The 137,598-nt window shown below is 43.4% G+C and overlaps 16 protein-coding genes and 1 long non-coding RNA gene across 48 annotated transcripts in view; 8 read left to right on the top strand and 9 right to left on the bottom strand.

The window, feature by feature from the left end:
* Nucleotides 1-1,235, bottom strand: part of LOC129180045 (ras-related protein Rab-14-like) — a 2,727-nt gene extending 1,492 nt beyond the window's left edge. The window contains exons 1-6 of the mRNA XM_054774063.1: nt 970-1,235; nt 574-648; nt 440-493; nt 197-374; nt 69-135; nt 1-5 (exon numbers count right to left, since the gene is read on the bottom strand). The exon at nt 1-5 is cut by the window's left edge and continues 83 nt beyond it. Of these exons, the coding sequence (XP_054630038.1) occupies nt 1-5; nt 69-135; nt 197-374; nt 440-493; nt 574-625 (356 nt within the window). The 5' untranslated portion in view covers nt 626-648; nt 970-1,235. The remainder of the gene's footprint in view (nt 6-68; nt 136-196; nt 375-439; nt 494-573; nt 649-969) is intronic.
* A 55-nt stretch (nt 1,236-1,290) lies between these two features.
* On the top strand, nt 1,291-9,336 carry si:dkey-220o5.5 (actin filament-associated protein 1-like 2). 7 transcript variants are annotated; one of them, XM_054774047.1, is made up of 15 exons: nt 1,291-1,431; nt 3,143-3,277; nt 3,342-3,416; nt 3,489-3,544; nt 3,979-4,090; nt 4,155-4,372; nt 4,451-4,630; nt 4,709-4,786; nt 4,855-4,918; nt 7,323-7,555; nt 7,632-7,744; nt 7,809-8,035; nt 8,131-8,291; nt 8,823-8,933; nt 9,005-9,336. In XM_054774047.1, the coding sequence occupies exons 1-15, from the start codon at nt 1,416-1,418 to the stop codon at nt 9,029-9,031; spliced, it is 1,806 nt and encodes a 601-aa protein (XP_054630022.1). In that variant the 5' UTR covers nt 1,291-1,415; the 3' UTR covers nt 9,032-9,336. The 7 variants fall into 7 exon arrangements, 6 of the variants coding, with proteins under 6 accessions (XP_054630022.1, XP_054630023.1, XP_054630021.1 ...); XM_054774048.1 differs by having other exon boundaries at nt 4,451-4,786; nt 7,809-7,887; nt 7,972-8,035; XR_008570085.1 differs by having other exon boundaries at nt 4,451-4,786; nt 8,618-8,933; nt 9,005-9,051.
* LOC129180041 (dematin-like) lies at nt 7,225-19,470 on the bottom strand. Of its 14 annotated transcripts, XM_054774059.1 has the most exons (15): nt 19,355-19,418; nt 16,084-16,118; nt 15,934-16,011; nt 15,724-15,858; nt 14,022-14,066; nt 13,795-13,954; nt 13,682-13,726; nt 13,446-13,598; nt 13,273-13,376; nt 13,100-13,205; nt 10,681-10,739; nt 10,567-10,609; nt 10,337-10,472; nt 10,172-10,252; nt 7,234-10,108 (listed from the first exon to the last, which is right to left on the bottom strand). In XM_054774059.1, the coding sequence occupies exons 1-15, from the start codon at nt 19,401-19,403 to the stop codon at nt 10,066-10,068; spliced, it is 1,272 nt and encodes a 423-aa protein (XP_054630034.1). In that variant the 5' UTR covers nt 19,404-19,418; the 3' UTR covers nt 7,234-10,065. The 14 variants fall into 14 exon arrangements, 9 of the variants coding, with proteins under 9 accessions (XP_054630035.1, XP_054630029.1, XP_054630026.1 ...); XM_054774054.1 differs by having other exon boundaries at nt 7,227-10,108; nt 10,337-10,393; nt 10,724-10,739; nt 13,273-13,598; nt 19,355-19,428; XM_054774052.1 differs by having other exon boundaries at nt 7,228-10,108; nt 13,273-13,598; nt 19,355-19,427.
* A 30,251-nt stretch (nt 19,471-49,721) lies between these two features.
* Nucleotides 49,722-51,190, bottom strand: LOC129180485 (uncharacterized). 2 transcript variants are annotated; one of them, XM_054775007.1, is made up of 2 exons: nt 50,777-51,190; nt 49,722-50,720 (listed from the first exon to the last, which is right to left on the bottom strand). In XM_054775007.1, the coding sequence occupies exons 1-2, from the start codon at nt 51,188-51,190 to the stop codon at nt 50,337-50,339; spliced, it is 798 nt and encodes a 265-aa protein (XP_054630982.1). In that variant the 3' UTR covers nt 49,722-50,336. The 2 variants fall into 2 exon arrangements, with proteins under 2 accessions (XP_054630982.1, XP_054630983.1); XM_054775008.1 differs by having other exon boundaries at nt 50,812-50,979.
* Nucleotides 51,191-58,367: 7,177 nt separating this feature from the next.
* On the bottom strand, nt 58,368-61,094 carry rsph14 (radial spoke head 14 homolog). The gene is made up of 6 exons (XM_054774024.1): nt 59,931-61,094; nt 59,754-59,856; nt 59,504-59,625; nt 59,219-59,444; nt 59,021-59,157; nt 58,368-58,955 (listed from the first exon to the last, which is right to left on the bottom strand). Exons 1-6 carry the CDS (start codon nt 60,103-60,105, stop codon nt 58,684-58,686), a joined length of 1,035 nt encoding a protein of 344 aa, XP_054629999.1. The 5' UTR covers nt 60,106-61,094; the 3' UTR covers nt 58,368-58,683.
* A 149-nt stretch (nt 61,095-61,243) lies between these two features.
* On the bottom strand, nt 61,244-62,982 carry srp19 (signal recognition particle 19). 2 transcript variants are annotated; one of them, XM_054774041.1, is made up of 6 exons: nt 62,669-62,982; nt 62,509-62,595; nt 62,057-62,132; nt 61,868-61,939; nt 61,690-61,798; nt 61,244-61,570 (listed from the first exon to the last, which is right to left on the bottom strand). In XM_054774041.1, the coding sequence occupies exons 2-6, from the start codon at nt 62,544-62,546 to the stop codon at nt 61,440-61,442; spliced, it is 426 nt and encodes a 141-aa protein (XP_054630016.1). In that variant the 5' UTR covers nt 62,547-62,595; nt 62,669-62,982; the 3' UTR covers nt 61,244-61,439. The 2 variants fall into 2 exon arrangements, with proteins under 2 accessions (XP_054630016.1, XP_054630015.1); XM_054774040.1 differs by having other exon boundaries at nt 62,509-62,979.
* Nucleotides 62,983-68,688: 5,706 nt separating this feature from the next.
* Nucleotides 68,689-73,306, top strand: LOC129180031 (serine/threonine-protein phosphatase 2A catalytic subunit beta isoform). The gene is made up of 8 exons (XM_054774031.1): nt 68,689-69,078; nt 71,151-71,189; nt 71,278-71,448; nt 71,510-71,683; nt 71,764-71,853; nt 72,173-72,334; nt 72,483-72,601; nt 72,672-73,306. The coding sequence occupies exons 1-8, from the start codon at nt 68,977-68,979 to the stop codon at nt 72,742-72,744; spliced, it is 930 nt and encodes a 309-aa protein (XP_054630006.1). The 5' UTR covers nt 68,689-68,976; the 3' UTR covers nt 72,745-73,306.
* A 147-nt stretch (nt 73,307-73,453) lies between these two features.
* On the top strand, nt 73,454-75,306 carry zgc:101664 (uncharacterized protein LOC450064 homolog). 4 transcript variants are annotated; one of them, XM_054774038.1, is made up of 4 exons: nt 73,454-73,744; nt 73,959-74,043; nt 74,394-74,912; nt 74,980-75,306. In XM_054774038.1, exons 3-4 carry the CDS (start codon nt 74,418-74,420, stop codon nt 75,181-75,183), a joined length of 699 nt encoding a protein of 232 aa, XP_054630013.1. In that variant the 5' UTR covers nt 73,454-73,744; nt 73,959-74,043; nt 74,394-74,417; the 3' UTR covers nt 75,184-75,306. The 4 variants fall into 4 exon arrangements, with proteins under 4 accessions (XP_054630013.1, XP_054630010.1, XP_054630012.1 ...); XM_054774035.1 differs by having other exon boundaries at nt 74,373-74,912; XM_054774036.1 differs by having other exon boundaries at nt 73,581-73,658; nt 74,373-74,912.
* Nucleotides 75,307-75,839: 533 nt separating this feature from the next.
* LOC129180025 (phosphatidylinositol 3-kinase regulatory subunit alpha-like) lies at nt 75,840-81,761 on the top strand. Its single transcript, XM_054774020.1, has 17 exons — nt 75,840-76,046; nt 76,481-76,906; nt 76,982-77,111; nt 77,167-77,259; nt 77,326-77,397; nt 77,477-77,593; nt 77,673-77,874; nt 78,655-78,737; nt 78,863-78,968; nt 79,031-79,129; nt 79,206-79,386; nt 79,449-79,574; nt 79,654-79,796; nt 79,996-80,172; nt 80,257-80,331; nt 80,849-81,019; nt 81,104-81,761. The coding sequence occupies exons 2-17, from the start codon at nt 76,715-76,717 to the stop codon at nt 81,291-81,293; spliced, it is 2,157 nt and encodes a 718-aa protein (XP_054629995.1). The 5' UTR covers nt 75,840-76,046; nt 76,481-76,714; the 3' UTR covers nt 81,294-81,761.
* A 113-nt stretch (nt 81,762-81,874) lies between these two features.
* spinb (spindlin b) lies at nt 81,875-84,520 on the bottom strand. 2 transcript variants are annotated; one of them, XM_054774033.1, is made up of 7 exons: nt 84,284-84,520; nt 83,616-83,675; nt 83,496-83,544; nt 83,337-83,428; nt 83,096-83,251; nt 82,793-83,026; nt 81,875-82,715 (listed from the first exon to the last, which is right to left on the bottom strand). In XM_054774033.1, the coding sequence occupies exons 2-7, from the start codon at nt 83,665-83,667 to the stop codon at nt 82,516-82,518; spliced, it is 783 nt and encodes a 260-aa protein (XP_054630008.1). In that variant the 5' UTR covers nt 83,668-83,675; nt 84,284-84,520; the 3' UTR covers nt 81,875-82,515. The 2 variants fall into 2 exon arrangements, with proteins under 2 accessions (XP_054630008.1, XP_054630007.1); XM_054774032.1 differs by having other exon boundaries at nt 83,616-83,789; nt 84,284-84,516.
* A 425-nt stretch (nt 84,521-84,945) lies between these two features.
* mfsd14bb (major facilitator superfamily domain containing 14Bb) lies at nt 84,946-96,005 on the top strand. Of its 2 annotated transcripts, none has more exons than XM_054774022.1 (12): nt 84,946-89,684; nt 90,118-90,207; nt 91,403-91,465; nt 91,529-91,656; nt 91,871-91,985; nt 92,056-92,274; nt 92,350-92,463; nt 92,532-92,603; nt 92,687-92,799; nt 92,896-92,993; nt 93,070-93,212; nt 93,595-96,005. In XM_054774022.1, the coding sequence occupies exons 1-12, from the start codon at nt 89,628-89,630 to the stop codon at nt 93,832-93,834; spliced, it is 1,452 nt and encodes a 483-aa protein (XP_054629997.1). In that variant the 5' UTR covers nt 84,946-89,627; the 3' UTR covers nt 93,835-96,005. The 2 variants fall into 2 exon arrangements, with proteins under 2 accessions (XP_054629997.1, XP_054629996.1); XM_054774021.1 differs by having other exon boundaries at nt 90,115-90,207.
* On the bottom strand, nt 95,701-103,630 carry lrrc2 (leucine rich repeat containing 2). Its single transcript, XM_054774023.1, has 11 exons — nt 103,428-103,630; nt 103,015-103,146; nt 99,884-100,065; nt 99,705-99,802; nt 99,518-99,642; nt 99,291-99,447; nt 99,096-99,232; nt 97,782-97,927; nt 97,560-97,712; nt 97,325-97,491; nt 95,701-97,248 (listed from the first exon to the last, which is right to left on the bottom strand). The coding sequence occupies exons 1-11, from the start codon at nt 103,473-103,475 to the stop codon at nt 97,199-97,201; spliced, it is 1,395 nt and encodes a 464-aa protein (XP_054629998.1). The 5' UTR covers nt 103,476-103,630; the 3' UTR covers nt 95,701-97,198.
* A 140-nt stretch (nt 103,631-103,770) lies between these two features.
* Nucleotides 103,771-105,007, bottom strand: sdhaf1 (succinate dehydrogenase complex assembly factor 1). Its single transcript, XM_054774042.1, has 2 exons — nt 104,686-105,007; nt 103,771-104,271 (listed from the first exon to the last, which is right to left on the bottom strand). Exon 2 carries the CDS (start codon nt 104,159-104,161, stop codon nt 103,913-103,915), a length of 249 nt encoding a protein of 82 aa, XP_054630017.1. The 5' UTR covers nt 104,162-104,271; nt 104,686-105,007; the 3' UTR covers nt 103,771-103,912.
* nudt18 (nudix (nucleoside diphosphate linked moiety X)-type motif 18) lies at nt 103,906-107,491 on the top strand. 5 transcript variants are annotated; one of them, XM_054774029.1, is made up of 7 exons: nt 103,908-104,318; nt 105,333-105,561; nt 105,631-105,741; nt 105,809-105,911; nt 106,135-106,258; nt 106,321-106,445; nt 106,530-107,491. In XM_054774029.1, the coding sequence occupies exons 2-7, from the start codon at nt 105,400-105,402 to the stop codon at nt 106,910-106,912; spliced, it is 1,008 nt and encodes a 335-aa protein (XP_054630004.1). In that variant the 5' UTR covers nt 103,908-104,318; nt 105,333-105,399; the 3' UTR covers nt 106,913-107,491. The 5 variants fall into 5 exon arrangements, with proteins under 5 accessions (XP_054630005.1, XP_054630004.1, XP_054630003.1 ...); XM_054774028.1 differs by lacking the exon at nt 103,908-104,318 and adding an exon at nt 104,350-105,289 and having other exon boundaries at nt 105,361-105,561; XM_054774027.1 differs by lacking the exon at nt 103,908-104,318 and adding an exon at nt 104,351-105,050.
* LOC129180037 (uncharacterized) lies at nt 107,492-112,829 on the top strand. 2 transcript variants are annotated; one of them, XR_008570084.1, is made up of 3 exons: nt 107,492-109,880; nt 111,273-111,357; nt 111,471-112,829. It is a non-coding gene; the product is annotated as an uncharacterized LOC129180037 (long non-coding RNA). The 2 variants fall into 2 exon arrangements; XR_008570083.1 differs by having other exon boundaries at nt 111,467-112,829.
* LOC129180034 (myosin light chain 3-like) lies at nt 110,198-111,138 on the bottom strand. The gene has a single exon (XM_054774039.1). It carries the CDS (start codon nt 110,905-110,907, stop codon nt 110,302-110,304), a length of 606 nt encoding a protein of 201 aa, XP_054630014.1. The 5' UTR covers nt 110,908-111,138; the 3' UTR covers nt 110,198-110,301.
* Nucleotides 112,830-112,984: 155 nt separating the features above from the next.
* Nucleotides 112,985-126,974, top strand: LOC129179922 (transcription termination factor 1-like). Its single transcript, XM_054773776.1, has 12 exons — nt 112,985-113,197; nt 123,408-123,531; nt 123,678-124,190; nt 124,900-125,024; nt 125,116-125,301; nt 125,375-125,450; nt 125,542-125,666; nt 125,743-125,935; nt 126,170-126,253; nt 126,346-126,411; nt 126,482-126,564; nt 126,636-126,974. The coding sequence occupies exons 3-12, from the start codon at nt 123,709-123,711 to the stop codon at nt 126,839-126,841; spliced, it is 1,626 nt and encodes a 541-aa protein (XP_054629751.1). The 5' UTR covers nt 112,985-113,197; nt 123,408-123,531; nt 123,678-123,708; the 3' UTR covers nt 126,842-126,974.
* Nucleotides 126,975-137,598: the final 10,624 nt, after the last annotated feature.

Genomic DNA, 137,598 nt, shown 5'->3' with positions numbered 1-137,598 from the left:
ATCACCTGCACGCACGCACGCACACGTCATTAGTACGTGGACGCCAGACTCACTCGTGTCTTCCTCACCGTGTTTGGGTTGGTCAGGTTCCTGGCGTCCGTCAGCCAGCTGCTCAGGTGGTTGTAGGTGCTCCTCCTGCACACACGTCCAGACAAGGTGAGGTCACGTGGGCCCACCAAGCAGGCAGTGTGACTACCTGGTAATGTCGTAGACCATGAGGGCCCCCGCCGCCCCCCTGTAGTAGGACCTGGTGACGGCCCTGAAGCGCTCCTGGCCGGCCGTGTCCCAAATCTGCAGCTTCACCTTCTGGCTGTGGACCTCCATGATCCGGGTCCCAAACTCCACCCCAATGGTGTGAGGGCAGTCCGCCATGACTACACACACGAGGAGCACATCCATGAGGGGGGTGTAAAAGTCAAAGGCGGGTTAAGAAACTCACATTTCTTCTCGGTGAACTGGTGCAGCAGACAGGACTTGCCGACCCCCATGTCGCCTTTAAGAAAGACGGGAAAAGTTTGATTCAGTGTGCTCGTCGGGTGATGGATGGCGTCATGTGTCACGTGACCAGCTCACCAATGATGATGTATTTGAAGATGTAAGAGTAGTTGTAAGGCGTGGCAGTCATCGTTATCCTTTCTCTGACGACACCTACATCAAAGCCAAGCATCGCCGTGACAATCACCACCATTTAACAACAAAAAACAACAAGCTAAGCTAACACTTAGCCTGGCGTGCTAACCGCCGCCGCGTCCCAAAGAGTCCACAAAAATGACACGTTAGCACAGCAATGACCCACAATCAGCACACTATCTACCCATGAAAACCATCTTCATGCCTTCGGCGAGCCAAGCTAGCCGGCTAACAGCTGGTGCTGTGTGTGCGGCCAAGCTAACAGGCTAACCGCCGATGTCGACGTGAGCAGAGGGCAACAAGCACCGAGCAGACGTGACTAGAATGCTGTTTCCTTACCGTTATTCCAGATGTTTAAAGCGTCAAGACGAAAAGGCGGCTGCTGGTCCGGACGGATAATTCGCTGTAGCTCGCTAGCCTCCTCCTGATCCGTCTTCCGCAATTCTTCCTCTCTGCGGGCCAGCAAGTACGTTAACTCTCGCGAGATCTCACGTGAGGTCGAAACAACGTAAAAAAAAACATTATTCGTCACTTTGTCGCTTATGTGGGACACACAAGTAAAAAAAAAAATGGATTTCAATGTTAAATGCAAGAAGATTAGCAAGCGTGTGTGTGTGTGTTATGCGTACGGGTCTCCGCCCTCGCAGTGACGTCACGTCGCCTTGACTCCGCCCCTGCAAGCGGCCGAGCTCTCATCAGAGCAGCTCAGCGAGGAGAAACGTGTAGTTGTGTTGTGTTGTGTTACTGAGCAGCCATGACAGCGAGGAGCATCCGGTGGTGAGAAGATGGACAAACAGAAAGGTACCGTGCTCGCTTTATTAGGAACACTCCTACTCAGCATGCTTCAACGTGTGGACTTTGATGTGAAGAATGTCAGCACCGTGACCCCCAAGCACAGGTGGGGTACATAAAGGGGAGGAGCTAGATGCAGTGCAGTATGGTCACTTCCTTCGTCAGTACTGACCCCTTTACCCAGGTCTTAGAAGACTTCTAGAAGGTTCTCCAAGGGACCCTGAAGGAGGTCTTGATGGTCTTGAGAAGATGCTCTTTTGGAAGAGTCCCAGGGAAAGTCCTGGTGGTCTTTTTGACTTCTGTTCTTGCGTCCGTGGTCCTTGACGAGGTTCTAGAAGGTGTTGTTGCTCACCAGAAGCTCCTTGGTGTGGAAGGTTCTTGTCGTTCAGAGGAACATCTGTACGCGTCACGTCCAACACGCTGAGCCGGCATCAAGGAACCTGATCGCCTCGTCTTGATTGGCTGTTAGATCAAATAATGTAATAATGTAATATGGAGGGGGCGGGACTTGGTGCCGATTGGATGAGAGCAAAGTTAGGCGAAAACAACCTAAACTCTCCTTCGTCTTTTTCTTTGCAACTATTTTTAACAAAGGATGAAAGAGAAAGCTGATCCACCCCCCCCCCCCCCCCCCCCACACACACACACACACACACACACCTTGTTGGTCCAGTTAAGTTGTTGTTGTGTGACTCAGACATGAAAGTGTGTGCGCAGCAGCAGCAAAGCCACAAACAGGAAGTGATGTTGATGCTCAGATAAGTGTGTGTGTGTGTGTGCCCATGTGACCTCTCAGGCATGTCAGCTGGTTCCAGATCAGCTCCTGCTTGAGGTCATCGGTGTGTTGTTACGAGTGTTAGGGACACACTGAAAAACATCGACTTAATTCTCATAAATCGACGAGAAAAAAATGCATACATTTATGATAATAAAAAGTCGTAAATGTATGAGAAAAAACTCGTCATATTACGAGAATAAAGTCCTACATTTGCGAGAAAAAAGTTGTACATTTACGAGAAAAAACTCATAATGTTATGAGAAAAAAGTTGTAAACTTACAAGAATAATCGTCATAAATTTTCAAGAAAGAAGGCGTGCATTTAGGAGAAACAAGCCACACGGCTATGAGAAAAAAACTCTTCATATTCCAAGAATAAAGTTGGACATTTACGAGAAAAAAATTGTGACCTTGCGAGAAAAAAAGGCGTACATTAACGAGAAAAAGCTCGTAATCATAAATTTTCGAGAGAAAAGGCCTACATTTACGATAATAAAGTTGCAAATTTACGTGAAAAAATTCGTCCATTAATGAGAAGAAACTCTGAATACTACAAGAATAAAGTTGTACTTTTACAAGAATAAGTTTGAAAAGTTCCAATAAAAAGTCGTACATTTCTGAGAAAAAAAAATCTTCAAGTTACGAGAAAAAAAAGTCGTAATAGTACCTTTGCCAAAGGCCCCAGAGGCCCCCCCTTGTCATAGCTGTCCCAGGCAATGCCTGTTGCGACGGAGTATTCAAATAATCTGAGATTTCCAGAATAAAGGTGTAAATTTACACCTTTATTCTATATTTATATTTATATTTATATTTATATTTATATTTATATTTATATTTATTTTTATTCTATATACTCTGTAGTATGTCAGAACGGCAAAGCAGGGGTGAAACGTGCTAGCATGTAGCAGTTAGCCACGCTAACACACGTGTTGTCTTTCCTCAGCGCTGGCCAAGCTGATGTGGGACCTGCAGTCCTTCCTGTCCGTCCTGGACTCGGAGAACCTGAGTTACATCGCTCAGGCCCAGAAGAAGTCCATCTCGGCGCTGGTGTCCTCGCTGCAGACGCCAGACGCTGCCGGTACGCACCTAGCTTTAGCCTCATAGCTAGCTCGCTAGGTTTCATCGGCATCTTTTGTCTCCAGTGGAGGACGCAGAGTACGTCGTCATGAGCTGCCCGTCCTCGTATCCCGGCAACGAGGCCGACGCGCCGCCTACAGGTTGGCGCCGACGTAACCGCGTCACGTGACACGCTGGAAAGGCTAATGTTTGTGCTCTTGCTTGACCACCAGGGGGCCTGTCTGAGTCGTCCTCAAGGCCAGACTTGTGTGTGTGGACCAGAGATGCTGTGAGTGCACCCCCCACCCTTGATGTTTGGTGTGAGAGGTTCTAGTGGACCCGCTGAAAGTCTTGTCAGAAGGATTGAGGTCCAAGAAGCCATGTAGTGGACCAGAAGCAGACTTTGGTTTGTGGATGCAGCTGGCTGCTCTGTCATGTGGTCCACTAATGACAGAGTCCTCCTGAGGCTTGGGAGGAGACGCCACTGTGTGTGTGTGTGTGTGTGTGTGTGTGTGTGTGTGGGTGTGTGCGTGTGGGACAGGATGTTTACATAGGGGGCCATCTCGGCTCTATCTGTCCTCCTATTGGTGGAGAGTTCTGCTCAGGCAGGAAGTACTCACTGATGGCGGCTGATTAGCGTCTGGACTACGTGATGGACACACACATGCGCACACACACACACATTTATCTAATCATCATGTGACCACTTTTTATCCCATCAAGGTCACCACAGCAATGCCCCGCCCACCAGCGGGTTCCAAAGCTGCTGCTGATGAAGATGAAGATATGTACGAGGAGGCCCAACCTTACCAACATGACACTGCGAGTAACCTTGGTACACACGCGCGTACACGTGCGCACACGCGCACACCTTGGCAACTAACCCCATGTTCCCGCAGAGAAGGCGGAGTCAGACAGCAGCTACTACGAGTCGTACGGCGAGGAAGACGAGGACGAGGAGCTCGTGAAGGACAGAGCTCACTACATCCAATGGAGCGCCTCGCAGCCCTGCCTGAGGCCCGCCCCCGAGTCCCGCCTCTGCGGCTACCTGTGGAGGAGGAGGTGGCTGGGCCAGTGGACCAAGCAGCTCTTCATCATCAGGAACCACTCCCTGCTGGTCAGCTAGCTAGCCAGCTAGCAGCTCACGTCACGCGTGTGTTGGCATTGAGTTAGCATGCTGTGTCTTGTGCGTCAGTGCTACAAGTGCGCTCGGGACCTTCTGCCTCAGATGGAGGCCAGCCTGAGAAGCTGCCAGCTGGTCTACAAGAGGAAGAGCAACAGGAGGATCCAGCACCAGCTCAAGCTGCTCCTGCTGGGCTCCCACACGCTGGTGCTGGGCTACACCAGCTCACAGCAGGCCCACGAGTGGCGCCAGGTCACACACACACACACACACACACACACTGAAGACAAGCACGAGGTGTGTATAAGTCATCCTGTGTTGGTGTCGCAGGTCATCGAGGAGCTGAGTGTCGGAGCTGAGGAGAAGAACCCCTCTGGGACCACATCAGAACCACAGTGGTCCTGCAGGGTGAGACACACACACACACACAGTATTTGTGTGCATGTCATCAAGTGTTTGTTGGCTTGTGTCTTCAGTCCAGTGCGTTTGTGACCCACAAGGAGCAACAGGAACCTCTGAGTCACCGCAACAAGGACAAAGGTTCTATTTGCATATTCCTAAAAGCACACATAGCATGCTAACAACACATCATCAGTTCATGTAGCATGCTAACAACACATGAGTTCATGTAGCATGCTAACAACACATCATCAGTTCATGTAGCATGCTAACAACACGAGTTCATGTAGCATGCTAACAACACATCATGAGTTCATGTAGCATGCTAACAACACATGAGTTCATGTCGCATGCTAACAACACATGAGTTCATGTAGCATGCTAACAACACGAGTTCATGTAGCATGCTAACAACACATCATGAGTTCATGTAGCATGCTAACAACACATGAGTTCATGTCGCATGCTAACAACACATGAGTTCATGTAGCATGCTAACAACACATCATGAGTTCATGTAGCATGCTAACAACACATCATGAGTTCATGTAGCATGCTAACAACACATGAGTTCATGTAGCATGCTAACAACACATCATCAGTTCATGTAGCATGCTAACAACACGAGTTCATGTAGCATGCTAACAACACATCATGAGTTCATGTAGCATGCTAACAACACATGAGTTCATGTCGCATGCTAACAACACATGAGTTCATGTAGCATGCTAACAACACGAGTTCATGTAGCATGCTAACAACACATCATGAGTTCATGTAGCATGCTAACAACACATGAGTTATGTCGCATGCTAACAACACATGAGTTCATGTCGCATGCTAACAACACATCATGAGTTCATGTAGCATGCTAACAACACATCATGAGTTCATGTAGCATGCTAACAACACATCATGAGTTCATGTAGCATGCTAACAACACATCATGAGTTCATGTAGCATGCTAACAACACATCATCAGTTCATGTAGCATGCTAACAACACATGAGTTCATGTAGCATGCTAACAACACATCATCAGTTCATGTAGCATGCTAACAACACGAGTTCATGTAGCATGCTAACAACACATCATGAGTTCATGTAGCATGCTAACAACACATGAGTTCATGTAGCATGCTAACAACACATCATCAGTTCATGTAGCATGCTAACAACACATCATGAGTTCATGTAGCATGCTAACAACACATGAGTTCATGTCGCATGCTAACAACACATGAGTTCATGTAGCATGCTAACAACACGAGTTCATGTAGCATGCTAACAACACATCATGAGTTCATGTAGCATGCTAACAACACATGAGTTATGTCGCATGCTAACAACACATGAGTTCATGTCGCATGCTAACAACACATCATGAGTTCATGTAGCATGCTAACAACACATCATGAGTTCATGTAGCATGCTAACAACACATCATGAGTTCATGTAGCATGCTAACAACACATCATGAGTTCATGTAGCATGCTAACAACACATCATCAGTTCATGTAGCATGCTAACAACACATGAGTTCATGTAGCATGCTAACAACACATCATCAGTTCATGTAGCATGCTAACAACACGAGTTCATGTAGCATGCTAACAACACATCATGAGTTCATGTAGCATGCTAACAACACATGAGTTCATGTAGCATGCTAACAACACATCATCATTTAAGTACATTTAACATGTGTTCTGTTATTTGTTTTTATTTTGACTCAGTCATTTAAAAAAAAGTATTTTTTGTATTGACTTCAATGGAATTACATTTTTATGAACTGTGAGAACTGTAATGTAATAAATGTATTTTTAAACAACTTCAATTTCATGGAAAGGTGAATAGAATTTTGATTTGGTAATTTTTTAAAATTTATTTTTAAAATTGAATTAAATAAAATTTCATTTTATAAATGTATTTTAATAAATGAATATGTATTTTGAAAAACATTTAATTGAATTTAAAAATAAATGGAATGTATTTTTTTTATAAATTGATTTTCATTTTCTTTCTGTAATTTTAATAAATCATTTTTTATTTGACTTAAATGGAATTACATCGTATAAGTGGGATTTAATTACTGTAATACGTTTATTTGTAAATACATTTCATTTAAAATAATATTTACTTTAGGGTTTTTCTAGAATTGGAATTTGTGATTCTGTCATTTTTAAAAATAATTTTTAACATTGAAGAGAATTAAATATAATTAAATTGTTATAAATGAAATTGAATAAATGTATTTTAAATACATTGAATGAAATTTAAAAATACATTTAATTTATTTTTTTTAGAAATTGCATTTAATTTCGATTGAGTAATATTTAAAATGATTCAAAACCAATTATTGATTTAAATGGAATGACATTTTTATTCATGTAGTTTAATAAATCATTTTGTTATACATTTGATTTATTTTATTATACATTTAATTACATGTTTTAAAAATTCTATTTTGTCATTTAGTTGAATGAAATGTTCTTGAATTGACTTTTATTTTGAAATGACATTGTTATTTATTTTCTATTGGCTAGGCTTCCTGAACGTGCTGATGAACTGCCAATGGCAGAGTCTGCTGTGTCAGGTGGAGGCGGGGCTTCTCAACATGTTTGGTGAGGACGAGGAGGAAGAGGAGTCTTGGAGGGGGCGGCGCCCACCCCAGTACACGGTCCCGCTGCGTGGCTGTGAGGTCAAAGCGGGGCCCGACGGCGAGCGCTCGCAGAGGATCACGCTGAGCACGCTGGGCGATCAGGTGGCGGTGCTGGAGGTGAGGGTCAGACAGGAAGCCATGCAAACAGGAAGTGGGTGTTCAGGCGAGCTGAGCGTGAGCCACACTGTCGCAGGTGAGCTCGGCGGATGAGAAGCAGCGGTGGATGCGGCTCCTGAGGGACGGAGCGGCCGGTTACCACGGCAACAAGGCACGGCAGCAGCCGGGCGTCGCTCTCAGGGACACCAGGTAGGTCGGGGGAGTGTCGCCATGGCGATGGAGGACGACTGACACTGACGGTTGTGGTCCTCAGCGGGCCGCAGGCAAACATGTACATGGACGACCCCTCCCACCAGCCCGTCTACTCCAATACCTCCCTGCTGGAGCACATGGTACCTGACCTTTCACCTTTCACCTTTCACCTCAACCCTGACTTTCGACTGGCACGCCTCGCGTCACGTCTTTTGTGGTGTCAGCTTCACAGCTCTCGGGATGCTCGCTGCGGCGACCCAGCGACGTACACCAACCTCGGCAGGCACAGTGAGTTAGCGGGCTCCGCCCACCTCGCGGCTAGCTTGACAGCTGCCGCTAGTGCTAACAGGGGCTGACTGTAAACAAACTGTGCGCTGTTGCAGACAGGAAGTGGGTCGAGACACAGCGCGGCGTTCAGAAGTTGGAGCTGGCGGCCAGGAAAGGCGTCCCGATGAGGGTGGGGTCAGAGGTCAACTTGGCAACCAAGCAGAACAAACGCTCGGCTTTTAGGCAGTCGCTGGCCGTGTGCGGCGAGCGAGCGCAGGTGATTGACACATCAGTTGACGCTAATCATCCTTTATAGCATGCTAGCTAGCGCAACGCTCTCGCCACTTGAGTGGTGATGTCATCGTATTCATTCTCATCAACTGTAAACATGAACCTTTCACTTGCACTGCTCCCTCCTGGTCTCTTTGCTGCACCCTGCTGGTCTCTCCTGGTCTCTTTGCTGCACCCTGCTGGTCTCTCCTGGTCTCTGCTAATCTTTCTTGCTCTCCTCTGGTCTTTACTGGGCACCTACTGTCTTTTCTGTTCTCTGTTGGTCTGTCCTGGACTCTGCTGGTACTGGTTGTCTTTACGGGTCCCTGCCAGTTTCTGTTGGTCTTCGCTGGTTCCTTCTGGTCTCTGCTGGTCTTTACTGGTCACATACTGGTCTCTGTTGTTCCTTGCTGGTCTTTACTGGTCGCCTATTAATCTCTTGTGGTTTCTTCTGGTGTTTGCTGTTCTCGTCGGTCTCACCTGGTCTCTGCTGGTGCTTACTGGTCACCTGCTGGTCTCCCGGTCTCTGCTGGTCCAGGCAAGTCTCCTGAACCCGTTCCTGCGGCGGACAGCTTCTGTGAAGAGCTCACTGAGGAGAAGTCCTTCGTCGTTGCTCATTGAGCATGGGAAGGTTTTCCAGAGGAGAAAGGTAGGTGGTGTGACGTGAATCATTTCTGAACGTGTCTCGTTTCAGTGTGAACAAGCGTGTTTCTGCCACAGGAATGGGAGAGCAAAGCTGCCGCGTGATGTCGCGTGACCTTCACGCGAGCTGTGTTTGACCTTCATGTGCAGACACGTGACCTACGACTCACCTGTTTAAGTTATTGACTAAGTAGCTGGGTGTACATATTTCAGGTACTTTTTTGCTTTTGCTGGAGGCGCGCCAAAAGGCTTGAATAAGTCACGTGGCCGCAGGTGGTGGGCTGAAGACTGCAGCGCGCGCTTTGGCCGCCAGGGGGCGGCGGCGCTGTGGTGACGTGATGAGATGTACCTTGGAGTAGAAAAGCACAATAATAATAAACATGTTTGACCTTGGATGCGTTCTGCGTTTATTAGTTGTGGCAACTCAAAGATGACGTCACGCATGCGGCTGGCGAGTTGACGCAAAGTCATTCATCACAAACACGGCAAGAAAACAAAACCTCCACTTTTCATAGTCCAACCTTGATGACGTTAGTGCTGATCACATGGTTGCTAGGCAACACTGGCAGCAAAACAAGAGGCAGTAATGCTAGCATAACAAAGGATATGTTAGATCACGCCCATGAATAGCATTTATTGACTAGATATGAATGATATAGAGCCACGTGTTCATGAATAAACATGGCTGCCTGCCGCTATGCTAAGCTAATTAGCTGAAGAGCAGCAGCTACTCATCAAAAGTTGAAAACGACTTCCAGCGGTGACCTTTCACCTTGGCGAATGCATCGTAGCAGGTGTAAGGACGCGATCCGAGCAGTCTGATTGGACGCATGTCGTGGTGGCTTGGGTCACGTGACGTGCGGTAGAAAGCATCATGGCCGCCCCTAGCAAGGCCTCTGCTGGTGGTCATGTGATGACATCATAAAAGACCTTATTGCTTTTATACGTCCGTCTTTGTCCTTCCTAAAGGGAACGGTTACAAAAGGTTTGTGTCTTGGTGGCGATGGCGAGGGGGGTGTGGCCTTCTGAGACATCTGCAGCAAGGGGGAGTGGGCGTGTCTCTGGGAGTCAGAAGAGACACACCTTCTTTTTCAGGTGGTTCCTCTTCCACAGAGACAGCTGCTCAAAGTCCTCCAGCCTCATCCCGAACACGCTGAGGAACTCGTGCTGTGACAGGTGTCTCTGCGGGGGACATGCAGCACCTCAGTGACCTTTGAACCCTCACCTCAAAGTGGCAGTGTTTACCTCCAGCCGTGTTCTGTCCACGCCAGGAGGAAGCTTGCTCCGCCCTCTGTGGTGGACCACCAGTGTCTCATACGGATAAATCTGTCCAACAAGAAGGAGGAGACGTCATGGCGGCTGCAGGAGAAGTCCCCCGCACCCATGTGATGTCATCAGGTCACATGTTACCTTGAGCTCCAACATGGCGGGCAGGGAGTTACCTCGGTCCATCCTGGAGTCTCCATTCTGACACACAAACACACAAACATCACCACAACATGGCCGACATGACGCACAATGAGGACCACAATCACTACCTGAACACCTGCGGGAGACACACACACACACACACATTAGCACCCTGCGCTAATGCATCCATGTTCACCCATCATGCCTTTGGGGCGGAGGGGCGGGGGTACCTGAGGCGGGCTTTTGTGACGAGCTGAAGTCTGCTGACTGGAGCTGAAAAGACAAAAGCACACGAACGCAACACTCAGCCCCTGAATGCATCACACACACACACGCACACTCACCCTGGGCAGGCCTATCCCAGAGGATGCTGGGAAATAAACAGACCTGGAAGTGCCGGCCCCTGCAGAGGAAGTAGAGACAGGGTAGTGAGGAAGTAGTGAGGCTCATGCCTTGTGTGTGTGTGTGTGTGTGTGTGTGTGTGTGTGTGTGTGTGTGTGTGTGTGTGTGCGTGCGTGCGTGCCTGACTTGAATGGCGGGCTTGGCAGCGAAATGGACGGAAAGACGACGGGGCCTCATGGTCAATGAGAGCGAAACGAGCAGTGACATGCTGGTGGTCTGGTATGAGGAACGCCATCAGGAATGGACATGTGGTTCAGCCAGCCCGCGCTGGGCATGAACCCAGGCCCTTTGGCATGGGACTTGGAGGGCTAAGCGTTGCGCTACAAGGCCGGATAGTCAACTCAACGCTCCGCACGTTCAGGGAAAGGTTAAAGGAAGGCATCTGTTACACGTACACCCAAGCAGATTCTACACATGGATAAGCCTTGGAGATCAGGCAGACACCAGATTCATTACATCGCCTCCATTTGTGTTTGGTCAAGAACTCCCCTGCGTGCCCAGGTGCCAATGTCTGCTCCGACCTCAACACAGTGAGTGCAAAGCTCCAGCTTCCCCTCCAACGTCTCAAAAAGGACAAAACCAAACCAAAGTTCAGTCCAGCTCATCTGCAAACCACCAAAGCAAACCAGACGTTCGATCGTTCAGAAGCAGTCCAGGGAGAAACCGACAAGACGATACCCGCGGTGCAGAGGAAGACGGTCCCCTCACACAGGTTCAACCTGCAACTACGCAGGACAGTAGACCAGTCCTATGAGAAGAAGAAGCAATGCTTGAAAACAAATACAAGAAGTTGAGAATATCAGCTACAACGTCAAGAAAATGTTCAAAGATGGTGATAAACGACACCCCGCTCCCACTAAGTGCATCAAAACTGACTGCCGATGGTAGTGTTCTGCATGAGCTTCTGGACATCTCAGCTCAATATGAAGAGTATGTTCAAGACCTATTCTTGGACGAGCAAGAGTCAGAGAACGGCACCCCCGGTCCATTTATCCTCAGGTCAGAGGTGAAGTGGGCAATAGACAAACTCAAAATGGGAACAGCAGCTGGCCCAGAACAAGGTATACACCAAAATGATCAAAGCGCTGGAAGAAGAAGGAGTTGATCTCCACATCCATTCATCCGTCTTCTTGAACTTACCCGATGTCGGGTTCCGGGGGGATCGGCCTAAGCAAGGAAGCCCAGACTTCCCCCTCCCCGCCTATTTCGTCCAGCTCCTCCTGGTAGATCCCAAGGTATTCCCGGGCCAGTCGAGAGACATAGTCTCTCCAGCGTGTCCTGGGTCTTCCCTGAGGCCTCCTACCGGTCTCGGATGTGACCTGAACACCTTCCCAGGGAGGCGTCTGGGAGGCATTCTGACCAGATGCCTGAGCCTCTCAATGCAGAGGAGCAGCCCTTCCACTTGCAAGTCTCTCCCGGATGACAGTGCTTCTCACCTTATCTCTGAAGGGAGAGCCCAGCCACCCTACGGAGAAAACTAACTTCGCTTGTACCCACAACCTTGTTCTTTCCGTCACTGCTCAAAGCTCATGACCACAGGTGAGGGTAGGAACTTAGATGGACCAATAAATTGAGAGTTTTGCCTTTCAGCTCAGCTCCTTCTTCACTATAATGTACCAGTGGAGAGTCTGCAGATGATCTAGTCTGGAGAATTATCAGAAGGTCTACGAGAATAAGAAAAGTTTCCCACGGACACGCTCAAGTCCATCTTCATTACTCTACCAAAAGTCCCCGGCACCTTAGACTGCTCTAGTCACCGTGCAATCAGCCTTCTGTCACATCTCCAAATCTTTTTAAATCAAGGAGGAGCACGTCTGGGGCGTGTGATGTCACCAGACCTCGTTAACCTGTCCTCAGAAGTGATTCATCACGAACTCAATGAGTGTCCGGAGGGAATCGAAGATTAACAACCCATTAACAACACAGTTCTCATTTCGTGGACTGATGATCTCCAGAGGCTCTCCAGTGAGTGCTTTGGTCTCAGCGTCAGCAGCAAAAAGACCAAGGTGATGATCATTTCCAAGTCAGAGGTCCCATCCCCACTGAGCTCCCTCATCACCTCAGATGCAGTCACAAAATTTAGGACCAGAAACCGTCCAAATCCGTTCCCTCCAAGCCCGTGTCTGGTCAAGCCTTCTTTACGGCTGCGAGGCCTGGACTCTCACACGCGTACTTCCTATCTCGAAAGGCGATAGGGTGAGAAACCAAGAGGTCCCAGGCATGTGTGTAAGGGGAGGCTAACGAAAGACCTTCAAAGGCGCAACGGCTGGAACATCATGGAATCAATGACGGCACAGAGAGGGAGAGTGTAGTCCTCATGCGGACCAGCACCTGCTGTAGCCCTGATGATGTCATCAGTACCTGCGTGCTGGCTGCGGTTCGGCAGGGAGCGGGTCTTCCTCCTAAGAGGTGCTGAGGTCGTGTCCATCTCCTCCTTCAGGATGATTCTTCCCAGGTTGGACTGGATCTGAGCACAAACATCAGCTTGAGCAGGTGCAGCACCTCTGAACCTTCCGCTGTCTCACGACGGACACCTTGTTCAGTTCTTTTCTGCGAAGAGCTCGCAAAGCCCAGACTTCATCGTCCAGCTTGCCGTCCTCATCCTCATCCCTCGGCTCGCTCCTGCGATGCTCTTTCTCTGCGTGACAGCACCAGGATAGGAGGTAAGGACACGAAAGGAGGATGGAGGAGTGCACGTGGATGCTACCGGTGACGGCCATGGAGGGAGGGCATGGCCAGTGGTCCGTCTCGATCTTGGAGGGAAGGTTTGGATCTGGAGGCTGAGCGGCTGGGAACTTGGAAGACTCGATGATCAGGTCCTCCAAGTGCTTCCCTACAGGAAGCGCAGAGGTCGCCATACCTGCACACACACACACACACACACACAGCATGCTATGAGGTGAGCTAATGATGCTAGCAGCTAATGATGGACAGGTTCTCCACCTCGTCTGTAGATGGGGGGCTTCTTGTAGATGTTGCTGCCATTCTCTGAAACAACACAACCATCTTAACATCAGATGATTACCTTGACTGGAAGTTTCAAAATAAAAGTTTACCAGGTGTGTGGAAGTGTTGCATGTTGCTCTTGGAAGGCTGTGTGTGTGGTGTGTGTGGCGAGGGTGGTGTGTTGCTGCTGTGCTTCCTGCTGCTGGAACTTGGCGAGGAACCTCCAGGAGAACATCTCTCCAGCCACTCTCTGGCTTCCTTGTGGAGGTTCTGGAGTGAAGACAGGTGAAAGGTCAGCAGCATAGTCGAGAATGTACCGACACGCCCGGTGACCTACCTCAGGTGAGGCGGGGGGAGAGAAGGAGCGAGAGGACAAGGACGTCTGCAGGGGAGGACAAGCAAACATCAGCCACGTACAGTCATGTGACAAAATTAGGACACCCCATTAAATATTCAGTTCTTTATTAAGAAATGTTCACATATCAATGTCTGATCTTGTTTTTCTTTATCTCTGGAAAAGAAAGTGATTTAATTGCAGGTAAACAACAAAAATTAATATTGTTTTACTCATTAAACAAAATATATCAACAAAAATCCATATTCTAACTGAGGAAAAAGTTAGGACACCTAATAGCTAGTGTTACCCCCTTTGGCTGAAATAACTTCAGTGAGACGCTTCTTGTAGCCATCTACCAGTCTTTGACATCGGTCTGAAAAAAGTTTGCCCCACTCCTAAACGCAGAATACTTTCAGCTGTGAGATGTTTGAGGGGTTTCTTGCATGTACAGCCCGTTTCAAGTCACCCCACAGCATCTCAATGGGATTAAGATCTGGGCTTTGACTCGACCATTCCAGGACTCTTCATTTCTTCCTTTTCAGCCAGTCCTTGGTGGATTTACTGGTATGTTTTGGGTCATGGTCATGTTGCAGGGTCCAGTTTCGCTTTAGCTTTCATTTTTTCACAGATGATCTCACATGTTCCTCAAGCACCCTCTGATACACGATAGAATTCATGGTGAATTCTATGATGGTGAGCTGGCCAGGTCCTGCTCCAGCAAAGCATCCCCAAACCATGACACTTCCACCTCCATGCTTCACAGTTGGTATGAGGTTCTTTTCCTGGAATGCTGTATTGGGTTTACGCCAAACATGTCCTCCGTTGTGGTGTCCAAATAATTCAATTTTAGATTCATCTGACCAAAGAACATTATTCCAGAAGTCCTGGTCTTTGTCTACATTCACACTGGCAAACTTCAGTCTGGCCTTCATGTTCTTCTTGGAGAGCAAAGGTTTCCTCCTCGCACACCTCCCATGAAGGTTAAACTTGTGACGTCTCTTTCTGATTGTAGAGGCATGCACTTTCACATCAACAGTAGCAAGAGCCTGCTGTAGGTCCCGTGATGACATTTTAGGGTTTTTGGAGACTTCTTTTAGCATCTTGCGGTCTGCTCTCGGGGTGAACTTGCTTGGACGGCCAGACCTGGGCATGTTGGCAGTTGTTTTCAATGTCCTCCACGTAGTGGAATGGCTGATTTTATATTCTTTTGAGATCTTTTTAAATCCCTTACCAGACTCATAAGCGTCTACAATCTTCTTTCTGAAGGCCTCAGACAGCTCCTTTGATCTCACCGTGGTGTTTTCTCTCACGTCAACAGTCAGGGGCACACCAAACTAAATGTGAGGTTTAAATAAGGCAAGCCTCCTTCAAAACACTGCTAATGATGTTCTCATCATGTGCACCTGATGTGATACACCTGCGTGTCATTTCAGCCATTTTATGTGGGATTGAATGTGGGGGTGTCCTAATTTATTCCTCAACAGAAATTGCATTTATTTAAAACGACATTTTACAAAAAGTTATAAAAAATCTTTTTTCAGTTTTATTTGTTTAGTTCTATTACTTGAATCTCTCAAGATTGTTAAAACTGATATTAAACATCCATATGACCAAATATGGTAGAAAACACACAGGCTTCCATGGGGTGTCCTAATCTTTTCACATGACTGTAGATGCTGAGCCGGGCCAGCTTCTGACTCACCGACGCCTCCAGCGGACTGTAGGTGTAGTGCGCCTCATACATCATCAGGTCGGGTCTCTCGATGTCCAGGATGGCTTTGTCCCGCGGGAGGGCCGCCAAGTCCTTATACCCGATGACTCCGTCCTCCACTCTGGCCTGGGGGGGAGGGGGGGACATGTTGAACAGGAGGGTCTGGATGCTGAAGACGGACGTGAAGAAGGTGACACTCACCACGATGGCGGCAGCAGGAGATCCTGGAACACCGGAGCTTCTGAGAGACAACACGCTCCCTGGAGACGTCTGAGGTCTCTGCCGAGCAGGCCAGACGTCAAGACAACAAAACACACTAAGGCTAGCTGCTAGCGGCTAGTGCTTGTTTACCTTTGGCATCATCATGGCTGCTGATTGGTCACTTCCTGGAAGGAGAAAACCTTGCCTGTCATTGCTGCTCAACTGGTGGACACGCCTAGCAAGCTAAGCTAAACACTCTCACAGCACGCCAGCACCACAATGAGCTCAGCTCTGGACTGTCCCATGGAGGACAAAGAGATCATTCCGGACTCTTATGTTGTCCAACAATAGAATCAAATGGAAGTGTGCTAACATTACCTCACAGGCAAAGTCATCATGTTGTTGCTCCGCCTCCTGAAACACACACACACACACGCACACACACACACACACACACATACACACACACACACACCATTTGAAATATGCCCGCTTTGATTGAGGCTCTCGTTCATCTTTTATTCATGACTTTTTATTATTTATTCACGAGTCATTGCTGACTTTTCACCAGTCATGATTCACTCTCGCTTATTTAGTTGTTGACTTAGCAGGGTTACGCAACCACGACCTCAGCCAAGGACCCCCATCAAGTAGGAAGTAGCCTGCTAGCTAGCTAACAGACACAACCGTTGTACTTTAGATGGCTTTCTATGCAGCTTCCAAATGGATAACGACGTCCTTCGTGTTAGCCGCGTGTCTCTGGGGGGCACATCATTCACTCACCCTCCATAGCAGCACCATCGATCACATGGACAGTTATCACTCACACTTGTCTTCATAGTCGGCAGAAATAATAAATACATCAATAAATCACATTTTAACATGGAAAAATCTCACAAGTGGCGCAAAAAAGAAATATTTTGAACATTAAAAATGTTAAAATAAAGTGCAGCTAAGAATAAATAAACAAATAATCCTTTAGAAATATAAATAATAATAAAAAGTGTCAAAAAGAATAAATAAATAAATACCACAAATTTGGAATATGTACTTTTTGAAAAATAAAATTGACAAATAAATAAATAAATAAATATGTGCTAAATAGGATTTTGAAAAATACATCAGCGGGCAGATATTAAATGAACGAGCATTTAAAAATGGAAAAAATAAATACATCAAGAAAAATAGAAGAGAAAATAACAAATTAAAATTGTTTAAAAGTGGGCTGAGATTCAATTCAATTTGAAAGAAATAAATGGCGTGCATTTAAAAATACAATAAAAGGTGGCACAAAGAGTAAATAAAATACTTTGTCATAGAAATACATTTTTAAAAATAGATGTTGATAGCATTGATACATTGTTTAAAACGTACGTGAATGTGCTTAAAAATGTAATACATGAGTACATTCGGAACACTGAAAACTGCAAAAGTACAATCAACTAATGAAATAAATCACAGAACGTTTGAATGTTTCAAAATAAAATAAACATACCATGAATAAAACCAAAAAGCGCAGCTAAAAATGTGCGAACAACGTAACAAAAAGCACGAGTAGAGCGCTAACATGCTAACACTGCAAACAACAACAAAAAGGTGCACGCTTGAAAAGATGTCCTCCCAACATCCCATAATATTACCCCCCCACACACACACACATCTCGTCTCACATTTGCTATCCAAGAACCGTTGCTAAGCAACAAGGGTTGCATAACGACTGCTGGAACGTCAAAGAACATGCAGCCATCGCTCGTATGGCCTACGCTCCCTGAATGCAGCACACGAAGTGCGTGTGTGTGTGTGTGTGTGTGTGTGTGTGTGTGTGTGTGTGTGTGTGTGCGTGTGTGTGTGTGTGTGTGTGTGTGTGTGTGTGTGTGTGTGTGTGTGTGCATGAGAAGGTCTGCACGCTCTCAGGACCTGACTTGATTGTGCTTCTGAAGAGAGTCAGCGACCGCTACTAACACGCCAGCCACATCATTCACGCCCACACAAAGAGGTCACATGACACCCTGACCTCCTTAGCAAAACAACATCACCTTCCTGCCCACGCTGGACCGATCCTGGGACACGTAGGAGGCCCGCATGCGTGCGTGCGTGTGTGAGGGAGATGGTGGGTGGTCTATTTTGGGACAACACCTCCATCACGCCGCTGGCAGCTGATTGGACGGGTGCTTGTGGTTGCCTAGCAACCTGCAAATATGTCCCGGCATTCCTCTCATGGAAGCTTCCCAAGAACCAGAACCACCAGAACCAGAACCAGCAGAGGGTGGCAGCAGCTTCTAGAACAAGCTCAGGTTGCCATCATGACTCATCAGAGTGAACGTGTGACTCAGCACTTTGCACTCTGGCATCATGTGACCGGTGCAGACAGGAAGTGGAGGGATGCAGCTGTTGTCATGGTTACACGAGTACGCGAGGCCAGTGACCTTACTCTGTGTGTGTGTGTGTGTGTGTGTGTGTGTGTGTGTGTGTGTGTGTGTGTGTGTGTGTGTGTGCGTGTGTGTGTGTGTGTGTGTGCATGCCCGCTTATCTCGGCCCGACAGACACAACCACGCCCACACGTCACCCGCAGCCATTGGCCGATGACATCACGTTGGCGCGTGTGATTGACGGCTCTAGAATGTTCTTCACACTGTCACCTGACAGAGGTGACACCTCCTGCTTTGTCGTCATGACAACACGCACGCACGCACACGCTGTGTGAGTGTCGTCCCATCTGTCAATCCAGACTTAACATTCCTGCACTGGAATCATTTTGTGTCAGCACACACACACACACACACACACACACACACACACACACACACACACACACACACACTGCTGGCACTTGTGGCCTCACCACCCGGCCCCCTGCTGCTTGCAGAGATAAGCCCGCCACGGCGACGTGCTCAGCGCCCCACACGCCGGAAGTGTGTCAGGTGTCCCTAATAAAGCGGCACCAGGTCCACGACAGCGCCTCCTCCCTCCCTGACCCCACGGTGACCCCTCGTCGTCACACGCTAAGCGCCGTGATGCTAGCAGGCTAACAGTCAGGTGATGGGTTGCCATGGTGACGCAGCTTCATCCTCATCATCGACGCTAAGCTGGCAAGTCATGTATTGATTTTCACCTCCGTGCGCGTGCGTGCGTGTTACATAAAACCATCTCCTCCTTAATCCTTCCACCTCCCCCCCCCCGAATATGCATCTCTTACGTCACTGTATCATCATCCCATCATAAAAAGCATTGATTGACAGGATGCAGACGATGTGAAGCCCCCCACGCCCCCCCCCACAAACACACACTTCGTGTTTGTCGTTTCGCTGCGGTCACGGCTCCGAAACTTGACAACTTCCACTCACGTGACGCACAAGAACTTACAAACATAAAACACGTCGGCAGCCGTCTCCCAAGCTCCACGTGAAAAGGTGAGTCTTACCTGTGTGTGCGCGCGCGAGGGCGAGGGAGGGAGAGAGAGAGAGACGCATCCGACGACCGTCCTCGTGCAGCGATCACCCGCACCTCATTGAAGGCGCGTGTGCGTGGAGCAGTCCATTACAGCAGCCCGGAAGGGAGGGGGGGGCGTGGTGACGGGGGGGGCGGGGGGGGGGGGGGGGGAGGCGCTTTCAAACCTCGCAACTTTTTTTTTGGGTGAATAGGACTATTCAAGGTGTACATACAGGTGTGGAGATATAGATGTAGATATATAGATATAGATGTACATGTAGATATATATATATGTAAATGTAGATGTGGATATATAGATATAGATATACATGTAGATGTACATGTAGATATATATAGATGTAAATGTAGATGTGGATATATAGATATAGATATACATGTAGATGTATATGTATGTACATGTACATGTAGATGTACATGTAGATATATATATATAGATGTAGATGTAGATATATATATATATAGATGTAAATGTAGATGTAGATATATATATATATAGATGTAAATGTAGATGTAGATGTAGATATATAGATGTAGATGTAGATATATATATATATAGATGTAAATGTAGATGTAGGTGTAGATATATATATATAGATGTAGATGTAGATATATATATATAGATGTAAATGTAGATGTAGATATAGATATATATAGATATAGATGTAAATGTAGATGTAGATATATATATATAGATGTAAATGTAGATGTAGATATAGATATATATAGATATAGATGTAAATGTAGATGTAGATATATATATATAGATGTAAATGTAGATGTAGGTGTAGATATATATATATAGATGTAAATATAGATGTAGATATAGATATATATATATATAGATGTAAATGTAGATGTAGATATATATATATATAGATGTAGATGTAGATATATATATATAGATGTAAATGTAGATGTAGATATAGATATATATAGATGTATAGATGTAAATGTAGATGTAGATATATATATATATAGATATAGATGTAAATGTAGATGTAGATATATATATATATAGATGTAAATGTAGATGTAGGTGTAGATATATATATATAGATGTAAATATAGATGTAGATATAGATATATATATATAGATGTAAATGTAGATGTAGATATATATATATATAGATGTAAATGTAGATGTAGATATAGATATATATATATATAGATGTAAATGTAGATGTAGGTGTAGATATATATATATAGATGTAAATATAGATGTAGATATAGATATATATATATATAGATGTAAATGTAGATGTAGATATATATATATAGATGTAAATGTAGATGTAGATATATATATATATAGATGTAGATGTAGATATATATATATAGATGTAAATGTAGATGTAGATATAGATATATATATATATAGATGTAAATGTAGATGTAGATATATATATATAGATGTAAATGTAGATGTAGATATAGATATATATAGATATAGATGTAAATGTAGATGTAGATATATATATATAGATGTAAATGTAGATGTAGGTGTAGATATATATATATAGATGTAAATATAGATGTAGATATAGATATATATATATATAGATGTAAATGTAGATGTAGATATATATATATATAGATGTAGATGTAGATATATATATATAGATGTAAATGTAGATGTAGATATAGATATATATAGATGTATAGATGTAAATGTAGATGTAGATATAGATATATATAGATATAGATGTAAATGTAGATATAGATATATATATATATAGATGTAAATGTAGATGTAGGTGTAGATATATATATATAGATGTAAATATAGATGTAGATATAGATATATATATATAGATGTAAATGTAGATATAGATATATATAGATATAGATGTAAATGTAGATGTAGATATATATATATATAGATGTAAATATAGATGTAGATGTAGATATATATATATATAGATGTAAATATAGATGTAGATATAGATATATATATATATAGATGTAAATGTAGATGTAGATGTAGATATATATATATAGATGTAAATGTAGATGTAGATATATATATATATAGATGTAAATGTAGATGTAGGTGTAGATATATATATATAGATGTAAATATAGATGTAGATATATATATATATATATATAGATGTAAATGTAGATGTAGATATATATATATATAGATGTAAATATAGATGTAGATATATATATATATAGATGTAAATATAGATGTAGATATATATATATATAGATGTAAATGTAGATGTAGGTGTAGATATATATATATAGATGTAAATGTAGATGTAGATATATATATATAGATGTAAATATAGATGTAGATATAGATATATATATATATAGATGTAAATGTAGATGTAGATATATATATATATATAGATGTAAATGTAGATGTAGATATAGATATATATAGATATAGATGTAAATGTAGATGTAGATATATATATATATAGATGTAAATATAGATGTAGATGTAGATATATATATATATAGATGTAAATATAGATGTAGATATAGATATATATATATATAGATGTAAATGTAGATGTAGATGTAGATATATATATATATAGATGTAAATGTAGATGTAGATATATAGATATAGATATACATGTAGATGTAGATGTAGATATATATATATATAGATGTAAATGTAGATGTAGATGTAGATATATATATATAGATGTAAATGTAGATGTAGATGTAGATATATATATATAGATGTAAATGTAGATGTAGATGTAGATATATATATATAGATGTAGATGTAGATATATATATATAGATGTAAATGTAGATGTAGGTGTAGATATATATATATAGATGTAGATGTAAATGTAGATGTAGGTGTAAATGTAGTCCAACGTTAATTGCTGGCACGTGTGCCTGAGCCCCCCCCCCCGTGGTACTGTAGGTGTGCTGCAACAGAGTGACGTTAGATGGCAGCAGAGCAGCACACTAAGTCATAACCCCCCCCCCCCCCCCCCCCCCCCATCCACTCCACGTCCTGTACAGTACACACAGTATGATGGAATACTGTGGAATAGTCCATGGAATACTACTCATATACCAGCCAGTGTAATCATAAAGCATAAATCATAACAAATCAGAACAATCATGGTGATGATGAAGACTCTCCTGCTGGTGTTTAGCAAACATCACCTGCTTGTGTTGCTTGTCAACTTCCTCACTCAATCCGTAAATGCTGTGGCTTTTCAGCCTTGTTCTGGCAGACAAGTGCTTTCACTTTCATTTTCCTCTAAGATCATATTCCTCCTCTCTTGGAGAGAAATACTGAATATTCTCCTAGCTTGGCACATTGCTGCCTGGTTGCTAGGTAGCTCTGAACCCAATTCAAGACTCATCCTCTGCATATCTTTCTCATTGTGTTGTTCAAATATTGTGATGGATTGTCTGGAAGGCTTTTGCCACATCCATGGATCCTGCAGCTGCACACCTTCTGTGGTCTACAGCACGAGTCATCTCCTCCGTGGTTTCCATCAGTGCATAGACGTTGAAATGTTAGCTCTGTACCTGCTAGTACTTCATTCTTATTCATACATGTGTCCAAGCTGGTGTTAAATAGCTTCTCCATCATTGGAGAAAATGGGGTAACAAGGAAACTGGTGGGTAATTAGTAAATTGATGTTTATCTCCATTTTTGAAAATTGGAACCACTTTAGCTATTTTCATTTAGTTAGGAAATGTTCCAGTCTGAAATGATCAGTTACTAATCTATGTTAACGCTTCCACAATCTCACTGATGACCCTTTTCATTGTTTCCATTTCCATTCCTTGCCAATCAGTTGATGCTTTTGCTTTGAAATGGTTGGCAATGTCACTGATTTCCTTTTTAGTTCCATCAGTGAGGAACATGGAATTGAGATCCTATCTCTGGTTTCATTCCATTCCTCCATTGTCTGGACTTTTGGAATGTCTTCTTCCAGTTGAGGTCCAATGTTTCCATTTCCAGCAGCTCATTCATGTCCTCCCTGTTAGCGTTCCCAACCTCTGCTTTCTTAGTGCTGTTCTTGCTAACACGATTGAAGACACCCCAGTTGCTCTAACCATGGAATCAAGAGTCAACGTTATGAGATAAAAAGTTATAATGATGACTTTTTGATGTCATCATTCCAACTGTGTGAGGACAGGAAGTGGACAGTTCCATCGCCGTGGCTGAGGTACCTGGGGTAGTCAAAACGCTCCCCAGTGCCAAAGCTTCGGGGGTGGACCGGTTTCTCCTCGAGTTCCTCGATGATCTGGACGTTGAGGGACTGTCTTGGCTGACGTGTCCCTTCAACATTGCGTGGAAGTCGGGAACAGTACCTCTGGATTGGCAGACCAGGTGGTGGTACCCTTTTCAAGAAGGGTGAGTGGAGGGTGTGTTCCAACTATGGGGGGGGGTCACACTCCTCAGCCTCCCTGGGAAAGTCTATTCCAGGGTGCTGGAGAGAAAGGTACGGCCATTAATCGAACCTCGGCTACAGGAGGTGCAATGTGGTTTTGGTCCTGGTTGTGCAGCACTGGACCAGCTCTACACCCTTGCAGGGGTACTGGAGGGTACTTTGGGTAGGGTGGGGGTTAGTTTGGCCAACCGGTCTACATGTGCTTTGTGGACTTGGAAAAGGCACGGGACTGTGTCCCTGGCTGTGGGAGTACAGGGTGGGTGGTGCTGCTAGGTGCCAATGGGTCCGTGTAGAAGCGGAGCAGGAGCCTGGTTGGCGTTGCCAGCAGGAAATCCAGCCTGCTTCGGGTGAACGCTGGCCAAGGTTGTCATGATGCGTGTGTGGCTGGTCTGAATGACCAGAAAAAGCGAATATTCTTATCACTCACTTTGTAAGTCTTCATGCGGCGTGGTGTCTTTGAACACAACGCCTCACAGCTCCCAATAAGACGGTTAAAGTGTCATTCAAACATTGTGCTGTTCAAGAAACCAGTGTTAGGTCAATATCCCTGACCTTGATCTCCATTTGAAGTTCATGCTAATATACATAACCCTGCCCCCCATGGGTCTTTCTTTCATGGAGTCCATACTGAAGCGTGGGATTCTATCTGGGATATGGGAGTCTAAATAACCAAACCAAAGACTATAAACCAGTGAGATTTATTCCTGACAAAAAAGTATCTAGTACAGACGTCCGGACTTATTACAGTCCCTGTATGCCGACGAGCAAGCGGCTCTTAAAACAGAATAACTGTAAAAGTACCCTCCTTTGCCTGTCTGGCCTTTTTATACATTTTGAGATTGTGCAGGGGGTTGGTGACGTGGACCAATCAGCTCGTGCAGGGGGTTGGTGACGTGGACCAATCAGCTCGTGCAGGGGGTTGGTGACGAGATCCTTTGAAGCCTGCCAGATGGTCGAAAAGGCCTTGTTCATCGGAGTGACAGTGCCATCTGTGTGCCCTCAACCGGTTGGGGGTTTTGCCTGAGACATCCTGTTATCAACGTTGTCCTTCCACTGAACCCTGTAGGCTCATGAGACCAACAAAGAACATAGAACTGCTGACCTAGCACGTCTACTCTGGCCAAAGGTTAAACCCAAGTCAGGATGTGTGTGCGTGAATATCTTTACTACGCAACTACTAAGTAATGTGAATATAAACTATAATGTAAAATAATGTAAATCCACTAAGTAATATAGATATATGTTTATTATGATGTAACTAAGTAATATAGATATATGTTTATTATGATGTAACTAAGTAATAGATATATGTTTATTATGATGTAACTAAGTAATATAGATATATGTTTATTATGATGTAACTAAGTAATATAGATATATGTTTATTATGATGTAACTAAGTAATAGATATATGTTTATTATGATGTAACTAAGTAATATAGATATATGTTTATTATGATGTAACTAAGTAATATAGATATATGTTTATTATGATGTAACTAAGTAATATAGATATATGTTTATTATGATGTAACTAAGTAATATAGATATATGTTTATTATGATGTAACTAAGTAATATAGATATATGTTTATTATGATGTAACTAAGTAATATAGATATGTTTATTATGATGTAACTAAGTAATATAGATATATGTTTATTATGATGTAACTAAGTAATATAGATATATGTTTATTATGATGTAACTAAGTAATATAGATATATGTTTATTATGATGTAACTAAGTAATATAGATATATGTTTATTATGATGTAACTAAGTAATAGATATATGTTTATTATGATGTAACTAAGTAATAGATATATGTTTATTATGATGTAACTAAGTAATATAGATATATGTTTATTATGATGTAACTAAGTAATAGATATATGTTTATTATGATGTAACTAAGTAATATAGATATATGTTTATTATGATGTAACTAAGTAATATAGATATATGTTTATTATGATGTAACTAAGTAATAGATATATGTTTATTATGATGTAACTAAGTAATATAGATATATGTTTATTATGATGTAACTAAGTAATATAGATATATGTTTATTATGATGTAACTAAGTAATATAGATATATGTTTATTATGATGTAACTAAGTAATATAGATATATGTTTATTATGATGTAACTAAGTAATATAGATATGTTTATTATGATGTAACTAAGTAATATAGATATATGTTTATTATGATGTAACTAAGTAATATAGATATATGTTTATTATGATGTAACTAAGTAATATAGATATGTTTATTATGATGTAACTAAGTAATAGATATATGTTTATTATGATGTAACTAAGTAATATAGATATATGTTTATTATGATGTAACTAAGTAATATAGATATATGTTTATTATGATGTAACTAAGTAATAGATATATGTTTATTATGATGTAACTAAGTAATATAGATATATGTTTATTATGATGTAACTAAGTAATATAGATATATGTTTATTATGATGTAACTAAGTAATAGATATATGTTTATTATGATGTAACTAAGTAATAGATATATGTTTATTATGATGTAACTAAGTAATATAGATATATGTTTATTATGATGTAACTAAGTAATAGATATATGTTTATTATGATGTAACTAAGTAATATAGATATATGTTTATTATGATGTAACTAAGTAATATAGATATATGTTTATTATGATGTAACTAAGTAATAGATATATGTTTATTATGATGTAACTAAGTAATATAGATATATGTTTATTATGATGTAACTAAGTAATATAGATATATGTTTATTATGATGTAACTAAGTAATATAGATATATGTTTATTATGATGTAACTAAGTAATATAGATATATGTTTATTATGATGTAACTAAGTAATATAGATATGTTTATTATGATGTAACTAAGTAATATAGATATATGTTTATTATGATGTAACTAAGTAATATAGATATATGTTTATTATGATGTAACTAAGTAATATAGATATGTTTATTATGATGTAACTAAGTAATAGATATATGTTTATTATGATGTAACTAAGTAATATAGATATATGTTTATTATGATGTAACTAAGTAATATAGATATATGTTTATTATGATGTAACTAAGTAATAGATATATGTTTATTATGATGTAACTAAGTAATAGATATATGTTTATTATGATGTAACTAAGTAATATAGATATATGTTTATTATGATGTAACTAAGTAATATAGATATATGTTTATTATGATGTAACTAAGTAATATAGATATGTTTATTATGATGTAACTAAGTAATAGATATATGTTTATTATGATGTAACTAAGTAATATAGATATATGTTTATTATGATGTAACTAAGTAATATAGATATATGTTTATTATGATGTAACTAAGTAATATAGATATGTTTATTATGATGTAACTAAGTAATATAGATATATGTTTATTATGATGTAACTAAGTAATATAGATATATGTTTATTATGATGTAACTAAGTAATATAGATATATGTTTATTATGATGTAACTAAGTAATATAGATATATGTTTATTATGATGTAACTAAGTAATATAGATATGTTTATTATGATGTAACTAAGTAATAGATATATGTTTATTATGATGTAACTAAGTAATATAGATATATGTTTATTATGATGTAACTAAGTAATATAGATATATGTTTATTATGATGTAACTAAGTAATATAGATATGTTTATTATGATGTAACTAAGTAATATAGATATATGTTTATTATGATGTAACTAAGTAATATAGATATATGTTTATTATGATGTAACTAAGTAATAGATATATGTTTATTATGATGTAACTAAGTAATAGATATATGTTTATTATGATGTAACTAAGTAATATAGATATATGTTTATTATGATGTAACTAAGTAATATAGATATATGTTTATTATGATGTAACTAAGTAATAGATATATGTTTATTATGATGTAACTAAGTAATAGATATATGTTTATTATGATGTAACTAAGTAATATAGATATATGTTTATTATGATGTAACTAAGTAATATAGATATGTTTATTATGATGTAACTAAGTAATAGATATATGTTTATTATGATGTAACTAAGTAATATAGATATATGTTTATTATGATGTAACTAAGTAATAGATATATGTTTATTATGATGTAACTAAGTAATATAGATATATGTTTATTATGATGTAACTAAGTAATAGATATATGTTTATTATGATGTAACTAAGTAATATAGATATATGTTTATTATGATGTAACTAAGTAATATAGATATATGTTTATTATGATGTAACTAAGTAATAGATATATGTTTATTATGATGTAACTAAGTAATAGATATATGTTTATTATGATGTAACTAAGTAATATAGATATGTTTATTATGATGTAACTAAGTAATAGATATATGTTTATTATGATGTAACTAAGTAATATAGATATATGTTTATTATGATGTAACTAAGTAATATAGATATATGTTTATTATGATGTAACTAAGTAATATAGATATATGTTTATTATGATGTAACTAAGTAATAGATATATGTTTATTATGATGTAACTAAGTAATATAGATATATGTTTATTATGATGTAACTAAGTAATATAGATATATGTTTATTATGATGTAACTAAGTAATAGATATATGTTTATTATGATGTAACTAAGTAATATAGATATATGTTTATTATGATGTAACTAAGTAATATAGATATATGTTTATTATGATGTAACTAAGTAATATAGATATGTTTATTATGATGTAACTAAGTAATAGATATATGTTTATTATGATGTAACTAAGTAATATAGATATATGTTTATTATGATGTAACTAAGTAATATAGATATATGTTTATTATGATGTAACTAAGTAATATAGATATGTTTATTATGATGTAACTAAGTAATATAGATATATGTTTATTATGATGTAACTAAGTAATATAGATATATGTTTATTATGATGTAACTAAGTAATATAGATATATGTTTATTATGATGTAACTAAGTAATAGATATATGTTTATTATGATGTAACTAAGTAATAGATATATGTTTATTATGATGTAACTAAGTAATATAGATATATGTTTATTATGATGTAACTAAGTAATATAGATATATGTTTATTATGATGTAACTAAGTAATAGATATATGTTTATTATGATGTAACTAAGTAATAGATATATGTTTATTATGATGTAACTAAGTAATATAGATATATGTTTATTATGATGTAACTAAGTAATATAGATATATGTTTATTATGATGTAACTAAGTAATATAGATATGTTTATTATGATGTAACTAAGTAATAGATATATGTTTATTATGATGTAACTAAGTAATATAGATATATGTTTATTATGATGTAACTAAGTAATAGATATATGTTTATTATGATGTAACTAAGTAATATAGATATATGTTTATTATGATGTAACTAAGTAATAGATATATGTTTATTATGATGTAACTAAGTAATATAGATATATGTTTATTATGATGTAACTAAGTAATATAGATATATGTTTATTATGATGTAACTAAGTAATAGATATATGTTTATTATGATGTAACTAAGTAATAGATATATGTTTATTATGATGTAACTAAGTAATATAGATATGTTTATTATGATGTAACTAAGTAATAGATATATGTTTATTATGATGTAACTAAGTAATATAGATATATGTTTATTATGATGTAACTAAGTAATATAGATATATGTTTATTATGATGTAACTAAGTAATATAGATATGTTTATTATGATGTAACTAAGTAATATAGATATGTTTATTATGATGTAACTAAGTAATATAGATATATGTTTATTATGATGTAACTAAGTAATAGATATATGTTTATTATGATGTAACTAAGTAATAGATATATGTTTATTATGATGTAACTAAGTAATATAGATATGTTTATTATGATGTAACTAAGTAATAGATATATGTTTATTATGATGTAACTAAGTAATATAGATATATGTTTATTATGATGTAACTAAGTAATATAGATATATGTTTATTATGATGTAACTAAGTAATATAGATATATGTTTATTATGATGTAACTAAGTAATATAGATATATGTTTATTATGATGTAACTAAGTAATAGATATATGTTTATTATGATGTAACTAAGTAATATAGATATATGTTTATTATGATGTAACTAAGTAATATAGATATATGTTTATTATGATGTAACTAAGTAATATAGATATATGTTTATTATGATGTAACTAAGTAATATAGATATGTTTATTATGATGTAACTAAGTAATATAGATATATGTTTATTATGATGTAACTAAGTAATATAGATATATGTTTATTATGATGTAACTAAGTAATATAGATATATGTTTATTATGATGTAACTAAGTAATAGATATATGTTTATTATGATGTAACTAAGTAATATAGATATGTTTATTATGATGTAACTAAGTAATAGATATATGTTTATTATGATGTAACTAAGTAATATAGATATATGTTTATTATGATGTAACTAAGTAATATAGATATATGTTTATTATGATGTAACTAAGTAATATAGATATGTTTATTATGATGTAACTAAGTAATATAGATATATGTTTATTATGATGTAACTAAGTAATATAGATATATGTTTATTATGATGTAACTAAGTAATAGATATATGTTTATTATGATGTAACTAAGTAATAGATATATGTTTATTATGATGTAACTAAGTAATATAGATATATGTTTATTATGATGTAACTAAGTAATATAGATATATGTTTATTATGATGTAACTAAGTAATAGATATATGTTTATTATGATGTAACTAAGTAATAGATATATGTTTATTATGATGTAACTAAGTAATATAGATATATGTTTATTATGATGTAACTAAGTAATATAGATATATGTTTATTATGATGTAACTAAGTAATATAGATATATGTTTATTATGATGTAACTAAGTAATATAGATATGTTTATTATGATGTAACTAAGTAATAGATATATGTTTATTATGATGTAACTAAGTAATATAGATATATGTTTATTATGATGTAACTAAGTAATAGATATATGTTTATTATGATGTAACTAAGTAATATAGATATATGTTTATTATGATGTAACTAAGTAATAGATATATGTTTATTATGATGTAACTAAGTAATATAGATATATGTTTATTATGATGTAACTAAGTAATATAGATATATGTTTATTATGATGTAACTAAGTAATAGATATATGTTTATTATGATGTAACTAAGTAATAGATATATGTTTATTATGATGTAACTAAGTAATATAGATATGTTTATTATGATGTAACTAAGTAATAGATATATGTTTATTATGATGTAACTAAGTAATATAGATATATGTTTATTATGATGTAACTAAGTAATATAGATATATGTTTATTATGATGTAACTAAGTAATATAGATATGTTTATTATGATGTAACTAAGTAATATAGATATGTTTATTATGATGTAACTAAGTAATATAGATATATGTTTATTATGATGTAACTAAGTAATAGATATATGTTTATTATGATGTAACTAAGTAATATAGATATATGTTTATTATGATGTAACTAAGTAATATAGATATATGTTTATTATGATGTAACTAAGTAATAGATATATGTTTATTATGATGTAACTAAGTAATAGATATATGTTTATTATGATGTAACTAAGTAATATAGATATGTTTATTATGATGTAACTAAGTAATAGATATATGTTTATTATGATGTAACTAAGTAATATAGATATATGTTTATTATGATGTAACTAAGTAATATAGATATATGTTTATTATGATGTAACTAAGTAATATAGATATGTTTATTATGATGTAACTAAGTAATAGATATATGTTTATTATGATGTAACTAAGTAATATAGATATATGTTTATTATGATGTAACTAAGTAATATAGATATATGTTTATTATGATGTAACTAAGTAATATAGATATATGTTTATTATGATGTAACTAAGTAATAGATATATGTTTATTATGATGTAACTAAGTAATATAGATATATGTTTATTATGATGTAACTAAGTAATATAGATATGTTTATTATGATGTAACTAAGTAATATAGATATATGTTTATTATGATGTAACTAAGTAATAGATATATGTTTATTATGATGTAACTAAGTAATATAGATATGTTTATTATGATGTAACTAAGTAATATAGATATATGTTTATTATGATGTAACTAAGTAATATAGATATGTTTATTATGATGTAACTAAGTAATATAGATATGTTTATTATGATGTAACTAAGTAATAGATATATGTTTATTATGATGTAACTAAGTAATATAGATATATGTTTATTATGATGTAACTAAGTAATAGATATATGTTTATTATGATGTAACTAAGTAATATAGATATATGTTTATTATGATGTAACTAAGTAATATAGATATGTTTATTATGATGTAACTAAGTAATAGATATATGTTTATTATGATGTAACTAAGTAATATAGATATATGTTTATTATGATGTAACTAAGTAATAGATATATGTTTATTATGATGTAACTAAGTAATATAGATATATGTTTATTATGATGTAACTAAGTAATATAGATATGTTTATTATGATGTAACTAAGTAATAGATATATGTTTATTATGATGTAACTAAGTAATATAGATATGTTTATTATGATGTAACTAAGTAATATAGATATATGTTTATTATGATGTAACTAAGTAATATAGATATGTTTATTATGATGTAACTAAGTAATATAGATATATGTTTATTATGATGTAACTAAGTAATATAGATATATGTTTATTATGATGTAACTAAGTAATAGATATATGTTTATTATGATGTAACTAAGTAATATAGATATGTTTATTATGATGTAACTAAGTAATAGATATATGTTTATTATGATGTAACTAAGTAATAGATATATGTTTATTATGATGTAACTAAGTAATATAGATATATGTTTATTATGATGTAACTAAGTAATATAGATATATGTTTATTATGATGTAACTAAGTAATATAGATATATGTTTATTATGATGTAACTAAGTAATATAGATATATGTTTATTATGATGTAACTAAGTAATATAGATATATGTTTATTATGATGTAACTAAGTAATAGATATATGTTTATTATGATGTAACTAAGTAATATAGATATATGTTTATTATGATGTAACTAAGTAATATAGATATATGTTTATTATGATGTAACTAAGTAATAGATATATGTTTATTATGATGTAACTAAGTAATATAGATATATGTTTATTATGATGTAACTAAGTAATAGATATATGTTTATTATGATGTAACTAAGTAATATAGATATATGTTTATTATGATGTAACTAAGTAATATAGATATGTTTATTATGATGTAACTAAGTAATATAGATATGTTTATTATGATGTAACTAAGTAATATAGATATATGTTTATTATGATGTAACTAAGTAATATAGATATATGTTTATTATGATGTAACTAAGTAATATAGATATGTTTATTATGATGTAACTAAGTAATATAGATATATGTTTATTATGATGTAACTAAGTAATATAGATATGTTTATTATGATGTAACTAAGTAATATAGATATGTTTATTATGATGTAACTAAGTAATAGATATATGTTTATTATGATGTAACTAAGTAATATAGATATATGTTTATTATGATGTAACTAAGTAATATAGATATATGTTTATTATGATGTAACTAAGTAATATAGATATATGTTTATTATGATGTAACTAAGTAATATAGATATGTTTATTATGATGTAACTAAGTAATATAGATATGTTTATTATGATGTAACTAAGTAATATAGATATGTTTATTATGATGTAACTAAGTAATAGATATATGTTTATTATGATGTAACTAAGTAATATAGATATGTTTATTATGATGTAACTAAGTAATATAGATATATGTTTATTATGATGTAACTAAGTAATATAGATATGTTTATTATGATGTAACTAAGTAATATAGATATATGTTTATTATGATGTAACTAAGTAATAGATATATGTTTATTATGATGTAACTAAGTAATATAGATATATGTTTATTATGATGTAACTAAGTAATATAGATATATGTTTATTATGATGTAACTAAGTAATGTAGATATATGTTTATTATGATGTAACTAAGTAATGTAGATATATGTTTATTATGATGTAACTAAGTAATATAGATATATGTTTATTATGATGTAACTAAGTAATATAGATATGTTTATTATGATGTAACTAAGTAATATAGATATATGTTTATTATGATGTAACTAAGTAATATAGATATATGTTTATTATGATGTAACTAAGTAATATAGATATATGTTTATTATGATGTAACTAAGTAATGTAGATATATGTTTATTATGATGTAACTAAGTAATGTAGATATATGTTTATTATGATGTAACTAAGTAATATAGATATATGTTTATTATGATGTAACTAAGTAATATAGATATATGTTTATTATGATGTAACTAAGTAATATAGATATATGTTTATTATGATGTAACTAAGTAATATAGATATATGTTTATTATGATGTAACTAAGTAATGTAGATATATGTTTATTATGATGTAACTAAGTAATAGATATATGTTTATTATGATGTAACTAAGTAATATAGATATATGTTTATTATGATGTAACTAAGTAATAGATATATGTTTATTATGATGTAACTAAGTAATGTAGATATATGTTTATTATGATGTAACTAAGTAATATAGATATATGTTTATTATGATGTAACTAAGTAATATAGATATATGTTTATTATGATGTAACTAAGTAATATAGATATGTTTATTATGATGTAACTAAGTAATAGATATATGTTTATTATGATGTAACTAAGTAATATAGATATATGTTTATTATGATGTAACTAAGTAATATAGATATATGTTTATTATGATGTAACTAAGTAATATAGATATATGTTTATTATGATGTAACTAAGTAATATAGATATATGTTTATTATGATGTAACTGAGTAATATAGATATGTTTATTATGATGTAACTAAGTAATATAGATATATGTTTATTATGATGTAACTAAGTAATATAGATATATGTTTATTATGATGTAACTAAGTAATATAGATATATGTTTATTATGATGTAACTAAGTAATATAGATATATGTTTATTATGATGTAACTAAGTAATATAGATATATGTTTATTATGATGTATATAACAATGTAAATCCACTAAATAATGTAGACAGCATCTGCGGTGGAAGAATGAGTCAGCAAGGAATGAGCGCTAGCTCGGTGACGTGCGGGTGCTTTGAATTCAGAGCATCCAAATGTTTTTCCCCACATTAAAACTTGGCTCCAAGTCCAATCGGAGGAATGTGTGAAGCTGCGTGCTCCTGTTGTGTTCCTCATGAAAGGAAAAGCAGGGTGCTGTGCTAGCAGGAAGAGGTGTCCTGTCACAGTGCTAAGATATGGTCGCCGTGGCAACAGTGGAAGAAGCTGCTGAAATCGATGGACTCGCCACGGCCAGCGAGCTTCGCCGTCACAATGACGTAGTGTGAAGCAGAAGGAAGAAAAAGAGTTCACTTCAACAACAGAAGTTCTTCCAAAGCATACAAAGGACTCATGAATTCCATCTTGGAACATCAAAGAATGTCAAAGAATGTGTTGAAAAAGAGCTGGTGTAGCAACATTGTTAACAAAACAATGAGATTCCTGGCAAAGCCCCATGGTAGATGCAGTGTATGTTTATTCATTGTGTGGTAGATAGCGCAGTAGCAGGATGACATTGGTAAACATGCAGCATGTGCGCCACACAGCCTTTCCCAATCCCCCAATCATTATTCCCGGTCACGGTGCCAAGGGTCCAATCAATGAACGTTTGTCACCAGTAAACGTTCAATCTAGATGATGGAAAATGAATATTTCTTTACTAGAAAGTGCTGAACGCAAATTCCAGAAGAAAACAATCATTTGAGATGATGTAGAAAAGAATGAAGATTGAGTCTCTGGCATGTCCACAACATGGGAAGCACTGAAGTGTCGCATGAGAGGAGAACTTGTTAGGATGACGAGCTTCAAGGGTTTTCAAGATGGTGTCCTCTGTGGCAGACGTCTCTGTTTCACTCTCCTGTTTTGTTCTATTGATTGTTATTTTACTGTTCATATTGAACATACAACGCACGAGGAACGAGGAAACTACTTCATATTGTAATAATGATCTACATTCTCTTATATCTACGCACAAGTGTCCTTCAAACATTCTATCACCGCCTTCTGTATATGTGGAACCTTCCTTCCTTCCTTCCTACCTTAGTCATCCTTTTCCTTAACGCTACACGTTCTTCCCTATATCTCTTGCAGTGTAGTACTATGTGTTCTACGTTCTCTATACTTTTACACTTCATACATACTTTTGATTTACATTTCCCTATCAAAAACATCTTGTCATTGAACCCGGTGTGATTGAACCTCATCCTAGTTAACACTATTTCCTCTTTTCTGTTTCTTCTCTGCACCCCTTGTGCACTGATAGATCTTTGTACTTTATAGTACTTTCTCCCGCTACTACCCTCGTCCCACCTATTTTGCCATTTCTCCATCATTTGTTTTTGATTATTGCCTTTACCAGCAGGTACATTTATAATTTCATTCCTGTCATCCCTCATTCCCCTCCACCCCTACATGTGCAGGTACCCAGCAGAACCTTATTTCTATTTTGAACATGTGTAGTTGGAATACAATCCACACAACGTAGCACTCTATCTGCTTTTATTTCCTCTATCCATTGCAGGCCAATAATCATTGCTATCATTTCTGCTGTATAAGCCGAGAGCTGGTCAGGTAATCTTTTAATGATGCTATAGTTCATTGGTGGTCCATAGATTCCAATCCCCACCTTCCCTTCTTCGCTTTTTCATCCATCTGTATACATATCTACATAAACCTTCCCGCCACATGGAATCATAAGCCTTTTCAATATCAAAGAATACAATATTCATCAACTCTTTCATTTTAAAGCTTTTCTCTATTTCCTGACTTACTCTAACTACAGCATCCATTGTTGATCGTCCTTTTCTAAACCCACACTGAGAAGTTGTAAGTAACTCTCGACTTTCAAGGAAATAGTTAAGTCTTCTGACTAGAACTTCCTCCATCCATTTGCATAGATGTGATGTTAGAGCAATAGGTCGATAATTCACAGGGTGTTTTGGATCCTTACCGGGTTTATTAAATGCTAATATTCATGCACCTTTCCAGTGTTTGGCTATTTTCCCTTCTTCCCATATCTTGTTCAATAAATATCATATTTCCTGCTAAGTTGTGGGACATAATATAACTCAACTGGTCTTCTCCTGTTGCAGTATCTTTACTTTTATTTAATACTATTAGCAGTTCATTGATATTCATTTCAACATCCATCACACTCTCCTCACCATCCTGTCTTAGTAACACATCCCTATTCTCTTTTATCGTCCTCTCCTTCCCTCGTCTATGATTTTCATCCAGATGGTTTCCACTGTGCACCCCTGCAAGCTTTTTCCCCAGCACATTTGCTTTTTCTTTATCAGTCACATACATTGTTCCATTATCTTCTAATGCAGGTATTTGAACAAACACGTTTTTCCCACTCATCTTCTTCAACATTGACCATACATCTCCTATCTTGATTTCCCTTCCTATGGCAGAGCAATAATCCCTCCATGCCTTTTGTTTACTGTTTTTAATTACTCTTCGGGCTATAGCTTTTTTCCTCTGATAATTTATTACATTTTCTTGGCTGAGGTTCTTCCTTAACCTTCTTATTGTGCTATTTCTTTCTTTTCCAGCTGTTGTGCACTTTTCATTCCACCATGGAACCATTTTCCTTTCCCTCCAATTGACTTCCAAGGTATACTTTTCATTGCTGCCTCTATGATCTTATTTGTCATCTTAACTGTGCATTCCTCTATGCCACCTTCCATTGCTATTGAATTTGCTGCTTTGCTACATTCCTCCCTGAATTTTCCCCAAAGCACCACTTTTTCTGTCTGGGTCTTTCTTTCACATCTACTTGGGTGTCTGTTGTCCAACGTCTGGGGAAACGATCACTGCCTATACTTGTGTTTTCATGTACATTCCATTCTCAGGAACTTGCCAAGTGATGTTAAACCAATCCAAGACATTCTATTTGAGCGTATATCTATTCTTCTACCATTTCCCCTGTTGAAGCAGACTAACTGTCAGACTAAACATAAATACCAATAAATTAAGCAACAACAACAGAAGAGACATTAATACAAATAAATAAATAAATAAATAAATAAATAAATAAATAAATAAATAAATAAATAAATAAATAAAGTGCTATGAGTGTGTGCGTGTGTTGCGTGCGGCGTGTGTGAGTGCTTCGTTGAGAAGCCTGATGGCCTGTGGGTAAAAGCTGTTTGCCAGCCTTGTGGTCCTGGACTTCAAACTCCTGTAGCGTCTGCCTGATGGTAGGAGTGTGAATAATGAGTGTTGTGGATGTGTGCTGTCCTTGATGAGGTTGTGTGTTCTTCGTAGGACTCTAGTTTTATAAATGTCTTGCAGTGAGGGGAGGGCTGCCCCAACAATGTTCTGTGAGGTCTTGATCACCCGCTGGAGTGCCTTCCTATCACGTGTTGTACAGTTACCGTACCAAACAGTGATGGAGGCGGTAAGGACACTTTCGATAGTGCATCTGTAGAAGCAACTCAGGATTGTGGTGGACATGCCAAATTTCCTCAGTCTTCTCAGGAAGTACAGTCTCCTTTGGGACTTCTTCATAATTTGTTGGGTGTTGTGAGACCAGGTGAGGTCCTCGCTGATGTGTGTGCCAAGGAACTTGAATGTTTTCACCCTCTCCACCTCAGTCTCATCAATAAACAGGGGTCTATGCGGCTCCTTTTCCCTTGTTCTTGGGTCGATGATCATCTCTTTAGTCTTCTCTGTATTGAGAAGGAGATTGTTATCACGACACCAAGCTATGAGGTCCGCCACCTCTCTTCTGTATGATGTTTCAACACCACCAGTGATCAGTCCGATGACTGTAGTGTCATCCGCAAATTTAATGATGCTGGTGTTGTTCTGGGAGGCCACGCAATCGTAGGTGAAGAGCGTGTAGAGGAGCGGACTCAGCACACACCCCTGTGGGGTCCCAGTGCTCACAATTCTTGAGCTGGATGTGCGATTGTGGACTCTGACTGACTGGGGTCTGCCTGTTAGAAAGTTAAACACCCAGTTACAGAGGGAGGGTGACAGGCCAAGTGTGAGGAGCTTATTTGTGAGTTTGTGGGGGCTGACTGTATTAAAAGCAGAGCTATAATCTATAAATAGCATTCTGACGTATGTGTCCTGGCCCTGTAGGTGAGAAAGGGCTGTGTGGATGGCAGTGTTGACTGCATCATCCGTGGACCGGTTCTGGCGATATGCAAACTGTAGAGGGTCCACAGTTGCCTCCGGGATGCTCTTTTTGATGTGGGTCATGACTATTCTTTCAAAGCACTTCATAACAATAGGAGTGAGTGCTATAGGGCGATAGTCATTCAAGCAGGTCACGTTGCTCTTCTTGGGTACGGGCACTATGGTGGTGGACTTAAAGCAGGTCGGTACAGATGCTTGTGCAAGCGACAGGTTAAATATGTCAGCAAGCACATCAGCTAGCTCTGATGAGCAAACCCGAAGTGCACGTCCTGAGATGTTGTCTGGGCCTGCTGCTTTTCGTGGGTTTGTTTTGTTCAGAACCCTGCGCACATCAGCTGATGTCACCATGAGAGGTGAGTCCTGTGTGCTCCCCAAGTCCAGCCACCCTCTCAGCTCATCAGGAGTTTGGGTGTCAAAGCGGGCATAGAACTCGTTCAGCTCATCTGGAAGTGTGGTTTGGCTGGACGTGGCTACGCTACTCCGCTGTCGATAGTCTGTGATGTGCTGGAGCCCCGCCCACATGCGCCGGGGGTCTGAGGTGGAATAGTAGCCCTCCAGCTTCTGTCTGTACTGTCTTTTGGCCTCTCGTATGGACCTCCTCAGGTCATATCTGGCCTTTTTGTAGTCATCAGCGGTGCCCATGACAAATGCAGTCGAACGAGCACGTAGCTTAGCCCTTACATCACAGTTCATCCACTGTTTTTGGTTAGGGTATTTTCTGTAATACTTGGTGGTGGTAACAGTCTCTATGCATGTGCTAATGTAGCCAGTAACAGCAGAAGCATATTCATCCAAATCAACAGTACAATCTTCCCTCCCCGCTGCAGTTTTAAACACATCCCAGTTTGTGCAGCCAAAGCAGTCCTGAAGTACTTGATCAGTTTCTTCATCCCACACTTTAACTGCTGTACGTACAGGGGGAGCTTTTTTAAGAAGTTGTCTGTATGTTGGATAAAGGAATATGGAGATGTGGTCAGCCTTTCCAAAGTGGGGTCTTGGAACAGCCTTCAAAGCACCTTTCATGTTGCTGTAGACTTGGTCCAGGATGTTATTTTCCCTTGTGGGAAAGCTCACATGCTGGTAATATTTGGGGAGGACAGTCCTGAGGTTACAGTGGTTGAAATCGCCAGATATAATAAATACAGCGTCTGGGTGTTTGGTCTCGTGTTTATCAATGATGTCATGCAGGAGGCCTAGTGCATTAGCGGTGTTAGCTCGTGGTGGGATGTAAACAGCAGTTAAATACACAGCGCTAAACTCACGAGGCAAATAAAAAGGTCTGCATTTCACCATCAGCAGCTCAATGTCCTGCGAGCAGTGCTTTTCCATCGTCTGTACGTCTGTGCACCACCGTTTGTTTACGTAAACACAGACGCCGCCACCTCTGTGTTTACCAGACGCTAAAGTCCGATCTCCCCGGTAAGCAGCAAATGATTCCAACTGGATCACCGAGTCCGGTATATCCTCCGTCAGCCAGGTTTCTGTCAGGGGAACTTGCCCCCAACCACCAAGGAACTAACAAAATGACACAGAAAAGAAGATTTGAGATTTTCTCGCGCGCAAGGAGAGAGTGTCCGTGCCACACTGCAACACTCTGGTGGGACACTCTCTCCGCGCTTCTTTTGTCACAGATGGGCGGTACCACAGAAATGGATGTGATGAGTTCAGTTACGGCCCATTTCCTCCCCAAGCCCATGCACGGGGGTCAACCATGGTCTTATCTCACACCCAAGGTGCAAGGGGGGGCAGCACTTAGGCCCACTCAACTGTTTTTTCTCAGTCCACTTCACACCATTGAACAAACAAAAGTCAGTTAATGTTTGATCAACTTCGGATAACAAAGGCTTGGTAGCGGTGGCCTAGTCGCTCTAGCTTTTAGCCTAGCATGCAGGCCGGCCCGCTTGCCTCGTTTCCGCCTTGGATGCTTTGCTCGCCGGGTATTCAGCTCACCAGGCCCGCAGGCTGCTGCGTTCTCCTGATGCAGAAGAAAGCCAAAGTCGAGTGCGTTGAAATGTCCAAAATGAACAAAAAATAGCAAAAAATAGAAAAAACGGGAGTATGTCAGAGATGTCTGCCACGGAGGGCGCCATCTTTGTCACATGTCACATGTCACCGATGCTGGAAAGATGGCACCTAGCATTAGCATGGTTCATTTAGGCTAAAGACAAAAAGGCCCCCACTTCATCAAATGTGCTCCAATGTGAATTTATTGAGTAAAAATGTTCTTGAAGGCGTCTTGTACTTTTCCTTCTCCTAATGATGCCTTTTCCATCCAAGATGACGACTAGATGAGCTTTTTCATTCGTTGACCAATCATGCATTCATTGTACATTTTCTACTCACGATGACATTCATTTACACATCACAGCTTTTTATTTGTTTTATTTTTATTTTCCAACCATTCAACTTTCTTCTGACATTTTCTTCTCATCCAACATTTGTTCTGCCGACCAATTTGCCAAAAAGTACTTTTTACAATATTGACACTTTTAGAATGAATGACACTTTATTAACTCTGCTATTGGAATCATGCTCATATTAAGACCTTAATGGGCCCCGGGGCCACACATCGGACACCCCCAATTGCTAACAGCAAAGGAGGGACTGGTCATGTGGGGGGGTGCAAATATCACGTCAGGTCAGGTTGATGGAAAGTTGCTGTGTTGGATTATTTTTCTTTTTTTAGCCTTTTATGTGAAAGGAAAAAGAGGGAGGGGGGCCGCATGGGGGGGTTAGCCCAGTACCACCAACACAATCACGCTGATGGCCAAGAGGGAGGGGGGCGGCATGGGGGGGTTAGCCCAGTACCACCAACACAATCACACTGATGGCCAAGACCAAAGGCAGGCCCAAACCACCACGTTGCCCCCCCCACACCACTGGTCACCGTTTTGCTGTTGATGGCATCCAGGCAGTCCTTGATAGTCTTGCTGGTGTCGGTGCACGTTGCCTTGGCAGCCTCCACCTTCTTCCATGGTCCAGCAGCATCGCCCACGTCCAGCCAGTTGTTGCATCCATCAGAGCTACAGCACTCAGTGTTAGCATCACCTGTACAACTGGTGTTAGCATCACCTGTACAACTGGTGTTAGCATCACCTGTACAACTGGTGTTAGCATCACCTGTACAACTGGACTTGCAGCCCATCTTGTAGGTCACCACGCCTGCACCTGTAGAGGTCAGACAAGGACAAAGGGGGTGAGCGGTGGTCGTGTTTCACAAAGACATGAATGAGGAAGGTGATGTCATCATCCAAACTAGCTTATTGATGTCTACGTGCTACACATTTGTTGATGGATTGGACTAACTATTCATACTAGTTCTATACTATTTATTTCTTGTACTTCTATGATGATACTAGTTCTATGATACTAGTTCTATGCTATTTATTTTTTGTACTTCTATGATGATACTAGTTCTATACTATTTATTTCTTGTACTTCTATGATACTAGTTCTATACTATTTACTTCTATGATGTATGTACTGTATGTATGATATTCTGCCCCTACAATGTAAATAATCCGTTCCAAGAACCTTTATGTTATAGGAAGCGTAAAATACATGTAAATAGCTTAATCCGTTCCAAGACCTTCCCAAACACACACCTTTGGGCCTTCAAAATATTAAGAAAATGTAAGAAAACGTTAGCATAAACATAGTAGAGTAACAATCCAATATAAAATAAGCTAATAAGTAAGATTACTGTAAATGAATAAAACTACGACCAGCCTGAGTCGAACACGACTCAGCTGTGTGCAAAATTTTAATTTGTAACTTAACTTACGGACGCACTGGATAGTCAGCCAATGAGATGAGAGCGTAGGGGGTGCCCTGATAATCAGCCAATGAGAGCGTGAAGCGTCAGAAGGCGTCACAAAGCAATAAACAAATCCAGTTTCTGAACTTGCACCCACTTGACGCTTTATGGTGAAGGAGCAGATTATTTGACACATTATTACATATTATACATCATAATAAACATATATCCATATTACTTAGTTACATCATAATAAACATATATCTATATTACTTAGTTACATCATAATAAACATATATCTATATTACTTAGTTACATCATAATAAACATATATCTATATTACTTAGTTACATCATAATAAACATATATCTATATTACTTAGTTACATCATAATAAACATATATCTATATTACTTAGTTACATCATAATAAACATATATCTATATTACTTAGTTACATCATAATAAACATATATCTATATTACTTAGTTACATCATAATAAACATATATCTACATTACTTAGTGGATTTACATTATTATATACATCATACCCGGATACTTTATATGTTAGAAATAAAACATTTGGAATTGACCTGCCTTCGTCTCCATCATCCTCTATAGCCTCTATAGAATTCCATGCAACTTTAGGAGGTTTATGTTATGTGAGGTTTCTATAGTAGTGCATACGCTCTAGGTGTTGTATTCTATGTAGATCATGGCTGACACCTGGAACACCTTTCAGCTTGCTTACCTGACACTTTGGTGATGCGGATTTACACGCAGCAGCAAAGTCCCAGTTGTTGAAGTAGGACGCTCCAACGTTAGCACATGTATGGCAGCTGAGATCTGCTGAGGCTAAAAGGCAGGATGAACACATGAGGTGAGGATGAACACATGAGGTGAGTGGTGTAAACAAGCCATGACATAACAGGTCCAAGTCATGTTCTAGTCAGCAGATAGAAAGTTGCATTTGTGAAGTGAAACCTTGCAAAGCAGCAGCAGTCTTTGGCGTTTGTCCTTTCTTAGCCAATCACGTGCACTATGACAGTACGATGATGATGATGTCATTGTTTTTCATGAGAAGCCAAGTGAGAAAAAAAGCCACAAAGACATGAATGAATGATACATTCGGAGGGAACTCATCAAGTGGAGTCGTGGCGTCGTGGCGTCGCTCGCAGCTCGTGGGGGTCACGATGTGTCAAGGCCGCACTGGAAATGAATCCAAGTTCCTTTCATCCAAAGAAATGGAAGTGATGCGTTCACACACGCACGAAGAGTGACAGATGATCACGTAAATACAACATGCGTGTACAAATCATCTACAGTGTACATCACACACACACTAAAACAACACATGCACACTCACAAATACACACCCACACCATTCCAGAGCCGTATATAGAGAGAGTTTGGTCAACTCGGTTTCAGAGCTACTACACTGATTGGTCAACTGCTGGTCACATGACATATGGATGCCATGTTGCTATCCTGCTGCTGCGATTTCATAATGTCAAACGAGAGGAATGGAAAGCAAATAACACTTCATTGTTGTGCGAAGCAAGTCAAATAACACGATTTGAAGTAGGTGGGACTGCACAATGTATCACAACATTCACACAGTGTACGTGTATCGTTCACACAGTGTACGTGTATCGTTCACACAGTGTACGTGTATCGTTCACACAGTGTACGTGTATCGTTCACACAGTGTACGTGTATCCAAACAGCCAACAGCAAGAAAGACAAATAGGTGCAACCCTCGTCTAATGCTGAAACATTCATGACCGTACATTATAAACTATACTGTACTGGATTCCATTACCAAATACTGCATCTGATGTACATTATTATAAATAACACGTGTGGATACTTTCTTAAACGAGACAATATTGCACGTGCAACATAGTGTAAAAGCAACACTTTCATAATTAAATGTTATCAGTATGATTCTACACGTCATTTTAAGATATCTTGATGTTACTTATGCAGAACGCCTCAATCGCAGTCGGCTTTCTTGTTTTGGGTGAAACAACATGGCGACTTCTGTACTTCCGGTGGCGTCAGGCCTCTATTGCCAATCAACGCGCAGCAATAGATCGAGCCCATCCCACGTGGTTTAGAGTTCAGTGATCCCACACGGGAGTCATTCACGTGACATCAGCTAGCCAGCACCACCTAGTGGCCGAAAAGCAGACTTTTTGGTGCCCAACGGTTTTCCAAATACAGGGAAGGAAGCAATACTGCACGTGGAAATGGAATCCAATGGGGGGGGGCATACAGGGGTTTGCTCCGTGGGGTCGGGTGCTGGGTGATACATCTCTGCCGCCCGTACCTCCGCCGGGTGGGTGGAGGGTGTGCCTCCTGCATCCCTTGGCGGGGCGGCCCTGTGTCGGGGGTCGGGCGGGGGTTGGCCCGGGGCGGGCCGGGCTCCGCTCCCTGGGGGTGTGGGGGGGCGGTGGGCGGGAATTGGCGCTTCCGGCGCGGGCGGGCTTCTTTCCGGTTGTGGAGGCATCTCTGGGCCTGCCGGTTTGTGGCCCCCGGTACCCGTCTGCTTTTGTGGGGTGTGATCTCTCGCTGGTCTCAGGGGTTGACAGTCCTCCGGCCCGCTGGCGCCCTGTCCTTGGCTGGGATTACCTCTCTGCGGCCCCTTGCTGGTCTTCCCGGGGGGGGGGGCCCTCTGGGCTGGCTCTTGGGGCACTGATCTTTGTGCTGCCTGCCCCTATGGGCCTGGTGACCTTCTGGCGGCCGGGGCCCGGCCTGGCTATTTGGGGCGGGGCTCTCTGGGGGGTGAAGGCGGCCCCTTTCCTTTCATGCATTCTCAGTGACAATTACACGCCCACACATTTCTGCACCTTTATATATATATGAAGTCTTCCCCACATACAGAGATACCTGTACATATGCACACTCACAGTACATACGTACTTCCCCACATTACTCACTGAGTTAACCAGGGTGTTATTATGTTGTTGGTTTTATTACAGCGACGGTGATATCAGCAGTATGACTATATGTATATATAATTTTTTTTTTTTTTACAATGATGTGCATTACAGTACTTTTCATTCTGTTCACTATCATGGATAATCATTTCATTACTACAATTATGTGTGACTGTTTCAATGCGGTATTATCATTGTGATCACTATCATAGTTCATCATTTCATTACTACAATTATGTGTGACTGTTTCAATGTGGTATTATCATTGTGATCACTATCATAGTTCATCATTTCATTACTACAATTATGTGTGACTGTTTCAATGCGGTATTATCATTGTGATCACTATCATAGTTCATCATTTCATTACTACAATTATGTGTGACTGTTTCAATGTGGTATTATCATTGTGATCACTATCATAGTTCATCATTTATTACTACTATTATGTGTGATTGTCATTGACAGCTTTGTCATTGTGGTTGTTGATATTGTTTTGTCCTTATGTCCTTGTTCGTCTTTATAGTTGTCACAGACATTTATTTGCTAATGTCGTTCTGTATGTTTCTGTTGTTCTGTCACAATTGTTGTTGTTGCTGCTGTTGTCCTTGTCTCTTGTCTCTCTTTTTTTGTTTTTGCCCCCCCCCCCCCGTTTCCTTTTCTCTTCTTCTCTGTCCCCTCCTGCTCTGGTCCGGTCGCTCCAAATGTGCTTTATAACAAGCATCAAGGACAGGACAGGGGTTAAAAAAAAAAAAAAAAAAAAAAAGGAAATGGAATCCAATAGAGAAACCACCGGGCGTGGGCAGTTATAATAATATAACACGTTTATATTGTTTTATAGTTAATAATAATAATAATATGACATGTTTATGTTGTTATATAGTTCATAATAATAATAATATAACATGTTTATGTTGTTATATAGTTCATAATAATAATAATATAACATGTTTATGTTGTTATATAGTTCATAATAATAATAATATAACATGTTTATGTTGTTATATAGTTCATAATAATAATAATATAACATGTTTATGTTGTTATATAGTTCATAATAATAATAATATGACATGTTTATGTTGTTATATAGTTCATAATAATAATAATATAACATGTTTATGTTGTTATATAGTTAATAATAATAATAATAGAACATGTTTATGTTGTTATATAGTTAATAATAATAATATAACATGTTTATGTTGTTATATAGTTAATAATAATAATCATATAACATGTTTATGTTGTTATATAGTTAATAATAATAATAATATAACATGTTTATGTTGTTATATAGTTAATAATAATAATAATAGAACATGTTTATGTTGTTATATAGTTAATAATAATAATAATATGACATGTTTATGTTGTTATATAGTTAATAATAATAATAATATAACATGTTTATGTTGTTATATAGTTAATAATAATAATAATAGAACATGTTTATGTTGTTATATAGTTAATAATAATAATAAAACATGTTTATGTTGTTATATAGTTAATAATAATAATAATAATATAACATATTTATGTTGTTATATAGTTAATAATAATAATAATATAACATGTTTATGTTGTTATATAGTTAATAATAATAATAATATAACATGTTTATGTTGTTATATAGTTAATAATAATAATAATATAACATGTTTATGTTGTGTTTATGTTGATAATTTCTCAACCCAAACATTTAAAAGTCTCTCAAAAGAGTAAATTGAGACCAGTTGATCCAGCTTCAAGTCAGATTGGATCTTATTCCAGGAAAATGGTGCAGAATAACTGAATGCCTTCTGACCTTCTGAACAGTCAACATGATAAAGTCTTCAGATCTCAGGTTACTGATTTCTCTGGGCAAAATATAATCACATATATACCTAAGCAGCATAGCTTTATATACTAAATATAATCACATATATACCTAAGCAGCATAGCTTTATATACTAAATATAATCACATATATACCTAAGAAGCATAGCTTTATATACGAAGAGGTACCAATGTTTCAGCCTGCGTAAAGACAAGGAAGACCAGCCGACATTATCATAAAAAACACAATGATGTGTGAAGGATTTTAGGTTTGTAATGAACCTTAAAGCACCGTGGTAAACAGTATGAAGGGCATGTAAGGCCTTAGCTGGCGCATGCATGTATAAAATGTCACCATAATCCAACATTGATAAGAATGCTGCAGACACCAACCTCTTTTTGGCAGCAAAAGAAAGGCATGATTTTATCCTGAAAAGAAAACACAATTTTCTGCACCATTGTGCGTGCGCCAGCCTTCTCCCACTCCGCAGATTGTCAACTATACTGTATTTTTATGGGGGGGTTCACTTCATATGTGCTGCCAAATGCTGATACTGTGTGGGAATGCATCAAGGTAACGTTTGATGACGTTATTGAGTGCTAGTGTGCAGAGCTTCAAGGTAATTCATGCTAGCACACTGCCTGTTAGCACACATCAAGCAGCGGTGCTAGCATCTTCAAGGTCCAAGCTTATAGTGGTGATGGTGGCTCTGGATCCACTTTGTGCTTTTCATTCATGTTGTTCCTGTCTTACTTTTACACAATACACACTAAATTTTCAACATTTATTTCCAGAGACTCAAACTAAACAACAAAAACAGAGAACAAATTGTTTTTCCAATTTCCAGCACGGTTGGAAAATGGACAAAAGGGGTCACGGACGACTCGGTGAATGACTCGTTTATTGGTGTTTGACATTGAAGAAGTAGATCATTCTCATTATGCCTAATTCACATATATCTATATTACTGAGTTGATTTACATTGCTATGCATTATAGCTAACATATTCACATCATTTAGTAGTTAGTTGGGCATCATAGTTAAGATATTCACGCACACACATCCTGACCTGGGTTTAACCTTTGGCCAGAGCAGACGTGCTAGGTCAGCAGTTATGTCACATGTTGTGTTGTTCTCGTGAGCCTACAGAGTTCAGAGGAAGGGCAACATTGACCAACAGGATGATCAAAGCAAACCCCCACCGGTTGAGTGCACACAGATGGCAATTTCCTTACAACGGACAAGGCTTATCATCATCTGGCTGACTTCCGAGGATTCCATCGCCTCCTCCTTCACATTCACGGACCCTATAAGACGCCTGGCCAAGGAGAGGAGGAGGCTTTTTGGAGTTCCACTGTGATGAGACCCGCGTACTTCTGTTGGCAGCAGATACAACTACAGAGCCCAGATATCTGTATTAGATTTGTTTGTTAGGAATAAAACTTTTGGAATTGAACTGCCTTCGTCTCCATCATCATAATTTCAACAAAACTCGTAAAGCATTATTGTTATGTTTTGTATGTGCAAATGTTTATGTACTAGTTTAGTATGTGCGATTGTTGCGTCAGTGTGTGCTGGAGCGTGGTGACGTTGTTACGTCACGGTGCGTGTGCGCTCTCGTCCACACGTTTCTGATGCGCACGAGGTGAGACGTGAAATGTGCTTTTTCCCCGAAAGTTGCGTGAAATGTGTATGAATAGTTAATGTGCTGTGTCGTCGTAGACTGTGTTGTGTTATATCATACAACACAACACAGTCCACGATGTAACATACAACTTGTATGTTACATCGTGGATATCTAGTGAGAGTTTTGGCTGACGTGTTTGTTGTTGTGTATGTCACGAGTTGCCGTGGGACACGGCGAGGTGTAGGATCCCAAAGCTGACAAATGAGAGTTGAGCTAGTACAAAAAAGGAAAATTTAATATACTAAAAGAGTCCATAAACATACAAAGTACAACTAAGGAAAATCCAACAATGGAATCAACAACAAAAAACACTAACAGCAAAAGGCTGTTATGAAAAATACTAGGAGATAACAAAAAAAACACTGAAGGCAAACCTTACAGGAACAGAAATACGAGGCAGGTAAAGAGAAGGCCAGAGAGCAGGGTAAGGAGCAGGGAGCCAAAGAAGCAGGTCATCAGGGAGTACAATCTGGCACTGGTAAAATGTCAGGCAACTGCTTAAGAAAGCCAGCAGTAATGAGCCACAGGTGTGTTCAATGAAGTCCAGGTCAGGTTTCAGGGATGTGCTGCAACACATGAACGGCAGAGGGCAGCAGAGCAGAACATGACAGTAAGCCCCCCCTTATAAGGCGCCGCCTGGCGGCTTACCTGGCTTGTCAGGATGGAGACGGTGGAAGTCGCTAATGAGGGACGGATCCAAGATAAGGGAGCGGGAGATCCAGGAACGCTCCTCAGGACCATAACCTTCCCAGTTGACAAGATACTGGAACCCCCTGCCCCTCCTTCGGGAGTCCCAGATGGCCTTCACCGTGCATGCTGGGTGGACATCAATCAAGCGCGGCGGGGCGGAGCCTCGACCGGCGGGAACAGGTGACTGGCTGATACAGGCTTGAGACAAGAAACGTGAAACACTGGATGTACTTTGAGAGTGGATGGCAGTTTGAGTCTCACGGAGGAGGAGCTGATGATGGAGTCCACGGTGTACAGACCCACAAATCTGGGTGCCAACTTCCTATTAGTCCCCGCTAACAGTAAGTCCTTGGACGACAACCAAACCTTGTCGCCAACCTTGTAAGCAGACGCTGAGACTCTGTGACGGTCAGCCAGCCGTCGATTCCGTGCTGCTGTGCGGTTAAGAGCGGCGAGTGTCTCTCTCCATATCCTCCTGGCTCGGCGTAGATGCACTTGCACAGATGGCACAGCAACGTCCGCCTGCTGCAAAGGGAACAGTGGAGGCTGATATCCATTAGAGACCTTAAAAGGGGACATACCTGTGGCTGAGCTGACGAGTGTGTTGTGTGCGTACTCCACCCAGGGGAGGTGGGGGGCCCAGGAGGATGGGTGGCGGTGACAGACGCAACATAGGGCTGCCTCCAGGTCCTGGTTGGCCCGCTCTGTCTGGCTGTTGGTCTGGGGATGATGACCGGAAGAGAGCCTGACCGAAGCTCCAAGTATCCTGCAGAAAGCCTTCCATACTCTGGAGGTGAACTGGGGCCCTCTGTCCGACACGATGTTGTGAGGTATACCATGAAGCAGAAACCGTGTCTAACCAGCAGACGTGCTGTGTCCAGGGATGTAGGTAGTCCAGGTAGTGCAATGAAGTGTGCCATTTTGGAAAACCGGTCTACAATATTTAAGATGGTCGTGTTCCCCCTGGAAGCAGGTAGTCCAGTGATGAAGTCCATTGATATGTGTGACCAGGGTCGGGTGGGAATGGGTAGTGGTTGAAGCAAGCCGGCCGGGGGTCAATTAGAAGATTTATTCCTAGCATAGACCGAGCAGGCCGCGACAAACTCTTTGACATCCGCCGCCATGGAAGGCCACCAGAACCTTTGTGCCAGTACCATTAATGTCCGTCTAATTCCCAGGTGGCAGGTCACCTTAGATGTGTGACCCCATTGTAGCACCTCTGACCTGGTCTGACCTGATTGTCGGAACCAATAGTTATCTGCAGGACAACCCTCTGTTGGTCTCCTCCCGTCTGTTGCCTCTGACACCCTCTTCTCCACCTCCCACTGGAGCGCACCCAACACCCGAGTCACAGGTATGATAGTCTCTGGTAACCTCTCCTCCTCCGTGGAGCTGAAGACTCTGGACAGGGCATCGGGCTTGGTGTTGCGTGAACCAGGTCTGTAAGTGATTGAGAAGTTGAAGCGAGTGAGGAAAAGTGACCAGCGGGCTTGTCGAGCATTGAGTCTTTGGGCGGAGCAAATGTATGACAGGTTCTTATGGTTAGTGACGACTACAAATGGAAGTACTGCACCCTCCAGCCAATGACGCCACTCCCGCAGTGCAAGAACGATGGCCAGCAGCTCCCTGTTCCCAACATCGTAGTTCCTCTCAGCCTGTGTGAGGCGACGCAAGAAGAAGGCACAGGGGTGCAGCCTCTGGTCGACTGGGGTTCGCTGGGACAGCACAGCTCCCACTCCCGTATAAGATGCATCAGCCTCTACAAAAAATTGCAATTTAGGATCAGGATGAATGAGAACCGGTGCAGCAGTAAATAATGCCTTGAGATTACTAAAAGCCCTCTCTGCTTCTGGGGTCCATACAAACAGAACTTTAAGGGATGTGAGCCTAGTCAGAGGTCTTGCTTTGCTGCTGTAATTGCGGATGATTCGCCTGTAGAAGTTGGCAAACCATAGGAACTTCTGTAAGTGCTTCCTTGATTTAGGAGTGGGCCACGTAACCGGCACGTAACCGCCCCTTCTCCACAATGTACCCCAGAAACGGCACAGACGTAACGTGGAATTCGCATTTCTCATCTTTAACATACAACCAATTCTCTAGAAGGCGTTGAAGGACAAGTTTGACGTGATTGGTATGTTCTTGCAAGTTCCTGGAAAAAATAAGGATATCGTCAAGATAAATAAAACAAAACTGGTTAATCATGTCACAAAGCACATCATTAATGAGGTTCTGGAACCCCGCTGGGGCGTTAGTAAGGCCAAAAGGGATGACGAGATATTCGAAGTGCCCCAGCGGAGTATTAAACGCTGTCTTCCACTCGTCTCCCTTTTTAATACGCAACAAGTGATACACGTTGCGAAGGTCGAGTTTGGAGAAGATGCGTGCAGAATGAAGAGCGGAAAAAGCAGAGTTCATGAGCGGTAGTGAATTACTGTTACAAACAGTAATACTATTTAGACCCCTGTAGTCGATACATGGTCGTAGGGATTTATCTTTTTTGGCTACAAAAAAGAATCCGGCTCCAAGAGGAGAGGAAGAAGGTCGAATGAGACCGGCAGCTAGCGAGGAGGAAATATAATCCTTGAGAGCTTTCTGCTCCGGACCTGAAATGTTATAAAGCTTGGCGCTAGGTAATGTGGCATTGGTTAACAGTTCAATGGCGCAGTCATAAGGTCGATGAGGAGGGAGTGTCTGAGCTCGCTCCTTGCTAAACACCTGTTTAAGGTAGTGATATACCGCTGGAACACCCGTAAGGTCGATCTCTTCTACCGTAGGTGTGTTAACTGGTACCTCGGAAATAGCTGAACGCAGACAATTAGCATGACAAAAAGGACTCCAATTAATAATATTCATCTTAGTCCAATCAACAGAGGGATTGTGGAGCTTAAGCCAAGGTAACCCTAATACTAACGGCGCTGCTTGAGAAGGCATGATGAAAAAACAAATGATCTCCGAGTGGTTTCCAGACAGGTGAAGAGACAAGGGTTTGGTCTGATGTGTAACTGCTGCCAAGAAACGCCCATCTAGGGACAGAACCTCTTTAGGAGAGGGTAACTCATTCATCTTAATGTTATGTCTTTTTACAAATAAAGTGTCCAAAAAACAGTCGTCTGCGCCTGAGTCCACGAGCGCGGTTCCATGGGAATACTCAGTCCCCAGCTGACGAATGGCTGCTGGTGACAGGGAGATTGATACTGGATATCGATGGTTGTTCCGGCGCTGATCCCCTGAGTCGATCCTGGCGAATGGGGCATTGGAGAAGCCGATGTCCTGGGTTACCACAATACAAGCACAGGCCCAGCCGTCAACGACGGGCTCTCTCCTCGGCAGCTAGGTGTCGTCCTCCAAGCTGCATTGGAACCTCTGCGTTGTCATCTGGGTTAACGGAATAGAAAATCATTCTCTCCGTAGGTGGGTGTGATATTGGCGCTCAGCCCTGATATCCCTCCTCCGCATAATCTCTGACTCTTTCCTTAACTCGGTTATCTAAACAAATAGCTAAATCTATAAGACCGTCAAGGGATGGAGTATTGTCCTTGGCGATTAACTCATCCTTGATGCGAGCGCTGAGCGCCCTCCAGAATAGGCCACGAAGCACATTATCGGGATACCCACTCTCTGCAGCAGGCACACGAAAGTCAATGGAAAAATCAGATACTGAGCGTCCTCTTTGTTTTAAATCCAACAACCGGTTTGTGGCTTCTAAACCCCGGATGGGGTGATGAAAAACCTTATCTCCTCTAGGAATAAGGGTAACGATGTACGAATAGCGGGCATCGAGGTGCTTATGGCCAAGGCCCATGTGGCGGCTCTACCAGAAAGCAAGCTCATTATAAATGCTACCTTAGCCTGGTCTGAGGAGTAAGAGGTCAGTTGCTGGTCAAAAACTAGCAAGCATTGATGTAAAAATTGATTGCAAGAGTCAGAGTCACCGGAGAAGCGAGGAGGATGAGGAATATTAGGCTCACGAGGTTGATGAGAAGCAGGTGTGCTTGCAGCTGTAGCATGAATTGAGTCACTCACTGGGAGGTACCGACCTCTGGTGGTTGAAGCGGAGAAGGGTGTCCTAGTCACTGATTTAATGCCTCTATGTTAGTGGAAAGCACGGAGAGGGCTTCCATGATCCCCTGGAGCGATTTCTCAGGGCTACCCACCATGTGTCCTTGGTGGGCCAGAGCCTTGTGGAACTGTTCCATGTCTGCGGGATCAATGTATGGCCAGATTGTTCTGTCACGAGTTGCCGTGGGACCCGGCGAGGTGTAGGATCCAAAGCAGACAAATGAGAGTTGAGCGAGTACAAAAAAGGAAAAATTTAATATACAAAAGAGTCCACAAAAATACAAAGTACAACTAAGGAAAATCCAACAAGAGAATCAACAACAAAAAACACTAACAGGCTGTTAGAAAAAATACCAGGAGATAACAAAAAACACTGAAGGCAAACCTTACAGGTCGTGACGTTACGAGATGTGCCGCGTAATGGAGGGGGCATTTCCGCGAAGCGCGTATCGAGGCTTGGTTCATTTAGGGGAGGAGCTCAAAATGATGACGTCTGAAGCCTCGCTGCCCGACTGTACCACGTGACTGCTTCCGGCAGTGGTTCAGATTTTGGCACGAGGTTTGACAGCAATATAAACCCCTCAGGCTCCATTCAAAATGTGGGTTTTTGATGAGGAGTTGTAGTCTTTTCAGCGTTTGGATAAAAGTTATAGAGTTTGGATACTAGAGTTTGGATAGCATAGTTTGGAGAGAGGATGGAGCCGGTGAGGAAGAGGAGGATTTCCCCTGTGTGAGTGTAAGGGATGCCAGCCTGTAGCCTGTGAGGCTGTGCGAGTGTACGTTGGTAAACCTCACTCCCTCTGCCTCAAGAGCTGCGCTGAACACGCGGCCGACAGTCCGGGCTTTTGGTCGCGGTGTCAGCGCCCTCGCTTCCCATTACGAAGATCTTGCGTTCGAGCCCCGATGCGGTAGGTGCGAAACAGGGCGGGTTTCATTTACATGTATTATGTGTACTGTGTTGGAGTGTCATTTTGGTTGCTGGTGTGCTTTAGGATTTTGTAAATGTAAAAATGTGCCGCGGCTCAAAAGAGGTTGAAAATCACTGGTCTATCTTAGTCTGCATGATCTTATCTGATGATGCTTTCAGCACACTTAACTCCGAACCCAGTGAGTTTAGGAAGCGCGAGTCAGCATCACTTTTTGAAGCCACAGCCGCCAAAGTCAGCTGATGCAGTCGCATTCTATGCTTATCTACCTCCTCTGATTCTTTCTTCACTTTCGACTTCGCTACCCATCCTGCCAACTTAACTTGTTTCCTCAACTCCATAACTTTACACTTTGCGTCCTTTTCTGCCCTTTTAAATTAATTAGACAGTTCATCCACCGCCTAATTCAACCTCAGCCCACGCACGTTTCAACTTCTCCTTTTCTCTACCATGTTTCTTTTTATCCATTCCACTCCTGCGCCTTTGCCAATGAACCCTCTGTTGGCATCAAAGGTGCACTTTTGCACCCATCATACTCGTCACACTCACGGTCAAACTCTCCATCCATTCTCACGTCACTCACACCTTTCACACTCACCCACGTTCAAAATAAAAATCACACAAATATCAAAGCAATCACACAAACGGTTCTTTATCGGACCAGCCGAAAAGGACTCCACCCTTACTTATTGTAATTCACCAGTTCGCCGCTCGAGGGAGCCAAACCCAAGACAAAACTTACCGGTCGCCGCCGAGAAAGAAAAAAAAATCAAATAAATCAAATAAATAATAAAAATAATAAATAAACACTTGTTTACTGGCCCAGCCAAAAGGACCAAACCTGTAGTTCACCAGATCGCCGCTGGAGGGCCTCAAACCCAAGACAAAATACCACAATATGTCTAGATCAGGGATGTCAAACTCGTGCCATGGAGGGCGAAGACACTGCAGGTTTTCTTTGCAGCCGGTCACTAAAGCAGGTGATTTTCATGATAATAATAATAATAAAAATAATAAAAATAATCTACTTCTTCAAGACCAACTCTCAAAGCTAAAAAGTGGACTGTTAAATCAGCAGAATCCATTTGTACGCCAAGCTCAGCAGAACCAGTCCTCTGTTCCAGCGAGCTTTGGAGTTGCTCAACTGATAGCAAGCAGCGGTAAACCTTGCACTGATGGAGAGTTTGTCAAGAAATGTCCGAATGCTGTCGCGGAGGAGGTGTGTCCCAACAAGAAAGATGTCTTTAATGCTGTGAGCCTGTTGGCGACTACAACCACAAGATGCATTGAAGAAATGGGGGGTAATGTATCAGGCCTGTATATTTTGTCATATACAATGTCATGTGCATTTGATAGTGTTCACTCATTGGAAAGAGCCAGTCTGCACTTTTGAGTGAAGTTTTATAGACTTTAATGCAGTTTCTGTGTTGAACTAGCTTGGAATCATTTATGTGCAATGTAGATGATCACCTGTCATTCCTCTGTAAAACTGTTGTTACAGGTAATATTCTATGTCATTGTGACCATGTTGTTTTCAATATGCTGTTTCTACTTGTTGCTACTTTGCTAATGCTAATTGCTGGGCCTCAGTTAGTATTGCACGCTGTGCAGCAGCAGCCGTGTTGGCCACGTGAGATGTGTTCAGGGACATCATGCAAAAGAAGTTTGAATGTGTTAACTTGTCCTGTATTGTAAATTGGATTACAAAATATTTCATTGTATTAATATCAGCACACGTGTAAGACAAATGATAAAATGTGAAGATAATAATGTGAAGGGGAATTAGAAAGGGTTAGCCAACCAATATACTATACCATCACAACCAATTGGAACACTTTTTGTTTTGTAAAATGGAATCCAAATTGCTGTAGAAAGTGCTGAGAACTGTTAGGAATGAGACATGATTATCCCGTGACCAAAGTGGACGCTCACCTGTCCTTCCTCTGTAAAAGTGTTGTTACAGGACACACTGCCGTTAAAAGAAGTCCATAATCCACCTGACTGGATGTGATGCATTCAAGCCACAGCACATCAAGTTGTGGACCGTCACACGATCCCGTTCACTTCCCCAACATCAGGGTCCTCGTTCAGTTGGCCTGTACCATCCCAGTAACATGGTGTGAATGTGAGCCAAGTGCCAGTACCTTGAAGCGTCTGAACACCTACATGAGGGCCAGTATGACGCAACAGCGGCTGACCTCGCTGGCACTTCTCCACATTCACTACAAAAAGGTTATGAACCTGGAGGAAGTGGTGGACATATTTTCCAAGAAAGATGATGCTGAATGAGCGATAGGTAAGGCTGAAACACATTGTAGTGATTCATATTGTGTAGGTCTGTGGAAATAGCATCCACCACTGAAGCCATGGCATGCTCAGTCGCCCAGTCAACTGATGAACTTATTTAAATAGGGCAAGCTTGATGTTGGCATTTTGCCCTTAAGCTTGTCATTTGGAGGAAATAACATAGTTGTTATGTCTGTCCAAAATATGCATCACAAAACTGTTTTTTCGGGCTCCAAATGCAAAATTTTCCCTGCTCTGGGAGGGGGGAACCAGACCCTCCCCCCGCAAAAGGTCCATTCACTCAGATTTTTGAACCCCCCCAAAAAATATCTGGTTACGGGCCTGTGTATCTGCCCTGCTGCAGCAAAAGACCAAGGAATTTGACTTTTCCTCATTAGCACGGGATGAGAGCACGGGCGTGCAGGACACAGCGCAGCTGCTCGTTTTTATTTGTGGAGTTAGCGCAAACTTTCAAATGTGCGAGGACCTGGCAGCGAACTTTTGCGTTATCTCGCAAAAGTTTTGCGAGGGAACGTAAAAGATACTGTGGTAAAGCTGGAAACATATTCACATATTCAAACTTCCGGGATGAATAAGTCCCAAGTGAATGGTCCAAAGACAGCAAACACACATCGGCTGCCGGCTTCTCCTGGAGATCAATAGAAGTCAGACTGCACAGAACAAGGCTCGTTTTGATAAAAAGTGTCTTGTAGCTGTTGGTCTGTGTTGCACGGTGTGAAAGATGTGTGTTTGCTGTCTTTGGACCATTCACTTGGGACTTATTCATCCCGGAAGTTTGAATATGTGAATGTTTCCAGCTTTACCACAGTATCTTTTACGTTATCTCGCGAAAGTTTTGCAAGATAACGCAAAAGTTCATTTTTTTATTTATATTTTTTTTTTTCTCCATGTCCCCTCCGGGGCTCCGTACCAAAGGGACTACGACGGGGGAGGATATTTTCATCAAGATATGCCAAACCATGGAAGAGTCGAACACGGCCTGGTCACAGCTTGTTAGCATCACGACTGACAGAGCTCCTAGATATAAAGTGTGTTGTCTATTGTGGGCGGCAGGTCAGCCAGTAAAAATGCGTCTATGCAGGCGTGAGTGTCCCTGAAGGCATCATCACCTCAGCCAATCAGACGCCACAACTTAGCATTGTTAGCATTAGCAGCAACGAACATAAGACCCCATCATGTGACTTCATCTTTTATTGTCAGGGCTTCCAGGTAACGACGCTGACGGCGGTGCGAGCGGCTTTACAGATGTCAGGGTCGTCCTTGGGGGCCTGGCTCCGCCCCACCAGGACGGGGAGCTGCTCCAGCAGGCGGCGGCGGCCTTCGGGAGCCTCGGCCAGCGAGGTGAGAGCTCTGAGGGAGTAGAGCACCAGGGCCTTCCTCCTCTTCTCCTCCTCCCCGTCCTTCCTGCGCTCAGAGACCAGGGCCAGCAGGACGGGGAGGACGTCCAGGTCCAGACACTGGTGCTTGCCTGCGGGACGACACATTTGGCAGTGAAGGGGTGTCACGCGGAGGACAGGGAGGCGCTGACGTCACCTGTGGTGATGACCACTGTGTTCATGATGGCGCCCGCCGCGTTGGCCTGCACGTCCACGTCTTGGTCCCGCAGGAGACCTGCCAGGACGGGAAGGACGGCCGCCTCACACACTTGGCGCTTGCCCTCCACCGGAACGCTGGGGGGTCACAGAAGGTCAGAAAGCAAGCAGGCAGGTGTCAACGTGTCGGCAAACCCACCTGAGCGCCATCATTGCCCCCGCTGCCTCCCGCCGGATGTCGGAGCAGGCGTGGGGGAGTTTGCGCGCGATGAGCGTGACGCCGTGGTGGGCGAGCGCGGCGAGGGCGTCCTGGCGGGAGCAGCAGTTGAGCGTGGACAGCAGCAGCGCCTGCACCTCCTCTTCCTCCTCCTCCTCCTCCAGCTTGGCCATCAGCTTGGCCAGCAGCGGCTGCAGGGTGGCGGCACCTGCAACAGCAGCTTCCTGTGTGACTCCCTGCCTCTGGTCACGTGACCTCAGGGCCTACCTGCGGGCAGCAACACCAGGCTGTTGATGACGCGATGGGCTCGCGTCCTGCACGGCACAGAGGGGTCGTCCAGTAGCAGCGACAGACGAGAGAGGAGGGGCGACGACGACAGGAGAGAGTGTCTGACAACACACACGCATAATGCTAATCAGCACCTCCTACTGGCTAGCTGGTGTTCCTGCTTCCCAGCCCATCAACGTATTACTCAATGTTAGAGCGCCACCTGCTGACATGCTAACGATTAACTTACCTGCCGATGTCATGGCTGGTCAGCAGGTGGAGGAGCTCGCAGGTTCTGGTTCGGACTGCTGGCTCGTCATCCTTCATCAAAACCTCCAACTGGCCCAAAAAGCCTGCAGGCACAAGCAAACGAAACGCTTTGGAAGCAACTCGTGGCGCGTTCGGGTCCACTGGACTCCGGCGGTACCTTCACTGACGACCTGGTAGAGGCGCTCCGGGTCGTGGGTCACGTCGCACAGGGACAACAGAGCCCGAAGCTTCGTGTCGGTGTCGGCCTCCTCCAGCCGGGCGAAGAGCTCCGGTATCGCCAGCCGCCCGAAGGCCACCGGAGCCCGGGTGGGGTCGAGGTGAACTCCGGTCATTCGAGTCCAAAGCAGCGATGAAGTCCTTGGCGGTGCTGGAGCCGTCTATGTGTTGAGTGACGTCACGGTCGATGAAGGCTGCACGCGCTGATGGGAGTCGTTCTAAAGCAAACTGGTCGCGTGACGACCGTTGTCTAGCAACCACTCTAAACATCTCACGAGGCCTTCGCTGCCTGTGTGCATTTGCTGTATTTGTATTATTTATGTATTACTAGTTGTAATTACATTAAAATTAAGCCGCGCAGCCTTGTTTCTTGTTTCTGTTCTTACCTGTCTTTTAGTAAATGGACAACCATATGTTACTAGTTGCTAGCAGCTAAGCTAAGCGCTAACTCAACTGTTAGCTGCTAGCATCACCACTGCTTGCCTACAATGCTCTTAAAGATGCCGGGCAAAGAAGTATAAATAAAACGTCCAACTTTACCTTGTACTCGTTTTTTTTTTTTTTTTTACTGATCATCTGCATATTCTGACAACGGATTAATTATTAGATATGACTCTAATTAGCTATGTTGGCTAACTACAACCCAAAGCTGACATAGTTTAGCTTGTACGGCAATCCCTCGTTTATTGCGGTTAATTTGGTCCAGACTCGACAGTGACAAGTTAATTTCCACGAAGTAATATTCCTTGAATAAATCTAAAAATATGAAATATTTTCATAGTTAAGGGAATAGAAAACCTGTTTAAATATGCCTTTTAACATTGGAGCCCTCAGACATGAAATAACACCCCTATAGTCACCTTTACAACCCTATTACCCAATATACAAGTAGTAGACATATGAGAGAATAAGACAGAAAACCTTTTTACAACCTAAATATGGTTTTTAACAATATTGGAGTGCTCCAGACATGAAATAACTCCCCTTTAGTCACCGTTAAAACCCTACTACCGAATATAGTAGACATACAGGGTATGTGTCATAAATAATAACAAATATATGCACTTTTGCATTGGGAGTAGCTTGTCTCATCAATTTAAGATTACTGACACCTAGTGACCAGTGTAGAACACTGCATATCATTTTCATGCTTGAAAATGCTTCATTTAGGCAAAAGAATTTGGTTAAATATTCATATTTTGACTAATAATAGGACTGCTTTTAACATGTTTAAATGTAGAAAATGTATGGATGTATGATACTATGTTTTTATTTAAGTCAAATAAGTTGATTTTTTTCAGCTCATCTTTTCCTCTCATTTGAAAGCTGAAGACATCTTCTGGATTAAAAAATAAACAACCTTTCTCAGGCAGGATGTGATGAAGGGCTGCTGTTGCGGTCTACAAGAGTTTCCAAAAAAACCTCAGGAGTTCACTGTCACGCCATGGACTTATTTCTTCTTCTTCTTGGTCTTCTTGCCTCCGTCGCTCTGCTGAGAGCTGCTTTCACCCGCGCCGCTCTTCTGAGTGCGAGTCTTTAGTTTGGGGATCATTTCGGCTACGTAGAACATGATGTCTTTACCTGGAGCACAAATACGGAGACTTGTGATGCCTCTCCATGGCGCCTCCTAAACCCAACAACCTCATCACTGGCCCCTGAAGGCCATACGCGCAACTAACCCGTCCTGTGTGCGCACTTACGAGAGGTGAACTTATTGACACACAGGCTGCCATCCTCCTGCTTCAACTGAACTCGGACCCGACCTCTGAACTGCACATCCCGGTTCCACTCTCTGGGATGCATTTTGTTCTGGGGAAAGAAAAAAAAATCAAAACTTCATGAGGTGCCTGTCCACCTTCAGACCTATTAAACCCTCACCTCCACGTAGACGTTCATGCCGGCGGCTGTTAGGACGTCACGGATCTCACCGCAGGAAGGGTTCTCCACCGCCTGCGCGCGCGCGCACGCACGCACGCACGCACACACACACACACACACACCTTCAATTTCTATGAAAGTATACCAGCTAAGTCACAAGAAAACCGCTAGACTTCTGTCAGTCGTCACCTTCTCAGCAGGGATTCTTCGTCCTTCGGCGAGAGTCTTCTTGCTGTTGATGTAGACGGGATAAACACAGATGAACCTGGACAAAAAAAGTGTTATTAGTGATGCGATCTTGCAATGTAGCCACAAAATGTTTCACGAACGTAGGTTCGGTTGAACGAAAACAAGAGTTGTATTATTATTGTGCGTCTTGACCACGTCATTGCTCGCCGTCTACGGAAGCCCTTTAGGGACAAACTTCACGCGGCTTCAGCCCAATGGAACAACCAAGCCCACATTAAATGTGTCTAATGTGCCTGCGCGACCGAACAGAAGTACATAATCCCTGCCAATAAAAGAACAGTTTAGTTATCCTTAACTATTCAAGTATAAATGCTGAATTTGTACGTCTAATACAAAGCGATGCACAGTTAGCGTTAGCGTTAGCTCAGCTAGCTTCTGCACCAACAACTCACCGCTCCTTGTCGGCGGGGTTCGCTGTTAAATTAGCCATCTCTGGCGGTTGTGTTGCCCACCTCTCCGTATTAAATGCGGGCTGAATGCTAAGGTAAACGACAACGTTAAAATCCCGTAGTCAAACACGGACTCGTGTGGATTCTTGTACAGCACATTTACCGTGCTAACACCACCGAGATTTTCGCCTTCTTGCTAGCACCGCCCAGGCGGTCTGGGCCTGTCACTTAATCAAACCCACCACTGGACAGTTCTGTGGCGTTCCAGAGCGTTCGGATATTATCAGATGTTCGACTTTTTCATACACACATAACTTGTATTCACTCAACAAAGTAAACATATAGAAAAGAAAGCCATATTATAAGACACGATTTGGATCATGTTAAAGTGACAATTATTGCGTTTGTCGAAAAAGATACGTCTCTAAAGTGACTTCTTGAACGCCTCTCCCGTGGGTAGAATTGAGCTCCAGTTCAGCAGTTTTCCACGCGGTGTCGCTTCGGCGCTGACAGTGGGCGGGCGGAAAGAGTGTTTGGTTGGGTGACGGGAGGAGGCGGAAGTGACTGTCGAATGCTCGAGGCGCCAAAATTGAAGCGCGAAAAGTGCGAGATAAGGAATACAATAAGTATTGAATATACAGTTGAGAGATTTGATATCTGGACTGGAGGTGGGTTGTGGGAAGTGGACTGCATAGGTCTCGGCCGACGGCCTATATGGGCCCGGTACGACGAGACCGGTGCGCCACGACCTCCAACAAACCAAAAGAGATACGAAGAGCTGGTGGCGGTGGAGCGGAGGGAGCTGAAGTGCGAGTGCAACCAAACTGTACCGTGAGTGTAACAATGGGCTGTAGCTCAGATGATGTTAGCGACGAAGGGGCAGAGGAGATGGAGTACACACAGGTTAAAATAGCAAGGAAACAGTCATGGTCAGAAGCAAGCAGCGGGAAAGATCATGATGGAAGACAAACAAAGAAAAAAATACGAGCTAAAACAAATGGCAAAGAAGAGTCAGATGAAGAATACAAAGTTCTTATTACAATGAGCAAAGATAAAGGACATTTTCACCCAGTTCATCTGACTAAAGCAATTGAAAAAGAAATAGGGAAAGTTAAATACGCCAAAATGCTCAATAACAGAAGAATACTAATTTCGACAGCAAATAAAAGACAGCAAGAAAACATTATGAGATTGAAGTACCTTGATGGAGGAGAAATAAAAGTACACATACCAGGAGAGGCAGCAGTAATAAGAGGAGTTATATCAAACGTACCGTTGGAAATGTCCATGGATGAGGTGAAGAGAGAAATAAGAGGTGGCAAAATAACAGAAGCTAGACGACTCCAAACCAGCAGAGGAGGAGTAAAAAGTGACAGTTTGTCTGTATTACTTGTATTTGAAAAGACAATACCGACAGACATACGTATAGGATGTATGAATTTTAGGGTGAGGGAGTACATTCCTCAACCACTAAGATGTTACAAATGTCAGAGAATGGGACACACGGCACAGCAATGTCAGTGGAGGCAAAGGTGTGCAAAGTGTGGTGGAGAACATGACTATGGGAAGTGTGCTAGCGATGCTAAACTAAGATGTTGCAATTGTGGAGGAGAACATAGTGCCGCATATGGCGGCTGTGAAGTGCAAAGACATGCCAAAGAAGTGCAAAAATACAAAAGAGAAAATAAGGTATCATATGCTGAAGCAGTAAAGAATATAGGTATGTGTGTAATTAAGCAAAATAAACCAGTAGAGAATCAGGAAACTCATATAGACCAGACAGGACAAGTAGTAGGGCTTCCTCAGAGAACAGACCATAGAAGATCTCAATCAGAATGGAATGCTCCTCAACAGAAATGTAATCATAAGTGTGCAATTGAAGAAGACACATTAGTAGTAAATAAAAAGAACTTTGTAGCTTTTATATGTAAAGTCATCAATGTGGCCACGAGGCAGGAAAGGAAAAGTGACAGGATCAAAACGGTTGTGGAAGCGGCAGAACAATATTTAAACATCAAAGACGTGAAAGCAGAAGAAATACATAGTATGTTGACTATACATAATGATGCAGGACCTCAGAACGGTAATTAAAATCACAATGGTACTCCACATCCTACAATGGAATGCAAGAAGTTTAATAGCAAATGGACAAGAACTTAAGAAATATATAACAGAAAGTAGCAAAAGACCTGATATTATATGCGTGCAAGAAACGTGGCTTAGACCACAGCTGGATTATGTGTTGAATGGCTATGAATCAGTGCGATTCGATCGAAAAGAAAACCAAGGGGGAGGGTGTGCAACATTTGTGAGGGATGGAATAATATATAATAGAATAACAACAGCAAATGAAATAGAATGTGTGATTGTTGAAATACATCAAGCAAATACAAATATAATCATTATTAATATATATAACCCCTGTAAACTACTAGATGTTGAAACAATGGAGAAGATAATAAGGAGGCATGGTGGTAGAGAGATCTGGTGTGGGGACTTTAATGCACATAATAGTTTATGGGGAAGTAAGCAAACAGATCACAATGGAATAGTAGTAGAAGAACTCATGGATATCAGACAGTTAGTATGCTTAAACAAGGGAAATGGAACAAGAATAGATATACGGTCAAATACAATGTCATGCATTGATTTAACTCTGGTCTCACATAGCTTGGCAAGTTCCTGTGAATGGTATGTAAATGAAACCACAAGTATAGGAAGTGACCATTTTCCGATAAGTTGTACAATAAACGCAGAAGTAGATATCAAAGAAAGACACAGACATAAAAAGTGGTGCTTTTCAAAAGCGGATTGGAGAAAATTCAGGGAGGAATGTAGTAAAGCAGCAAATTCAATATCAATGGAAGGTGGCATAGAGGAATGCACAGTTAAGATCACAAATAAGATAATAGAGGCAGCAATGAAAAGTATACCGTGTAAGTCAATTGGAGGGGAAAGGAAAATGGTTCCATGGTGGAATGAAAAGTGCACAACAGCTGTAAAAGAAAGAAATTGCGCATTAAGAAGGTTAAGGAAGAACCTCAGCCAAGAAAATGTAATAAATTATCAGAGGAAAAAAGCTATAGCCCGAAGAGTAATTAAAAACAGTAAACAAAACGCATGGAGGGATTATTGCTCTGCCATAGGAAGGGAAATTAAGATAGGAGATGTATGGTCAATGTTAAAGAAGATGAGTGGGAAAAACGTGTTTACTAAAATACCTATATTAGAAGATAAGGGAACAATGTATGTGACTGATAAAGAAAAAGCAAATGTGCTGGGGAAAAAGTTTGCAGGGGTGCATAGTGGAGACCATCTGGATGAAAATCATAGACGAGGGAAGGAGAGGATGATAAAAAAGAATAGGGATGTGTTACTAAAACAGGATAGTGAGGAGAGTGTGATGGATGTTGAAATTAATATCAATGAATTGCTAATAGTATTAAATAAAAGTAAAGATACTGCAACAGGAGAAGACCAATTGAGTTATATTATGTTCCAGAATCTACCAGAAAATATGTTGGGAAAAATATTAGATTTATTTAACAAAATATGGGAAGAAGGGATAATACCAAAGCAATGGAAAAGTGCATTAATTTTACCATTTAATAAACCCGGTAAGGATCCAAAACACCCTGTGAATTATCGACCTATTGCTCTAACATCACATCTATGCAAATGGATGGAGGAAGTTCTAGTCAGAAGACTTAACTATTTCCTTGAAAGTCGAGAGTTACTTACAACTTATCAGTGTGGGTTTAGAAAAGGACGATCAACAATGGATGCTGTAGTTAGAGTAAGTCAGGAAATAGAGAAAAGCTTTAAAATGAAAGAGTTGATGAATGTTGTGTTCTTTGATATTGAAAAGGCTTATGATTCCATGTGGCGGGAGGGTTTATTGATTAAGATGAATAGGATGGGAATTAGAGGTAGGTTCTATAACTGGGTCCTTGATTTCATATCGAACAGAAAGTTCAAAGTTAAAGTAGGATCAGAGATGTCAGAAGAATACAGTATAGCAAATGGTATACCACAGGGGAGTGTAATTAGCCCAGTTTTGTTTAACATAATGATAAATGATATATTCATGAATCTGGATAGAAGGATTGGGTCGGCCCTACACGCAGATGATGGAGTGATTTGGGCAAGGGGACGAGATTCTATAAATGTGACAAGTAAAATGAAGGAAGCAATAAAGAAGATAGAACAATGGTCATATGACTGGGGATTTAAGCTATCACCCAATAAAACATGTTACATGACGATTACCCGGAAAAAAGGCATAAAAAATCAGAACCTGATGCTATATGGACAAAACATGATAAAAGTAGATCATTTTAAATATCTTGGTATGTGGCTAGATCAGAAAGGCACATGGAAGACCCATGTGGAAAAGGTAGAAGAGAAATGTAAGAGGATAATAAACTTAATGAGAGCTGTTACAGGTAAGGAGTGGGGAGCAGATAAACAGTCACTAATATATATATATAGAGCTTTGATGAGAGCAAATATAGATTATGGAAGTTTTGTATATGGAGCTGCAGCTAAAACACATTTAATGAAAATAGAAAGAAATATTCACAAAGCATTTAGGATAAGTACAGGTGCAATCATATCAACACCAATTAAAGCAATGCAGGTTGAGTTAGGAGAAGTACCGTATGACCTGAGAAGAGATCAACTTATGTTAACATACTGGAGTAGACTTAAAGGATGTAGGCATGGACATCTGGCCAAGAATGTGATAGAGGAATGTTGGGAGTATAATACAACTAAAAGTAATAGCTTTGGGTGGGTAATTAAAGATAAAATAGATAAATATAACATAAAAAATATACATATTAATAATTCTACACCCATAAGCAATATCCCTATCTGGCTATTTCCGAAACCTGAAGTAGATATACATATAACAGAGTTAAAAAATAAATGGAAAGATAATGAAAAAGGACATAAGGCAAGTCAATATATTAAAAACAAATATTATGGTTACTTAGATATGTATACAGATGGATCAAAAAGCGAAGAAGGGAAGGTGGGGATTGGAATTTATGTACCAACAATGAATTATAGCATCATTAAAAGATTACCTGACCAGCTATCGGTTTATACAGCAGAAATGATGGCAATTATTATAGGCTTGCAATGGATAGAGGAAATAAAACCAGATAGAGTGGTATGCTGTGTGGACTCTCTGGCAGCATTATATAGTATTAAAAATATGGAATCAAGTCGAGAGGATTTATTATTAGAAATACATCAAAACTTATTCCAACTACATATGTTAAAAATAGACATAAGATTTTGCTGGGTGCCTGCACATGTAGGGGTGGAGGGGAATGAGGTGGCAGATAAAATGGCTAAAATGGGAATTAGAAGGAATGAAATGATAGATATACCTGCTGGTAAAGGCGAAGTAAAGGCAATAATCAAAAAACAAATGATGGAGAAATGGCAAAATAGGTGGGATGAGGGTAGTAGCGGGAGAAAGTATTATAAAGTACAAAAATCTATCAGCACACAAGGGGTGAAGAGAAAAAACAGAAAAGAGGAAATAGTGTTAACTAGGATGAGGCTCAATCACACCGGGTTAAATGACAAGATGTTTTTGATAGGGAAATGTAAATCAAAAGTATGTATGGAATGCAAAAGTATAGAGAACGTAGAACACATATTACTACACTGCAAGAGATATAGGGAAGAACGTGTAACGTTAAGGAAAAGAATTAAGAAGATAGGAAGGGAATGGAGCATTGAGGGTATCTTAGGAACAGGTGGGGAGGGGGAAAGAGATATACAGAGGGCAGTGATAGAATATTTGAAGGACACAGGATTATATAATAGAACATAGATAAGTATTAGAATATTTTAGTATTATATTATATAGTATTATATAGTAATATATAGTATTATATAAGTATTATTATTAGGATTATTATTAGTAGTAGTATAAGTAGTCTCCTCACTATCTAAGATAGCATAAAGTAAGATACTGTATATGGCCCATGTTACATACTCCGGTACAGTAGGTGGCGGTATGCACCTTTTCAAGTCATGGTTGCAACCCGCCATTAAACTAAAAGAAGAAGAAGAAGAAGGCGCTGACAGTGGTGGCGGTGAAATGCCCGGATGTTGTTGTAGCTAGCTCTTTTAGCACATCGGCTAGCCGCCGCAACGCCGCTGCCTACTGCCGCTACGCTCTGCCGCAAAGGGGACTTACTAACCTTCTCACCCCCCCTGAGCGATACGATCCGTCTGTTTACGGCTTTAACACAACGTTGCTAACTTATCATGATCAATTTCAACCGAACGACTCGTTGATTGTCGGCGTGATTGTAGATTTTTGCGAGCGGTTTGGCGGGACTTACCGGGGTTAACAATACGGGAGCTAAAAAGGCTAAAGCTAGCGTCGAAACAGGCCCCCCGTTTTCAGGTAGCTAACGCAGCTAGCCGAGCACTACTGCGGCTGTCATGGAAGACAAATCTTTCACCAAGGAATTAGACCAATGGATCGAGCAGCTCAATGAGTGCAAGCAGCTTTCAGAAGGCCAAGTCAGGACACTCTGTGAGATGGTAAGTTTTCATTTGCTTGCACGGGCTTCGCTTATGGCCTACATTGCGAAATGGGTCGCGACTAATTGCTGGCGTGGTATTTGACGGCTAGGTCTGCGTTCATCCCTGCCGCCTCGCTTGAAACTCGACGGGCGCTTATAAATCATCTCAGCTTGACTTAAATTAGTTATTGTTTGTCGATCGGCCGTTTGTCACGCCGTCGGAACCCCAGAAATGTAATCGTTTGCTGTCGCTCCCTGTGAATAGACGGAGCCGCTTTTTACTGCTCTGTGACGGGGAACGGTCGCCTTCTGCTTTCACACCCTGACTCAGCAAATGTTGGAAATGGGACCTTTCGTCGTCTCTGATCATGTTTGTACAGCCGTGCTTTTACGTGGCGGCTGTCAAAGTGTCGTCTGTACCGCGCCCTGCCTTTTATCGATCATCTTTTATTGCATCAAGATGGAGCTTTTACGCTGAAATATACCGGAACACTCATTCCGTCTGCGCTCGCCTTCATGTTGCAGTCCTAGTCCCCTTTATATCCCTATTATCACACTATTGTACATGTTCATTTTTTAACAGGACCGCATTTCCTTCCTCGTGCAAGATTATTTATCATAAAATAGTTTCCTCATGACGGTATCATAATTTCTCTTATGAAGAGTTCAAAGTGTGTCTAAAACTGCTTTCTGGTGTGTCATGTCACACTTTTGGGGTGTTTTTCATCCATATTTAGCAGAACGTGAAGTTATCGACTCACGGGCCTTGCTTTCATTTTGTGTGGCGGTGGACGCAACCCTAAAAACCAACGTTCACGTGTTTCCTGCGCTGATTTTTAACGATAACGCACACGTCGGCAAATAAAGTCAAAATACTAAGAAGGGAAAAAAAACTGTTGTGATCTCGTGAGGGAAAAATCGAAGATAAACATTGAAATGTTAAAGTTTTTAAAGTCTGAATATTATGAGAGAGAAACAAAACAAAGTAGGACTTTTTGGGAAATTGGGTTGCAGACAAAGGTATGAGAATAAAGTCAAAATACGACGGGAATGAAGTCGTAACCACGAGAAGAAAATTTACATGAACAAAGCAGAAATATTTGAAAAACAAAAACAAAAAAAGACAGCTGAGAGTTAAGTCAAAATACTATGACAAAATGGTCTGAATAAACTTGTAAAATGTCATTTTAGTAGCGTAGGAGTTGAAATATCAAAGAAAAACAGTTGTACTATTATGAGAAACAAAGTTGTCATTTTTTGAAAATTAGGTAGGAAAAAAGTTATATTGTGGGAATAAAGACAAATTTACAAAAAGAACGTTGAAATATTTGGAAAAATTAAATGTACGCTTAAGAGAATAAAGTCAAAATATCAAAGTTGCAATTTTACCAGAATAAACTTGTAATATTATGAGGACAAATGTCATTTTAGTAGCATAGAGTTGAAATATTAAAAAAAGTCATTAAAAATAAAAGTTGTAATATGAGAAGCAAAAAATAAAGTTGTCATTTGTGGGAAAATAGTTCCATTACTACAGGAATAAAGACATCATTTGGAGCAGAACATTTACAAGAAGAACTTTGAAATATTTTGAGGAAAAACCCCCAGCAGAAACTTAAAAAAATGTAATTTTAAAGTCTAAATACTAAGAGAAAAAATTCACAATTCTACAAGCTTGTAATATGAGGAAAAATGTCATTTTCGTAGCATAGAGTTGAAATATGAAAGAAAAAAGTCTGAATATCATGAGGAACAAACGAAACAAAATAAAGTTGTAATTAAAAAAAAAAATAGGTTGGGGAAAAAAGTTGAAAAAGTAAAAATATGGAAATAAATTCATAATTATGAGAAGAATCTTGAACTATTCAGAAAATTATAAATAATAAACAGCAGAAAGGGGGGCACCGTAATTATTTGCAACTCGTGAAAATATTCCAAGAAAAAAGTGCATTTTCCAAGGATAAACTTGTGTACTGAAGAAGCAGAGCTAGGGTGCCATCTAGTGTACAGGGTGGGAACCGCAAGCGTTACACTGTTTGTTTGTGCGCCAAATCCTCCTGTAATGTCAGAAAGAACTGCTTTTGTTTGCAGGCCAAGGAGATTCTGACCAAGGAGTCCAACGTTCAGGAGGTGAGGCTTTGTGTTTATGTGGCTGGCGGCGGCTGTGAGAGAACGCTGTTGATGTCGGGGTGGGGCGGGGTCTCCCTCCTCTTTTTAGGTGCGATGCCCGGTGACTGTGTGCGGCGACGTGCACGGCCAGTTCCACGACCTCATGGAGCTGTTCAAGATCGGCGGCAAGTCCCCGGACACCAACTACCTGTTCATGGGCGACTACGTGGACAGAGGCTACTACTCGGTGGAGACGGTCACGCTGCTCGTCACGTTAAAGGTAAGCTTCCTAGCCAGGGATCCGCCGAGGGGGAACCAATCAGCTTTGTGCGTTTCGTCAGGTGCGTTTCCAGGAGCGGATCACCATCCTGCGAGGAAACCACGAGTCTCGGCAGATCACGCAAGTGTACGGCTTCTATGACGAGTGCCTGAGGAAATACGGCAACGCCAACGTCTGGAAGTACTTCACAGACCTGTTTGACTACCTGCCGCTCACCGCGCTGGTTGACGGACAGGTGGGCAGGGCCGCCGTCATCGTCCTCCCGCTCACTCTTCTACGTGAGGTTTCTTGTTTCATGGTTGTCTCCTCCTGCAGATCTTCTGTCTGCACGGGGGTCTGTCGCCCTCCATCGACACTTTGGACCACATACGAGCTCTGGACCGCCTGCAGGAGGTCCCGCATGAGGTAGGGCATCATGGGCACGGTACAAGACACTTCTCAACGAAGCACTCACACACGCCGCACGCAACACACGCACACACTCATAGCACTTCATTGATTTATTTATTTGTATTAATGTCTCTTCAGTTGTTGTTGCTTAATTTATTGGTATTTATGTTTCTTATGTTCTTATTCTTTTTCTTGTGTTTTTCTTTCTTTTTTGGGAGAATGAACAGAAAAAGAATTTCATTGCATAGCAGAACCACCAGTTTTACTGTGCATATGACAATAAAACTCTTGAATCTTGAATAAACCAATGCCTCCCACCCTTCCTCATTCACAGGGCCCCATGTGCGACCTGCTGTGGTCGGACCCCGATGACCGTGGTGGATGGGGCATCTCCCCCCGAGGTGCGGGCTACACCTTCGGGCAGGACATCTCTGAAACCTTCAACCACGCCAATGGACTCACGCTGGTGTCCCGCGCCCATCAGCTGGTCATGGAGGTAAAAAAAAAAAAACAAACAGCAACTCTAATTTGGTGTTTTTAAGTGGCGTTTCCTTGGCAACGGCAGGAAACAAACATGCTGCTCCCACAGTCTTCTCGGCTTGTTGCTAGGCAACCCCTTGTGTTAACGGCTTGTGTTGGCGCAGGGCTACAACTGGGGCCACGACAAGAACGTTGTGACCATCTTCAGTGCTCCAAACTACTGCTACCGCTGCGGCAACCAGGCGGCCATCATGGAACTGGACGACACCCTCAAGTACTCTTTGTAAGTAGTCCGCTTCTCACAAGGGACACACACACACGCTCACATGCCTCTCTGCCCCCCCTCCCCACAGCCTTCAGTTTGACCCTGCCCCCCGCCGTGGCGAGCCCCACGTGACCAGACGCACTCCTGACTACTTCCTGTGAATGTTCAACGCCGTCCCCCTCCCCTTTCGTCAGTCGCCCACAAGTTTCACCCACTGCCCCGCCCTCGTTACTGTATCGAGAAGAAAAGACGTGATTGGCTGGGGAGAGGGGAGGAAAAACCTCCCGAAGAGTTAAACGTAGCGTTGTCCCGCCCCTCCACACAGTGGTGTTCTCACTCTGCCGTCATTAACGCTGTGCTTCTGGAGTAAAAAAAAAAAACTACACGTGCAACAAAGATGTTACTACTTTTTTGTTTGTTTGTTTGTTTCACACATGTTTTTAAGACAACATAATAAAACTTCCAAGGTGGACCAAATGTGCCATATTCTGATCCTTTTCCAACTATTTTTCTTTTTTACCTCACCACAACCTCGTGTCACCACATTTGTGCTTTTTTCTCTTGCAAGATCATTTGGAACAAAAGAGGGGGGAAAAAAAGTTTGCTTCAAGTAGTCCAGCTGTGAGTTTTAGCTGCAGCGCTGCTCATCAAGTCAGCAAGTATATTCCTGTCATTTGAATAAAGACTACAGACCTATGGAATAAAATGTCCTATTGACAAACCCATGGCCTGACTCAGCCTCTTTTCTCTTGAGAATAACTATTAGCTGCTCGTATGATATTACGGTAGGATAGGAAGTAACAGGTCTGAATGTGTTGACGATTAGCTTGATTTAAAGTTACTGACTTAAGTTATTTCATATGTCGCATTAAAGGAGTAATGAAAGAATTTCACTATCACCATGTCGCTGTACGACTCGTGAAGATGATAAAACGAGTCCTAATATACGCAGGATTTGTTGAATTGTAAAACAAATAGATGCGATCTCTGCTGCCTCCAAGACTCCAGTGTCGCGAGATGTTGCCACTGGCTAACGTGGCTAGCAGGAGCTAGCTCCGCCGTGGCTGCTTTAAAGGTGTATACGTGAAGGCTTGTAGTTCTTTTGTCTCTAAATACCTTCACTTCTATGTAGAAACGTGTTTGATTGTTAGCTTAATTCTGGTAAGTTCTGACAGTCCCGATGTTGGAGCTTTGCTCGGCTTAGGATAGCCAGTGCAAGCTGAAAACAATACTTTTACCAAACGTAGGCGTACTGTGCGCACTTGTTCTGAATCATTAACAAAACATTACATTAATGGAAAAATAGCTGTGAAATTATTCTTATGGACTTGTCCTAATATTAATTATGCTCAGAGCCTCTGCTTTACTTTCCCAGTATCGCGAGAGACGGTGAGATTTTGGCGCTGTCTAACGTGGCTAGCAGCAGCTAGCTCCGCCATGGCTGTTTTAGGTGTAAAAAGGTTTGTACTTTCTCTTGTTTCTAAAGACCTCCACTTGCATGTAGAAACGTGTTTGGTTGTTAGCGTCAGTCTTGTAAGTTCTGACAGCCTCGATGCTTAGGTTAACGAGTGCAAGCTAAAAACAATACTTTCAGCAAACCTACTAGTACGTACTTTTTTATTGTTACTCTGCTCTATTTATATAAAAAAAAAACACTTCATTCATCGACAATGGCTGTGAAATGTACATGTTTTATGGACTTCTCGTAATGTTAATTGTGGTGGACGAGAGACTGTGCCTCTTGTTGAGTCTACTTTCATTCTTTGACATTTCTAATGTGAATAATAAGGCTGCTGATACACTGTTGAAGTGCTGAAGATGAGAAGGGGCGCAGATGGAGGATGTGGTTCTTCACCTGCACGGACGGGCTGAAGGACTCCGTACTTGGTTAGAGACCACAGAGAAACTCCTGGAGCCGTTTACCTGCCGACCCCCTCCGGTCTTCACCCCTTGGTTCCCAGACACAGCAGCGGAGCGCCCCCCGCCCATCCGACCCGCCAAACGTGCCCCTGTCCTCAGCGGTGGCTGTCACAGCCACAGCCAAGCGCACGGAAGCGGCGTCTGCGGTCCTGATGGCCAAGATGGCGTGGCTGTTTCCACATCCTCACGCTGTTCCCTCCCGCCCCCGCAGGACACTGCTGCGCGCTCCCCTGACAAAAAGTGTGTCAAATGCTCCTGGAGCGTATTGACTTCGAGAGTCTCGCTTCAGCACTCGCCTTCAGTCTCCAAGCGCTTCCGTGGCGCCGTGTCCCTGCACGGCCTGCACCCCCGCCAGAGGTCGAAATGGGTCATCAGTCGGCACAACTGTGGACAGCGAGACATAGAACAGGTGCGTGGGATGCTGGTACTTGGGGACTGTGCTTTTGGCTCATCCTCCATCTCGCCCTCCTCCACAGGTGTGGCGAGCAGTGACCGTCGCCATGCAGCGCTCCGGCTTGGCCACGTGCAACGCCAACATCCAGCGTGAGTGCGCAGAGATCTGGGTGTTCTGTGACGTGGCATACGCGGAGCCGGTAGGCCGCCTCCTGAAGGAGCGCCTGGAGCTGTCAGGCTCCATACGCCTGGTCGTCCACAAGCTGGGAAGCGTCTTCAGCTTGTAGCGCCACCTTTCCAACCCGGCAACACTGCAAGCTTTCAAAGCCAACGAAAAGAAATGAAAGTCGAGTCTCCGGTCTCATCATGAAATATGTCATTTTATCGTGGAAGTAAAAGATTTTAACTGATTTGTGAGTGTTTGTGTCGTATCGGCAAATTATGTTGACGTGTGGCTGAACACAAGCACATTTTGTTCTAGAAAAAAAGCTGCTGCAGCGGCACGTGACGGCGATGTATGAATGGGGGCAGCCTGACACCATGCCCATCCCCCCTCCTTTGTTGCCATGCAGCCGCTTGTCAGTGCCGCTTGAAATCTAGGTTAGCGGATGTGACGTCACAGTCCAGCCTCCCGCACCCACTGCAGTTCACTTGACGTTTGTGGTTTTCGCGCACGTTCATCGTGCAAATGCACCAAATGGTAGTAAAGTCCCGTGTCGTTTGAAAAGAGCCGTGATTCAAAACGAGCCGAGTTTTGGTCGCTAACCCCGACACATCGGGCGCCGTATAAACACACGTCTACACACATGCACGTGTATATGATTAGTGTAAATAGGTAATACATATGTATCAAAGCTATTCATAGTCTATTATTTTAACATACATTCCGTTTCTGGCGTTTTTAGCCTTTAAAAGTACTTTTACTACGGTATTCCAAACCGGATGTACTTTCTTCCTTCGCTGCATTGACTGTCTCGCTGTCTACAAAAGCCAGTCGGGAGGCTGCCCTTTTTGAGCTATTTTTTCAGTCAAAACAAATCAAAGCTTTGGATATCTCCATTTGAAACACTTCCTGTCGAGCTGTCGGTCCTGTGCTTCGCCATGAAGTCCACTTTTTGTCCCGCTCGACGCCTGGCGGCAAACTAAAACGGTGAGGGTTTAGCTGCTCGCTAACAGGCTAAGCTAGCAGGGGCACGCATTGTGGTTTCCTGTTTCCTTTTCTTCCTTCTCGTCGAGTTTTATTTCAAAGAGTCTCACCTTTTCCCGCTCTATTGCACTGTTAAACAGCACCGATGCCAACCTGTGTTTTGTTCTGGTAAAGTGAACGTTAAACGTCAAAATCTGTCAGCTGACGTGTGACGTCACAAGCTTGACTACCCGAACAGCGCCAGCAAAAGAAGCTTTCATTAGTTAATCTTAATACATGTTATTTTGTTATTTTATGTATATAAATAAGAATGCTTGAGTAAGGCATGAAGCAGTAGTAGTAGTAATTGTACTGTTGTGTAGTACTCTGACCGAGCAGACACAATGATGTTTTATTGTGTAATGTATTTGGAAAAGTCACTTCCTGTTGTGTTGCAGGTTGTTGCCCCAAATGTCGCCGGCGCCGCCACCTCAGCTGAGACTTCTGTTCATGAACGGAGGCGGAGCTTGGCGGCCGCCGCTGGGACTAAAGGGATGACAGGACAGTAGTGGACATGGAGACAGAGGAGACGCCATATTTACTCGGCCAACGTTCTCCCACTTAAACCCTCTCAGGCAAAGAGCACACGTATATTTTTGTATTTGCATTCAGGGCTGTTTTTGCTAGCCGTCATGGCGTCGGAGGGCTTTCAGTACCGCGCGCTTTACGACTACAAGAAGGAGCGGGAGGAGGACATCGACCTGCACGTGGGCGACATGCTGGTGGTGAGCAAGGGGGCGCTGCTGGTGCTGGGCTGCAGCAGCGGTGCCGAGGAGCGGCCTTCCGAAATTGGCTGGTTACCCGGCTTCAACGAGACCACGCAGGTAGGGCGCTGCCGTCTCCGTGGCGACGCAGACAACCCGTACGCATCCACGTCTCCCAACCATCTCCCCTGACAGGAAAAAGGTGACTTCCCGGGCACCTACGTTGAGTTTGTTGGCAGGAAGAGGATGTCTCCGCCCACGCCAAAGCCCCGCCCACCTCGGCCACCATCTGCCGCTTCAGTGCGGACGGACTCTGAGTCAGAGAGTGAGTGAGCGTGACGTGGACGTGTCACGCAGACGCTGACTCTGCTTGTTTTCAGGCGTCACGTTGCCGGACCTCCCAGAACAGTTTGGACCGCCTGACACGGCCCCGCCCCTCCTCAGCAGACTGATGGAGGCCATCGAGACCAAAGGTATGCATGCGAGCGTCCTACGTGGGGTTCATGCTCGATATCTTTCTGATGTGTGCTGGCGTGCAGGTGTGGACAGTCCTGGCGTGTACCGTGGCGTGAGCACGGGAAGTCTGGACTCGCGGCAGCTGGCCGACACAGGTGAAGAGATCACATGACCACTTGGTCAGCCACCCCCCACCCCGTCTGTTTTAATTAACGTCGGCGTGTTTGTTTGCAGACCTGGAGCAGATGGAGGTGTCGGTGCTGTGCGACGGGGTGGTCCGCTTCCTGCAGGATCTCCCCGGGCCCGTCCTCCCGTCCTCGCTGCAGGCCGACATGATGCACGCCGCGCAGGGTTGGTGTGACCCACCCCCCCACATATGTTCCAGTCAATCATCAGTGATGTGATCCCACTGATCTCACCCTGTCCTCAGAGGTCCGAGACCTGGAGGAGTGCGCCCGGGTGCTTTTAGGCGTGGCCAGCTCTCCAGCCTGCCCCGCCCAGTACGGCCTCACCCTGCTCAGCGTCGTCCGACACTTCGCCAGACTCTGCATGCACGCCGCCCGGAACCAGCTGAGCGTCTCCAACCTTGCAGAGACCTTCAGCCCGCTTCTGTTTCGACACACGGCGACCGGGTCGGTCTCAGGCACACACACACACACACACACACACACACACCCATGTGACCTTCTAAAAACACTATTAGAAAAAACTATTAAAAACATTATTAGAGCCCTCTAGACATGAAATAGCACCCCTATATTCACCCTTTCACTCTGATTACCCAATATAGTAGCTATATTAGAAAATAAGACATAGAAAACCTGTTTACGACCTTCTAAATAAATATTTTAACATGATTACAGCCCTCTAGACATGAAATAACACCCCTGTAGTCACCTCTACACTCCTATTACCCAATATGAGACATAAGAGAAAATTAGCCAGACTCGCATGTTTGCAGTGGGAGTTCCTTGCTGGTGGTCCTTTTTGTTTTTTTAACTTCCTGTTCTGTACAGTAGTTCCTGCGGTGGCTGTCTGTCACATGAATGCAACATTACTGCCACCTGGTAACCAGTGTAGGATACTACATACCATCACAACGTCTGTGAATGTGTCTTCTAGATGCCTTATACTGTATTTTTACTTTGTTTAGACCATTTTATGCTTGAAAGTGCTTCATTTGGGCCAAACAAATAGGTAGTGTTTGCTGCCATGTGCGTACTTCTAGACTAATACCAGGATGTGTTCAACCACCAAACAGCACCATTTATTAGTGATAGAAAGTGTTGGGGGTTGAATGTACCAAATAACAGAGGGTGATGTCCGTGCAGCGCTCCCGTGAGGATGAATGCCGTCCTGTCGCACATAAAAATAGAAGAGTTCTGACTAAACACGAGTTGCGTTCTTTTCAGGTCCGAGTCTGGCCCGGATCCTCTTGTCCAGGTCCTGGAGGTTCTGATCACCAGTGAGCTCAACATGAACCAAGCAGCTCCAGGTAACATGCTAACTTGATGCTTTACGGGTTCATCAGTAATCCAACATGGCGGTATGCCTGGGGGGGGGGGGCTGTTGCCATGGTTACGTTCCAGATGCTGACATCGCTCTTGTGCTCACTTTCAGCTCTGCCTCCCAAACCGACCAAGTCCTCCACGGCCGCCGCCTCCTGCAGTTTCAACAACAGCATGGCGCTGCAGGACGCCGAGTGGTACTGGGGCGACATCTCCAGGTAACGCATGCCAAACGCATGTTTTTGGCGCACACTGCAAAGCCTCTGCTTCCTGTTTCCAGGGAGGAAGTGAACGAGAAGCTGCGAGACACCGCCGACGGCACCTTCCTGGTGCGGGACGCCTCCACCAAGATGCACGGAGACTACACGCTGACGCTGAGGTGAACGCCGTCCGCCCCATCCTCGCCACGCACACGCCTTCATGACGCCATCACGAACGTATGTCTGTGCACGCAGGAAGGGAGGCAACAACAAACTCATCAAAATCTTCCACCGGGAGGGCAAGTATGGTTTCTCAGACCCGTTGACCTTCAGCTCAGTGGTGGAGCTCATCAACCACTACCGCCATGAGTCTCTGGCGCAGTACAATCCCAAACTGGACGTCAAGCTGCTCTACCCGGTCTCCAAACACCAGCAGGTACACTCCGCCGGGTCACCCTGATGCCTCGGCGGCCTCTGACGCACTCTGATGTCACGCAGGACCAGGTGGTGAAGGAGGATAGCATCGAAGCCGTGGGGAAGAAGCTCCACGAGTACCACCTGCAGTACCAGGAGAAGAACCGTGAGTACGACCGGCTTTATGAGGAGTACACAAGAACCTCTCAGGTACACACACTCCACGTCCTGTCACCCAAGGCCCGACATGAAGTCTTGATGTCTCGTGTGTCTCCTTCTCGGTTGGCAGGAGATCCAAATGAAGCGGACAGCCATCGAGGCCTTCAACGAGACCATCAAGATCTTTGAGGAGCAGTGTCAGACGCAGGAGCGCTTCAGCAAGGAGTACATCGAGAAGTTCCGTCGAGAAGGCAACGACAAGGAAATCCAGAGGTAGGCTGTTAACCTGGCAACTGTGCTGTACAGCTGTTTCCTTGGGAACTCCACCACTGTTGCACACGCACACCAGCAGAGGGCGTAGCTTGGTACCAGCATAACCTGTATCTCTAGTCTTTTACTCATCTCTGATCACATGATGCTGCCTGGGACCCGCCCACAAGTGTCCCGGCTGAGTGTCCCCCTCTCCCCCCAGGATCGTGGAGAACTATGACAAGCTGAGGTCCCGCATCAGCGAGATCGTGGACAGCAAGCGCCACCTAGAGGTGGACCTGAAGAAACAGGCTGCAGATTACAGAGAGATCGACAAGAAGATGAACAGCATCAAACCAGACCTCATCCAGCTGCGCAAGACCAGAGACCAATACCTCATGTACGGCCCCCCCTTCCTCAAAAGCTGCACCACACTAGTCATCGGGGACTAGCATGTTGCTAACCTATGTGTGTATGCACGCAGGTGGCTGACGCAGAAGGGCGTCCGTCAGCGGAAGTTGAATGAGTGGCTCGGCCTGAAGAACGAGACCACAGAAGAGTAAGTGGACTCACCTCTCGCTGACTTGTTAGGACACCCACTGTGGTCTTCAAGTCAGTCACGACGTTCGGAACATCATGTAAACATCTTCAGTTGAGGACCACAAAAAACAGTCACACTCAACTCAATGCACCATTGACACTTTAACTTACTACTGAAAATTAACACAGCTGTTACTTTACCTCACCGCTGCCACTCGAACCCACCGATCCCTGAACTCACCATGACACTTGAACAAGCAACTGAACTCAAACTCACTACAGACACCTGAGCTGGAAGCCAGTCCTGTTAGGAATGGAATATGTGACACTGTTTTGTTTTGTGCGTGTCTAAGATTATCTGCACACACACACACTTTCTAGATGTGCTACCTTGTTTCTTTTTAACTCTGTGAGAGGAGCATTTACATATTTGGCTGTCCAAACTTCTATTGACTGGATCCTAACATCCCAACCACTGAAAGGGTTTTGTGTGTGTGATGCCTTTACTGCTAAGGTGTGTGTGTCTCCCACGGCAGTGAGTACAGCATGGTGGAGGACGAGGAGGACCTTCCCCACCACGACGAGCGCCTGTGGCGTCTGGGAAACATCAATCGCGTTCAGGCCGAGTCGCTGCTTCGCAGCAAGAAAGACGGAACATTCCTGGTCCGAGACAGCAGCAAGCCCGGCTGCTACGCCTGCTCTGTGGTGTACGAATGAATCCCTTTCTTATCATACATATGTAGTGTTGATGCTAGCCATGCCAAGGTGACCTTGGTGTGTTTGTGTGCCAGGGTGGAGGGCGAGGTGAAGCACTGCGTGATCAACAAGACTAGTACGGGCTTCGGCTTCGCTGAGCCGTACAACCTGTACGGCTCCCTGAAGGAGCTGGTCCTGCACTACCAGCACACCTCCCTCGTCCAACACAACGACTCCCTCAACGTCACGCTGGCCTTCCCCGTCTACAGCCAGCAGAGACGCTGACCACCGGCTTCATTCCAACATGGCTGACCCGTCCTTTTCTTCTTCCTGACACCTCACTTCCTGTCAAACTGCTAGTCCGGCTGTCACAGAATGAAGTGTCAATCACTCTGGACCCGCCTTCTGAGGTACTGACGGGTCAAAGGGCAGCATGTGGACACATTCCAAAGACGACCCCCCAACTCCCCCAGCTCAGGTGCTGTGATGTCACGCAAACATTTCATCAGCAAACACATTCAGTATTCACACCTCCACGCTCTTATTTTGAAATGTGGTTTGTGCCCTCCCCCCCACCTTGTCTCCAACATTACTATTAATAAAACACACTTTCTTCCTTCTTACGACGTTGCCACACCTGAGTTGAACGACGAGCGACATCCCGCTAGTGCACACGTGTCAACCTGGTGCCCTGGAGGGCCGAGACGCTGCAGGTTTTCTCTCCAACCAGTTTCTTCAGCAGGTGATTTCATTGATGAGCTCCTTCCCTCAAACTGAAGGTGTTGATCATTAAAATCACCTGCTTTAGTGACTGGCTGGAAAGAAAACCTGCAGTGTCTTGGCCCTCCCTGGCACCAGTTTGACACCCCTGCTCTAGTGTCAATTGTAGAGAGTGACGTAAGAAAAGCGAGCGGGTTTTGGTGAATGGGAAAAAAAAAAAAAAAAAAAAAAGTTTATTTGAGTCAGCAGTGTCCAAGGGAATCCCCCCCCCAAGGTTAGTCCCAAACGAAAGACGACACGGACATGCAACACGTCATATCTATTTAGACCTCGTGCACTCCACCCAGTTGCCATGGCAACCGCCACAGACAAACAACCGGAACTTGCTCACGCTTGGTTCTTCCACAATGGCAGAATCAAAGGAACCGTGTATGACATGAGCGAGCGGGTTCTAGAAGGCTACAAGTCCAAACGTGGGGCACGGGGGCGGGGCCACCAGTCTCTGACCTCCCACCGTGAAGCAAATGTGTAGCTAACATTTAGCCGTGCTAACCAATTTACAATTTAAACCAAGAGGGAAAGACAGGAAGTGGGTTCCTCTGATGTCCTGGAAGGGGCGACAACTTCCTGTCCTTGTAGAGCCTGTGATTGGACGGAGACAGCTGGTGTCACCCCCAAAGGGGCGGAGCTTAGAGCCCCCCCTCAAAGCATGTTTGGTGAGTGTTCTCAAAAGAACAACAAATGTTTTTTGGGGGGGCAATGTGGGCGTGCTCGCAGGGCGGCGGCCTTAAGAGGTCTTGACCAGGTCGTAGACGTAGATGTGGAAGTCGTCGTCAAACTTGATGAAGTAGACGGAGGGCTTGGCCTCCACCTGATGGATGACCATCCCCGAACGCTTGCCGCCGTCTTCTTTGGCGTACTCCACCTGCTTGCCCACCAGGCTGTCCACCACCTCGCCGGGCTCACGCTCCGCCGCCGCGTTGTCGTCTGTGCACACAGGAAGAGGTCATGCTAGCTGCATTAGCATGTGCTACAGCACAGTGTTGCATTCAGGCACCACTCACTGGAGTCGGGCATGATGCGCAGGTCTCCCTCCTTGTAGTCGTCCAGCAGCTGGTACATGTACAGGACCGGGTCTTTCTCATAGGTGATGTAGAACCACGATGTCATGATGGGAGCCCGAGCCAGAACCATCCCACGCCACTCCTCCTTGGGCCCGTCCTCCGTCTCGAACATGTGCTCCACCGCCTTCCCGATCATGGCGTCGGCCAGCGGCGCATCGCTCACCCGTGCCGGCGCTACGACATTGAAAAACGTACGATATGTCCATATGTAAGCGTGGGACGCCGCCTGATGTGGTGACTCACCAACGGGGTCTGGAAGAACCTCAAGGCCCAGCACGCGCTGGTCGCTGTGCAGCTCCAGGCCGTAGATGCAGTCGAATCCGTCGTACTTGATGAGGTACAGGGACGGGTTCACTGGGACCTGGTCCAGGACCGTCCCCTTCCACTGGGACGACTTGCCTGCGCGGTGCACAAAGGCAGTCATCACATGACCCCCATTCCCACAGCGCACATCCCGCCTGAATGCAAATGTCACATGACTTACTGCCCTCCTTCCAGATGTGCTGGATCCTGCATCCCACCATGTTCCTCTTGGGGGGCGACAGAGTCCTACTAGGCACCACACACCTCTGCTTCCTTGGGGGACAACGCACACAGTAACACACCTGACCCTCTGTACAAAAAGACGCTTCCTGTGTCTCACTTGTGTGGATTCTTCTTCTTCATCATGCTGGCGGACACGCCCGAATGTCCTGGAAGACAAAGTCACCCTGCTTTGAAGACAAACGTCCACAACCGCATGCCAACATGGCTGCACGCTCACCTCCATCCGCTCTGGGCCGCGCCGCCTCGGGGCTCTTGAAGGGGGTCTTCATTCATACACCTGCGGGAGGGGGAGGGACGGTGGGGGGAGGGGAGGGGAGGGAAAAAAGGAGGAGCACCAGGAATTAGACTGGGCCCGGAAGCATTGAGCCTGGCGGGAAAGGACACGTTCCAGCTGTGGGGAAGAAAAAAAACACTCATCTGAAAAGTTTAATTCTTCAAAAACAACAACTTGAAAACCAGAACCAGGACCGGACAAAGGAATTGGGTATCTTGATGGTTCCTGCTTCCAAAACGTTGTGACGTCATCTACATGCACACGTGTACCATTCATTGTCACTGTCAGGCCGTCATCTGTTCACATGCACGCGCGTGTTGTCACATGTTTTCTCTGGGCGGTGACGTCGTGAACCCGCCGCGCGTGTTGCGAGAAGACTGACCAAAAAAAAGGAAAAGCGCAAAACGTGTCGTCTTCTTGAGCTAACGATGCTAACCTCGTTAGCATCACAAAAGTAGCATCCAAACGATGCGCCAGTGAACAAAGGGGAGGAGGAGGTTGGGGTGGGCGGCTGAGAAGAGACAAACGCGGGCGCCAACACGGCACCTTGGCGCGAAAGGACAAAGCTCTACAAAAACGGCTGCGTGCCGTCAAACCTTCCGCTTCCTTACCGACAAGACGATCGGCTGCCCCCCACAATCGTGATCGAACTCCTAGATTCAACTGATCCTCTTTGCCACCAACGGGGCCGCCTATGGGCCAAGCTAGCCGTGCTAACAGGCAGACACGGCGGAAGTGAGGGCGCGCTGCCTCCAAAGTTAAAGCCTGAATACAAAACGATGCACCAGTGGTTGGTACTGTGAGCGCACGCAATGTCACATGTTCGAATCCGCGTCCACGTAAGGTCATCGAGGACTAAACTGTCCAGTGATAACCAAATCATCCATGTGTCGTTATTTTGAGGTAAGTATACTTTACACAAAGGAGATATTCGAAATACAACACAATGCCCTTACTCGTTTAAAACAGTACAGTTGATGAAAACCAGACAATCCTCGAGTAATGATGCCTATCAAACGTGTATTACTGTCAAGGTTTTCGATAGTCAATCCTAATAGCGCAGTGACTTTTAATTTAAAAATACACAACCGGAAGCGGGCCAACATTCTTCCACCGAAGAGTCCCGCCTTTTCTCCTCTTGCCAAATAGTGTGTTGCCAGTTGTGATGGGCTAGCAGCAGCTGTTTCCTGCGAAATACTGAGCTGTTGCGTTCGTCACGGCGGCGCGCGGGCCGGGCTTCTCTTGGTGCATGGTCACATGACAACTGCGTTCGAGCGCCTGTGCAATGAAAACACGTTAATGTAGACACACGAGCTGATCTAGAGTCTGGACTAAGCGCTTTCAGCTGGAACGACAGAAGACGGAAGCGGAAGTGACTGTCGAATGCTCGGGGCGCCAAAATTGAAGCGTGAAAAGTGCGAGATAAGGAATAATAAGTATTGAATATACAGTTGAGAGATTTGATATCTGGACTGGAGGTGGGTTGTGGAAAGTGGACTGCATAGGTCTCGGCCGACGGCCTATATGGGCCCGGTACGACGAGACCGGTGCGCCACGACCTGCAACAAACCAAAAGAGATACGAAGAGCTGGTGGCGGTGGTGCGGAGGGAGCTGAAGTGCGAGTGCAACCAAACTGTACCGTGAGTGTAACAATGGGCTGTAGCTCAGATGATGTTAGAGACGAAGGGGCAGAGGAGATGGAGTACACACAGGTTAAAATAGCAAGGAAACAGTCATGGTCAGAAGCAAGCAGCGGGAAAGATCATGATGGAAGACAAACAAAGAAAAAAATAGGAGCTAAAACAAACGGCAAAGACGAGTTAGATGAAGAATACAAAGTTCTTATTACAATGAGCAAAGATAAAGGACATTTTCACCCAGTTCATCTGACTAAAGCAATTGAAAAAGAAATAGGGAAAGTTAAATATGCCAAAATGCTCAATAACAGAAGAATACTAATATCAGCAGCAAGGACATATGATGAAGTTGAAGTACCTTGATGGAGGAGAAATACAAGTACACATACCAGGAGAGGAAGCAGCAATAAGAGGAGTTCTATCAAACGTACCGATGGAAATGTCCATGGATGAGGTGAAGAGAGAAATAAGAGGTGGCAAAATAACAGAAGCTAGACGACTCCAAACCAGCAGAGGAGGAGTAAAAAGTGACAGTTTGTCTGTATTACTTGTATTTGAAAAGACAATACCGGCAGACATACGTATAGGATGTATGAATTTTAGGGTGAGGGGGTACATCCCTCAACCACTAAGATGCTATAAATGTCAGAGAATGGGACACACGGCACAGCAATGTCAGTGGAGGCAAAGGTGTGCAAAGTGTGGTGGAGAACATGACTATGGGACGTGTGCTAGACATGCTAAACTAAGATGTTGCAACTGTGGAGGAGAACACAGTGCTGCATATGGTGGCTGTGAAGTGCAAAGACATGCCAAAGAAGTGCAAAAATACAAAAGAGAAAATAAGGTATCATATGCTGAAGCAGTAAAGAATATAGGTATGTGTGTAATTAAGCAAAATAAACCAGTAGACAATCAGGAAACTCATATAGACCAGACAGGACATGCAGGAGGACTTCCTCAGAGAACAGACCATAGAAGATCTCAATTAGAATGGACCACCCCCCACAGTAATGTAACCATAAGAGTGGGACAGAAGAAGAAACATTAATTGTAAGGAAAAAGAACTTTGTAGCTTTGATATGTCAAGTCATCAATGTGGCCTCAAGGCAGGAAAGGAAAAGTGACAGGATCAAAGCGGTTGTGGAAGCGGCAGAACAATATTTAAACATCAAGGACCTGAAAGCAGAAGAAATACATGCTATGTTGACTCTACACAATGATGCAGGACCTCAGAACGTTCATCCAACACATCACGGTACTCCACATCCTACCATGGAATGCAAGAAGTTTCATAGCAAACGGACAAGAACTTAAGAAATGTAGAAGAGAAAGTAGGAAAAGACCTGATATGATACGTGTGCAAGAAACATGGCTTAGACCACATGTGGATGATGTGTTGCATGGCTATGAATCAGTGCCATTCCATAGAAAAGAAAAGCAACGTTTGTGAGGGATGGAATAACATCCAATAGAATAGCAACATGAACTGAAATAGAATGTGTGCTTCTTGAAAGACATCAAGCAAATAGAAATGTCATCATGATTCATATGTATAACCCGTGTCAACTATTAGATGGTGAACCATTGGAGAAGATCATAAGGAGGCATGGTGCTAGAGAGATCTGGGATATACGCTCAAATAGAATGTCTTGGATTGGTTTAACATCACTTGGCAAGTTCCTGAGAATGGAATGTACATGAAAACACAAGTATAGGCAGTGATCGTTTCCCCAGACGTTGGACAACAGACACCCAAGTAGATGTGAAAGAAAGACCCAGACAGAAAAAGTGGTGCTTTGGGGAAAATTCAGGGAGGAATGTAGCAAAGCAGCAAATTCAATAGCAATGGAAGGTGGCATAGAGGAATGCACAGTTAAGATGACAAATAAGATCATAGAGGCAGCAATGAAAAGTATACCTTGGAAGTCAATTGGAGGGAAAGGAAAATGGTTCCATGGTGGAATGAAAAGTGCACAACAGCTGGAAAAGAAAGAAATAGCACAATAAGAAGGTTAAGGAAGAACCTCAGCCAAGAAAATGTAATAAATTATCAGAGGAAAAAAGCTATAGCCCGAAGAGTAATTAAAAACAGTAAACAAAAGGCATGGAGGGATTATTGCTCTGCCATAGGAAGGGAAATCAAGATAGGAGATGTATGGTCAATGTTGAAGAAGATGAGTGGGAAAAACGTGTTTGTTCAAATACCTGCATTAGAAGATAATGGAACAATGTATGTGACTGATAAAGAAAAAGCAAATGTGCTGGGGAAAAAGCTTGCAGGGGTGCACAGTGGAAACCATCTGGATGAAAATCATAGACGAGGGAAGGAGAGGACGATAAAAGAGAATAGGGATGTGTTACTAAGACAGGATGGTGAGGAGAGTGTGATGGATGTTGAAATGAATATCAATGAACTGCTAATAGTATTAAATAAAAGTAAAGATACTGCAACAGGAGAAGACCAGTTGAGTTATATTATGTCCCACAACTTAGCAGGAAATATGATATTTATTGAACAAGATATGGGAAGAAGGGAAAATAGCCAAACACTGGAAAGGTGCATGAATATTAGCATTTAATAAACCCGGTAAGGATCCAAAACACCCTGTGAATTATCGACCTATTGCTCTAACATCACATCTATGCAAATGGATGGAGGAAGTTCTAGTCAGAAGACTTAACTATTTCCTTGAAAGTCGAGAGTTACTTACAACTTCTCAGTGTGGGTTTAGAAAAGGACGATCAACAATGGATGCTGTAGTTAGAGTAAGTCAGGAAATAGAGAAAAGCTTTAAAATGAAAGAGTTGATGAATATTGTATTCTTTGATATTGAAAAGGCTTATGATTCCATGTGGCGGGAAGGTTTATGTAGATATGTATACAGATGGATGAAAAAGCGAAGAAGGGAAGGTGGGGATTGGAATCTATGGACCACCAATGAACTATAGCATCATTAAAAGATTACCTGACCAGCTCTCGGCTTATACAGCAGAAATGATAGCAATGATTATTGGCCTGCAATGGATAGAGGAAATAAAAGCAGATAGAGTGCTACGTTGTGTGGATTGTATTCCAACTACACATGTTCAAAATAGAAATAAGGTTCTGCTGGGTACCTGCACATGTAGGGGTGGAGGGGAATGAGGGATGACAGGAATGAAATTATAAATGTACCTGCTGGTAAAGGCAATAATCAAAAACAAATGATGGAGAAATGGCAAAATAGGTGGGACGAGGGTAGTAGCGGGAGAAAGTACTATAAAGTACAAAGATCTATCAGTGCACAAGGGGTGCAGAGAAGAAACAGAAAAGAGGAAATAGTGTTAACTAGGATGAGGTTCAATCACACCGGGTTCAATGACAAGATGTTTTTGATAGGGAAATGTAAATCAAAAGTATGTATGAAGTGTAAAAGTATAGAGAACGTAGAACACATAGTACTACACTGCAAGAGATATAGGGAAGAACGTGTAGCGTTAAGGAAAAGAATTAAGAAGATAGGAAGGGAATGGAGCATTGAGGGTATCTTAGGAACAGGTGGGGAGGGGGTAAGAGATATACAGAGGGCAGTGATAGAATATTTGAAGGACACAGGATTATATAATAGAATATAGATAAGTATTAGAATATTTTATTAGTGGTAGTAGTATAAGTAGTCTCCTCACTATCTAAGATAGCATAAAGTAAGATACTGTATATGGCCCATGTTACATACTCCGGTACAGTAGGTGGCGGTATGCACCTTTTAAAGTCATGGTTGCAACCCGCCATTAAACTAAAAGAAGAAGAAGAAGAAGATCTAGAGTCTGAGCTGTCGAGGTCCGACATTTGGTGGAGAGCATTAAAAGAACACAGGCTGATCTGGGAAGACTTTCAATGCAAAACAGGCTTTTTTCTTTTTTTTTAGGAAGTGCGTTCGTTTTGTTACTGATGATGACGCAAAGCGTTCACACACAATCGGATACATTATCAGTATAATCGGAGCAAGGGAAAACAACGTTTGGCTTTTATTCTTTCTTCAACAAAACTTTGTAGTGACTCTCAAAGACTTTGATAGCGTGACGAAAAGACTCAGCTCCAGTCGATACACGGGCAGTCGCCGATTGCACCGCACATGCGACGCATCCCGGTGAGCAAAATACTGACGCGCCATTGGACTCAATCAGAGCTGAGGAATGTCAGTTAAAAGCCAAGCCTCGGTCACAGTTTAGCACAAGTTGACGTTGCCGTCAAACTTAGTCCGAGTTGGCACGCTGGAAGAGACGGAGACACCGCGTGGCGATGCTTCGTCACACACACCGAAACGATGTGACATGATCCCGCCGGGGAAGACAACGCACGAGGCCAACGACATGTTGGTCCGCAGCTCGGTAAGCGCGAGCTAGCAGGCTGGATTAGCATTCGCGGCTAACAGTGATAGCTAATCCAAACTAGCGTTGTATTCTTGTAAAGTAGCATGGAACAGTGGTAGCTAACGTAGATTAACCCTTAGTTATGGTATTTTATTTCTCCCTTTTAAGGTTGAGGACTTTCGGCTTTTTATCTATTGTTAAAGGCTTCCTGACGGGAGTTAACGCTTGGCTTTCCAACAGAACAAGAGTCAAGAGTTTTACTATGCATATGACAATAAAACTCTTGAATCTTGAGAACAAAAGTCCAGCGGGTATTGTTGTCTTAGCTGAAAACATCATTTGTGACTAACAAAGTTTGTCAAATGTGTGGCTAAAAATGATGCTGGTAGAGGAAGTTGGTGATGGCACAGGAAATAGTTTCCACTGACGCTTCCTCGTGTGGCCTCAGCAGGTGAGGGGTGGAGCCAAGGTGATACACGCTGTGGTGGTCATCTTCCTGGAGTTCTTCGCCTGGGGGCTGCTGACCACGCCCATGTTGACTGTGAGTGACACGCCCACTCACCTTTTGCGCTAAATTGTCTTCCTACTGCTTTGATGGCTGCTGAACAGGAAGTGGGGCAGGTACCAGTCGTGTGTGCTGCTAGCTAGTGGGACGATGATACCTCAAGGAGTGTATCGACACACTGCACAAACTGTCGGCACTGTATTGATACTGTGTTGGTCACCCTATAGTGACCCCTGCAGTAGTTATAAAATCATTGCAGGTAAAGAAATTCCTTGTTTGTGTAAATGCTAAACTGAGTTGGTATGTAAAATATAGCAAATTTGAGTTACAATTCAGAGTTACAATTTTTAACTTATGTACACATTTTTCAAGAGATTGAAGAGTTTTATTGTCATATGCACAGTAAAACAGGTAGTTATACTAAGCAATGAAATTCTTATTCTGTTCATTCTCCCCAAAAAAGAAAGAAAACACAAGAAAAAGAATAAGAACATAAACATAAATACCAATAAATTAAGCAACAACAACAGAAGAGACAACAACAGTGTCAACTTAACTGTTAAATCATATGAAATAAAAGACAAAAAAGTTATTTATGAATTTTTATTGAGGGACAAAAGTTTTTGGAGTGTCTTTGCTCCAAGGCGATTTCTCCTCTTAGACACCAGCTCCCCAGCCTTAGAAAATACTCTTTCACATGGTACAGATGACGATGGTGAGCAGAGAGAAAAAGTAGACACCCTATCTCATGATTTTGAGATCAGGATCTCGTAATTACGAGATGAAGTGAATAAAGCAACTGTAAGGCTCTTTAACTGACTATCATATGTATCACAGGTCATTCACTTGATAAATTGATAAAGTGAGTGCAATGCGCCACCATGAAAAATGCTATATAACAGTAAACAATGCTCAAAGGAGAAAAAGATTAACCTTGTTTGGCGTCCCAAGATCAAAATTATTCCACACTGGGGAAAACTTCTTAGAACGATCCATAATTACGCAAAACTCCATCCAACAAACCCACGACATGTTGATAGTTTGTTTTCTTATAAACACACTTTGGCGTGGCACATCCAAATGATACAGTTCCTGTATCGGACACGTGATTCTTTCTCAAAGCAATACACGCACCGATACGGGGTTTCACTCTTGAGCTCTCGGCACAGTGCTGACGCACCAATGTCGCTCGTCCCATCGCTACTGCTAGCTAAGCAACGTGTTCTTTCAGGTTCTCCATGAAACATTCCCACAGCACACTTTCCTGATGAACGGACTCGTCCAAGGCGTCAAGGTGAGTCTGCACGCGCCACCAGGTGTGTGGGGCTAGCATGCTAACGTTAGTGTGCCTCGTCAGGGCTTCCTGTCGTTCCTGTCGGCTCCTCTGATTGGTGCTCTGTCGGACATCTGGGGCAGGAAGTCCTTCCTGCTCATGACAGTCTTCTTCACGTGCGCGCCCATCCCCTTCATGAGGATCAGCCCCTGGTGAGGCGGCACCCTCCCGTTGTTGTTTTTGCTGAGTCACATGACCACCATGTGAGCGTCTCAGCGCCAGGAGGAGCATTCCCAGCGTTCCAAAGCGCCAGCATGTGACTGGAATTTGTTTAATCTACTTGGAGGTTTGACCCTTTTTGTGTGTGTGTGTGTGTGTGTGTGTGTGTGTGTGTGTGTGCGTGCGTGTGTGCGTGTGCATGCGCAGGTGGTACTTTGTGCTCATTTCCGTGTCGGGAATCTTTGCCGTGACCTTCTCGGTCGTCTTCGCATACGTGGCGGACATCACTGACGAGCAGCAGAGGAGCACCGCTTACGGCCTGGTAGCACGCACACGCGCACACAAACACAGAGTAAACGTGACAAAGCATCCATGTTTGTGGGCGTGGTCAGGTGTCGGCCACGTTCGCCGCCAGCCTGGTGACGAGCCCGGCCATCGGGGCGTACCTGTCGGCAAAGTACGGCGACAGTCTGGTGGTGCTGGTCGCCACAGTGATCTCTGTGGCTGACATTGCCTTCGTCTTCTTGGCGGTCCCGGAGTCTCTGCCCGACAAGATGCGTCTGACGTCGTGGGGCTTCCCCATTTCCTGGGAGCAGGCCGACCCCTTCGCCGTGAGTCTGGGGGATTGGGGGGGGGGGGGCTCGCTCGCGTGCGATTGGCAGCTGAGGGCTCGTTTGTTTGTTCAGTCGCTGCGTCACGTCGGGAAGGACTCCACCGTCCTGCTCATCTGTGTCACTGTCTTCTTGTCCTACCTGCCGGAGGCGGGGCAGTACTCCAGCTTCTTCCTCTACCTGAGACAGGTGACCTTTCAACCCCTCCTCCATCTTGCCCACCACACCACGCAAGCAAACACCATGTTGTATTCCAGGTCATCGACTTTTCTCCCGCCGCCATTGCTGCCTTCATCGCCATGGTGGGCGTCCTGTCCATCATCGCTCAGGTGCTCCTCACTGGTCATGTGATCACGCTAGAGGCCCCTCCCCCAGCCTGACACCTGTGTGTGTGTGTGTGTGTGTGTTGCAGACGCTGCTCCTCAGTGTCCTGATGAGGAGCGTGGGGAACAAGAACACTGTTCTTCTCGGTCTGGGCTTCCAGCTGCTCCAGCTGGCCTGGTACGCCTTTGGCTCCGAGCCCTGGTGAGTCGTCGTCCTCCTCCTCCTCCTTTTCGTGGGGGCCGAGCTAGGAACCAGGAAGTGGTGTCGCCTGTGTAAACTGGGGTTTTCCTCTTTCAGGATGATGTGGGCGGCGGGAACGGTGGCAGCCATGTCGTCCATCACGTTCCCAGCGGTCTCGGCTCTGGTGTCACACAGCGCCTCCGCTGACCAGCAAGGTAAGTGCCCGCACGCACGCACGCACGCGTGCACTACCTGTGTAGTAACCGTGTGTGTTTGCGCATACGTGCGCAGGTGTGGTCCAGGGTATGATCACGGGGATCCGGGGTCTCTGCAATGGTTTGGGTCCGGCTCTGTATGGCTTCATCTTCTTCCTGTTCAACGTGGAGCTCAGCGATGTACAGCCGGCGGCCACCAGGACCATGCAACACGCAAAGGTACATATACACACACACAAGCACAATATGGCATAAAGCAGTTTGTGTTAGGAAGGATTTTAGACGCAACCAAGTTAAAGTAGCTTGATTGTACACACTTGGAACAGCAGGGGGCAGCATAGCTTCATGCTAACTTAGCATTAGCATACGTCTCTCTCTGTTTATTAAACACACACCAATCAGTACAAAGGAGTTGAAGACATGCTAAAAAGTGCCAAACCATAAATACATATACTATATTCTACATGATATAGTTTTATTTTTGTAATAAACCACAGGCTAGTTTTAAAAAAAACTGCATTTTGAAAGCAGCTGTGTGACTCGTTGTTGCCTCGTGTGGACGTGAGTGGTCACAAAATAAAAGCGTTGTTGTCGCACGTAGAAGTCGAGTGTTCCCGGGCCGCCCTTCCTCTTCGGAGCGTGCACCGTGGTGTTCGCACTCATTGTAGCCGTCTTCATCCCCGAGCGCCGCCCCCCGCTGGCCGACATCAAGACCTGCTCGGCCAGGAAGACCGGCGGCGGCATGCCCACTGCCCACACTCAGGATGCCGGTGTCGTTCTGGCCACGCCCACTAGTGACGCGGAGGACATTGAGCCGCTCTTACAGGACAGCAGCATGTGATTGGCAGCCAGGCTGGCCAATCACAGCACATTATGGGAGCCTTTTTACTTTTATCAGAATTCTTTTTTTATATATATGTGTGTGTGTGTGTGTGTGTGTGTGTGTGTATATATATATATATATATATATATATACACACATACACACACACATATACATACAGACCCTTTCCGAAAAATGAGAATGTCATGGAAAAGTTGTTTAATTTCCATAATTCCATTCAAAAAGTTAAACTTTCATAGATTATAGATTCAGGGCCCACAATTTAAATGATTTCAAGTATTTATTTGTTTATTTTTACATAATTTGGGCTTCCAGCTCATTAAACCCACAAAAACAGGAATTCAAAAATTTGAATACTGTGAAGAAATCAGCCCAAATTTTGCAGGGCATGAATGTTTTAAAGTGAGTGTCACACACTAATCATCTACTAAACTCAAATCACCTGCACAGGCTTCCCCAGGTGTCATTAAATTGCTTCAGTTTGGTTCAATTGTCTCAGTTGGGTTCAATATGGGGAAGACTGCAGACATGACAACTGGCCAGAAGACCATCATTGATACCCTCCATAGGATGGGTAAGCCACAAAAGTTCTTAGCTAAGGAGGCTGGTTGTTCACAGAGTGCTGTGTCCAAGCATATCAATGGAAAGTCTAGAGGAAGGGCAAAATGTGGCAGGAGAAGATGCACCAGCAAAAAAGATGACCGTGGGCTTCAGCGGATTATCAAACAGGGAAGATTCAAGAATCTGGCAGAGATCCAGAAAGAGTGGAATGAGGCGGGAGTCACAGCTTCAAAAACCACCACATTCAGACGCATCCGGGAGATGGGCTACAACTGTCGGGTTCCTCGGGTCAAGCCACTTCTGAACCTGAGCCAACGTAGGAAGCGTCTCCACTGGGCCAAGGAGAAGAAGGACTGGACTGTTGGCCAGTGGTCCAAGGTCCTCTTTTCCCATGAAAGTAAAGTGTGCCTTTCATTTGGGAATCAAGGTCCAAGGGTTTGGAGGAAGACGGGTGAGGAACAGAACCCAAGCTGCCTGAGGTCCAGTGTGAAATATCCACAGTCCGTCATGATTTGGGGTGCAATGTCCGGTGCAGGTGTTGGTAAACTCTGCTTTCTTAAATCCAAGGTCACCGCAACAGTCTACCAGAATGTTTTAGAGGACTTCATGATTCCTTCTGCTGAGGATCTGTATGGAGATGCAGATTTCATCTTCCAGCAGGACCTGGCCCCTGCCCATACCGCCAGAAGCACCAAAACCTGGTTTGATGCCCATGCCATCACAGTGCTTGACTGGCCAGCCAACTCACCGGACCTAAACCCCATTGAGAATCTATGGGGTATTCTCAAGAGGAAAATGAGGGGCACCAGACCCAACAACAAAGAAGAGCTGACAGCAAGCATCAAGGAAATCTGGGCTTCCAAAACTCCCAGGCAATGCCACAGGCTGATTGCTTCAATGCCACGTGGCATCGAGGCAGTGATTAAGGCAAAGGGATTCCCAACCAAGTATTGAAGATTGACATATCGTTTTGAAAGTACCATATTTTGATTGATTTGATGTGATCCTAACGTCTTTCTTTTTTTCCTGCAAAAACTGAGAAGTAAATGGTGATTTCTTCACAGTATTCTAATTTTTTGAATTCCTGTTTTTGTGGGTTTTATGAGCTGGAAGCCCAAATTATGTAAAAATAAACAAATAAACACTTGAAATTGTTTAAATTGTGGGCCCTGAATCTATAATCTATGAAAGTTTAACTTTTTGAATGGAATTATGGAAATTAAACAACTTTTCCATGACATTCTCATTTTTTGAAAAGGGTCTGTGTGTGTGTGTGTGTGTGTGTGTGTGTGTGTGTGTATGTATGTGTGTGTATATATATATATATATATATATATATATGTGTGTATATATATATATATATGTGTGTATATATATATATATATATATATATATATATATATATATATATATATATATATAATGTCATATTCATCAAAGGACATTCCAAGAGTCCACCTATGTTACCGTGGCAATGCCAACTTCCTGTTCCTTCATGTGACTTCCTGTTCCACGGTGTTTTTAGACTGCAGTCACGTCATCTGCACTTTATTTTCTTCATGTGCCTCCTGCTTCCATCACTGGACAATAAAATATCCAAGCCTTTATTAGCCGTCCACTTCTTTCTTTTTCCAGCGTGTGGCCATGAACACATGCAATACCACCTATTAGTAGTCCACACATATGCAAATTCAACACATGTCGTCTAAATGAAGCATTTTCAAGTATAAAAATGGCTACATGAAGCCAAATCCAAATACACTAGGTCCCCAACTTGCGAACACCCGCGGATACGAACACAAGCCGACTGGTCTATATTTTATTTTATTTTGTGTGTAGTCAGTCGCTCAATCAGTATTTCTACTGCTACTGTACATGCTTGACCAGTAGAGGGCACTGTGACACTACTAATGCAGCCTGAGAGCTAATGAGACCAACTGAGGAAGAGTTAGACGCTGGGGAGATACAGTGTAAAGCTAAATGGAAAGATAAATGATACAACCCGGACAGAGCGTGTGATTAAAGTTTATGAAGAGTTAATAGGCCTGCTTAATTCTACACCACCCACAGGACACTACCTCTTTTAGAAGAGTCTAACCACCACCACCATTTGTCCTTTTTTTCAATAACTCCTCCTCCACAACGACTTATGCTGGACCACTCCTCTTCAAAGGTAAATAACATTTATCATTACGTATTATTATATCACTTTTATTATTGTTTTTTTCATTCATTATCCTGGTTTAATATTACTACTGCATCCAAACTCATATTTACATAAATACACATATACTGTGTATGTATACACGTACATGTAGTACCTATATCATTGCTAATATTACCTTTTCCCATACTTGAGAACAATTCCACTTAAGAACGGTCGTCTGGAACCAATTGTGTTCGTTAGTTGGGGACTTAGTGTATCAGGCATTGAAAGACGTGTACATGACATGTCATGTGTAGTAGTCTACACTGACCACTAGGTGTCGAGTGATAGGAGCGTGAAGGTGACTACAGGGGTGTTATTTCATGTCTAGAGGGCTCTAATGATGTTAAGTCTATTTAGAAAGTGTTTAACAGCTTTTCAATGCGCTAATGACCAAAATATTCCACTTGTACATAAGGAGTCCTACTTGGTGGCAACTGTGGAAGCAATGAACGTCCATAAAGGACGGGGTTGCTGTGTAGTGCTTCACTTTTGCATCTCATAGCACACAGCTGTGGTGTGTTCAGGGGCTGGCAATGTGAAATGTTCACGCTTGAGGGGAAAGCAGTTAGCACCCAGGCTGTGGTGGTGACGTCACAGCAGACAGGAAATGGACACCTTGGTGGTGGCGTAGGGGACGTCCTCTGTGCAGGGTAGGGGGACACAAGAAGCAGGTTTGGACCGTGTGTGCACTGCTGAAGGACCGATGGAGACGCTCACCTCTGTCCTTGAGCGTGTCCACGTAGACCTCAATGAACTCCTTCTCGCTGCTGTCCTTCATCAGGTCCTCTTCCTCCTGCTGTCCTCGCCACCACCTCCTCACGTGTTTCTCCTCCTCATCATCTTCCTTCTTGTCGCTGGCGGGACTGTCATACAGTCGGATGAACCTGATGGGTGTAGGTGTTACTGATGGACGTTTGGACCAAGGTGTGTGTGTGTGTGTGTGTGTGTGTACTTGATGCAGGGGTTGCTACACAGGAGGGTGGGAATGCAAACCAGCTCCTCTCCGCTGACAACGATCATGTTGAGGGTGGGGATGTTGGTGAGGCAGTGAGGAAGATACGTCAGCTTGTTCTGGTGCACCAACAACGTCTGCAACCGCTGCAGCCTGACAGACACACACACACACACACACATCATGACCCTGCTGTGTGTGTGGTAGAGCGTGAGGTCCTACCTGTCCATGTCCTGCGGCAGGTCGCTTAGTCTGTTGTGGCTGAGGTCCAGCAGCTGCAGGTTGCTCATCCTCAGCGCGCAGACGGGAATGGAAGCAAAGTTGTTTTGGGCCACGTCTAAATGACGCAACTTCTTCAACGCGCTCAACTGCAGGAAGGCTTTCTGTTACTCCACATCCCTCTTTTAAAAATACATTCCTTGAAGGCAGCATAGTTGCTGTGATTTCCACTGCACAGTACACCCCCGCTTCTCTCTGTTTCGGTTCTCACACGCCCTGGTTTTCATACACCTCAGTTTTTGTAAGTTTTCTTTTTTGTACAGTTTTCGCGTATTTTGATGTTTGTGCGCACTGGTTTTCATACGCCCCGGTTTTCATTTGTATATTTCGGGGTTTTTTTGCAGAATTTGTACAGGTTTTGTATATTTTCATTTTTGTACGCTTAGTTTTCGTACATCTCGTTTTTCATATCCCCCATTTTTGTTGGTACACCCTGCTTTTTGTACGTTTTGGTTTTCACACGCACTGGTTTTCATGCACCCAGGTTTTTGTACATTTCTTGTTCTATGTTTCAGTTTCCATACTTTTCGCTTTTCTAGGTTTCACTTTTTGTACGCCCCTGTTTGTTTTTACATTTGGGTTTTCAGACGTTTAGGTTTGTGTACTTGTAGTCTTGGTACATTTCAGCTTTCATGCACCCCCAGTTTTGTTCGTACACCCTGGTTTTCATGCAGCCTGGTTTTTGTATGTTTCAGTTTCTGTACATTCCAGTTTTGGTAGATTTCAGCGTGTGCCCCGGTTTTCAGTTTTTGTAATCACGGTTTTCTACATTTTGGCTTTTTTACAGTGCAGTTTTCATTCTTATTTATCATCTTTGTACACCCCTGCTTTCCTCACATCCTGGTCTTTGCTGGTACACCCTGGTTTTCATATGTTTTGGTTTTTGAACGCTCAAATTTTCATCCGATTCAGTTTTCATGTGACCTTTTTGGAAGGAATTAAGGATGAAAAGTGAGCTTTTGCTGTAGATGCCCCAAATAGAAGACAAGGTGGCGTGTTGTTGCCCATGAAGTACACATGTGTACGTTCACCACAAGAAGACGTCATCACCGGTGAGGATTCATCTTTACCATCAAAGTAAAACAATGTGTATGGTCATGTGAGCACACTGGAAAAGGTACGTGAAATTTGGGTATGAAATATGGTCCTGCTGGTATGTTGCCAGGTGTAGGCAGTGAAGCAGAGCACAGCTCTTCAGGTGTCGGGGAGTGAGCGCTATCAATTAGCACGCATGCTAACACGGCGCAGAGTTCTGACCTCAAAAGGAAGCTGGCACAGGTTGGAGTTCCCGGAAAGTTCCAGCCGTTCCAGGTTCTGGCAGTCTCCCAGCTGGGGGGGGACGCCACACAGGCGGTTGTAGCTGACGTTCAGCTCCCTCAGGCCTGACAGCTTTCCTGGGGAAAGGAGCCCGTTTGAAGGCGGGAATGCCGAGAAACACCACAAACATCTCACCGATGTCGGGCGGAAGCTCCTTGAGGGCGTTTTTGGGCATGTCCAACACGGCGAGGAGTGTGAAGGAAGACAGGTAGTCTGGGAGCTTCTGGATCTTGGTGCCGGTCACGTGCCACTCACGTAAATATGTCATCCACTGCAGTTCCCTCGGGAAGTCCTGCCGGGAATATTGCCCGTCCGTTTACTTCCTGACCTGCTGGCTTTAGCTAGCTAGCTAGCTTGCTCACCTTCCACTGATCCCCGTTCAGCTGGAACACCAACTTCTTGTCATCATCATCATCATCATCATTCACATCTGGACCACACCCCTCAGATTGCCTTACTTCTGGATCCTCACCACACGGACGCTCTGCTGACAGGAAGCTACATTCACATCGACATCCTCATCACGTGTGTGTGTGTGTGTGTGTGTACCAGCGTGTGTGTGTGGGGTAGATGTGTTGAGGTAGATGTTCAGCAGGTTGCGTTCATGTGTCTTGCAGTAGATACGATACTGCCACTGTTGCTCGATCCTACACACACACACACACACACATCTTAATGGAGGTCAAAAGGGCATCATTTAAGGTCATAGTAGGTGGTGATGGTCTGACTTGGTGAGGGCGCTCCTCTCCTTCCGCTCCTGCTCCTTCTTTTGGCGCTGGCAGTGTTTCTTCACACGGACTTCCCACAGGCTTCTGACCGCCAACACGTCGTAGGCGGGAACATGTGCCTTCCTCTCCAATGTCATGACGCTCCACAGAGGTGTGTGTGTTTCCACAGCAGAGTGGGTCCTCTGCTCGTGACAAAGACAGGAAAGCAAACAAACTTGTAGAAACACGCACAATACAGGTGATCAGTTGTATTAATAGATGATCTTTGTTAGCTACAAGCACAAAAGCAAGTTCCTACCTCCTCAAACGTCTTCACCAGTGCTAACTTGTTGACTCACTGTGTGCGCGTGTGTTATTTTTAGCAGCAGATGTGACCGCGCCGTGTGTGTCACATGACACCATCACCTTTACATAGCCCGCTGGAAACATCCATACTAGCTAGCACGCTAACAATGCATCACAACAAGTCAGCTTGTTTATCAAATGTTTATTCTTTTCCACATCATACATGGAAGTCCATGTACACTACTAGTGACAAATAGTCAGAATTATGAGGACCAAATGAGATGAAAAGTCAAATATGAGAGAAACAGTCCAAATTATGAGAAAGATTTTAAAAGTCATGAGAAAAAAAATTGTCATGAAATAAAGGAAAGTTACAATGTGAGATGATATGTTCAAATTAGGAAATAATAAAATAAAATTAGAAAAATAAGTCAAAGTAATGAGATGAAAACATCAAATATGACAGAATTGTGAGAAAAGGTCCAAATGAGGAGATACAAACTGCACATGTGCCTTCTTCACTGGAACCTTGGTCACATGGCACTTTGCACATGTGCAGTTTATGTCTCATAATTTATGGACTTTTGATCTCATTTCAACTTTTTGTCATTACGACATGTTACGTCACAATTAGGGATTTGTCTCAAGTTGACTATTATGGCTCTCATTTTCACTTTGCATCATCATTTTCCTACCTCATCATTTAGACTTACAGTTGAGATCAGAAGTTTACACACACCTTGGAAAAAAACACTTTATCACAATTTTTAGCGGTTTACACTTATGCCACAAATGTTGTTTTCTTATGACAATATATTTCAGATGTCTACTTCATTTTCTTGATTGATTTATTGAAGACAGTTGCTTTATTCAAGAATTATATAACACATAACATTTTCTGAAGTTCAGTGGCTCAAATGTTTGCATACACCTCCTCCAACATGATTTATACTCAAATGTTTACATACACCTCCTCCAACATGATTTATACTCAAATGTTTACATACACCTCCTCCAACATGATTTATACTTGGTTGGACCACCTTTTGCCTTGATAACTGCCATCAGTCGCTTGGGATAACCGTCTACAAGCTTCCTGCAGTAGCTTTCTGGAATCTTTGGCCATTCCTCTTGGCAGAAAGTGTACAGCTGAGTCAAATTTGATGGTTTGCGTCTACGGACACTTTTTTTTTTTTAGCTCAGACCAGACATTTTCTATAGGATTAAGGTCAGGGCTTTGTGAAGGCCAGTCCAGGACCTTGATTTTCTTGTCTTCGAACCATTTGGTCACAATTTTGGCTGTGTGTTTAGGATCGTTATCCTGTTGAAAGATCCAGTTCCGTTTCAGATTCAATTTCTGGGCTGACGTCTTGACGTTCTGTAGAATCTCAATGTAATGCTCCTTTTCGTGATGCCTTCTATCTTCTGGAGTGTACCAGTGCCAGACGAAGCAAAGCAGCCCCACAACATGGTGTTGCTGCCACCATGTTTCAGTCGGTATCGTGTTCTTCGGATTGAAGGCTTCACCTGTTTGTGTTGTGGCCAAACAGTTCCATTTTGGTCTCGTCGGACCAAAGAACTCACTTCCAGAATGTAGTCTCCTTGTTCACATGTTCTCTTGCAAACTTCAGACGGGCTTTGCGATGCCTTTCTGTGAGTAACGGCTTTTTCTGGCTTGGAACCCATGGAGACCATTCTTGTGCAGAACTCGTTTAACAGACACATCTTTGCCAGCTGCCTTCAAATCATGACAGAGCTCCCTCTTGGTGGTTGTGGGACTCTTCTGCACCTTTCTGACAATGTTTCGCTCCTCTCTTGGCGTCAATTTCTTCTTCCTTCCACTCCTTGGCAGGGTAGCTGTTGTCCCAAGCTTCTTGTACTTTGCAACAACGGTTTGAGTGGTGGGTCGTGGCACATCTAATTGCCTGGAAATTGCTCCAAGTGACAATCCTTCCTTGTGCAACTCCACTATACGCCTTCTGAGGTCTTGGCTAAGTTCCTTCGACTTCCCCATGCTGCAGAATTGTCATAGTGGCCACCTAGCACTGGGGAGTGGCCTTTTCTACATTCAGGAGGGCTATGGCATGGTTATGTAAATATCATTATGTAATAAGTCATCAATGAGGTTGTCACTTGGTGGCAGTGGACCATTACCAATGATTACATAACATTATCTTACCATCTACTACTGGAATTGAACCAAGTTATTCAGTGTATGTAAACCTTTGATCCATCATGATTTTGACATTTTCCATTAAATGGGCTAACAAATTTATCCTTTGATTTTCATGTGTGAAAGATCATTGATAAAATGAAGGTGCCACTGTGCCCAATTATTACCATGAGCAGTTGGATTCAATTCTTTGAAATTAGAAGGTAAAATTAGACTTGAATATTTTTGGGTCAACTGTTTGTAAACTTCTGACCTCAACTGTATCATCTCATGATGATGATTTACCAGTGGGATATTTTCATTGTTTCAGTGGCAGAAAGGGGCTTCCATAGTAATCAGATTACTTGGCTACTTGCAGGATAATAAAAATCAGAATAATGGTGCCGCCTCAGCAGCTTTGACCCGGGCGGCGAACAGCAGAACGCTTTTCTCCACGTAAGCATTGATGTCGGCCTGAGAAGCTCGCGGGTTCTCACGCACGAACTCCACCACGCTCGAGATGCACTCCCTCTGCACACACACACACACAGTAGTCGAAAAGTAGTTACTTGAGTTAGCAGTGAAAGTAAGAAGGGCGTTAATAACTTATAACGCTATGCTCATTCGTGCTCGAACGGTCCCTGATATGACGTGATGTCACTAGGCATGGTCAGGAGGCGAAGCCGGCGCCCACCTTGTACGCATCCACTAGGTCCTGGCCCGTGAGGCGACCCAGAAGGTCCTTGGCGACGCGGACGCGCGTTAGCGCCGCCAGCAGGCCGCGGTCCTCCTCGCTCTGGGAGCTCAACCAACTGAGCAGCGCCACCTGTAGAAAACATGGAACAAGACGGAAGAGTTCTTACTTTCTTCTGAACACATTCATCGTCTTTTACCAACATTTTCATGCAAGCTAAGTTAGCGTGAGCATGCTAACAGTTAGTCTCGTGAGACTTGTTTGCATAAAGACTACTTTTCTTATTATTAAGTCAACGCCTTTGCAGGAGGGAGGAGCGAATTTACTTGAGTTAAATGATTTGATGAACAATAACTGAGCGTTTATGGAAAGTACAACGTCAACATCTGCGCTGTATTTGACTTCCGCCTCACCTGCTGGAATAACTCCATGTTGCTCATCTGTCCTCCGCATGCCGCCATCTTGGATCAGCAAAGACGCACAAAGATGTGAAAAATAACTTGAGTCGAGTCCCAAACGGGACTTTTAGTGAAATAAAGTGCGCAGATTGTTCGGGTGAAATGTTCCTTGTTTACGTCTCGCCTTCTTCGTGGGCCATTGTAACGTTACGCTGCTGTGGCCGCTGCTGCCGCCCAGCGACCACAGCGTGACGCTACCACCGTTATTCTTGCAAGAATTTTAGATTGAAGTTCGTATATTATATTGTTTGGTGTGCGTGGGGGCAGAACTACCAACAAATGTCATACTTATGTATTTAATAAAGACATTTACTGTCATATTTATGTATTTGAGTAGAAATTAGTTTTATTTGAATAAAGTGAAGCAGTAGGGCCAACAGGAGCTGGTGGTCAAGTCTTTTGAGTGGATTGTCCTGGGTCACGTGACAGGATGTGGGCGGTCATCTGTGCTCTTGGCTTTTGGAGAAGGAGCCCAGCTGTTTTGTGTTGACATCTCGGAGCTGCTCAAGCTGCCGCTGACCGCGCCGGTACAAATACTCGATGTGCATCACGTCTGTCTTCTTGATGCTGGCGTTCTCCCTGAACTCGTCGCGGATTCGGGGGAGGAAGCCCGGCTTGTCACGGCCGGCTTGCAGGAACTGTCGGTACAGCGCCAGGACCTGCTTCTGCAGCTTGCTGTGTCGCGCCATCGCCCTTCTCAAGGAAGTTGGCTGCAGCTAAACGTGCATGGTCTGATGGAAGCGGCTCGCAATGACGTCAGTGCAAGACTCTGAACGCACCACGTCCTCCGCGTGGACATCTGGAGGAACCAAACACACAACTTCTGATGATTAACGTCGATGTCAGGTGGTCACCATTTACTTGATAATTTACACCCTAAATGTTCTCATGGGTTGATGCCCAAACAAATAACACGAGTGCTGCAGTGGTAATACTGCAGTACAGTACTAGTACTTCACACCAAGAATGAGCAACCAATTGAAGCACGACATACACACATTCCATCAAAGTAAACTCGATGACGCAGTAAAGATGCGTCCATAAAATGTTTTAAAGTACAAATACCAATACGACGACGGTAGTCAGCGCGTGTGCTAACGTATCAGCATGTTTTGCAACGAATGCTGAATGCTTCCTATCTGAATGTTGCTTATTGTGCAGCTAACACTAAAAAAGACCAACAAAAACCTCGCAGAGCAGAACACACACTCACCAGTTTGATTCTCAGTCAGTGTGTTTCCGTTGGGCGGTTTCAAACACGTAAAAACAACCTTGACGTCGTTACGTCGGTTAGCCAAGCTTAGCGTTTGTTAGCCAACGTTGACCTCTGTGGGCGTGACAGCGGCACGACTGTCAGCGCTAGCTTCCGGTGGTTTCGTTTGCAAGGAACAAATACCGAGTAAAACATGAAATTATATAATAACCCTTACGTCGCATTTGTTCCGTTTCTGTTTGATTTAACTCAAATTGACGTCGCAAATAACTTGTGACCGAAGGCTTTTATTCTGACAAACTCCAAAGTGAAGGAGAGTGCTTCCGGTTAGCATGACCTGCTCAAATGTCAAAACAGCAGCACAGGTTTGTTTTCTTCTTGTTTAAACGACATTAGAAACTTTTCATATCGAGTAGAACTATGTTTAATAACTATAATGTATAATAAATGAAATATCTGAAGATAAAATGGCGGTCTTCTGAGGATATTTGCCGAAGTTAAACGCTGCTTTATTGGCCCTCTGACCTCTTTTATCTTAATATTGACTTGTGGAGGGTGAAGTTGGTCCACTACAAAATCTTTGATCAGCTGTAGAACGTGTCTGGTGAGTATTAAATAGAATTTCTGGTCCCTCTGTGTCGGAAAAGGTGCGCTTTTATTTAGTGCTACTCTCAGCGCGAGAGGGCGACGGGCGTGAGCCGTTCACGCTACGTAATGGAGGCGGAGCTTGAACGGGTGGAGGAGGAGATGCAGCGGCTGCTGAGCGGCCAGGGGTCGGAGGTCACGGCGTGCGACGTGGGGCTGGAGCAGAGCAAACCGGCCTCGCTGAGGAACAACGTCTCCTACATCGTCTGCGCCGTCATCTTCAACCACAAGGTCCCCGACGCCGCCGGGGGGAGGAGCTAAGTCGTCTATTAGAATGATTATTCATTTCGTATCATGCAGGAGGAGGTGCTGATGGTTCAGGAGGCCAAGCAGGACTGCTACAAGAAGTGGTACCTCCCAGCAGGCAGGGTGGAGGTGGGCGAGAGCCTACAGGAGGCGCTGCTGAGGGAGGTGAGTCTCTGTGAGCCCCGCCCCTTCCATCCACAGGGCGTGGCATTGGTCACCTGGTTGTGTGCAGGTGAAGGAGGAGGCGGGGTTTGAGTGTGAGCCAATCACCTTGCTGCTAATCCAGGAACAGGGACCACAGTGGATCCGCTTCATCTTCCTGGCCAAGGTCACAGGTCAGTGGATGTGGGCGGGTCTTCGGGGTGTGACTGAGTTGGACCTGCTATTATACTACATAGTGTGTACTATATAGTATACCTAATAAGAGAAAATAAGACATTTCTGACAGGAAACCTGTTTACAACCTTCGAAATACGCTTTTTAACATGATTAGAGCCCTCTTGACAACTTGACATAACACCCCTATAGTCTTCTTTACTCTCGGAGCTGTACTTGCAGGCGGGACCATCAAGAGTCCATCAGCGGCCGATCAGGAGTCTCTTCAGGCCGCCTGGTGGGACAGACGCACGCCCCTCGCCCTCAGGGGGCAGGACATTCTGAGACTCATCGAGTTTGGGCTCAAGTATGACATCGAGTCACGTGTCGCGTGACTTTAGCGTGTTTCTGAACCTGTGGTGCAATCAGGTACCACCAGGACCCCTGGCATCCCGCCACCTTGCCGACGGACCTGAGCTGCCGCCACGTGGTCCAGCGACTGGTCCTGGTCTTCATCACCCCGGAGGAGCAGGTCTGGATCCTGCTGGTCAAAGGTATCCGAGCGCCTACACACCCCTGCGTCCCCGCCTGCACCTGCGCGTCCTCACCGCCCCCTCCCTCCTCTCGTGTCCCCGCAGCCCCGAGGCCCCACCTCCCCGTGGCGGCGGCGGTCAAGACGCACGCCGTCAGCTGGGCATCCAACATGGTGGCGCAGGACGCCATGCCGTTGTCCTACTACGAGCACAACGTCAACACGCTGGGCGTCTTCAGCCTGCAGCACAACGGGCGCCAGCACGGCAAGACGGATGGCGTGTGCTTCAACACACTGGTGGCGCTGGAGCCCGACGGCGCCCGGCGCGACGAGGACGGCCTCAGACTGGAGCCGCCGTCCGCCCTGCGCCCGCCTCCCGTGGACAACCCCCGCTACCTCTGGCACAAAGTCCAGCGTCCCACCGTGAGGGACGCGCTGTTGGACAAGAGCAGGAAGACGTCCATCTTACCCCTGCACAGTCTTTACTGACTCTTAATGTGAAAGGACGCTTTTATTGTCTTATTTTTTTATTTTTGCAAGGACATTTGTTCGGTTAAAGCTTCATCGTGTGCACGTAGCCATCCTTCAGGCTCTTCAGGTTCCTGTTCCTCTTCTCCAGACGGGTAAGCCACTCCCCCCGCAGCCTGGCGAACAGGAAGACACGGGTCAACAACACGCAGCATGTTTGCTATGGCGACAGGCTGGAAGACAAACGACGCCGCCACACGCTCAGGATGCCTCCGTGCGTGGTGGGACGCGCCGGCTACAAGCATCTGCGAGCACGGTGAGTGAGCGGCGGCCGAGACCCCCACCTCCCCGGCAGCTGTTCACCCCCCGGCTTCCCTTCCGGCATGTTGGGGATTATTCACTTTGTCCCGTCTTTGTCGCTAAACCGGAGTGACGCAAACGACAAACACGTCCTTCTACACCCTCAGCTAGCGAGCCGTGCACCGCTGGTCTTTTTATCAGAAACATGCCCCCGTTGGCTAAATGTCATCTCACTCATCACCTGGCACACACAATTGGGGGGGGGTTACTGCTCCTGGAGAGTGACATGGCATGATGGGGTGGGGGGGATTAGTAACAGATAGCAGGGGGATTATCTGTGATGGATTTGGGGGGGTGGTGTGAGGTTAGCACGGGACAGAAGGGCGGCGGCAGCGTGGTTGCCTAGCACTTGTCATCACATGAAATGAGGAAGGTTGAAATTATGACATAAAAAATCTAAATTGAAATTTAAAAAAGGAATTAAAAGATTAAAAAGACAATTATGAGATTAAAAATTTAAATGACAAGTTAAAAAAAATCTAAATTATGAGGGAAAAAATGTAAATTATGAGCTAAAATCATAATTGAGACTAGACGGGGGGGTGGCATGAGGTTATAGCGCAGGGCAGAAGGGCGGTGGCAGGGTGTGTGTGTGGGGGGGGGCAGCAAGCACTTGTCATCACATGAAATAAGGACAAAGGCAATGCATGTTCTGGACCGAAAAGACATGTTTGAAAGGGGGTGGCGGGTACGACACCACCCCTCCCTCACACACACACTGCCCCTTCATGCCTTCCTAAAAGACACCTGGTTTCAGTCCCACACCATCGGGGTGCTGACGCTTGTCAACCTTCCCAGGAGAAATACCACACCACCTCCTCAGACTACAGCTGTCCTATCTAGTCCTGCAGCATGAACTGATGAAGCCTGCTGGTCCACCCGTCTGCGTCTCTACACGAGGTGACGCCAGTCCCGCGCGTGTGTGTGTATGCCAGCGAGGCGGTGCTGACTTCTGGAGGGCGCTGGTGCTCATCCTGCACTCTTCGCTGGCAGCGTGCTGGTCGTGGACGTGGATCCTGTTCTCCCAGAAGCTCTTGATGTGTTGTCTGTCGTGGATCAGCGCCAGACTCATCTAGTGGGGGTGGAAACAAGGATTTGGCATCTTTTATGGACGGCTATGAACAAATGAATATTTGATCAATCAGCTAACATAAGATGAGTAAATCCTGTGTAAACACCAACCTTTGTTTCCAGCTACTAATGGATGCACACTGGATGACACTCACTGACCGTCTGTGTCTGCGTGTGTGTGAGATGAAGCAGAAACATCCACTTTATGTGTGTGTGTGTTTTAACAGTTGCTGTGAAACCGAGCTGGTCATGTGATCTTTATTTCTGATGATGCCCTGTCAGTTTTCACGGTGTGTGTGCGTGCGTGTGGCATGGATACGACAGGACATAAAAGACAAACTGAGCTGCTGCTATAATTATGTCATCACCCTAAAACACATTTTATGAGCTGGGTGTGTGTGTGTGTATGAACACTTTATTAAAGAGGAAGTGACATCAATGGACACTTTAATAAAGAGGAAGTAACCTCATCAGAATAAAACCCACTGATAAAGACAGCAATAGTTGTGTTGAAAGAGTGAGATGACAAGGCTTTTAACCCTTGTTAAATATCTGGAACACAACGTCACCTACAAACCACCAAAACGTAACAGTCTTTTTCTAAAGTGCATCTACAGCCATAATAGATTCAGTCCGGAAATAAAATCCAATTTGTTCTTTAGGTTACGAAAAGGCATTTGCCGGTGACAAACTACACATCCGTGTTGCGGGTTCGCGACTCGTTTCATTGGCTGTGCTCAGCTCAACGGCCTCGCCTTCTTTGAGCGTCCTTTCCTCCGATTGGACAGCGTCTTTGTAACCGACGTCACCAAGTCGTCTGGTGCCGAGTTCAGGGAATTCGGTGCCTCTGACATCCACTGCTGTGTCTGCGTTCTTTTTTTTAAATTATTAATAATCTTTATTAACAACAAACAAGTATACAATAACAGTATTCAAATAACAGAACACAGTCCGCATTTGTGGGATTCGTGACGTCATCCCGCCGCGCCAGAAATGCCCAAATTGGTACAGTGTCCTCCTCCTGCCTTGAATGGAAGTTCATTTTTGTGGCCCATTCACATCCCAAAATCATTTGCGCGCTTCCGTCCAGCCCTTAAAATGTCAACATTTAAAGGAGGATAAGCGTCAGTATTGATTTATTTCTGTGTAAAGGGGTGGTTTATTTCGCCATTTAAATTTGAAGCGCAAAAGTCCCACGGTCAGCGCTCCCTTGAACGCGCTTATAACAGCCACGGCGCACAGCTGCGCTAATGAGCTTCCTTCTCTCTGCTGACGTGTACGACGTGCCACCGGCTCACCTGACATACGCAGGCCGCTCCCGGATGGAATGATGGTAACTTTTGTGGCTGGTGTGCATGTTGCTATCTTTTAGCGACGGCGAGAAGAGGCATTAGCTAAACTGTAGCCACACCTACTGGATCGTAAAGGATGAGCAGCGCAGCCGTGACACATCGACACAACTTCAAGGAAAAGTGCACTTTTTTTCTGAACGTTGCCGGTGTGGAAAGAATGAAATGACCGTGAGTTCCGGCACGAGAATTACAGCAAGAAATGCGAAGTATGTTGTTTTACTGTATTCGAAACTTGTTATTTGCGCGTGATGACTCCCTGCAAGGGGGGAAGAGCTGATTGGTCGGGTGTTTCCGGTCCCCTCACGACAGCCGACACGGGAGGCCTGTTAAAGTGCTGTATGGTCTTGGTCGCCGTGGTGCACCTCATTTTCAGTGTTCTCTTCCAGCTTAGAACATCTTTGTGGAGCAACGATTCATTTTTTCACATCCTCAGAGTTTTTGGTCATGAGGTTCCACGTCGAACGGTGGGAGGGCGATAACACCCCCAAACACAACACTTCTGAAACACTTACAAGTGGTGTGTGTCTTTATTTCATTGTGGATTTCTTTGATCCGCTCTGTGCACCTCTATGAACATAGATGTAGAGCATCTAGATGTGTGTAGACATGTACAGACAGTGCATGTGTTCATCCGGCCAGGATATGCTTGACAAACTCTGTGTAGTTGACGTGGCCGTTGGCGTCCTCCTGTCCCGCCATCAGCCGGTCCACCTCGTCCTCTGTCATCTTCTCCCCCAGCGTGGCGAGGACATGGCGAAGCTCCGCCCCCATGACGGTGCCGTTTCCTTCCTTGTCGAAGACCCTGAGCCCCTCCACGAAGTCCTCAAAGTGGCCGTGGTCCTTGGCGCGGGCCACGTGCTGCAGCATGGGCAGGAAGCTGTCAAAGTTCAGCAGCTTGGAGTGCAGCTCCTCTGCTTTGGGCCGGCCCAGCAGCTTCAGAACCTCCTCGTTGGTGGGGTTGTGACCCAGGGCGCGCATCACGTCGCCGCACTGACCGTATGTGATCTTCATCTCTCCTGTCGGGGTCTCGTCAAACAGCGTGAAGGCGTCGCGGAACTCTTCTATCTGCTCGGCGCCGAATTCCACCACCACACTTTTCAGGTCCACCTCGGGAGCTTTGGACTCAGGTTCCGGCTCTTTTGGAGGGGGCGCCGAGCTCTCGTCTTTCTTCGCCGATTCCGCCGGCTTCTTTGCGTCTGCGGTCTTCTTTGCTTCCACTTTCTTGGGGGCCATGTTGGCGACTGGCAGCCGGGCAGCGCGTGACCTCCTTATAGGCTGCGCCGGGCGAGGAGGGAGGAGCTGTAGCGCCGGCCAGGATGACCAAAGATGGAAATGAAGATTGGAATAGAAACTCTTAAGAGGAGGAAAACCACGATAACGTCATCCTAATGACCTTCAGCCTGATAAACCCTAACCCTGATAAACAACTCACACGCATATATGCTTACAAACGTTCTAAACACACACAAACATGAACACAAACATTGTTCACTTCACTGTCGTCTGTCACTTAAGTTCAGAAATTGTGTGTGTGTGTGTTGGTCAACATTCCCTTCTGGATAACAGCGGTGCTTGTCCTCCATGTTGTGTGTTTCCAGATAAACGGTGTGTGTTCTGATGTACGATGCTGTGTGCTTTGACCAGCCTCTGCTGCAAATACCTCAGCTCTCACATGGCCTGCAGGTTGGGAAAGGTCCACCTATGTCAAGATGAAAAACTGTGAGAAATAACAGTATTTGCATTCCCCCCTCCCCCTGACATCTCCTTCGTGCTTCCTGGGCACCACCACAAGCCAGGACCTCAAGCGGCAGCCCGCCATCAGCTCCCTCAGCAGATGTTCCTGCGGCAGCTGTACAAAGTCGAGCTGCCAAGCAGGATGCATCCTCAGCTCCTCCATCAGCGTGTGGTATGCTGGGGCCACTGGCAGGGACACGGACTGCAGAAAATCCATCCTTCTCTCCAGGGCCTGTATGTTTCCTCTTGCATCCAGCATGGATGATTCACTACATCAGCTGCTGCATCCAGATCAGAGACAACTGGTCTGACCATCATTTATTCAACTTCCATGCAAGGACACTCATCAGTATACAAGCTGAAGGACAAACATGGCGACCATTCAAGATGAAATGCTACTTGATATAGCTAACACCATGTGGCAGGAGAGGGGTGCTCTCCTCCTCCTGTGGGGGACATCCACTAAGTACTGTTCCTTGTTTACACATTGAAAACCTGTTTATCACCTTCTAGATACGCTTCTTAACATTGGAGCCCTCTAGACATTAAATAACACCCCTATAGTATCACACTCCCATCGCCCAATATCGTGATATCACGCAGCAGTGTACGTGTCATCATCCAATATAATAGACATGATATCACCCAATACCCAATACAGTAGACATGTTATCATCCAATATCTAATACAGTAGACATGATATTGGTAGTTGCTGCAGCGTTCTTTCAAACGGCTGCTCTGATCAGGAGGATTAGCCCAAAGAAAAAGCCCCTGCTTCCATCGGCCATACAGCGAAGTGAAGACGCCATACCACATTCATTTGCATAATGTCCCTCACATAATGGACATATTTCATCATTCATTCATTTAAAAACTGATTCATCTGATTTAAATTTGTAATCATTTCACAGCCCTAATTTCCATCTCATATTTTCTTGAAAGTGTAAATATTTAGTGCAGATAGCATTATTTTATATTGTTATTTCACATATTTGTTGAAAGTGCGATGCTGGCAGCACTCATACATCAAGCTGTGGATGTGACGCTGAGCATGTGCACTCAACTAGCTGTTAAAGCGCTGTATGGTCTTGGGTGCTGTGCTGAGGCTCACTTTCAGTGTGTTTTCTTATAGCTTAGCACATCTTTATGAAGAGCAAGTATTCTTTTTTTCACATGCTCAGAGTTTTATGCCATGAGGTGCCACGCTGAACTCCCAAAGTGACCACTATGAGAGTGTGAGAGTGACAACACCCCCAAACAGAATATTTATGAACCTGATACTGTAGCTTGCAATCAGTAAATTACAAACCAGTGTTGTTTCTCTGCTTTCTTTCTGAACTCTTATTACACTTATTTACTGCACATTGTTCTCTTTATTTCCAAATGTGTTGTTTTAATAAAGTGAAATGGATTATTTACATGTATAATATACTCATATTTTGTATGACTTATTGGAAGTGGGTCATGAAATTGAATAAAATGCGTGTGAGAGCAGCTTTGCCCTAACAAATATGGCGGTGGTGTTGACGTCTAAACCAGACGTATATGACGTCATGACGCATGCGTTATCCGCAAACAGGAAGTAGTCTGACCCTACTGTGTGTTTGTGTCCACGCGGGTAGAACAAACGATAGAAAAGTGAAGCATTTGGACGTTTTTTTTGTTATTTTTGGAAATGTTAACGCACTAAAAATTTCTTATCCGAGTTTCGGGCAGACTGCTCGGTGGTAGTTTGTGGTCGGAGTACGAAGTCCCGTGGGACCATAGTCGTCTAACTCAATTCTCGAGGTACGTACAGTATGTTTCCACGTTGGGTGTATTCTCATATAATTATAGTCTGCTGTGTTGTAATGTAACATCTGGTCATTGTACTTTTATTATTATGGCAAAATGATCACGATTTCCTTTTTCACATCGTCCTGTTAGATTATTGTCATATATATATATATATATATATATATATATATATATATATATATATTTTCCATTCCATTTTCCTCCGCTTATCCGGGTCGCGGGGGCAGCAGTCTTAGTATACATACATACATACATACATGCATACATACACACACACACACACACACATATATATATATATATCTCAAAGATGGCGCCCTCCGTGGCAGACGTCTCTGTGACACTCTCCCGTTTTTTTTTCTATTTTTTGCTATTTTATTGTTCATTTTGTAGTGATGGATAAACCGAAGCTTTCTGAAGCAGTGATTCAATATGAAGCAATGTGTCGAAATGGTTCAGTGTTATGAAGCATTTGCCACGAATCAGTGTGGTGAGTCACGACACTGCTTCACCACTGCTTTCTGTACCACTGAAGCAAATGTGTTGAAATGGTTCAGTGCTTCGAGGCATTTGACACAATTCAGTGTGGCGACATCTGCTGGACAAAAATATATTGAACTTTCATATAAGCAAAGGACAAAGTGTCATCTGAACAACTAAACCTGTGGGTGGTATGGTGGTTACATAGCTTGCCTAATGTGCAAGCAGTAGCAGGTTAGACTCCTGGCCTGAAGTTTATTTTTTATTCTTCCCCCAGATGAATAAAAAAAAAAAAAACGATAACAAAAAAAAGCTGTTGTTTTACTTTTAAATGGAAAAACGGAAATGCTTGTGCAATAGGGAACTCTTGATGGTAGGTGTATAGAATGCTAGTGACACTGGGATGGGGATTTGGGTGTTTCACACATTTTTATTTAAAAACAAAATCATCTCAGCAGCATTTGGTTTCAGCCGGTTCCTCTTTTTGCTAATGACCTCTCCAGCTTTTGAGAATATTCTCTCACATGGCACAGCGGTGGCAGGCATATGCAAATAAATCTTTGACAACTCTGCAAGATGGGGATAAATGGCTGCCTAGAGTTCCAGAATTTCAAATGCTCTAAATCCTTTATCCTCAACCACAGAAAATGGCTGGCAGTCCTGCACAATCATATCCCCCAAGGCCTCATCCAGCTCAGCCTGTCGTCCTTGAAACAATGTGACCAATGTAAATAGTTACTCACATATAACTTATAATATAATATAATGTCATGTATGTTTTATATTTTAAGCTTTGTTTTATCTTTTGACTATACGATATAAATACACGACAGTTGCCATAGGCTTACCTTGTCTGCTTACTCCAGAAGCAGCTGGAGCAGTAGGAGCAGCTGGATTGGGTGTTGTTTGGGGTGTTTAGAGCACAAGTGCCTTAACATTGAGGATGTGTTATTAGTGAATGCCAACTCTTGAGCACAGAAATGACACTTGACCCTTTTTGGTGCAATAAGGTCAAAGTGCTCCCACACATATGACCTGGCTCTGTTAGTTGGCCTTCCCTCCATTCTCCCTATTTGGCCTCACTCTCTACAACGACACCATCACTCACACGCTTAATACTCTCACACAAACAAACAGACAAACGAACAAATATACAAACTGGCAGACAGACAAACACAAAAACTAACTTGTGTGTGTGTGTGTGTGTGTGTGTATTATATAAATCAGTGTATAGTGTGTCAATGAATGCCTATACTATGTGCGATTGCAAATGAATCTAATGTGTAATCTGATCTAACTTCACTTTACTCTCCCTCGTTCTCAATATGACGTAATGCGCACAAAAGCTCTCCTCACAACCCACAACATTTTGAGGGATATTTCCCCTTTTTATAAGCATTGTGAGTTTGACTGAACCAAATTGACTGACTCGACCCCTCCCTACCTGAGTGACACGTAGACGGTCACGGCCGACGCGCGTGTGACGTCACAACGCTTCGCTTCCGCGGCCAGGTGATTTTCCACTGAATGAAGCGAGACATCGGTACAACGTATCGGGATACTTGTTGCCGCGAGCGCTCGACACTTGTCGGGCGTCTGCTTCGAGCGTGACGTCACTAGCTGTTCTACCGGATCCAGCGAGACATCGGGACGACTGATTGTGATACTTCTGCCACGAGCGCTCGACACTTGTCTCGAGCGTCTGCTTCGAGCCTAACATCACTATCATTTTGGACATTCAACGCACTCACGCAGTACATTACAACAGAGAGACACTTTTGAACATCGGCAGGGTTCACCATGAACTTTCATTTAGCCTCTCAGACTTTGCCTTTCTTCTGCGCCGGGAGAACGCAGCAGCCTGCGGGCCTGGTGAGCTGAATACCCGGCGAGCAAAGCATCCGAGGCGTAAACGAGGCAAGCGGGCCGGCCTGCATGCTAGGCTAAAAGCTAGAGCGACTAGCCACCGCTACCAAGCCTGCTGCTAGCCAACGTCCGCTCTCTTGAAAACAAGATGGATGAACTAAGAGCAAGGATTACAGCTCAATGTGAGCTCAGGGAATGCTGTGTCCTCACCTTCACAGAAACCTGGCTGACGGAGGATATACCGGACTCATTACAATAGGAGTGAGTGCTATAGGGCGATAGTCATTCAAGCAGGTCACGTTGCTCTTCTTGGGTACGGGCACTATGGTGGTGGACTTAAAGCAGGTCGGTACAAATGCTTGTGCAAGCGACAGGTTAAATATGTCAGCAAGCACATCAGCTAGCTCTGATGAGCAAACCCGAAGTGCACGTCCTGAGATGTTGTCTGGGCCTGCTGCTTTTCGTGGGTTTGTTTTGTTCAGAACCCTGCGCACATCAGCTGATGTCACCATGAGAGGTGAGTCCTGTGTGCTCCCCAAGTCCAGCCACCCTCTCTGCTCATCAGGAGTTTGGGTGTCAAAGCGGGCATAGAACTCATTCAGCTCATCAGGAAGTGTGGTTTGGCTGGACGTGGCTACGCTACTCCGCTGTCGATAGTCTGTGATGTGCTGGAGCCCCGCCCACATGCGCCGAGGGTCTGAGGTGGAATAGTAGCCCTCCAGCTTCTGTCTGTACTGTCTTTTGGCCTCTCGTATGGACCTCCTCAGGTAATATCTGGTCTTTTTGTAGTCCTCAGCGGTGCCCATGACAAATGCAGTCGAACGAGCACGTAGCTTAGCCCTTACATCACAGTTCATCCACTGTTTTTGGTTAGGGTATTTTCTGTAATACTTGGTGGTGCTAACAGTCTCTATGCATGTGCTAATGTAGCCAGTAACAGCAGAAGCATATTCATCCAAATCAACAGTACAATCTTCCCTCCCCGCTGCAGTTTTAAACACATCCCAGTTTGTGCAGCCAAAGCAGTCCTGAAGTACTCGATCAGTTTCTTCATTCCACACTTTAACTGCTGTACTTACAGGGGGAGCTTGCTTGAGAAGTTGTCTGTATGTTGGATAAAGGAATATAGAGATGTGGTCGGCCTTTCCAAAGTGGGGTCTTGGAACAGCCTTCAAAGCACCTTTCATGTTGCTGTAGACTTGGTCCAGGATGTTATTTTCCCTTGTGGGAAAGCTCACATGCTGGTAATATTTGGGGAGGACAGTCCTGAGGTTACAGTGGTTGAAATCGCCAGATACAGTCATCGGACTGATCACTGGTGGTGTTGAAACATCATACAGAAGAGAGGTGGCGGACCTCATAGCTTGGTGTCGTAATAACAATCTCCTTCTCAATACAGATAAGACTAAAGAGATGATCATCGACCCAAGAACAAGGGAAAAGGAGCCGCATAGACCCCTGTTTATTGATGAAACTGAGGTGGAGAGGGTGAAAACATTCAAGTTCCTTGGCACACACATCAGCGAGGACCTCACCTGGTCTCACAACACCCAACAAATTATGAAGAAGTCCCAAAGGAGACTGTACTTCCTGAGAAGACTGAGGAAATTTGGCATGTCCACCACAATCCTGAGTTGCTTCTACAGATGCACTATGGAAAGTGTCCTTACCGCCTCCATCACTGTTTGGTACGGTAACTGTACAACACGTGATAGGAAGGCACTCCAGCGGGTGATCAAGACCTCACAGAACATTGTTGGGGCAGCCCTCCCCTCACTGCAAGACATTTATAAAACTAGAGTCCTACGAAGAACACACAACCTCATCAAGGACAGCACACATCCACAACACTCATTATTCACACTCCTACCGTCAGGCAGACGCGACAGGAGTTTGAAGTCCAGGACCACAAGGCTGGCAAACAGCTTTTACCCACAGGCCATCAGGCTTCTCAACGAAGCACTCACACACGCCGCACACAACACACGCACACACTCATAGCACTTTATTTATTTATTTATTTATTTATTTGTATTAATGTCTCTTCTGTTGTTGTTGCTTAATTTATTGGTATTTATGTTTCTTATGTTCTTATTCTTTCTTGTGTTTTCTTTCTTTTCTTGGGAGAATGAACAGAATAAGAATTTCATTGCATAGTATAACTGCTGTTTTACCATGCACATGACAATAAAACTCTCTTGAATCTTGAAAATATATGTGTGTGTGTATATGTATATATATATATATATATATATATATATATATATATATATATATATGTATATGTGTGTGTGTGTGTGTGTGTGTGTGTATATATATATATATGTGTGTGTATGTATATATATGTATATACAGACCCTTTCCGAAAAATGAGAATGTCATGGAAAAGTTGTTTAATTTCCATAATTCCATTCAAAAAGTTAAACTTTCATAGATTATAGATTCAGGGCCCACAATTTAAACTATGTCAAGTATTTATTTGTTTATTTTTACATAATTTGGGCTTCCAGCTCATTAAACCCACGAAAACAGGAATTCAAAAAATTTGAATACTGTGAAGAAATCAGCCCAAATTTTGCAGGGCATGAATGTTTTAAAGTGAGTGTCACACACTAATCATCTACTAAACTCAAATCACCTGCACAGGCTTCCCCAGGTGTCATTAAATTGCTTCAGTTTGGTTCAATTGTCTCAGTTGGGTTCAATATGGGGAAGACTGCAGACATGACAACTGGCCAGAAGACCATCATTGATACCCTCCATAGGATGGGTAAGCCACAAAAGTTCTTAGCTAAGGAGGCTGGTTGTTCACAGAGTGCTGTGTCCAAGCATATCAATGGAAAGTCTAGAGGAAGGGCAAAATGTGGCAGGAGAAGATGCACCAGCAAAAGAGATGACCTTGGGCTTCAGCGGATTATCAAACAGGGAAGATTCAAGAATCTGGCAGAGATCCAGAAAGAGTGGACTGAGGCATTCAGACGCATCCGGGAGATGGGCTACCACTGTGGGGTTCCTCGGGTCAAGCCACTTCTGAACCTGAGCCAACGTAGGAAGCGTCTCCACTGGGCCAAGGAGAAGAAGGACTGGACTGTTGGCCAGTGGTCCAAGGTCCTCTTTTCCCATGAAAGTAAAGTGTGCCTTTCATTTGGGAATCAAGGTCCAAGGGTTTGGAGGAAGACGGGTGAGGAACAGAACCCAAGCTGCCTGAGGTCCAGTGTGAAATATCCACAGTCCGTCATGATTTGGGGTGCAATGTCCGGTGCAGGTGTTGGTAAACTCTGCTTTCTTAAATCCAAGGTCACCGCAACAGTCTACCAGAATGTTTTAGAGGACTTCATGATTCCTTCTGCTGAGGATCTGTATGGAGATGCAGATTTCATCTTCCAGCAGGACCTGGCCCCTGCCCATACCGCCAGAAGCACCAAAACCTGGTTTGATGCCCATGCCATCACAGTGCTTGACTGGCCAGCCAACTCACCGGACCTAAACCCCATTGAGAATCTATGGGGTATTCTCAAGAGGAAAATGAGGGGCACCAGACCCAACAACAAAGAAGAGCTGACAGCAAGCATCAAGGAAATCTGGGCTTCCAAAACTCCCAGGCAATGCCACAGGCTGATTGCTTCAATACCACGTCGCATCGAGGCAGTGATTAAGGCAAAGGGATTCCCAACCAAGTATTGAAGATTGACATATCATTTTGAAAGTACCATATTTTGATTGATTTGATGTGATCCTAATTTCTTTCTTTTTTTTTCCTGCAAAAACTGAGAAGTAAATGGTGATTTCTTCACAGTATTCAAATTTTTTGAATTCCTGTTTTCGTGGGTTATATGAGCTGGAAGCCCAAATTATGTAAAAATAAACAAATAAACACTTGAAATCGTTTAAATTGTGGGCCCTGAATCTATAATCTATGAAAGTTTAACCTTTTGAATGGAATTATGGAAATTAAACAACTTTTCCATGACATTCTAATTTTTTGGAAAATGGTCTGTATTTATATGTGTGTGTGTGTGTGTGTGTGTGTGTGTGTGTGTGTGTGTGTGTGTATGTATGTATGTATGTATGTAGAGGGCACTACGGACTGCGGATAAAAGTTGTACAGCACTACTAGGCTTGTTATTATCATGGGTCATGGTTTTAATTCATCCTGAACATGCATATGAGTCAAACAGTAGCACATCACATAGTACAATTCACAATTTTGCATGTCCAAAAAGGAGTAGGAAGAAGCAAAGCTTATTTAATCCTACCCCTCATCAGTTTCACATCAGTTGCAATACATTTATTCACCTCTTGTTCTTCCAAGTGTACTTTGTAGGTCTACATGACCATGTAGTGCAATCATAGCCAAGGTTTTTACTTACTAAAAGGAAGCTAGAGGCTTAATAATAACTGATAAAATACTTCAGTTAAGTACAACCGAACTCAGTTTTGCTCCCGCTGCCGCATGCATGCTAGCGTTTTTTTTTTTTTTTTTATTGTAGCGTCGCTGGGAGCACGTCCTGTTCCCAGCATACTTTGCGGTAATGTTTTGGTGCAAATGCTCTTAAAGTTACATGTTTGACCAGGAAATAGCAAGCTCAAAAGAAGACGGCTTTTTTATGTGGAACAACTGACAGTTTGTGTGGATCTTGTGAATGCTTGTGATTGAGCTAGGACTCAGTAATTAAAGTCTACACATGACGGCTTCATTGATTGAAAAACAAAACTTTTTCGTGCATGAAGCTTCTACCTGAGTCGGTAATTTGGCTGCTATATGCGGTCAGATATTGACCAAGGGAGACAAAATGGGTGGCCGCTGGCCGCGTTGGACAGGTGACTGCTATACACAGGGTCTATAACATGTACATTTGCTGGGGGGGATTTTTCAATGGCTGCTATAGGCAGGTGGCCGTTCTATAAAGGTGGCCGCTAAGACAGGTTTGACTGTATATGTATATATACATATGTATGTATGTGTATATATACATATGTATGTATGTGTATATATACATATGTATGTATGTGTATATATACATATGTATATATGTGTATATATACATATGTATATATGTGTATATATACATATGTATGTATGTGTATATATACATATGTATGTATGTGTATATATACATATGTATGTATGTGTATATATACATATGTATGTATGTGTATATATACATATGTATGTATGTGTATATATACAGTACATATGTATATATGTGTATATAAACATATGTACTGTATATATACATATGTATGTGTGTGTGTGTATATATATATATATATATGTGTGTATATATATATGTGTGTGTATATATATATATGTGTGTACATGTGCATGGCTCAGATCAATGGTACCCAAGTGTTACATTTAAAATGTCAAACTGGTGGATAGACCTTGGTAATGTTATCAACACAAACTTCAAACATTGCAAAACACACACCCAACATACCAGAGATGGAGATATCTTCCATTTCCCATAGCAACCCTCCCAAGTTCACTCTTTCTTAAATGTAAAGTACATAACTCGGTGTCCACTCGGTGTTAGACTTTTGTTCAAATAATCTTATTTTACTCTTTTATACACAAACAATCACTTTAGTTGCAGAGTTGAGTAATTATTCCAGGAATATATACCATTGTAATCATCATGGGGTTTGTTTTTCCATGGAATTATGTTCTTCAAAATTTTCATCGGCAGGCGGACACGAAGGTTATGTACTTTTCACTAATGATTACACAACAGTTATTTTTTTTACACTGAGAATATTTGAATAAAGACATGATTCTTTAATTGTAAGTAGAAATCATGACAAAATGATCAGAGAAAATATTGTTAATTTCACACCAAAAGTAGACATGCTTTACATGGAACATTTCAATGTCCAAATATAGACACTTTTTTACAACATAGCCGTGCTAGCGCAAAATAAAAACATGAACAGGCTTCATTTATGGTTTGGTAAGCTTCCTCACTCTATAAACGTCAGAGTGATACGGATAGTACACATTGTTAGAGCAACAGTTTCAAATACTACTCAAGTCAAGTTGAAGACAGCAAAGGGTACCCTTGATCTGAGCCATGCACACATATACAATTGTATATATATATATATATATACATATACATACACACACACACACACACACACCTGATCAAAATCTTAAGACCAGTTGAAAAATAGTGAGAATTTGCACATGTGGATTATAAAGAGGTTTTAAGTAAAGCTACAATATGCAAAAACAAGAAGGGCAAGACACAGGGCGGTCTTCCACCCACATGAAGGCCCTCACTGGTGCCGACTGCAGCAATAACCATCAGACGCCATCTGCTGGAAAAGGCTTCAAAAGCAAAAAGGAATTCAAAGACCTCGTTTCCTTCAATGCCACAAAAGTGCCCGTTTAGACTTTGCTAGGGAGCATCAAACATGGGACATTGAAAGGTGGAACAAAGTTTTATTCTCTGATGAGAACAAATGTAACCTTGACGGTCCAGATGGCTTCCAACGTTACTGGCATGACAAGGAGATCCCACCTGAGATGTTTTCTACCTGGCACAGCGGAGGGGGGTCCATCATGGTCTGGGGTGCTTTTTCATTCAGTGGAACACCGGAGCTTCAGGTGGTGCGGGGTCGTCAAACGGATGCAGATGTTGGGGCGGGCGTCCCTCATGACCGAGGGCCCTGGTCTGTGTGGTAACAGCTGGGTTCTTCAACAGGACAACGCTGCAGTTCACAATGCTGGCTTGACCAAGGACTTCTTCAGGGAGAATAACATCTCTCTTTTGGACCATCCTGATTTCAATCCCACAGAGAACATTTGGGATGGATGGCAAGGGAAGTTTCTAAAAATGGCCATCAGTTCCAGACAGTTGATGCCCTTGGTGAAGCCATCTTCACCACTTGGAGATGTTCCCACTAGCCTCCTGGAAACACTGGCATCAAGCATGCCCAAAGCCATTTTGGAAGTGATGAACAAGAACAGTGGAGCTCCTCATTACTGAGTCCTACTGAGAACATTTTTGGTTCTTTTTTGAGCGATGGTCTTAAACGTTTGATCACGTGATAAACAGCCTATTTCAGTTGAATTTTTGTTTTCAATCAATGACTTTTTGTCCCACCCCTGTTCTTGTTTTTGCATATTGTAGCTCTACTTAAAACCTCATTAAGATCCAAATGTGCAAAATGATCACTCCAGACATTTTTCAACTGCTCTTAAGATTTGGATCAGGAGTGTATATTGACAGTGGCTGAGCCAGAAATGTTTGATTGGGGTGGCCAAGGTGAGATCACTACTCACATGGGGGGCAATAAGTTGATACCTGAATTGTCTCGATGGCCAGTGGGGTGGCCGGAGAGTGACCACCCCATGGCTCCACCGCTCAGCCCTGAATACTCCCATCAGGCCTTTCACAAACAGCAACATGTTCTGGCAGCCTGTTCCATCCATCCATTCATTTTCTGTGCCGCTTCTCCTCATTAGGGTGGCGGGGGTATGCTGGAGCCTATCCCAGCTGACTTGGGGCGACAGGCGGGGTACACCCTGGACTGGTGTCCAGCCAATAGCAGGGCACATATAGACAAACACTCACATTCATACCTATGGACCATTTAGAGTCTCCAATGAAGCTAACATGCATGTTTTTGGAATGTGGGAGGAAACCGGAGTACCCAGAAAACCCCCCCACACACGGGGAGAACATGCAAACTCCACACAGAAATGCCGGAGATTCAAAGCCAGGTCTTCCCATCTCCTGACTGTGCCTGTGTGGCCAACATGCTAACCACTAGACCGCCGTGCGGTGCAGCCTGTTCCATTTTTCCTACAATCACTAGGTGCTGCTTCCTCACACTGGTGTTGTTTCAGGGCACCGACTGCCGACGTACCGCCAGCTTGGCCTCCATTTGCTCCACATCGCAAGCCACCCTCTTCTCTTCGATAGCCTCATCTTCCCAGGGTACCTCCAAGTCACAGCAGACATCTCAGAGAGGTGAGTTCCTGGGTGGTATTCATGAAAATGTATTTCATCATCACTCCTCAGTACTGAAGATGCAAGCAGTGGATGACTGCTGAGTATACTTAGTTCCCGTGCACCTCACATGGAGGTTGTCTTTACACTCCAACTTTACTTTGCAGACCAGTGAAGGTGTCTAGCTCCATCTCCGCCATGAGCCTTCAGGCGGACTCAGCCTCCTCCCACAGGAAGAGGGCGTGGTCTGACGTTCCTGCCCTTGGTGACATTGACACACCTCCAATGAAGAAGACAAAGAAGAAGAAGAAGAAAAGAGCAAAAGAGGATAAAGAAGAAAGCGCGGTTCTTGCTGACGCGTACACCAACGAGCAGAAGGAGGAGACCCTGGTTCCCATGACAACCAAGGAGATAGAAACAAGGAAGGTGAAGAAAAAGAAGAGGAAGAGTGTGGTTGACGTTTCCACAGCAGCAGCAGAGCAGTCAGTTGCCACGGAGATGAGTGGTCCACGGGAGGAAAGTGTTGCCATGGCAAAGAGCAACCACACAGAAACCAACATCTACGTCTCTGTGGAAACACACAAGAAGAAGAAGAAGAAGAAGAAGAGGACGATGACCACAGAAGAAGTGAAGCAGGATGATGATGATGATGATGAAGAAGAAGAAGGCAGCAATGACCAGTGAGTTGTCATTCTTTCTCTCTCCCTCGTCGCCATGGTGACGTAGCTATGAAGGCCCTGCTCATAATATCATCATAGAGAATATGATCATGTGGGGTTGTCATGGTAACATGGTAACTGCCTCGCTTAGGGAAGCTGCTCCTCAGTGTGCTAGCGTTAGCCAACAGCTAGCTTGACAACATTGCTTGTCATCGAACATAAGGACAGTCAAAAAGTAACAACCATGAACTACCACGCCATGTGGGTAACAACAAACACCTAACTCTTGTTGACAAAGTGCCCACAAGGCATGCAGGGTCTTCCAGCAGCAGTCCTTGATGCTGCAATATCGTGAGATATGAGACGTCCCATGATGTCTACATTACCTTTCAAATCAGCACACGCGCACACACGCCCAGCAAACACCATGGATGGTTTTGTTTAATTGGCCGTGTGTGTCATCCACCGCTCAACAAAATGAAACCAACATCCGTAATTCAATATCTTTATGTTCTCTTGTTAAATCAGTTTTAAAAAGATGGGATAAAGACACAACACCTACTTTAGCTTTATGGATGTTTATGCAAATGAGATGAACCCAGCGCCACAGATACATGGCAGTCCTGTGGAAACACTGTACTTACTGTACTTGGTCTTGCTGTAAAGAGAGAGAGAGAATATAATATATCATATGACTGATACAGATGCTCTGTGTGTGTGTGTGTGTCAGTGTGTGCTTTGATTTGGTGAAAGAATTAGAGGAGTTTGTTCCAGATGTTTGGAAAAAGTCACCTCAACAGATCCAGAAACTGCTGCGATATGACCTGCACAGGTTCCGACTCTTCAAGCAACAAGGTAGTGGTACCCAAAGTAGCCAATGGTGGCGTACCTGCAACATCAATGTGTGGAAACGGAAGTAGCCCCACCCCTCCTCCTCCTGTTGCAGGTGTAGCTGTCCGTCATGGGCGCTTCACACGAAAAGAGAATCAGCAAGTCCAAGACAACATGGAGGACTTCCTGGCTTTGACGGGCATTGCCTCAGCCAATCAGCTCCTCTACCCTCAACACTACCCGGAACAGGAGGCTGACATCAGGAAACTCCGAGTGCGACATTGCTTCCTGGCGGCCATAGGTGGAACTGCATGTCATCTATCTCTGTAGGAGTGTGTACATTGTGTTTCAGTGTGTGTGTGTTGTGTGTCCAGCAAAGGGGATCCCCAGGGTGTCCTGGCAGGTGTTCATCAGAGCTAAAAAGCTTGACAGGATGAACCACCTGGGAAGGTGAGAGGACGTTGATGCTTGTGTGTGTGTGTGTGTGTGTGTGTGTGTGTGTGTGTGTGTGTGTTGATGTCGGTGTTGTGCGGGACGTCAGGTTCTCGGAGGAGGAGGTGGCTCAGCTGGTGATGCTGCAGTCTTTGCATGGTAACAACTGGAGGAGGATCTCCGAGGTGATGGGTCGCAGCATTTACTCCTTGCAGAAACGATTCCAGTGCATTTGTGAGTTGGATTCTTTTCTTCTTTGTGGTCTTCTCATGTTCTCATGCCATGGGTCTCGTCATGCGTACCTTCTCAGCAACCTGTCAAGGATCCTGGACTTCGGACGAGGAGTCTCGATTGAAAAGGGCTGTCATGGCTCACCTGGTGGTTAGGGCCCAGAGTCCATCAAGTTCTGGTCTGACTCGGGAACACCTGTGTAATAATTTGCCATGGAAGAAGATCAGCCAGCAGGTCCAGACCAGATACTGGAACCAGTGCCGCATCAAGTGGTCAGTGTGAATGAAAGATCGGTTAGTTGGTTTGGTTCTGCTGGTCCAGTTGATCTGTGTCAAGTTAAAGAACTGGATAAGGTTAGCTTAGAAGAGCAAACACATTAGTAAACTCATCTCAGTCTGGTGGTTCTGGTCCAAATATATCATGTAGAGGCCAGCTAGTCAGGGCCAAAAGATTGACGGTTGGTCCAAAAAGGTCCAGTTGACTTGGACTTGTTGGTTCTGTTTCAGGTTCAGCATCCTGAGGAACAAACTGTCAAAAGGTTGCAACAAAAGGCTTGAAGGACTGAAGGCCAAAGTCCAGCTGATAGACACGTAAGACCACACCAGAACCCTTTGTCTGTTAGGGTCCAAATCTTCTACCCTCATGGACAGAAGTGTGCTCATGACTTGTGGACCCGTTCCAGGTTGTACAACATGAACATTGATGACGCAGCCGATGTGGACTGGGACAAGGTGGCTGACAGTCTCAGGTGAGGTCAGAGGTTGTCCAGCCGGACCATAGTGGTCCAAAATGCTGTGATGTTTGTTGTCTTTCAACAGCACCACTCCAGTTCATGTCCAGAGTATGTTTCAAAGCCTGAAAGCCTCCCGAGTTCCCAACTGGTCCCGCTTATCCTATGGGGGTCAGTACCATCTGGACCTGTCCGCACTTAGCTTACATCTCCGTCTGACCGTACCGCCGTGTGCTCCTCAGAGATCATCGACTTCCTGCACGAGCACGAGATGCCGCGCCTCAAGGAGAAGCTGCAGAAGTGCGGCGTCCTGGAGGCGGAGCTGAGAGTGCACGGGACGGACGCGGCACCGCTGCTGGACTTGTTTGCGCTCCAGGATGAAGACCTCACTGAAGTGGACAACACTCAGCGGTGCCGTGGCCAATCACGGAAACTGTTTGAAGACTGACAGTTTAAGCTCCGCCCGGTTGCTGTGAACAGGAAGTGATGTCGTACTGGGGCTTTTATTGTGAAGATGGAATCACGCAGTAGACAGTCTTTACAATCCAGAGATTTCTGCCAGAATAAAGTGTCAAAGTCAAGAGGAGTTATCTTTGAATGCATGTCTAGATGACATTTTGCATACACGTCTGCACCACTGTTATATGTATAATACATTCTATCTGACATGTTATTGTACACACACACACATACACACTACTGTATATACACATATATATATATATATATGTGTGTGTGTATATATACTGTATGTTTATATATATGTATATATGAGTTTGGATGTAGTAGTAATATTAAACAAGGATAATTATTGGAAAAAAACAATAATAAAAATGATATAATAATACGTCATTCCATTCCATTCCATTTTCCTCCGCTTATCCGGGTCGCGGGGGCAGCAGTCTCAGTAGGGAAGCCCAGACTTCCCGGTCCACGACTACCTCCTCCAGCTCCAACAGGAGGACACCAAGGCGTTCCCAGGCCAGCTGTGAGACTTAATCCCTCCTGCGTGTCCGAGGTCTTCCCCGGGGCCTTCTCCCAGTTGGGCATGCCCGAAACACCTCACCCGGGAGGCATCCGGACTAGATGCGGAGGCCAACATTCACCGGAAACAGGCTGGACTTACTACTGGCAATGCCAACCAGGCTCCTGCTCCGATTGTACAAGGACCGAATGGCACGTAGTAGCGCGCCACCAATCCCATACTCCCGGAGCACCCCCCACAGGACACTGCGAGGGACACGGTCGAATGCCTTTTCCAGGTCCACAAAGCACATGTAGGCCGGTTGGGCAAACTCCCAAGTACCCTCCAGTACCCCTGCAAGGGTGTAGAGCTGGTCCAGTGTTGCACAACCGGGATGAAAACCACATTGCACCTCCTGTAGCCGAGGTTCGATTAATGGCCGTACCTTTCTCTCCAGCACCCTGGAATAGACTTTCCCAGGGAGGCTGAGGAGTGTGATCCCCCTGTAGTTGGAACACACCCTCCGGTCACCCTTCTTGAAAAGGGGGACCACCACCCCAGTCTGCCAATCCAGAGGTACTGTTCCCGACTTCCACGCAATGTTGAATAGACGTGTCAGCCAAGACAGTCCCTCAACATCCAGAGCCTTGAAGAATTCAGGGCGAAACTCGTCCACCCCCGGAGCTTTGCCACTGGGGAGCGTTTTGACTACCCCAGATACCTCAGCCACGGTGATGAAACTGTCTGTGTTCGTGTCCTCAGCCTCTGCTTCCTCTATGGAAGGTATGTCTGTGGGATTGAGAAGGGCCTCAAAGTATTCCTTCCACCGCCCAACTATATCCTCAGTCGATGTTAGCAGGCCCCCGTCCCCACTGTTAATGTAACCCAGCTGTGTTTTTGTGTGATTTAAAAGAAATGTTATCTTTCTATAGGTAATGTTCAGGGATTAATGCCACTGTCGTCATCAGTTAAATAAGGTGCTACTAAATTTTATACATTTGTTGTTTTATTATAATTGTAAGTGATCCTCTTTACTGTATAAGAAATGGACATCTTTACGACAGTCTTGACAGTCGTTAATTGGTTACCATTGTGCCCCTAGTGAGCGCTGTAGGCTGGCACATGGTCAAAGTGTGTAGGAGAGCCACCTGTGTGTGCCAGGCCTGCCTGCCCAATCCATCACTGCATGACATTATGCTGTTTTCCTGCTAGCGAATTGGATGTGAGAGACTGTTGTTGTTCCTTGCTGGCCATAGTGGAGGAAGAGGACACCATCCACCTCCTTGTCATCATCATCGTCACCATCCTGCCGCTGCTGGAGCATCCCAGGCACCACAGCACACACTCACTGCGTCATACACCGCCCATACATGCACGTATAGAGCTCTATAGACTCTTTATTTTTGTATGCTGGCCAGCAAATCCTAGACTGTGCTCAGGACAGTTTAAGGGACATTCAACATTGTATATAGATATATATTTTCTTTCTTTGTCTGTTATATTGAGATGTTATGTCTATTTACGTTGTTATGTTCGCTGATTTCTAGTTGTGAAGCAAAATAAGAGATGCATTTCAGTCCAGCAAATAATTAAATCTGGATTGATAGTAAACTGCTATCAGGACTCCGTTTTAATTACTCACTGGTTACATCCAAAGTAGTAAGAGAAAAAATTGGCGCTCGAACAGGGACATGAAGTGCATCTCAAAATGCAAAGCACTTAAAAGGTCAAACATTAGAACATATATATTACTTGCAAACTAAAGAAAATATGGAGTTTTGTGAAAGGTATGGATTTGATCCAGAGTACACCGTACTTCTCAGAGGTGTTTCACCTAATGTGCAGCTAACAGAAGTTAAAAGGGTTTTTGCTGCACAAGATGATGTTGTCAAAGTGCAGCATATTAGCAGTCTTTCCAGGGTCATGCTATGCCAGTTTCGTGAGGATATAACCCCAATGCTCTTAGACGAAGAGTATCAGGTTGAGGATTCATGTTGGGAGGTTATTCAGGTAGATAAATACTGTTCACCCAAGTCTTCAAGCGAGCCACTCAGAGAGGATGTAGTGCCCCTTGCTCGTGTCATTGGTGACCTAACTGCTAGTTTTAGTGAGCAAGTCAATGAGTTGGCCCTAGAATACAATGTGAATCCCACTACTCTACGTCATGTAGCAATGAAACATATCAGGCGTGAAGATGATGGAGACAAGGGGCCGACAACTCAACCCCGACTGCTGCCTTTGAAACACATACTGCACCCAATCCAAGGCTCGCTGTCCCACACCACGCTACTCCGCCATCAAGTGCTACACAGGCCCATGATGACACCTTGCTTGTCAACCCACTGCCCGCAGATGTCACGAGAGTGATTGTGGAACATATTGTGAAACATGATGCACTGGTGTCTTTTCCTGCTCCCAGAGAGTCACGCCTATTTTCTGGAAACTCTCCCAAACCTTCTACAGAGGTAGACTTTGGCATATGGAGGCTTCGAGCTAAGCAGGCACTAGACGACTCTAGTCTGTCAGAGGCACAGCAGCGTCGTATGTTACTCGACAGCTTGCTGACCCCTGCCTTAAATGTAGCTCTCTCCATTGGAGCACAAGCATCACCCAGTGCTTACCTCCTTGAACTAGACAAGGCTTATGGTAATGTTACAGGAGGAGAGGAGCTGTACATCCAGTTCCTAGAGACTCACCAGAACAGTGGAGAGACAGCATCTGACTACCTGCGGCGACTCCAAACCCTTCTGCAGGAACGTGTTGAAAGTGGTGGTGTGGCTAAACAAGATGCTGACATGCAGCTATTGAAGCAGTTTCGCAGAGGTTGCTGGGATGACTTTTTAATTGCCACCCTGCATTTGAATGACCTTGCCACTCGGACTCTTACCTTCTCCGAGTTACTGTTCAAAATTAGGACTTATGAAAAGGAAAGTCAGTTAAAGGAAATGAGGAAAAAGCGACAAGTGGGCGGTGTTTCAACCAAAGTTTATACCAAAGCACATTTAGCTCCTGACGAGTCAACATCTCTTTCCCGCAATCAACACCCAAGGCTGCATACTCTGGACACGAAGCGACTCGAGGAGAGGATCAGTCAGTTGGAGGAGGAGCTTCGTAAAAATGCATGTCCACCAAACGAACAAGCCTTTACAAATGACCGTCCTGTGAGAAAGCTCCCCCCTCGGGCTAAAAACAACACCACAGCAACAGTCTTGAATGTTCCCACCCAGAGTTTCACAAAGGTTAGGAATTTCTGCTACAAATGTGGCGAAGACTCACATATGCTGCCACAGTGCGCTAGCCCAACAAATGCGGTGCTGGTGCAAAAGAAACTTTGTGAGAGACACCAAGTTAGACAGGTCAACACCCACGCCCTCTACAAGAAGGGCCAGAGTCGCCTCCACCTGCTGAGGAGATTGAGGTCCTTTGGTGTGTGCAGGACTCTCTTACGGACCTTTTATGACTCTGTGGTGGCCTCAGCCATCTTCTATGCTGTGGGCTGCTGGAGAGGGGGCAGCACGGACAGGGACAGGAGCAGGATAAATAGACTGATCAGGCGAGCTAGCTCTGTCCTGGACGGTCCTCTGGACTCCGTGGAGGAAGTGGGGGAGAGAAGGATGTTGGCTAAGCTGACATCCATCATGGACAACACCTCTCACCCGCTACATGACACTGTGGGTTCCCTTAGCAGCTCCTTCAGCAGCAGACTGTTACACCCACGGTGTAAGAAGGAGAGGTTCCGCAGGTCCTTCATACCGACCGCTGTCAGGCTCTACAACACCTGCACCACCTGAACCATGTTGTAGTCACTATGTATTCTTTACTTGCGTATCTTGCTTGCTGCTGTAACAAGTGAATTTCCCTGCTGTGGGATAAATAAAGTACATACATACATACATACAGACGTTCACTAACCCATCAACAGCAAAACCTCCAGCAAGATCTGTCTTTAAACCAGTAGGAGCTCCAGCTGTGGGCCAAGCTGGAGCTCATTGCCATACAAGCTCCCATCTTTTGAGTCAGCATATGCGTAATCCCTCAAATGAGAGCCAAATCTTTGATGTCCCAGAAGGCCTTGTGGGAGAGCCTTGTGATAGTGAAGCATGGCTGGATGGAGTCAAATGCAATTGCAATGTTGATTCAGGGTCCCAAGTGACAATTATATCTCAGTCATTTTATTCCCGATATCTTTCCCACAGACTGTTGTTCTCCACTGAGAAGGTGCTCAACATTGAAGGTGCAGCCGGACAAAGAATTCCTTATGTGGGCTATGTGGAAGTAGATATTCAGTTCCCTAAAGGTGCATGTGGCACAGACAAATGCTTTCACATTTTAGCATTAACAAGCCCAGACCAATCTTACAACAAGTACCCTCTCCTTGTTGGCACAAACACACTGCGCCCGATGGTTAAGAATTGCCAAAAGCAGGGTGGAACAAAGTTTCTGGAATGTTCTAAAGCTACCGACTCCCAAACAAAAGATGCCAAAGTTCTGCGTGTGACTCTGAGTAGCAAAGTACCTGTACGCATAAAGCGCAGTGAGCTTCGCACAGTGAAAGGCAGCTGCCACACTAAATCACCTGAGGGTTTTCAGGCGGAAACATTCACCTTGCTGTCAGGCTCTAAATGGTTCACTGCACTTGACCTTAAGAACGGGTATTACCAGCTTGATGTTGAGCCAGCTGACCGACCAAAGACAGCATTCACCACACCTTTTGGCACGTGGCAGTTTCGTAGGATGCCACAAGGCTTAACCAACTCTCCAGCCACCTTCCAGCGAACCATGGAGAAGGTGATGGAAGGAATTAATCTCCAAGAAGTGGTTGCTTTTCTTGATGACCTCATAATATTCTCAAGCTCCCTTGAAGAACATGAGGAGACATTGATGAAGGTTCTCAAGCGCCTTGCCGATTTTGGTCTCAAGTTGTCCCCTTCTAATTGCAAATTCTTTCAGACCTCAGTGAAATACTTAGGCCATGTCATTTCTGCTGAAGGGATACAACCAGATCCTGACAAAGTTGCTGCTGTAAAAGAATGGCCCAGGCCACAAACAGTCAAACAACTTCGGTCATTCTTGGGTTTCACTGGGTACTACAGGCGTTTTGTGAGAGGTTATGCAAGTATTGTCAGGCCTTTAAACAACCTGTTGAAAGGAGCTCTAGCTCCGAGGCACAAGAGTTTTAATTCTTGGCCAAGAAAACAGTCCCAGTCACCTGGGGAAAAATGGACATTTGAATGTCAAGCTGCATTTGACACTATCATCAGTAAATTAACATCAGCACCTGTTCTTGCCTTTGCCAACTGGCAGCTTCCATATTTGCTCCATACTGATGCCAGCCTGACTGGTTTATGTGCGGCACTGTATCAGGTCCAAGATGGTCAGACCCGTGTTGTGGCTTATGCTAGTCGTGGTCTTTCTAAAAGTGAAAAAAAACTACCCCATGCATAAACTGGAGTTTCTCGCCCTTAAATGGGCAGTCAGTGAGAAATGGGGCTCATTTCAAGGTACTGACAGATAACAATCCTTTGACATACGTGTTGACGAGTGCAAAGTTGGATGCCACAAGCCACCGGTGGCTCACAGTTCTGTCAATGTATAACTTTGACGTTCAGTACAAGGCTGGTCAGCACAATGTTGATGCTGATGGACTTTCTAGGAGATCTCATGAACCATCGCCACATGATGAGGAGTCTCAAGGAATGGACCAGAGAATCTCAAGCATGCTAGATCGGGTTAGCTTGTCACCCAGTGAGTTCCAGGTCCTGAATGAAGAGACAGTCAACACTCTTTGTATGTGCCATGGTATCAATGCCAATGCAGACGAACAATGCAGCGAACAACAGGATGCTGACAGTGTGATACCTGCAGTGGAAACGCTTTTGTGTGATGACAGTGCGGTTCCAGATGACTTGGAAGACGCATGTCCTGGTCAATCTTCCTTACCTGGGATGTCTATGGAGGACTGGCATCGTTTGCAGAGAAAAACAAAACTTTTTCGTGCATGAAGCTTCTGCTTGAGTTGGCATTTTGGCCGCTATATGCGATCAGATATTGACCAAGGAATACAAAATGGCTGGCCGCGTTAGACAGGTGACCGCTATACACAGGGTCTATGACACGTAAATTTTCTGCGGGGGATTTTTCAGTAGCTGCTATAGGCAGGTGGCCGTTATATACTGTGTGTATATATATATATATATATATATATATATATATATATATATATATACCGCTCGTGACTGGCAGCTCCAAGTGGACCTGAATCGGCGGGAAGTCAAGATAAGCCAGCTGAGGCAAGACTTGAAATCCTTGAGACATCAGTTTAAGGCAGCCACGGAAGAGGAGAGACCTGCTCTGTTGAAACTCACCAGCATCATAAGGAAAAAGCTCATTACGTTGAGGAGGGCTGAATGGCACCGAAGGAAGGGAAAGGAACGGGCTCGGAAGCGGAGTGCCTTTATTGGAAACCCCTTTGCCTTCATGAAGAAGCTACTGGGCCAGAAGCGAAGTGGCCACCTTGCTTGCCCCATAGGAGAGATTGACAACTATCTCAACGGCACCTTCTGTGACGCCACAAGAAACCAAGAGCTTGGCACTTGCAAGGCCCTGGTGACACCTCCAGAACCAGTGTTCCAATTCAACAGTGATGAGCCCACCCTGTCAGAGGTAAGGGAAGCTGTCAGAACTGCAAGATCTTGTTCGGTCCCCGGTCCGAGTGGTGTACCTTACAAGGTCTATAAGCAGTGTCCACGGCTCCTCAAACGTCTCTGTAAGATCTTGAAGGTGATCTGGCGAAGAGGGAAAGTCGCCGCACAGTGGAGACATGCCGAAAGCGTCTGGATCCCAAAGGAAGAGAACTCTAGCAACATCGAGCAGTTTCGTATAATCTCGCTGCTCAGCGTTGAGAACAAGATTTTCTTTAAGATCGTGTCCCAACGACTAACAGAGTTCCTCTTGAAGAATGCCTACATAGACACCTCAGTCCAGAAGGGGGGAGTTCCAGGAGTGCCTGGGGTGCTTGGAGCATACAGGAGTGGTGACGCAGTTGATCCGGGAGGCAAGGGAAGGCAAAGGAGACTTGGCAACTGTCTGGCTTGACCTAACCAACGCCTATGAATCCATCCTGCACAAGCTTGTCGAGACAGCATTGACAAGATACCACGTTCCTGGGAAGATCCGCAACCTCATCATGGACTATTACGACGATTTCAGCGCAAGAGTCTCCTCCAATAAAGTAACATCTGGCTGGCACCGCCTGGAGAGGGGGATAATCACCGGCTGTACAATCTCGGTGTCATTATTCTCCTTGGCCATGAACATGATTGTCAAGTTCGTGGAGGTTGAATGCAGAGGTCCAAAATCAAGATCAGGGACCCGGCAGCCCCCCATAAGGGCCTTTATGGACGACTTGACAGTGATGACTACATCTGTTCCTGGGTGCAGGTGGCTCCTTCAGGGGGCTTGAACGGCTCATCTCCTGGGCAAAGATGAGCTTCAAGCCAGCAAAATCCAGGTTTCTGGTCCTGAGGAAGGGTAAGGTGGCTGGTCATTGCCACTTTGCACTTGGAGGGACCAAGATTCCAATGGTGACCGAAAAACCTGTCAAGAGCCTGGGCAAAATCTTTGACAGCTCCCTGAAGGATGCAGCAGCTGTGCTGCAGACGAAGAGCGACCTGACTTCTTGGCTCACAGCCATAGACAAATCGGGTCTCCCAGGAAAATTTAAGGCCTGGATGTACCAGCACGGTGTCCTGCCCAGGATACTCTGACTCTAACCCCTGTTAGTCTATGAGGTACCAATAACAACTGTAGAAGCACTAGAGAGGACCATCAGCCAGTTTCTCAGGAGATGGCTGGGGCTCCCTAGGTCCCTGAGAGAGAGAAACTTAGAGAAACAAAATGTCAAAATGTGATGACGTCATATAAATTTAATCATTAAAAATAATCGTCAGAAACTAACTGTCAAAATATGATTGATGACTTGACACATCAGATGACATCATTTTTTTTAAACTGTGAGTAGACAGGTCTTAGAGGGCTGCGGAAGGGGAGGGGGTATGGGGGAGATTCTTGGGGGCTGATGTGTGTGTGTGTGTGTGAGACTCTTGAGTGTGTGGGTGTGTGCGGTATATATTATTAATAAGGTGGGCCTCGACTTCCCACGGGGAAGACAATGTGATTGAGGTTTTAAAAAACATATCTGAAGGGGGTGTTTTTTAGCTAACTATAATCAATAGCAGGGGCCCTGTGGTTCACATGAGATCGTTTTAATAGTCGCGCCATTTTTGTGGGAGACACCTCTCACTGGCTGTGGAGGGAAGGGGAGGGGGTATATGGGGGCATTCTGGGTTTAGTGTATGGAGTCTCTCAAGCAGAAAGAATGGTGGGGGTCTCATACTTCCTGGGGAACAGGATCTGCTTGGGGCGATGAAGAAACATATCTGATGGGGGGTGTTTTTTAGGTAACTATGATCATTGGGTTGGGCCCCGTGGTTCACATGAGATCATTTTAATACTCGCGCCATTTTTGTAGTAGATGGGGATTTCCTGGGCGTGATCTGTGGGGGTCTCTCAAGCAAAAAAAAAAGAATGGGGGGGGCGGGGGGGGGGGGGGGTGCTGTCTCGGGTGTGTGAAATATATAATATCAATAGGGTGTCTCGTTTTCCCAAGGGAGAAGACAATGTGCTTGTGGTTTTAAAAAACATATCTGATGGGGGGTGTTTTTTAGGTAACTATAATCAATAGCGGGGGCGTCATGGCTCCCGTGTCAATAGCGGGGGCCCATGGTTCACATGAGATCATTTTAATACTCGCGCCATTTTTATAGTAGATGGGGGGTTCTTTGGACTGATCTGTGGGGGTCTTTTTTAGCTAACTCTAATCAATACCGGGGGCCTCATGGTTTGTATAAAAAAAGACATTGTGATCGAGGCTTTAAAAAACATATCTGGCACTTAAACATTCCTCCCCTATTGTATAAAATGGAATAAAAGGCAAGTGTCGACGGTAGGTTTCCAGATCACTTGCTAAAATCAGCGAACAACGTCAAGACAGAGAGTTTGAACACAGAGCTTGGAGACGACTACAAGACATCGGACATTGACATGGGCTGTTGCATGTACGTAAGTTTCATATTGTATATAATTTATCTAGGGTGTTTAGCCTGAAAGGCAATTTTTTTTTTTCTACTTACAGGAGAGCTGCATCTTCACCAATTGAAGGTAGGTTTTCAAATCATGTAGCTGAAAGAAATTTCTTTAAAGTTTATGTTTCTCTGGGTGCGTGTGCGTGCGTGCGTGTGTGCGTATGTGCCTGTGTGCGTGTGTGTGTGAGTGTGTGCGCATGTCTCTCTACCTCTGAGAGAGAGAGAGAGAAAGAGAGAGAGCGAGCAAGGATGTTGATTATATAATATATATTGGGGAAAATAAAATGAATTGAGTATGTTTTAATTCCAGTGCTCGTTCTGACTTCACCGCCACCAGTGGCCCTAGTGTCACCGGTCCAAAACCCAATGCAGGGATTTAATGTGGACTTTATAATGCCTCAAAACCAGGCACAAGGTAAACAATCGTGTGTAGGTTTAGTTTAATACAGATTGATGTCGGGAATTAGCTCTTTGTTTTGTGTAAATGCTGATGACTAACAAGATCCTCTCTGACACAGGATTTGCAGAGGGCGATCCCTCTACAATAGACTGGGCAGTTGGGGGACACACTTCGGGATTCGTGGAAAACACTTTAACACCGCCGGTCCAAAACCCACTGCATTTTATTGTGGGGCTTACAAGTCCAAACTCAAGTCACGGTAAGTTAAACTACACATCTATCAGAGATCCTAAAGAGCATACTTGTGCTATCAAGATGTGCACAATTTGTAAACAACCTAAAACAACATTGTCGTCTCGTAACAATGAGTTAGAGCAGACATAAGCTAATCACTCTGTGGTTGAAAGCGGTGAAGATAAACATGTCTGTTACATGCGTACAAAACCAATCAAATCTGAAAAAGAAATACATGAAAAAAAGATTGTATTTTTTGATTTTGAGACTTCTCAAACCACTGGAACCCATCTTCCGGTGCTTGTAGTGACTCAGTCACTTAATGGTGAGCGCCGTGTCTGGAAGGGGCATTCATGCGCTTTAAAATTTCTTCTCCATTTCCGACAGAAAAAACATAAACAGACAACTTTCATTTCCCATTTTGGCAAAGGTTTTGATCATCATATCATCTTGAATGCTTATGT

Source organism: Dunckerocampus dactyliophorus, chromosome 4 (assembly GCF_027744805.1).
Source record: "Dunckerocampus dactyliophorus isolate RoL2022-P2 chromosome 4, RoL_Ddac_1.1, whole genome shotgun sequence".
Lineage (NCBI taxonomy): Eukaryota > Metazoa > Chordata > Actinopteri > Syngnathiformes > Syngnathidae > Dunckerocampus > Dunckerocampus dactyliophorus.
The sequence above is the reverse complement of the archived record's forward strand: the minus strand, read 5'-3'. Positions and strand labels throughout refer to the sequence as shown.

Coding starts and splice junctions, on each gene's coding strand:
- LOC129180031 (XM_054774031.1), top strand. CDS start 68,977: ATGGAAGACAAATCTTTCACCAAGGAATTAGACCAATGGATCGAGCAG. Junction 71,449..71,509: donor CGCTGCTCGTCACGTTAAAG/GTAAGCTTCCTA, acceptor GCGTTTCGTCAG/GTGCGTTTCCAGGAGCGGAT. Junction 72,335..72,482: donor CCCATCAGCTGGTCATGGAG/GTAAAAAAAAAA, acceptor GTGTTGGCGCAG/GGCTACAACTGGGGCCACGA.
- si:dkey-220o5.5 (XM_054774045.1), top strand. Junction 4,091..4,154: donor TGACACTGCGAGTAACCTTG/GTACACACGCGC, acceptor ATGTTCCCGCAG/AGAAGGCGGAGTCAGACAGC. Junction 4,919..7,322: donor TCACCGCAACAAGGACAAAG/GTTCTATTTGCA, acceptor TCTATTGGCTAG/GCTTCCTGAACGTGCTGATG.
- lrrc2 (XM_054774023.1), bottom strand. CDS start 103,475: ATGGCGGCATGCGGAGGACAGATGAGCAACATGGAGTTATTCCAGCAG. Junction 103,147..103,427: donor ACATGGAGTTATTCCAGCAG/GTGAGGCGGAAG, acceptor TGTTTTCTACAG/GTGGCGCTGCTCAGTTGGTT. Junction 99,803..99,883: donor GAGAGGAGCGCCCTCACCAA/GTCAGACCATCA, acceptor GTGTGTGTGTAG/GATCGAGCAACAGTGGCAGT.
- LOC129179922 (XM_054773776.1), top strand. CDS start 123,709: ATGAGCCTTCAGGCGGACTCAGCCTCCTCCCACAGGAAGAGGGCGTGG. Junction 124,191..124,899: donor GAAGAAGGCAGCAATGACCA/GTGAGTTGTCAT, acceptor TGTGTGTGTCAG/TGTGTGCTTTGATTTGGTGA. Junction 126,254..126,345: donor AAAGTCCAGCTGATAGACAC/GTAAGACCACAC, acceptor GACCCGTTCCAG/GTTGTACAACATGAACATTG.
- LOC129180025 (XM_054774020.1), top strand. CDS start 76,715: ATGGCGTCGGAGGGCTTTCAGTACCGCGCGCTTTACGACTACAAGAAG. Junction 78,738..78,862: donor CATGAACCAAGCAGCTCCAG/GTAACATGCTAA, acceptor GCTCACTTTCAG/CTCTGCCTCCCAAACCGACC. Junction 80,173..80,256: donor ACCAGAGACCAATACCTCAT/GTACGGCCCCCC, acceptor GTATGCACGCAG/GTGGCTGACGCAGAAGGGCG.
- LOC129180034 (XM_054774039.1), bottom strand. CDS start 110,907: ATGGCCCCCAAGAAAGTGGAAGCAAAGAAGACCGCAGACGCAAAGAAG.
- sdhaf1 (XM_054774042.1), bottom strand. CDS start 104,161: ATGGCGCGACACAGCAAGCTGCAGAAGCAGGTCCTGGCGCTGTACCGA.
- LOC129180041 (XM_054774051.1), bottom strand. CDS start 19,403: ATGCGTCTCTCTCTCTCTCCCTCCCTCGCCCTCGCGCGCGCACACACA. Junction 13,206..13,272: donor GCAGAAAAGAACTGAACAAG/GTGTCCGTCGTG, acceptor GTTTGTGCTCAG/ATCCAGTCCAACCTGGGAAG. Junction 10,473..10,566: donor GTCACAAAAGCCCGCCTCAG/GTACCCCCGCCC, acceptor TGTCTCCCGCAG/GTGTTCAGGTAGTGATTGTG.
- srp19 (XM_054774041.1), bottom strand. CDS start 62,546: ATGGCTAATTTAACAGCGAACCCCGCCGACAAGGAGCG. Junction 61,940..62,056: donor GAAGAATCCCTGCTGAGAAG/GTGACGACTGAC, acceptor GCGCGCGCGCAG/GCGGTGGAGAACCCTTCCTG. Junction 61,571..61,689: donor TGTCAATAAGTTCACCTCTC/GTAAGTGCGCAC, acceptor TTTGTGCTCCAG/GTAAAGACATCATGTTCTAC.
- zgc:101664 (XM_054774038.1), top strand. CDS start 74,418: ATGGAGGATGTGGTTCTTCACCTGCACGGACGGGCTGAAGGACTCCGT. Junction 74,913..74,979: donor GACAGCGAGACATAGAACAG/GTGCGTGGGATG, acceptor CCTCCTCCACAG/GTGTGGCGAGCAGTGACCGT.
- rsph14 (XM_054774024.1), bottom strand. CDS start 60,105: ATGACCGGAGTTCACCTCGACCCCACCCGGGCTCCGGTGGCCTTCGGG. Junction 59,857..59,930: donor CTACCAGGTCGTCAGTGAAG/GTACCGCCGGAG, acceptor TTGTGCCTGCAG/GCTTTTTGGGCCAGTTGGAG. Junction 59,626..59,753: donor ACCAGCCATGACATCGGCAG/GTAAGTTAATCG, acceptor GTGTGTTGTCAG/ACACTCTCTCCTGTCGTCGT.
- LOC129180485 (XM_054775007.1), bottom strand. CDS start 51,190: ATGGACTTCATCACTGGACTACCTGCTTCCAGGGGGAACACGACCATC. Junction 50,721..50,776: donor ACTCGTCAGCTCAGCCACAG/GTATGTCCCCTT, acceptor TTCCCTTTGCAG/CAGGCGGACGTTGCTGTGCC.
- spinb (XM_054774033.1), bottom strand. CDS start 83,667: ATGAAGACCCCCTTCAAGAGCCCCGAGGCGGCGCGGCCCAGAGCGGAT. Junction 83,429..83,495: donor AAGAAGAAGAATCCACACAA/GTGAGACACAGG, acceptor TTGTCCCCCAAG/GAAGCAGAGGTGTGTGGTGC. Junction 82,716..82,792: donor GCGCATCATGCCCGACTCCA/GTGAGTGGTGCC, acceptor CTGTGTGCACAG/ACGACAACGCGGCGGCGGAG.
- nudt18 (XM_054774029.1), top strand. CDS start 105,400: ATGGAGGCGGAGCTTGAACGGGTGGAGGAGGAGATGCAGCGGCTGCTG. Junction 105,562..105,630: donor CCGTCATCTTCAACCACAAG/GTCCCCGACGCC, acceptor CGTATCATGCAG/GAGGAGGTGCTGATGGTTCA. Junction 106,446..106,529: donor CTGGATCCTGCTGGTCAAAG/GTATCCGAGCGC, acceptor GTGTCCCCGCAG/CCCCGAGGCCCCACCTCCCC.
- mfsd14bb (XM_054774021.1), top strand. CDS start 89,628: ATGATCCCGCCGGGGAAGACAACGCACGAGGCCAACGACATGTTGGTC. Junction 92,275..92,349: donor AGCAGGCCGACCCCTTCGCC/GTGAGTCTGGGG, acceptor TTGTTTGTTCAG/TCGCTGCGTCACGTCGGGAA. Junction 92,604..92,686: donor TCCTGTCCATCATCGCTCAG/GTGCTCCTCACT, acceptor TGTGTGTTGCAG/ACGCTGCTCCTCAGTGTCCT.